This window comes from Crotalus tigris, unplaced genomic scaffold (genome assembly GCF_016545835.1).
Source record: "Crotalus tigris isolate CLP2741 ecotype Arizona unplaced genomic scaffold, ASM1654583v1 scf7180000017733.2605024, whole genome shotgun sequence".
In the NCBI taxonomy this organism is placed as follows: domain Eukaryota; kingdom Metazoa; phylum Chordata; class Lepidosauria; order Squamata; family Viperidae; genus Crotalus; species Crotalus tigris.
The window spans coordinates 14951-136846 of NW_024096600.1; the positions used below are offsets into that span (position 1 = coordinate 14951).

At 41.7% G+C, this 121896-nt stretch overlaps 2 protein-coding genes across 7 annotated transcripts; both read right to left on the reverse strand.

Moving 5' to 3' along the window:
- Nucleotides 1–1972: 1972 nt before the first annotated feature.
- GPR155 (G protein-coupled receptor 155) lies at nt 1973–24397 on the reverse strand. Of its 2 annotated transcripts, XM_039339299.1 has the most exons (12): nt 24110–24397; nt 21064–21571; nt 13621–14020; nt 12065–12230; nt 9844–9999; nt 7600–7683; nt 6296–6416; nt 4665–4749; nt 4486–4573; nt 3767–3980; nt 2592–2696; nt 1973–2279 (listed from the first exon to the last, which is right to left on the reverse strand). In XM_039339299.1, the coding sequence occupies exons 2-12, from the start codon at nt 21527–21529 to the stop codon at nt 2035–2037; spliced, it is 2130 nt and encodes a 709-aa protein (XP_039195233.1). In that variant the 5' UTR covers nt 21530–21571; nt 24110–24397; the 3' UTR covers nt 1973–2034. The 2 variants fall into 2 exon arrangements, with proteins under 2 accessions (XP_039195233.1, XP_039195234.1); XM_039339300.1 differs by lacking the exon at nt 21064–21571.
- Nucleotides 24398–29269: 4872 nt separating this feature from the next.
- Nucleotides 29270–103681, reverse strand: WIPF1 (WAS/WASL interacting protein family member 1). 5 transcript variants are annotated; one of them, XM_039339306.1, is made up of 8 exons: nt 103236–103681; nt 54876–54963; nt 47206–47335; nt 44794–44958; nt 41562–42332; nt 38566–38673; nt 36123–36236; nt 29270–33680 (listed from the first exon to the last, which is right to left on the reverse strand). In XM_039339306.1, the coding sequence occupies exons 2-8, from the start codon at nt 54924–54926 to the stop codon at nt 33625–33627; spliced, it is 1395 nt and encodes a 464-aa protein (XP_039195240.1). In that variant the 5' UTR covers nt 54927–54963; nt 103236–103681; the 3' UTR covers nt 29270–33624. The 5 variants fall into 5 exon arrangements, with proteins under 5 accessions (XP_039195240.1, XP_039195235.1, XP_039195238.1 ...); XM_039339301.1 differs by having other exon boundaries at nt 38449–38673; nt 103236–103675; XM_039339304.1 differs by lacking the exon at nt 103236–103681 and adding an exon at nt 96786–97057 and having other exon boundaries at nt 38449–38673.
- Nucleotides 103682–121896: the final 18215 nt, after the last annotated feature.

The window sequence follows — 121896 nt, forward strand, 5'->3', positions numbered from 1 at the left end:
CTGGGAAAATTCATGGGAAAATCCCATTGGAGGAAAATTCCACTTAGGGTTAGGGCTAGGTCACCATGAACTCGGAGAGCAAATTAGATTTCGGGAACAAACTCAGAGTGTTTGGGTATAGTTAGGAGGGCACTGGTTTTTCTAGGCTGCCCTATCTATGTTTCCTGGGAAAATTCATGGGAAAATCCCATTGGAGGAAAATTCCACTTAGGGTTAGGGTTAGGTTACTATGAATCTGGAAAGCAAAATGGACATTGCCAACAAACTCGGAGTGCTTGGGCATGGTTAGGAGGGGACTGGCTTTTGTAGGCTGCCCTATCTATGTTTCCTGGTAAAATACATGGGAGAATCCCATTGGAGGAAAATTCCACTTAGGGTTATTGTTAGGTCACCATGAACCCGGAGAGCAAAATGGACGTTGCCAACAAACCCGGAGTGCTTGGGTATGGTTAGGAGGGCACTGGCTTTTCTAGGCTGCCCTATCCATGTTTCCAGGGAAAATTCATGGGAAAATCCCATTGGAGGAAAATTCCACTTAGGGTTAGGGTTAGGCCACCATGAACTCAGAGAGCAAAATGAACATCGCCAAAAAACTCGGAGTGCTTGGGTATGGTTAGGAGGGGACTGGCTTTTCTAGGCTGCCCTATCCATGTTTCCTGGTAAAATACATGGGAGAATCCCATTGGAGGAAAATTCCACTTAGGGTTAGGGTTATGTCACTATGAACTTATACAGCAAAATGGACATTGCCAACAAACCTGGAGTGCTTGGGTATCGTTAGGAGGGCACTGGCTTTTTGTAGGCTGCCCTATGTACTTTTTCTTGTAAAATACATGGGAAAATCCCATTGGAGGAAAATTCCACTTAGGGTTAGGGTTAGGTTACTATGAACTTGGAAAGCAAAATGGACACCACCAACAAACTCAGAGTGCTTGGGTATGGTTAGGAGGCAACTGGCTTTTCTAGGCTGCCCTATGTACTTTTTCTTGTAAAATACATGGGAAAATCCCATTGGAGGAAAATTCCAGTTAGGATTAGAGTTAGGTCACCATGAACTCAGAGAGCAAAATGAACATTGCCAACAAACCCAGAGTGCTTGAGTATAGTTAGGAGCGCACTGGCTTTTGTAGGCTGCCCTATCTATGTTTCCTGGTAAAATACATGGGAGAATCCCATTGGAGGAAAATTCCACTTAGGGCTAGGGTTAGGTCACCATGAACTCGGAGAGCAAAATGGACGTTGCCAACAAACTCGGAGTGCTTGGGTATGGTTAGGAGAGGACTGGAGTTTGTAGGCTGCCCTATCTATGTTTCCTGGTAAAATACATGGGATAATCTCATTGGAGGAAAATTCCATTTAGGGTTAGGGTTAGGTCACCATGAACTCGGAGAGCAAAGTGGACATCGCCAACAAACCCGGAGTGCTTGGGTATGGTTAGGAGGGCACTGGCTTTTCTAGGCTGCCTATCCATGTTTCCTGGGAAAATTCATGGGAAAATCCCGTTGGAGGAAAATTCCACTTAGGGTTAGGTAACTATGAACTTGGATAGCAAAATGGACACCACCAACAAATAGAGTGCTTGGGTATGGTTAGGAGGCGACTGGCTTTTCTAGGCTGCCCTATGTACTTTTTCTTGTAAAATACATGGGAAAATCCCATTGGAGGAAAATTCCACTTAGGGTTAGGGTTAGGTCACCATGAACCCGGAGAGCAAAATGGACATTGCGAACAAACTCAGAGTGCTTGAGTATGGTTAGGAGGGCACTGAGTTTTCTAGGTAGCCCTATCTATGTGTTCTGGTAAAATATATGGGAAAATCCCATTGAAGGAAAATTCCACTTAGGGTTAGGGTTAGGTCACCATGAACCCGGAGAGGAAAATGGACATCGCGAAGAAACATAGAGTGCTTGGGTAAAGTTAGCAGGGCACTGACCTTTCTAGCTTGTCCTATCTGAAAGAATTCCTGAAGCCATAGAGTTTCCCATACTTTATTTAAACAGGTATTTCTTGACTTAGAATTGCCTTAGTGACAATTCAGAGTTGCAACAGTGCACCCAAAAGGCATTTACAACATGGTTCCAAAATTCTGATGACTGTCCACTCCCTTTTGGTCATATAACTGCATTTTGAGCACTTGGAAACAGTTATGGCCATTTGCAGTGTCCTGCACTCACATGACCGTGATTTTCCATCTTTTTGCTGAAAACCGGCATTTGCTTCCAGGTTTTGGCTAAACTGCCCCATAGCTTTTGCTTCATGACTGTGGATTTGCTTAATGACTGCCGCAAAAAAAAAGATCATAAATTTGGTTTAGTTACGTGGCGGATGTGCTTTTCAACCATCATAACTTACAAGTATAATGGACGGGCTCCATTATTATAAGTTGAGGACTACCTGTATATTTATCATAGTGATTCATTAATAAAGCAGGATCAGTTATACAAAGGATAAAACAGTGAAGGAAGGCCATTTGCAACAAAGTAGGCAAACTGCCTGAAGAACTCTCTTGTTGAAATCTGTTTGGTTACGTTAAGATACAGGATTGCAGAATTTCTAAAATTTTGAATTTTACTCCAAACAAGATACTTTACCTGTCTCAACTGAGAAAGAACAGTTCTCACTGACTCCAGTAGTAGATGCAGATTCTCCTTCAGAGCAGCATAATTCTCCGTTTTGTTTCTGACATGTGTAGAAGTCTACACAAGGAAAAACAAAATTCTTAGGCTTTTAAAAAAGAAAATGTGCAGTTGACTTGGGCAATTGGCTTGGGCAATAGTTAGGAAATATGCATAGGTGTTGTTGAATGTGCAGTTGACTTGGGCAATAGTTAGGAAATATGCATAGGTGTTGTTGAATGTGCAGTTGACTTGGGCAATAGTTAGGAAATATGCATAGGTGTTGTTGAATGTGCAGTTGACTTGGGCAATAGTTAGGAAATATGCATAGGTGTTGTTGAATGTGCAGTTGACTTGGGCAATAGTTAGGAAATATGCATAGGTGTTGTTGAATGTGCAGTTGACTTGGGCAATAGTTAGGAAATATGCATAGGTCAAAATACATTCAAAATCATCAGTAAATACATACATTCATTCTCATACATCATTCTCTTTGTCATCCCTGGCTAGTCTTTCTCCATACTGAGAATTGCTAGAAATTGTATTGAACTCCCACACAGCAAGACTGTGAAACCCATCATGCAGCAGATGTGGTTAAAACATAATGATTCACATCTCTTCACTGCTGGCTGGAGATGTAGAGCAGTATGGATTCAATGGGGGAAAGGTGTTTCAGAGCATATAGGAGTGCTCGGGCAGCTCCTGTTGCAAATTCTTCAAGCAGCTGTGCATTTTCCCTGAGGTTGCACAGATGGCTATCATGGCTTGGTACGTGATCCAGGTAAAATCTGGGTTAAACAGTTGCAAACAGATGCTACAAGTCCTTTGAAGCCCTTTCCTCTTTTGGGTCAGGCCTTCCATAGCCCAAATCTGGAAGGCCATCTTAACCCTAAGTCTGCCCTGTGTCTCTTCGATCAGCATAATGTACTCAGTCTCAATTTTGAGATGTCCATTCCTAGTTGCATCTCTATTCCTCACTTTAATCTGAAGGACTCTACCTCATCTCACAGGTAGCAAGACAAGGTACTTGTGTCCCCATTACAAATCAGCAAATTAGAGACCTTAGTCTTTCCTCTTTCAACAAATGGTAAGAACCACAAGCAAGTCAGGTTTGCCTGTTCCTAAAACTAAGTTACAGATGTTCATTGTACCTCTTTCCAAGGGAGAATCTGTTTCAGAATGAGAGACAGTGGGGGAAGGTTTATAATGTTGATTCACTTCCCTTTCGGGTTCTTCTACTTGATGTTGAAATTGCTGGTTTAGAACCTCATAATTCATCCCTGCGATCCCAGATCGGTTCATACACATGAGTGACACACCCGAGAACAATATGCTGATCGTTACGATTACTGCAGTAGTAATCACCTGTCCAAAAGAGAAACCGAAAGGAGGAAGTTAGGCAGAAGTTAAACGATTATCATTATGATTCATTGCACAGTCAACCAGATGTTTAAACTGGATTTGGAATTTTTATCCACCTATCAAGTCCTTCCCACAGACCTGGGATAGGCAGATGTTTATGTTTAATGGTGGTAAAAGTATCGTTGCAGGATATAAGCAGTTCCGAGTGAAGCTGCCTTTTGCAATTGACTGATGGGGAATTTGTCAATGCCGAAGGTGTTCAAGTGGTGCTCCAGTTGTTTTGGGATTACACTCAAAGTACCCATGACTATTGTTACTACCTTTGCTTTCTTTTGCTGCAGTCTAAGAGAAGCCAGACTCTTAGAGTTCTTCAAATTTTGGGCAGTAGGTATATAGTCAATTAATTTAATGCCCCCCCTTTCCAAAGCTACTTCTCTTTATCAAATAATGAGCTTTTGAAAGCTCATTAAGCACTGATCAACAAGTGGTAATAAAAGACTTTCCCTACCTGATGTTTACCATAAAAAAATGCTGAGTCAATTTCACCAGTGTGTTTTCCAGCTATCAGAAGAATTCCAACAATAACTACTGGGATGCTGCAAAATGTAAAATACAATATAAATCATACATAGAATTAGTTTGTGACATCCTATAAATTTTCTTAGAGATGAACTTTTGCAAACTTACCCCCAGCCAGCTATAGTAATAATTCCAACAGGAATCTTTAGGGTTTCCCTTCGTTTCAAAAGGAGAAGAGAAAGGGCTAAAAGGCCTGTTGAAAACAAGGAGCACATCTCAGTCTTATTCTTTTCAGGAAACGATATTTCCCCCACGAAAAGAGGATAGCCCTCCCTCCCCTTCTCTGTCCTGTACTCAGAGGCAGCCACACAACAAGCCTGCTGAAACTTATAAGCAATAAAATTAGCTTGTGGGAACATAAGAACATGTCTATCATGCAAATCAAAAGCAATATTTCATTATAGGGATGTCACAATCGGTATGCCCGTATGTCATGACAAGAGTCAATCACTATGAACGGAAGAACAATTGGGAGAATTCTATTTTAAATGGAAAATAATTTCTAGGATCAATGTGATATGTAATGTTAATTTCTGCAATCATATCTGTGTAGCTCTTGCAAGTGTTCTAATCAAGTAAACATTTATTCCGAATTGCAAAATATAGAGTATGGGGAAATAAGTAACAACTGTTTTCAGACTTTGGGGAAATACTGACCACAACTTTGCTTATTAGAGCTGACATGAGGTTTGGGGTTGCAGGTTTGAGCTCTAAGTAACATACAAGATAAAATTGCTTTTTAAATGCATATCCGATCACCAGCCAGCTGGTTGTGAACGTTACAAAAGACAGGCTGTACTGAAGGAAATGGGCCCATGGGAAATCTATAACTCTGATCATATTCATTTCCAGTCCTTTTATCAACTGGAAGTTACTCCCAAGGTGATTCCTTCTATTAGGATGGTTAAATGTTTCATTTCTTCTCCATGACACCTGCCTTCCCTTGATCATCACTTAAGTCCCATTCCCTCAGTGCAAAGGGGGACATCCCTGATCAACTAGGATTGTGGGTTATACTTATCCAAGCATAATCCTTCAAGCAAATTTTTATACTACATCCAATGGACTTCTAATCATGTAGTGGCAACCTCCTTGATTTTTCCCCCCCTCCTGCACTTCTGTAAAGGAACGAACAGGAACAGTTACCAAGACAAGACTCAGATAAAAGAAACCCAAGTCCGGAACAGAACTACAGTCTAAGACAGCCTCTCAGACAAGACTTTCACTAGTTTTTACAAAAATAAAGAGATGGAGCCAAAGGGCATTTATACTTCCAAGATTCTGTTACTATTACTCAATAATAAAAGTAGTGTTAGCCTGCGTGGACTTTGGTTTCCTAGTGTGGTCTACCATGAAGGATTAAAAAAAGTATCTCACGGTCCAATAATCTATTTGCAGACTTTCATGGGAGATTTTAGGAATGGACATGAAGGTTGAAGCTGACTCAATAGTGGCTGTTTAATTGGTAAAGAGACTAACTGGATGTAAACTGGTATTAAAGCTTATGCTTCAGGTACATCGTATAATCTCTAAGCATTGTCCCTTTAGCATTACATCATGGGTGTCAAATTCGATCATGTCACGTGATGTATCGTGACTTTTTTGCCTTTGCGGAGCCAGGGTGGGCATGGCTTGCATGCGACGCATCCGGCCCGTGGGCTGCCAGTTTGATACTCCTGCATTACACTATCAAAGAAAACATATATTGTTTTATAGGCCAGAAATGACTTTCTACTTACCTGTCCACAGAAAAGAACTATACAGGGAACAGTACAGGACAACGAACACAAGAATCTGCACAAAGATGCTTTTGTTCTCAATAGTGAAATTCCACATTACCATTCCAATACAGGCTACACACTAAAAAAAATCAAAGCAGTTATGTTTAGTGTATATTTTATGACTGAGATGTAACCAAAGAAATCCTAATTAAAATCTCTTGTACAGTAAAATGACTAACTCTGCAAGATTTTAGAAGAGGCAGAGCATGACAAACCTTTCAAACAGCATGGCATCATCTACTGCAGGCAGACCCTTGTCAAATCTTATCATTGTCAATCATTTGAAAGCCCTCTGGTTTTCAGGAAAAAAATATTGATATTGTTCAAAATTGAAGCGAGAATAAAGCCCACTTTATTTAAATGAAATAAAGCCAATAAAGATTTCATTCTTTCTTCTTATTATTTTTTTTAAAAAATATAGGGATTCCACAGATACTTTCTCACAATGCTGCATGTGTTTTGGAGTCTTCAGTTTCCATATCAGCATTGTATTGTATAACTTGCTTCTCTATTTTGAAAAAACAATAGTCCATACTGTTAAAAACAAAACTCCTTTCTCAATTAGCACTAAAATACCAAAAAAGAAAAAGCTTAAATTTTTAGACATGAAAATGTTGCATTTTCAGTCAAGGATAACTGGCAGTAATACGAAAAAAGCAAAGTACAGTGAACACAATCTAATTGGAATGGACATTCCCCATTGGCTCTTTTGTGCTGCATCAGGTTTTTCCTGATTTGATTCTCCAACTGCAGTCTGTAACCTATGCTTTGTAAGGAACACTCTGTGTGCAGGGGGTGGGGGTAGGGAATTTCCATTAATCTAGACCAGGCATGTCAAACTCGTGACATCACGTATCGCAACTTTTTCCCCATTGCCGGCAATGGGGTGAGCGCGGTTTCAGTATGATGCATCTGGCCCATGGGCCAGCAGTTTGACATGCCTGATCTAGACTCTGAACTTACATTACAGGAGAGTCATTATCAGGTACCGGTATTATACTTATATGTAGCTTTATTCACAATGTTTCTATAGCAGCTTTTTTTAAAAAAACACCAAAGTGGTGTCACACATTCTTCCATCATGCACCCAATATAAAACACATATAATTCAAAGGCAATAACAAAGTCAAAACCTGCTTGAGCGGAGTTCTTGCATTATATACCTTCTGTTAAAAAAAAAAAAAAGAATACCGTCTGCAAACTACAAAACAACCATTCCTGGAAAAAAATGTTTATAGAGATATAATTCTCATTTCACTGACCTGAGCAATGAGTAAGTTAGTTGTAAGCATATGGGGAAGCTGCTTGTATTTTTTACTCAAAAGAATAACCCCGAGGGACCAGATCTGAAACACAGAGCGAACATAATGTGAGGCTTTCACTTCTCCGAAATAATGATAAAATATTCCACTCAGATTTTTATTTCAATGACATTCAAATAGTTTGTACAATTACTGCTAAGGGACTTTCCTTGCCATTACTGATATTTCCATAATGAGCTCTGGTAGCCTTAAAACAGCTGAAAATCAGTCTCCTCTTTATGTTGGCATTCTCATTTTTTCTAAGCTAGCTAATTATCAAACTCTTTTAAAATGAAGACTCTCTACTACCTCCAGAGTTTCACAGCCCTAGCCCTTCATCTCTGTGAGAACACTTCCACTAGCCCAGGGGTAGACAACCTTGGCTCTTTTATGACTCGTGGACTTTAACTTCCAGAATTCCTGAGCCAGCCATGCTGAGGAGAAATGGAGAGGTTTCCATGCTGAGCCATGTTGGCTCAGGAATTCTGGGAGTTGAAGTCCACGAGTCATAAAAGAGCTGAGGTTTGCCTACTCCTGTACTAGCCTGATAAAGAGGTCAAGGTTTTAAAATTCACTCCCAGACAATAATCTTCACCCCCAGACTAAAAACCCTAAGAGGAAAAAAGAAGTAAGGAAGCAGAGTACAATAAACAGTGACTTCTCTATCTTCCCTTAGCCAAATAAGCTTCTTACTTAATAATCTGGACATGTTTGTTTTTTACCCATTTGTGAAATAGCAAACAACTTGTTCTTTAGCAAGACAAGGGTCTGTTTAACTGGCAAAGGATCTGAGTGGAACTGACCTTATTCTATTACAAAACACAAGATTCCCCCCCCCCCCAAAAGAAAAGGAAGTCTGGAATCTTGCAGACTCATTTGTTGAGCTGTTGGTCACATTATACAGAAGACCAGAACATTTGTGGGTGCACAAGATGGGCTTCTTGAAAAAAGTAGCTGAACAGAAAAGGAAAAAAAAAACACCTCCATTTTCTCTTTTTAAGCTTCTGCTTTTGTTGGCTTCTAGCCAAGATGCCTTGTCACATTCAATAATGAGGTTTTTTTTCTTTCTCAATAAAGACCAGGATGATACATAACAGAAATGCGTCATGAATGGTATGACGATTATAAAAAAAAAACCAAAATGTAATAATTTATCATCACAATTAGTTTTCTTGGTATTCTTTAAAGTCTTATATTTTACTTATTTCACTGACTTATATTTCATTTCACAAGGAGTTCAAGACAATATATACTGCATTCCCTGCTGTTCCCCCCACCCCAACAATAATCCTGTGAAGTAGCTCAGCCTGAATGAGAGAGAACGATTGGTTCAAAGTCAACCAATGAGCTTCTGAGGCCAAAGGTTGACAGAATCCGAATCTCCCTTCTCCTTTTCTGACACATTAATCCTCATATCTGTAAAGAAATATATTTGTGCCCTTTGGAAAGAAGAGGGAGAGGGGAAAATGTTTGCAAAGTAGAAAGTGTTAGAAAGAGATTCAGAACAGTTGCAGCTTCATTTTATTGCTCTGAAAAAAAGGACCATGAAGGTTTTGGACAGGCTTGCAAGATTCTGTGAATGTATCCTATAAGCCAGCGGTTCTCAACCTATGGGTCACGACCCCATTTGGGGTCGATCGACCATTTCTCGGGGGTCGCCAAAGAAGGCGATCCGCCATTTTCCCCTCTCAGGGGGCGCCACCGCGCATGGGGGCCGCGCATGGGGGCCGCGCATGCGCGCCGCGCATGGGGGCCGCGCATGCACGCCGCGCCGCGCGTGCACGGCACGTTTGTGTGACGGGGGTCGCCGTCACACAAACGTTGAGAACCACTGCTATAAGCGATAAGATTTGATTCTTGCCATGACTGTTCTTTGACCTGGCTAACTTAAAGGGCTGACAACATAATTGGGATAGATAGTTCCTATTATTCTGCTTCTCTTCAGGCAACAGACTAAAATAGAAACCAGTGACACAATTCTGTTACTGTACGTATTTACAAATAATTTAATCCAAACTGCATCTCTGATGCACAATGAATCAATTTGCTCCATTTATGCCCAGGATATGTCCAAATTATCCCCAGTTTAAGAACTACTGCTATAGAACGTATTTTAAATAGGACTATTAACACCAATTCTTTCTTTCTTTTCCTCCGCATCTTTTGAACACAAAACAGCACAGTTCCGATTAACATGATACTCACCAACGAGACCAGACTAACAATGCTGATATCAAAGCTAACGTTCTGAATTGCTGCTGCCAGTCTGTCTGCATCCATAGAGGGAATGGTCAATAGCCACGCCGAAACATACATGATGGGGGCAGACACAAAAGTACTGACCACCATTCCAGAAGTTATCTGCAATCACAAATCAAAGTAACTGCACATTTCCATATTTTTTTTTACATGCCCAACAAAGGAGTCTATTTTCTGTAAATCTGTTTATTCTCTGTACCAGCTTCCTTCTTTGGGAGTTACTACAGAGGTAAGCATGTTAGCCTGAAAAATAAAACCAATATTGCACAGGTTGATTACAAAGGCATTTTTATTCTCCCATTTATTTCACTGGGATAGTATCTTTACAGGTAGTTCTTGACTTACAATCACAACTGGGATTAGAATTTCCATTGCCAAGTTAGGCAGTTAAATGAGTTTACCCAATTTTATGACATTTTCACCATAGTTGTTAAGTGACTCCCTATGGTTCTTAAGTGACTCACAGTCATTAAGCGAATCCAACTTCCCTCATTGACTTTGCTTGTCACAAGCCAGCTGCAAGTGCAAGGACCAATAAGTCCCTTTTTTTAGTAGTGTTGCAACTTCAGTCACTAAACAAATGATTGTAAATTGAAAATTACCTATATATGTACTTCCTTTTGCATGTATACTACTTCCCCTTACTCTAGTATTTAACAGAGAAAGTATAGATGCCCCTGTAATCTTGAGGAATGATTACCATTACTTATTTCTTTTCCTGGTCTAAAAAGCTACTGAAATATTTAAGCAAAGCTTGTGCCATCTGAAACAGAGATTTCTGGAGGCTTCTGCCATTTAAAAATTATGCTGGCATATTTTTCACTGGCTGTCAAGATTAAGAATTACAGCCTTTAATAGCTATGCATTATTTCAGGGACCCACAGAAATTCTGCAGCTAAGAAAAGCAACAATGACATTAGTATTAACACTGTCACCGAACAATTTATGGCCAGGAAATATATATATATTGTTCATAACAAAGTGCTAATAACCTGATCATCTCAAATGAAAACATTCCACTCTGGGAGATTTATCAGAGGATTCTTTTTTTTAAAAAATGCTTGCTTTGAAATCTTCTGAGGTCAAAATCTGAAGGTTGTCCATAATGTCTTACATTACATCTGCTTAAACAGGTGTTGTCGCAGTGTAATAACAGCCAGAGAACACAGGGATGGGAATGCATAAAGCAATAGCAGCCTATTCCAATGGCAATTTTCTTCTTCACAAATAAACTCAGAAGTTGTAATTGAATAATAAGGAATGCTATATCATGAGTCCTCCTCCTTTTTCTCTCTCCAAAGGAAAATCCAATAAATCCAATAGACAAAGGCTCTGGTTATTTTTTAAATTGTTCCTATTTAAGTACCTTTTGTCTCCAGAGTTAAATGTTTTAATATGAATCAACTCATGAGTCTGAGTCAGGTTTCACTGAAGCAAAATTAACTGCAATGGAAGTTAAATGGAAAAATGCAAATTTAGATTGAAAGGTATCAACTTTAATGCTACTTAATGTCAGGCTATACAGTTTTTCCCCTAGACTTCCGAAAATAATCAGTTTTTACCCATCCAGAAAATTAATTCCAAAAATGAACTTCAAAACAGATGCATGCAGCTTCTGAAATATTCATCAACATATTTAATTATTTTCTAAATAATTAAGATTGCTATAATTTTTTCTCAACTTGAAGAAGCCAGTAAAACTTGCACAAAGAAATGATAGGTAGTGAACTTATAACTGCAACTGGGACCAACCGGATTTCTGATTGTAAGTCATTCTGGTTGGGAGTCATCCACATGACCAGACCCAATTTTATGACTTTTTTTTGGTGCAGTCATTAAGCCAACGCTACAGTCATGTGAATCTATTCCTCCAAATGGATATTTTTTTGCTAGAAACCGGCAAAAAAGTCATGAATTGCAGTCACATAACCATAGAATGCTGCAACCGGTCATAAACGTGAGCCAGCTGCCAAGCACTTCAAATATAGACATGTCACTACAGGGCATGATATTGGTGTGGCATGACTTTTTACAACAATCAGAAGTTCTCTATGACTTGTAAACCACCTGTTCTGGGCTCATTTTAATTTCGAACAGTTGTTAAGCAACCAGTCATATGTTAAGGGCTACCTCTAATTATGTAGAAAAAAATATTTAAGAGACATACAACTTCTACTTCCATGTTAAACTGTGTTGCAAATATAGCCACACCCGGAGCTGTTGGAAAGACTCCATAGAGAAATGCATAGTTGGATAAACTGGTATGGTTGACCAAAGTCTGGCTCTTGTCTAACAACTCCACCATTTCCCGGCATAGAAGGGGCATCAACAACCTAGAATAAAGACAGAAAAACAAAACAAAAACAAATTATTATGAAAAATTTAGGGCCCTAAATTAAAAAGTATTTTTTCAGTGAAACTTTTCTTTGTGTAGGTCAACATATGGACTTAATTCTAAATGTAATACAGGCCTTCCTTGACTTACAACCATTCATTTAGTGACTGTTGGAAGTTACAACAGCACTGAAAAAACTGACATATGACTGTTTTCCACACTTACGACTATTACAAAATCCTCATGGTCATGGCAACTGGCATGGATCTACAATAATGGCCAAAATTGTGGAAACCTTTTGGGGAAAGTGTACAGTAGAAATGCCATCTTTGGTTAAGTTTCCACCAATTTTTCTTCTAATTTCTTTATAACTGTAGCCTTGTTCACTTAATAATTCTATTTTACATCGCTTTTTGGGCAACCAGTCAACTCTTTGTACCATTACATTAATTTTATTACATTTTACAAGCTCACTAAATGAAAGAACACAAAAAAACCCAATCAACTTGATAGCGATCACATAACACACTGACAAATGTCCTCCTCTCAGCTTCAATGCATGACATCAATAACTGAATCCTACTGTGATCTGATTGGCTCATTGCCAAAACAAGATGACACCTGATTGGCTTTCTAAACACTCATGTTCATTGGCTACAATCAGATGAAGGAAAGCTACCTGATATCAACCTAAGCAAGTTGTGCTTCCTTCTTCTGGTTATTTGGCTACAACTTTTCATAGAATACAGTACAGATAATTGAACAAACTTTGTTGCATTACATTCTTGGTTAAAATATCTTTCCATTGATATATAATTTTATGGTACTACTCCAAAAACAGTGGTGTTATTAGCCATCAGATCTCAAAAATACACTTTTCCTAAAAGGTTTCCAAAATTTTGGCCACCGCTGTATGACAACTGCATTCTGGGGTAATGTGATCTCTTTTTGCGACATTCTGACAACCAAAGTCAACAGGGAAGCCAGATTTATTTAACAACCATGTTACTAACATAACAACTACAGCGATTAATTTAACAACTGTGGCAAGAAATATTGTAAAATGGGGCAAAACTCACTTAACTGACTTGCTTAGCCACAGAAATTTTGGGCTCAACCGTGGTCACAAATCAAGAGCTACCTTTATTTTAAGGAGTACTGGTTTTGTAGCATTCATATTTGCAATCCAAGCACAAAGCATTGGAAGATTCTTACCATCTAATAATTTTACATTTCTATCATGTAATCATAATAAAAAGGGCAAGCAATTTTTCATAATCTGAAATAAAATGGATCAGTCCACTTGTTGGAAACTATTTTTTTAGTTCATGGCAAAATATTTAAGATTTAATCCCAAAGCACAAAGAAACATAAGGAAGGAAACTTACAGTTTAGCCGTGATGAGAAGAATTAGTGCAACAAATGTACCCCTCGTCAGTTTTTTTATTTGGCCAACCATGGTGAGACCCAGGTAAAAAAGGGCCGAGCCAGAAAATGAATTGGCAAGACTATCAAGGAAGTTTTCCAAATATATAGGAATCTTTTGTTTAAGGATGTAATTGGAGGCAATTCCTATGAAGACCATAAACACAATTGGATTCTGCAGCACGTGAAGAAGCCCAAGTCCTACGATTTTCATTTTGCTATGAGAGAGATTCCGATTGTCTTTTGATTTCTGGATTTCACAGAAGATAAACCCCAAGGGGTTTAGCATCATAAGCGATATTGGTGCAACCAGGTAAATGTACTGGAGATACTCAGGATATGTATTTTGATACAAAGCTTCAACTAAAGAAAAAAGAAAAAGATTGTGGAAAGCAGTTAATTATACTGGATATACCTTTATTCTCACATTTTTAACTGCCGTGCATAGAGTAGATCAGTGGTTCTCAACCTGTGGGTCGGGACCCCATTTGGGGTCGAACGACCATTTCACGGGGGTCGCCAAACAACGCAGTCCGTCATTTTTCCCCCTTTTCCTTAGCTGTGCTACTCCCTTTTATTCTATTGGCTTTTGAAAGCCAATAGAATAGACTCTCTTGAATAGAGTCTAATTCTATTGGCTTTCAAAAGCCAATCGGAATTGTCCAGGCTGTCTCTGCCCTGCTGAGCCCACCAAAAGTCCCATTCTGCAAACGGTGCTGCACCAGTTGAGCAGTCCTCGACTTACGACCGGTTGAGTGGTCCTCGACTTACGACCGGTTGGGGGGTCGCGGCATTAAAAAGGTTGAGAACCACTGGACTAGATGGAATTATTATTGCAACACTTAAGTTATTTCACCCATAGCAGCTTCCTTACTTAAAGTAATACACCAGAGCTTCATATATATCCAAAGTACACTCACTTATCAATTTTCTTTTTAAATCATCAAATTTCAGTTATTACTCTTAATGATTTGCACCACTACCAGATGTTTCTTTTGGGACAAATGGATAAGCAATTAGAAAAAAGTCATGGAACTTAGTTTTTATATATGACAACTGCAGCAAGATTTTTATAAGTTCAAAAGTGGAAAGATTTGATGCTACATACAATGAAGAAATAGTTGTGGAAGATGATGAAATTGGTGGAGATGGTTAAATTAACCTGTTTGATTAGAGAGAAAACAACATCTACATTTATGGCTGATTGGAAACCCCTAGTAGACTTTTTGCATGAAATGGAAAAAAATGCAGTTATGATTTATGCATTGATGATTAGGAAAAAAACTGGAGAGGAGAGACAGGGTTTTTTTGTAATCATAGAGCAGACATGTCAAACACAAGGCCCGGGGGCTGGATGCGGCCCGCAAAGTGGTTTCATGTGGTCCGCGAAGCCATCCTGGAAACAGTGAGGGAACGGCCCCCACTGCCTTGGCCCTGGCCCAGGCCAGCCAGGAGCCAATGTACAATTTTGGCACTTGTCCTAGTGGACCATGCCTTGGCACTTGCCCTGGTCCCACCCCCTTCTGCCAGAGACCCTCAGATCTGTCCCACTCCTGCCGAGGCTTCCACAGGCACCCTTGACACGAATGATATAGAACTGGCCACACCCACCCAGTAGGCCACACCCACTCCATCCATGCCCACCCAGTAGGCTGCACCCACCCTGGCCACACCCAACTGGCCCCCCAAGGGCAACCGCAATGCTGATGCGGCCCTCAGTGAAATTAAGTTTGAACCCCTGTTGTAAAGTAAAAAAAGGTTGTAATTGTACATGTATTTGAAATCAGAATTTATTTCTATTCTTCCTTTTGCTTTACTTTTTTCTTTTTGTTCTTTATTTCTTTTTCTCTATATTAGTTATTGTGTTAATTTTTATGGTTCTTTGTGAAACTTTTAATAAAATTTATTTTAAAAACCCAAGTTCCTTGTGCTAGCTAAAGCTGATGAAAATTACAAGTAGCCCATGACTTACAACAGTTACTTAGCGAGAGTTTGAAGTTAGACTAAACCTATCAAGGGGCTACTTATGACCCAGATTCAAAGTTCTGACAGTTGGTCCTCGCATCACTCATGTGGCTGAACTTCAGGTGTTTGGCAACCAGGCTGCATTTATGATTGTTCGTACTGTCTAGCATTCACTTCCAGTTTTGGGCAAAACTACATGCATAGTGAACCACTGGTTCACTTAGTGACTGCAGATTTGCTTATTGACTGTAGCAGCCGTTTAATAACCACATCACTTAATGACCACCAAAAAAGGTCATAAAATCAAATTGATTATGTGATCAGTGAGTTTTATAACTGTCACGACTGTCAATCAAAGACTACTTGTATAACCCAGTGCACTTGGCAGGCAAAACTATTGCCATGACAATTCAAGAAAAAATATTGCTCCGCCAATAATTGAAAAATCTTATTTGCTGAGGAAAGACATGGTCCTACCTAAGTGTTTTAAAAGCCTTTGACAATATTGAATGGCCTTTGAATTTTAAAATCAGATTTGGACTTGTTTTGAGAACAGTTATATAACTCCATCTACTTAGAAACTTTGTAGGCGAGCTTGAAATGTGATACAACATTTTGACTATTATCTAATTAAAATAATCACCATTTCCAAAACAACACATACATTGAGATGCTGAATGTGCTTAAACATCTAGATAAGAGTCTTGCCTGGACAGGATTTACACATGGGAAATTGCTAAAGTGTCTGACATTTTTAAAATGCAAAATCTTTCATACTTGAAGTTGTTTTGTGGAGATTGAAATTGATTATTCTATATTTAGTTGAAGTGTTCCAATGATACACTATTCTGAAAGAATTTCAATCTTAAAATAATTATTTCAAATTCAAAACAGCATTTTTTGAATCTGAAGCAAGCAGTTTGAGTGTTAAATGGGTTTTTTGAGCTCAGTACACTTCTGGAATATCAGAAAAATTCCAGAATATTTCTAATAAGGTCAGAGTACAGCCCAAAACACAAAATGGAGTATTTTGCACACTGTTACAACAGTATCCCCTGCGGAAGGGATGGAATTCCAGCTTTTATCAGTTGGGCATTCTGTTCCAGAATCTCTTTTTCAGAAGGTAGGAGGACATTTTGAACAATGGAGAGAAGCAACAGGATATACTTACAACATCATTATCTTGCCTTTGTTTATAGATAATTGAAGGTGGCAAATATACCCAATACTCCTGCCTCCTCCTATTTTCCCCACAATAATGCTCTGATGTAGATTGGGCTGAGAGAAAGGGACTGGCTCAGTCACCCAGCTACTTTTGTGACTAAGTGAAGCCTAGAAATCACAGACTCCAAACTGGCCTTCAATTGCATATTTTATTGGCAAGATTAATTATTGCCCTGCCAATAATTGAAAAATTGTATTTGCTGAGGAAAGATATGGTCCTACTTAAGTGTTTTAAAAAAGCCTTTGACAGTATTGAATGACCTTTGAATTTTAAAATCAAATTTGGACTTGTTCTGAGAACAGTTATATAACTTCATCTACTGACAACCTTTGTAGGCAAGCTTGAAATCTGATATGACATTCCATTAACGATAATCTTGTTTTATAACCCTGCTCTTTCTCTTAATGAAATGGCCTTTGTATCATCTTACAGCCAGTGATAAACAGACTGGTTAAATCTTGCATATCCAATCACAGAGCAGCTGACACAGAATCACCATCATCAAAACACACTTCCCAGCCAGGAAAACAATGATGTAGATAAGTTCCTGGCTTTTAAATTTGTAACATTGTCTTTCATCTTTAAGTCTAACAAGTAAATATTTAATTAAATATCAATTTGGCCATCTTCCCTAATGTCCTGACCACTGAATGCTTTCAACTCAAATGTCTATTAGTCCTCTTGGCCATGCTGATAGAGATGATAGGATATGTATCCCAAATCTCTCAAGAATGTCTCTCTGTCCTTGATGCTTGCTCCTGTATGCCTTCAAACACCTCCTCTGAAGACCATTACATAGCCACAATTAAGGTTTGTGTGTTGGGAGGAAAATTGAGTGGGAGCAACATTATTACCCTCTCACTAGTTCTTCATATCTATAAAGTCATAAAGTATTTGTATTTCTTCTTAAAACATATGTTGCATTTGATTGCAATTAGTTACTAGATTGCTAGATATATTAGTCTATTTTTTTAAAAAAGAACATTTAACTATATATGTATAAATTAAAATAAATTGTAGCACATTTCCCAAACTTTCTCACAATAATCCTTCCTAAACAAATACAATTATAGTAGCACAATAGGCTACCACAGTGGTGGCCAATCTATGGCATGGGTGCCAGAGGTGGCACTCAGACCCCTCTCTGTGGGCAGTCCTAGGCCTTCAGCTGGATTTTATAAAACCTTTTCGCTTTAGGCATCCACCACTGTGTGCAAAAAAAAAAAAAAAGGTTCAGTCAATTTCAACTTCTCGCAAACATAACTTGCAAAGTTGGAACTGATTGAACTTTTTAGTCCCACACAGTCTGCCGTTACTACCGCAGCCATGCCCAGCCAATGGGCCACACCCACCCGGCACTCAACGATGCATAAGTGGGTTTTGGGTTGCAGTTTGGGCACTCAGTCTCTAAAAGGTTCGCTATCACTGGGCTACTATATGGCTTGTATGTATTCATCTGAAAAATGCATAGGGCATGGCTTCATCCAATGATCTTAACTTGTCAGGTTTTATTTGAGAGAAAGAATCTTCTAAAATATTGTGTAAGTAGGGCTATAAAAATCAAAAGTAGCATGTTACAACCGTTCCTGAAAACTAACTGATAAATATTAAAGCTTTTTGGCTATCACTATATTATACCACTGATTTGCTGACAATTTACAATCACAAAGAAAAGATATCACATAATCTGCATACAGAAAAAATGCATAGAACAAACATTACAGGAGCTTTACATATCATTTTTGTATAGTATCTAGCCTGCAAAACTAACACATCCAACTGACTTCAACAGGTCTACTTTAAGTACTGCTGCTACGTTCAGTCTATTAAAATCCAAACCAAGACTTAGTAGCAAGTTACTAGTTTTCTATATTTCCTTATTAGCCCCCCAGTGACTACCAAGATTTTTGCTGCATAGATAAATAGTAGTTCTATTTTAAGCTGAACTAAATCAAAATAGATGTCATAATTTACAGTGAAGGGTCTGCCTGCATTTTCAAAGATATGTTTAAAAACTTCTATGGGAACTTTGACATAAGAGGATTATGGAACAGAAAGGACAAATATTTCCATTCTATAGAAAAACCAATTATATCAAATTTCCTGTTTCATCACACTATTAAATAATTGCATCTTACATGATAAAAATATCCCCAAACTTCTTTCTATTTACAGTTTCTTTAGTCAGCATATTTAGAATGACACATATATATATACTACTTAGGATTTAATGCTGCTTAAAGGGCAGAGCTATATTCCATTCTTTTAAGTACCTTTTAATGATAGGGACCATAAACCACCTGAATTGGGTTTACCAATATTTGCTTGTGTATTACACCAGAGCTTTCAAGCTTTCCTTCCCAGCTAAGGATTCAAACTATTATTTTCTTATAAATGACATCAGCATAAGGCAACATTAGCTGTTGTTGTTGTTGTTAATTGCGAAGTCGTGTCTGACCCATCGCGACCCCATGGACAATGTTCCTCCAGGTCTTCCTGTCCTCTACCATCTTCTGGAGTCCATTTAAGTTCACACTTACTGCTTCAGTGACTCCATCCAGCCATCTCATTCTCTGTCGTCCCCTTCTTCTATTGCCCTCAATCTTTCCCAGCATTAGGCCCTTCTCCAGTGAGTCCTTCCTTCTCATTAGGGGGCCAAAGTATTTGAGTTTCAACTTCAGGATCTGGCCTTCTAAAGAGCAGTCGGGGTTGATCTCTTCTAGGACTGACCGGTTTGAAAGCCTTGCAGTCCAAGGGACTCGCAGGAGTCTTCTCCAGCACCATAGTTCAAAGGCCTCAATTCTTTTGCGCTCAGCCTTTCTTATGGTCCAACTTTCACAGCCATACATTGCAACTGGGAACACCATGGCCTGGACTATACGCACTTTTGTTGGCAGGGTGATGTCTCTGCTTTTTAGAATGCTGTCTAGATTTGCCATAGCTTTCCTCCCCAGGAGCAAGCATCTTTTAATTTCTTGGCTGCAGTCCCCATCTGAGGTGATCTTGGAGCTCAGAAAAATAAAATCTGTCACTACCTCCATTTCTTCCCCATCTATTTGCCAGGAATTAAGAGGGCCGGATGCCATGATTTTGGTTTTCTTAATGTTGAGTTTCAAGCCAACTTTTGCACTCTCCTTCTTCACCCGCATCAAGAGGCTCTTTAGTTCCTCTTCACTTTCTGCCATTAGCATGATATCATCTGCATATCTTAGGTTGTTGATATTTCTCCCGGCAATCTTAATTCCAACTTTTGTTTCATCTAACCCTGCCTTTCTCATGATGTGCTCTGCATATAAATTAAATAGGCAGGGCGACAGTATACAGCCTTGCCGGACTCCTTTTCCAATTTTGAACCAATCAGTGGTTCCGTGTCCGGTTCTCACTGTTGCTTCTTGACCCGCATATAGGTTTCTCAAGAGACAAATAAGATGGTCTGGTATTCCCATCTCTTTAAGAACTTGCCACAATTTGTTAGCTAACTGTATATAAATGCAGGCTCTGTATATAAATACATTAGCTAACTGTATATAAATGCAGGCTCTGTGAATCAGTGTGTAGCTTCAAGAACAGGCAATATAAAAAAAGTTGATCCAAATTTAATGCCTAATGTGCCACTCCCTACAAATGATGAAACTATTGCACCTGTGCACAGAGAGTAAATTTATATATCATGTTAATCTGTTCTTTATCCAATAATGGTTCATTAAATAAAGCATAATGTTTAGCTTCACCAGATATGCTGAGTCACAAGACTATGGCTAACAATTCATAATGACTGATTCCACATCAAATACAGTACAATATCTACAACTTCTTACAATGAGATTTTGGAGTTTGGGTGCAGTTTAATATATGAAATGTTTGTCTTGAGGCTTTCGCAGACTAAAAAGGTACTTACTGTACCTTTAAAAAAACCCATCTTTGCAATATCAGGCCAATATATTTTTCCTTTTGGAGAGCAAATGTATACTTTTTTCTCAAAAATTAAAACACTGCACTACAGGAACAAAAAAAAATGACTGGTTTCAAAGAAGCTCTTATCTAGGCAGAAAGTTATACATTGTTGATAAAGTGACTAATTTATGTCTTGTATCAAAACTGCATATACACAAACCCACACCCTGCCCAAATATGTGTTTTGGAAATGGATGTTATGCATGCCAATTCTAAAGCACTATGGAAAAAATACAAAATAATTACATAAAACGATTCTTACCTATAGGATATCCCAGTGCAAAGTCGTTGCTCTGAGTAGCAAAAATAGGAAAGAGTCCAGCTTTGCTAAATCGTTTTTCAGGGGTGACTATCAACAATGTTAATGCACAGACTAAGAAGAATACAGATGCTTTGGCAATCAGGATGCTGTACAGAAAGGACCAATTCACATTGGAAAAATTCAGCAAGACCATATTTTTGAAGAGCAAAGCTGGGAGTGCAAAGCGGGAGACAAAATTTCCTAATCCTTTGGCCTGAGTTGATGTAATTATATTAACTCTTCCAGCTATATATCCACAAAGGATAATGCCAAAGCATTGTAACAAAGCTGGAAAAAGCTTACTTATTGACATTGAAGGAGAATTATTGCTTAAATTCAGCTGATCCTCAAACTTGTCAGATATAAGACCAGACATATTAGTTGAAGAAAAAATATTCTTTGTGTTGATGTGAGTAAAAACATCCATATTTATTCGTCCCTTCTGAAAATTTTAAAAGTAGTGTCCGATCTGTAAAAGAAGAAAGGCAATGTTTCTTGATCATTCGGAGCTGATATTGCATTCTGTATTTTTGTCTAGTGCACTTCCAACATGTCAAACCAAAAGCCATTTTCATATTACGTTGAATATTTATCATAGAGACAGAATATTGACTCTATTGAAAAAATAAATAAATCAGGTGACGTCAGGGTAATGGTGGACAGGAACTGAACATTGCTTGTAGATAAACTAGTATGATTAATTTACTTCTGGGTAGACCTGCCAACCTAGTAATTCAAAAGCATGCAAATGCAAATAGATAAATAGGTACTACTTCGATGGGAAGGTAACAACACTCCATGCATCTTTGGCATGTAGTCATGCCACATGACCATGGAAGCATCTTCTGACAACATTGGCTTGGCTAGGAAATGGCAATAAGCACTGCCTCCCTAGAGTCAGACACAACTGGACAATGGAAATGTTTACCTTTATATTTACCTTTACTAGATCCGAATTTCTCTTTATAAAAAAACTAAAAATTCTTACAGAAAAATGTGTTGGCTGTAACAAGTGGGAATTAGAACAGAGTTAAATTTATAAAGAAATTATATTATAAAATTATAAAGAAATTACTTAAAAATAAAAAGAAATTACTGGTCTAGAAACCAGGAGATTGTGAGTCTTCATTGACAAAAAAACCAAAAGGCAGAATAAAAATCTAAGAAAAAGAACTGGGATTCTATTCATTGAGCAGTGTGCCCATATTGTTTGGACTAGTGATGTAGTAGCCCAGAATAATTGTGATCATGTCTGCTTCCCTTGTTTAGGATGACTATTACAGTTAGGAATCCAATGAATTTAGGTTTTAACTTAGGTAGTCACTGAAATATACTTGCAGGTATGAAATCTAAGTATACTTTCCTCTCACAAATAGAAAACTCAAAGATAGCTTTGTCAAAGAAATATACCGACTGAAATTGCAAAGAAAAATCTCTGCAACAGGAAGTAACATTGTTAAAACGTGTATTCTTACAATCATCTGGGGACATGAGAGTTTTTTAAAAATAAAACACAAGAGACAGCTAATTTTTGAACTTCCTGTTTTTGAAAACCAATTAAACCATCTGCTATCTGATTTTCTATACTGAGGCCTGAACAAAAAAATTCTACCTCAATGGAAAAAAAGGAAAAAAAATACAAATATAATTTTGAAGATACTTCAATTTTACTTCACTTAAAAGTTTTACCACCAGGCAATGAAGGTATTACAATTACTTAATCCGCCAAACAATATTGCAATTATTTTATTGGGTAATTTACAAGGGAAAAGAAGTAATTGCAATAGGATGTCATTTTGTCCCAGTTGATCAGTGTTGAGTTTAAGAAAGAGATTATGAAAGCAAGAGAGAAGGGGGGGGGAGGAGGGCAAAAATGGGTGACAATTGAAAAAAAATACATCCATTTTAATTAAAATCCTGAATTTCTTCTAATATTTACGCCACGTATAAAAACACAAATTACACAATGCCAATGTATCAGGGGAGCAGCTCTATGCAGTGATTACAGGCAGTGGACTAGGACCTGGAAGACTGTGGGCACAAAACCGACTGGTTGACTTTGGGCCACTCACATTCAGCCTTAGGACAAAGATACTGGCAAAGCTACTTCCAAAAACGATGCCAAGAAAACTGCAGAGTCTTCTAATCTAAAGGCTTATTTTCTGGGATTCTAATGGCTCATCCAGCGGCCACTATAAGTAATACCCGCGTTTCGACTTTCTGAACGTTTGGATGGAAGCGTTAAGCTAATTAGGCAACGAAATCGCTACAGTTCTACTGATTGTAAGAAACGCATCCAACCCAGGGTTAGGTCTTTACAACAGAGAGGACCCCACACACACACACACACACACCTCCTCATCCACGCTCACACGCCCGCGCCGGAGCTGCAAGAGAAGCTCTCGTCTCAGCCGATGGGCCCACCCCGCAGCCAATAGGATCGCGTTTACGAGGAACGGGAAAGGACTGGTGGCGAGTTTGAGTCGATTTGCACCCAGAACGAAGAGCGGCGGCTAAACCTACAGCAGAGGCGCGGGCGAGAGGGCAAGGCTCCCACAGAGCGCCAAGCAGATTCACCCCCTTCCCCTGCTCCTGGCTGTCACTGGGCACAACAGAGGCCCCACGGAGGAGACTCCTTACAAGGGCAACAACCTCCGAAATATCCCCCCACACACACACAGTCAGCGCTTTAGCTCCAGGAATGCCACAAGCCCTCCTTCTGGCTAAAGCCCAGTCCGTGGCTAGCAGCCCAAGCGTGGCCCTGAGGGAGAAGGCTGGAAGCCCCTCTTTACCCACTGCGTCGCCTTGGAAGCCGGCTATTCCTTCCCTCCCGCGCCCTCTCAATTCCCAGTTCCCCGCACAGCAAGCAGCTGCTCGGTTTCCGAGGTGAGCCAACCCAGCGAGGCGAGCTGGAGCCTGCTGTGGCTACCACCCCCGGCCGCCCGGCCGCCCGCGCGCGCGCCTCCTGCAGCTGTTCGCGGGGAAAGGGCGCCTCTGCCTCCATTACCTGCCCTCGCCCTACGGGGGCTGCAACACCGAGAGCAAAAGAAGACCAGGCATCTCCGGCCCTGCCAGGGACCTGTCGTCTTGACCGGAGCACCTCGCGTGGGGCTGAACCCGGCTGCGTGTGAGCTCACCGCAGAGGCGGGTCCAGCTGACAGAGCCCGCCCCGCCTCTGGGTCTAGCCAAGATGGCGATGAGGTCGTGGGGTTGCTGCACCAGAAGAGGAGAAGCATGAAATCCCAGCGGCTGATTGCACTGGCTCCGTTTACTCAAGCTTAGCTCTCCTCCGCATCGCCTCCTTTTTGTAAAGAGCCCGTGGCCGTAGACCTGTGCCGCGGGCGTTTACTCGGAAGTAATTCCTACGCGCCCGAATGGGGCTCTCTGCCTATGACGCGCGCACAGGGTTGCAACCTTCTGAGGTAGCCCTGCTGCATTTGAACTGGTGTATGTCGCTGCGTTAATCTGTTGAGGCTGGATTCTTAGGCTCTATTAGCCTAGATTCTGATTATTTTTTGTTTTCCAATATCCAGCGGTCCCTTCATTTTTTAAATTGTTATTATTTTTTGTATAACTGGTTGTCCTGATAGCCAGACAGGGCTTTTCCCTACTGCTGAGTTGAAGCACTCTTCCACCAGCCTTGAGTGTGTACAAAACTATAGAGGCAGCCAATTCCTGGCTTATTTTTATTGCCTCTGGAAAGTCAAAGTAACCACCTGACTTCCCTGTAAGGCAGAGGTGATAACAGTTTTGACACACCTGGAAGCTGCCCTTGGTGCAGCAATAAAGGGGAAATGTTAACTGGCTAAGCCTCTCTTAGTTGTGAGGAAGCAATCAGATGAAAGCAGAAGAAAAAGGCATTGGCAAGGTAGATTTATGTTAGTGGTAAAATGAAAATGCTGTGGCCAAGTCAGCTGCCTTCTTTTTAAACTTTCATGTCAAGAAAAAACGGGAATACAAAAAGAATACAACAAAGGCAAGCTTTTTAAATGTGAAACTACTTTCTCATTGAAAAAAGTTTTTTTCCTGCACTCTATGCTCAATAAATCCATTAGTTTTTGTGTGTTTTGATAAAACACAAATATTTGGAATATTATTTAGAATTACAGCCACATCTTTAAATTATATCTCCCTAAAACAAATTCATGAATGTAGAACCAAGATGAAATAATTGCAGGATTGTAAAAGTTCTCTCCAACATTTTATACTTATGACATAATGAAGTTGAAAACCATCCTTTTTAAACATTCTCTAGCACAGTGATGGCGAACCTTTTAGAGACCGAGTGCCCAAAAACTGGCCCCGCCCCGCTCCACCTCCTGCCCCGCCCCCACTCTGCCCCCCCATCCCTCACCCCGTCTGCCCACAGGACCACTCACCGTCTCCAGGGCCCGCCACAGATCGTCCAGGCAGCCCAGCAGCGCTATGGCGGCCACACCCTCTGCCTGCGCCCTGCAGTATCAACTGCATGATGGGGTGTGAGTGCAGAGTCTTGTCTACACTGCCTGACTGCCATGTCCTTGGCTGTGCTGCTCCGTGTGGGCCACTCTCGGGGGCAACTCTCCTTCAGGGGGGCTGCTGGAGAGGAGGGGGTTGCGGGGGGAGGCGAGGCTGGGGCAATGGCACATGTGCCCACAGAGAGGGCTCCAAGTGCTGCCTCTGGCACCTGTGCCATAGGTTCGCCACCACTGCTGTAGCATATCCAATAAATATGAAAAGTCATTTATGGAATTAATTTCATGTTAGGATTGTAACAGTGAATATACCCAAGGACTATTGATTAACCACTGATTTGTTAATATGGGGTATTTGAACACTTCATTCCAAAGTTCTTGCTAATAACTAATATCCACTTTAACGCTCTCCTCATATCTATTTTGGCAGCATAATATGTGCTTATCTTTTTCAGTCAGCCAACGCTGCCCTCTAGCAGTTTTCCAAAAGGCCGCTTTCTCTGAAAAAATAAGAACACATCTCACATATTTCAGTTTGAAATAAGCAAACCAGCATAAAATTGAACAACAGTTACCTCCTGGCTTAATCAGAATCCCCCCCCCCGCTATTTCAATATATAAATTATCCTATATGTGTCAGCTTATCAATGCAGTAATGCCTTGTTTCATTATCCAAAAACTTAAGTTCCTCGTTAACATCAATGTTTTAAAGCTTAATTTTAAAATTCTTCCCCATTCTTCCCAATCTATCTAGACAAGGATGTGTTGTATGTAGTGGTAACTCTCAATACTGCTATAGAAACTGAAAGGAGTAAACAAAAGATTAAATCATAATAAATATACAGGTAGTCTTGACTTATGACCACAATGAGGACATCAATCCCAGCAATCTTAATTGCTATTGTAACTCTAAACATGTGAGTCATTAAGCAGGAAGTGAAGGGAGTCCAGGTAAGGAGCATGGGGGTGCCACACTGGAGTTGGGGAGGCTCAATGTAGGGCACACAAAATTGGGGGGTGCTACAGCATGGCGTGAGTGTAGGGAGCATAAGGAGGCCAGGGGAAGAATAAGCTGTGGTTCAGGGATATCTTGGCACACTGAGAGGTAATTTAGTGCCCCAGGGCTTTGACTATCACCACAGGGTACTTGCTGTGTGTTTTAATGCTTATTTTGCTACAACAGATAAGCTGCAGCAGCCTACGTTTCTAAACCTTTTAGAAGAACACAATGTGCACTTTAGTCTCCATATCTGCAAAAAGCTATTATTTTGATTCAATTACCTCTATGCAAATACTTGTAAATGCTTCACTGAGACAATTCCACCTTCTTTAAAAGAAGCAGTGATCAGACCCTTCCTTTAAAAAAAATGAAAAATTGTATTATTGTAAAGTACAACTACCGTACACTGTATTATGTGAATACAGTAGTGCTTATACAGTATTCATTGAAGGTTATTAAGACTCTGTTTACATAACTTAAACCTTTGAAGATTAAAAAAAATATCAATATTAACTATGCTTTTTCAAATATTAATATGCATCTAAAGCTAAATGTGGCATTAAGTAGGCCATTCCTGAAAAGGCCAGTGGCTAATATTCCCCTCCTGGGCAAGGTGTTTGAATGGATGGTGGCCCATTAACTCCAAGTTCTTGGGCGCAGTTGACTTTCTACATCCATTTCAATCCTGTTTCAAGATGGCTATGAAATAGAAACCATCTTTGGTTGCCTTGTGGGAATGACTTATGCTGGGGGGAAATGGAGAGTATGGTCCTGTTGGTTTTTCTGGATCTTCTAGAGACTCTTCAGTTCTGTTAATCATGGGATCCTGACTGTCAGGATCATCACCATTACTAGAAGTAGCCTTGGTAGCTTTTATATCAGCTTCAACTGATTTAATATCTATGACCTTACCTGGGCTGAGTCAACTAACGGATTATTCAGACTCTGGTAATTTCTCAGTTGGATTACTGCAACATGTTGTTTGTATGGCTGCCTTTAAATCAGCCTGGGGACCTCAGCTGATTCAAAACAGTCTAGACCAGTGTTTCTCAATCTTCCTAATGCCGCGACCCTGCAACCGGTCGTAAGTCGAGGACTACCTGTATTTCCCTGCCCAGGAGCACCGCGCATGCGTGGTGCCGCCCCCTGCACCGGCTGAGGCGTAGCTGGCAAGCGGCAGAGACGGTGCAGACCGACCACTGGCTGGGCCACTAGCTGGCCCAGCCCAAGGCAGGTAAGACACCCGCCGGGCCCGTGCGCCAGCAACCCTCCCTGCGCCCGCCGCTGCCCCGCTAGCTTTACCTTGGCCACCGCCTGTTCGGGCCGGCAGCAGGTAGGCCCAGGTGCTCCTGGGCAGCCACGGCAAGCGGCAGTGACGGCGCAGGCTGACCACTGGCTGGGCCACCAGCTGGCCCAGCCCAAGGCAGGTAAGGCACCCGCCGGGCCCCATGTGCGCCAGCAACCCTCCCTGCACTCGCCGGCCTCCCACCTCTGGCCCTCTTTTACTTACTTTTAGTAGTTTCTCAGCAGGGAGGGAAGCTTTCCGGAAAGTTCGCCTTGCAGCACCGTTTGCAGACTGGGGCTTTTGGTGGGCTCAGCAGGGCAGAGACAGCCTGGACAATTCCTATTGGCTTTTGAAAGCCAATAGAATTAGACTCTATTCAAGAGAGTCTATTCTATTGGCTTTCAAAAGCCAATAGAATAAGAGGGAGTAGCACAGCTAAAGAACAGGGGAAAAAAATGGTGGACAGCCTTGTTTGGTGACCCCCGTGAAATGGTCGTTCGACCCCAAATGGGGTCACGACCCACAGGTTGAGAACCGCTGGTCTAGACTACTCAAGAGCCTGACATACACAAACATATTATGCCAGTGCTTTCCATCTACATCGACTGCAAATTGTTTTCCAGCCCTAATTCACACTGCTGCTTTTCACCTTTAAAGACCTAAACAGCTTAGGACTAGATCACTACGGGATGTGCCTTTTCCCACATGTACTTCTTTTGACTCTTAAAAATCTTCTAATGGATCCCGTGCAGATCCATCCAACAAAGGTGATGATGTGGGTCCCTATCAGGGGAAGAGGTAATAGCCCGTTTATGGAATTCTCTCCCTAAAGAGGTTCAGCTGGTGCCCACATTGGCATCATTTTGGCATGAGGTGACAGCCTGTTTTCTCAAGCTTTTAAATTGTATTTTAATTCATGTTGTTTTAGTTTGCATTTGATTTCATCGCATATATTTTAATTTGAATTGTATTTGCGTATGTGTGTGTGTGTGTGTGTGATTTAATCCAGATGCCTAATTCTATTCCATAACGCTATGCAGACTATGTTAATATACATTTTAAACAAATTGCCATTTATTTAATTGAGGCCTAATGGCATTCGGTTGTCATGGGTCCGCCTTATAGATTTCAAAGTAAGTAAATTGGATGTTGTCCATTTTTATTGCAAGTAGTCCCCACTTAATGACCACTTGTTCAGTGACTGTTCAAAGGTACGCTGGCACTGAAAGAAGTGATGACCACTTTGCTTAATAAGAGAGTTGCTGGTCCCAGTAATGGTTGTTAAGCAAGGACTACTTTTCCAGTGTAGAGATCTAACTAAAACAAACAAAAGACCACCATCTAGTGGTCGGTTTTCAATGTGAAGCAGAAAAGTCAAGAGTTTTATTAAAATCCACATGTAGATGTTTTAAAATGAAAAGCAGAATCTTAAGCTCATATAGATTTAATATGTCGATTAAATTTCTTAACAAAACAAAAATTTTAGATCGAGATAATACAATTATGGGCGCTAGGAAGAATATCCAAGTCTGATAATCACAAATGAATTGGCACTATCAAAGAGGATTGCACTGAATTACCCGTTGTATATACAGTCCCACTGATGTATTTGTGCTTTGGTGGCAACTCAATAATGAGAAAGGTTATCAACCCACATTTTGCATATAACAAAGGCAAATACAGCTCCATCTGACAAACCTTTGCATCATTTTAATTTTTATTCCTTTGTACATGCAAAAAAATCACTTGCCATTTAGTTTCTCATGTACATGTACTTTAAGATAAGCATGTTAATAACCTAAAGTCAAATAGAAACAATCTTATTTACAATATGGGCATGTTTTATTCCATGATATATGTGCAATTTTATAAAAAGGGGGGTATGGATCATATATTTTAAATGCATATCCTGTTATTTCACAATTGATTTGATTCATATGAAAAGGATTTAAATTTTGTCTTTTTTTCAAATTTTAAACACATCCATCTCAAATTTCCATGAATTCATCCATCTAAGAACTTCTAGAATAAAGATCTTAAAATTACAGTCTGATAAGTCTTTTGCAATTCATTATATTGTATTTCTTTACAGTAAGATAAGATGCTACAGAGTGAACACTGTGGGTTGTATGTTGCTTGAATATCACACATGATAAAGCATAAATGTTATATTTGAAGTTCACAGTGGGTCTGGAGACAATAAGTTTTCGATCTTGTTTCTTTTCAAAGCTGCCATTTAGACTCAAGGCACCAAGGTGTTTCAAGGCACCAGTGGTGAAAATCTGATTTTATTTTCCCGTTTACTTATTGTGCGTAAATAAATATGTACTCTAAAACATCTATACTCAAATGTGTTAAACATGTTGTTTTTAATATATATCTGGTGAAAGAAAAAGATGTTTACACAACCAAAACAAATCTCTTCTCCTTTGAAATATTTTCTTACAGTATTTAGCATAAATTCTTTGAGGAAGATTCCTATAGAAGAGAAAGTGCTAACAAATTATCCTCTGAGAAAGAGAGAAGACAATATTTCTCTCTGAAGGCCACATCACATTCTGCACATTAAGGCTTTGGTTGAAATTTCAGATCATATTGCACTAGAATTAAATTTGCCAGTTTTTTTTTAAAAAAGATGATTTTCTAAATCCCAGAAAAATGGCAGCTATTTATTAATAGTAGTAGCAGTTATAATAAGAAATGTTATCTGGCATATGCTTATAACAAGCACAGTAAGATAAAATAACTAAGCGGAGTACAGGTATTTTTATTATTTGCCTGCTCTTTCTATTCCTGGCTGACTATACTTCTTCACATGTCTTGACTAATTTTCCCTAAACTGGTTCTTGCTGGACATTTTGGGACTTTAAGTCCTGTTATTCCTAATCAGCAATGGTCAAGGTGGTTAAATGATATGAGATTTGGAACTGACATCCCACTGGAGCCAGAAAGCACCAAGTTGAAGAAAACTGATCCTGATTTACTGGTAGAAGAACAGTGCTCTATAACCTTATTTATAATGGCCAATCTACTAACATAAAAGTGAGAGAGTACCAGTATGTCAGACCCTTTTGTTGATAAATCAGTTTGTCCAAGTTTTCTAGCTCAAAAGATTCTATTACATTAACTACTGCAATTGCAGTGAATTTGGAATTTCTTTCTGCAATATTCCCTTTAAATGCTTAAAAAATGATTATCAAAATACATATACAAGATGCAGAGACCTTGGAGCATTTAAAAAAATCTGTGTAATACAGAAAACATAAATATTCAGTGTCTGCAACGAAATGTAAATAATCATTCAATTATTTCTTTTTCGTCTTGTTGAAGTTGTTTATAATCCACACATACATACTGTACAACAGCAATCCGATTAAAACTGGAATGATTAATCTGTATGAATGTCAGAATAAGTATATACAAACAGGGCAACAGTCTACTGTGAAAAATCTAATTGTAGACTATATATCATTCTGAAAAGTGCTGAAACCTATTTGTGATTGTAGTTTATGTGAATTGCTGATATTAGCAAAATTTGTGTAGGTAAAGGTTTTGGATCCTGAAAGCTATTCATTACATACCAATTCTGTCACAGAAGTGGGTTCAAAGAATGAACCTCAACACTAAGACAGTCTATTTTAAACCAAAAAAGTAAACTTAAAAACTACATACACACAGAGAGAGAAAATGTAAAGTTATATTCTCTGTTCTCTTTAGTTCCATCCTTTGTTTATCATAAACGGGAAATACACAAAAGGGTATCTTTGCTGATAAGGCCACTGATGAACGCTTTCGAGTGTATCCTCCGACCTTTTCCTCAAATATGTGAGTGTACTTTTCATGTATCTGACTTAATCTTACTTTACCTTTCCACAATTGTTGCGCATTATATTAAACACATGGATTCATCAATATTTCTGCTTCTTTCCATCTCATGACATCATTGGTCAACAGCATCTGCAGAGGTGAAGTCAAAAAGAGTCAAGATAACAGTCGTGGCAATGCAGTTGAAACTCGGCTTCTCTGTATGTGCACTGCAATGTCACAACAGGTAGAAAGAGGGCGCAGGTTCAATCATGCTGCAGTGACTGCCATTTTGATTTTTTTTTTTTTTAACCTCCCTTACAGATGCTGCTAACATCATTTGAAAGATCACTCTCCTGTCTCTACCTTGTGAAGTATTAAGCAGATAAAACGAGAAGATCCTTGAAATTAAATCTTCATAATTTGTTTCCCCTAAGTAGATACTGTATTTGCTTTATTTTATGATTACTTATTTATTACATTTATATGCTGTCTATCTCCCCGTCAAGCCACTCTGGGTAGCTTATCATGTGAATTTCAGTACAGAATCATAAATTCTTCAAGGATTCTTGCCATATGTTGATATCAGTTAGGTAGAATGAACATTGTAAATTGCCAAATCCATTTATTGTCAGGCAGGGTCCAAAAGCATAGGGTCCCAACCCTTAATAACCAAGTCTTCTCTTGCACCTTTTCAGGTAAAGAAAATCCTGTGGAAGGAATTATCATTGCTGCAAAATCAGAAGGTAAATACTAAACTCTTCTGAACCCAGGTTGAAAACTTAATGAGCGCTTGTAAAAGCTCAACTGAATTTGTTCTATAGTTAGACATTTCCTACATAGAGTTGGATGTTTGATTAGTTGCTGCCATGCAAAAGAAAAGAAAAGCTGTTTGAAGCACATAAAAACTTCTCATACTCAAAAGTTTGAACTTGTACCATAATAAAAATGGAGGTCCAGCACATAGATATTAGCAAAAAGTCACAGAAAGTCTTAGTGGCATTCTTTGATACTTGGATACACTAAATAATTGTTGAGTATCGGTCTTTCATGGATCAAAATACAGGCTTTTATAGTAAACATTACATATAAATGGGAAGCTTTGGGTATGATATGTCTTGGAAGGGAGGTCTAATAGTAGAACCATTAGTGAAGTGATGGTGTAATCCTCAAGATGACAATGATGCTCAATCATCCCAACCTAATGACTGAGTGCACAGCATTTTTCTTTTTTTAATTCTCCACTTCAATCCAATTGAGCCCAACAGCTAGACTGAGATGCATTTGTGAAAGCTGTAACGGAAGTTATAAGCAATCTTGGTGGCAACGTTCTTTTGGTCTCTGAAAGGCTACAATTCATTACAGATCAAACAGATTGCCTGAGAAAATGTCACGTAATTATGCCAATCTCCTCCTAGAGATGGAATGTAGCAATTACTGTGCCACACTTTTTTTTTTATGGTCAAATGGGCCAGATCAAATTGATCAGTAATCTCACAGAGATTACAGTTAAAAAGTGAACCAAACTTCCATCCATAGAAATACGGAAGATTTTCATCTCCAGGAATTACATCTTAAGAATATTATGCTATAAAGCCAAGGCAGCTTTTCTCTCCTTGTTGATGACAAGGCTGAGCAAAACTGCAACAAATGATAGTTTCAAGAAGTTCTGAAGATAGTTTTCAAGGATACTTTGGCACTTAATTGGAAGCATGTTCCACTAGTATCAGTAGAACTAAATGCCAAGAAATGGGGAATAAGTTCTCAGTCACCCTGTATCTAAACCAAGGTAGGCAGGCCATTCAAAACAGGTCCTTGAGCTTCACCAAATTAAATGGGAAAATAAAAAGAAATAACTTGATCTAAAGATGGAGAGCTGTGCTCAAATGTGCTGTTGGAGAAGGAGCGTTGTGACACGTGGAGAGGTTCAAAGGACACGTAAGGACAACAGTCATCCTGAAAGGTATTAGAAACCCACTTCACCGTGGGATTGGAGGAAGTGGTGGAGCACCTCTTTCTCTGCGACTGGATCCACCTAAAGAAAGAGAAAGCAAACCTCACAGTCATATTTTATGACGGATTTATCAAAATCTATATGTGTTCTTTGTTGGATGGAAACAGGTTTGAAAAATTAAGTATATAGGACAGGGGCCCCCGATCCCCGGTCCGTGGACCAGTACTGGGCCATGGCAGTCCACACAAACAAGCAAAGCCCCATCCGCAAGAGGCAGGCAGCACACAAAACCACGCCCCCTCCGGTCCGTGGAAAAACCTCTCTCCACGTAACCGGTCCCTGGTGCCCAAAAGGTTGGGGACCTCTGATATAGGAAGTTCTTTAAAAAGGCATCTTAGTAAGTGGTAAATGGTAAAATTACCGCTTGTGAGTCAGCAATGATAGCATTCTTAGAGAGAGGGCAAGGGAGGGCGGAATTTCCATTGTATTCCAGCATTCAAAATCTGCCCCTTGCTCTAAGTGCACTATGATATTACAAACACATATGAAATGGTGGAGTCTACACCATTGATACTATGACACTTTCACCACTCTGACGAAGAAAACGGAACGCTCTTGCAGATAGCAGTCTTTTCAGGGGACAGGCCCCTTCATGCAACTCCGTACAATGTTCTAAGCCAGGGGTCCCCAACCTACTATCGGGCCTGCTACCTTGGAACCGGCTGCGTGAGTGGCAGGTAAGCACTTGTGCATGCAGCTCCATTTGAGCAAGCGATGAGTGCTCACGCTCATGCGCGATGCTCCATTTGTGCGAAGGGCAGACGTGCATGCCCAACGTTTGCACAAATGGAGCTGTGCCTGCTTGCGTGCACGCCTGCCACTCACACAGAACCATCCTCCCCCCTGGGCTACCAAACCTGAAAGGTTGGGGATCACAGTTCTAAGCTATATAAATATAAAAGCAATCACATTAAAAATAAATTATTTAAAAGTTCAAATTAGTCAACCTATCAAGATTTGGCATGGCAGAATTATGGCACTCTTAAATGCAGCATTATAGTTAACCCCTCCCCACCCCAAAACAGAAAACTAATTTTTACAGAAGAGAAGAAATGTGAAAGGAAAAAAAAATAGTTTTTTATAAGCATTTGATGGCCCAGAACATACTTTGCAGATTCTAACCTTTTAATATTAATCTTTGGTTAAATGACTGTGTTTAAAGTTATATAGAGATAAAGAGAATATTTTTGAAATTAGAATATTTACTTCTATCCTGCCTTTACAATTTTTATAAATAATTCAATGTGGTGAACACACACACTACTCCTTTTTCCTCCCATTTTCCACATAACAACAGCCCTGTGAGGTGGGCTGAGAAAATCACCCAGCCAGCTTTCGTGTGTAAAGCAGGACTAAAATTCGCAGTCTCTTGCCTTCTAGCCTGGTGCTTTGACTGCTAAATACTAAGTTGAGTGCTAGCAACAGTTTTAGATTTGTCTAAAACCTAGTTACTTAAGATTTTATTATTATGCCCTCTGGTGCACATCAGAGGTAAAATGATGCTGAATTAGCGTGAATCACCGCATGAAGAACAGTCATTCTATCTGCTGGCAATTCTGAAGGATGAGCAAAAGTGGAAGAACGTCAGTAAATAGGAATTTCCTATTTGTATCTACTGATTTTCTGCTTGCTTGATCTCTTCTTCGTAGCTAATGGTTTGTGCTTCTCCCTTCTCCAATATCTACAGTAGAAGAAGATCAATAGAGAATCAGCGCAATGTTGTTTCTCCATCTTTGGCTTCTTAACTTGGCACAGGAGGCATCTGCCTTATCAGCAAACAGAAGAGGGTTGAGATAGGTCTAACTGGTACCTATGAATAACCTATGGCAGAGGTTGGCAGCCTGGAGAGAAAGGAAGGGGCAGGTATGGGACCGCATGTGTGATGCAAATGGAGGCGGCGCGAATGTGCATGTGATGCTGGGAGCGGGGCTAGCGCCTGCGCAATACTAAAAATGAGGCTAGCGCCTGTATGATGCTCAGGATAGGGCTAGTGCCCATGCAACACTGGGGCAGGCCTAGCACCGGCACAACGCTCAGGACAGGGCTAGCACCCTCATAATGCTCAAAGCAGGGCTAGCGTGGGGGGGGGAGTGTGAACACACATGTGCGCACACTGGCCAACCATTCACATGGCCCGGTGGCCAAGAGACCATGACCTGGTAGTGGGCCGAGGCCCACAGGTTGGAGACTCCTCACCTATCTATCTGACTAACCTTGCAATCTACCAAACCATACAATTGTATCACTGAAATAACTCACTGGGGAAGAGAGCAGAACCAGAGCCACTCCTGTTGAAATAACTGGTTCTCTTCCCATGATCTTACCAAAAATAATTATATTCAACATTTATGGAGTATCTTCTGAGCATGCAAAACATTTCACATATTTTGAACTCAGAAATAATTCACCAAATACTGTCTACTGTTATAAAGCCTACTTTCTAAAAGGAAAAAAAAGACTTACTTTTATTGTCATTTTTTACCAATTTACTCGGATAACTCTTGTTCATGGGCACATATGGTTCTGGAGGTGGCAAGTCAGACAGAGGATGGAAGGAAAATCTGCTTTCCCACTCATCTAGATACACGTAAAGGAATTGTGTAACATTAGTACATACATAAGGCAAATCATGTTAATACAAATCTCCCTAATAGACTCATTTAAGAGAATTCCATAAAAACAGACGCCTACATTTTAGAAAATATTGGATTGTAAACGTATTATTTGACAGTGTGTATATTCTGTAAACCAATCTTAAATTGGGAATACATCCAAAAGGGAATAGACCTTGTTTAACATAGTTGGGCTTATTTTTCATGAGACTGTCGAGGCTGGCATTATACTTCCAAATACCAGAACATCTTTAGCTTAAACTCACTTTATTTTCCCAACAGAAATACATCCCTTTCATTCAGGATAGGCTGACATCCAGCATGTCTTAAATTCATTAGGTTTTTCCTTAAATTGTCTCATGACTCTACATACCTTTAATTTGTTTCTAACAGGATTTTAATATTATTACAAATAAGTTTAACTCAAAAGAATAAGTACATTCCTCTCACTTCCTCTTTCCATTCTCATTAACTTCACCCACATATATAAAAGCAAGCTGGCACTAGTCATGAAATCGTATAAAAATATTACTAATAACATGCAAGTTTACAACATCTATTTATTCATCAAAACATTTCTAATATCCTTGCAGCAATAATGTTCTATAATATAACTGATCCAGATAGGCAGGCACAGCTTTTCTTATAGTTTTTATTTCTAACAAGATTGATGCATTTAATGAATAAAATACAAGGGGTAATATAAATTCTAAGGTGGTCAAAAATTTGTTTCCTCCATCCCTTGTGTTTGTATTGAAAGGGAACATCCTTTACTTATTGAAAAAAATCAGCCTACTTTGATTATTATATGAACTGAGTGATGGAAAAATGTGATGTGCGATCCTCACATGTGACAGGTATGGAGACGTCTCACCATATAGTTGGAAGAGCTTTCTTGTATTCTGGAAGGAATGCAGAGTTCCTTTCAGAACTCTGTAAGACAGTGGTTCTCAACCTGTGGGTCGGGACCCCATTTGGGGTCGAACGACATTTCACGGGGGTCGTCAAACAACGCAGTCCATTTTTTCCCCCTTTTTCTTAGCTGTGCTACTCCCTTTTATTCTATTGGCTTTTGAAAGCCAATAGAATAGACTCTCTTGAATAGAGTCTAATTCTATTGGCTTTCAAAAGCCAATAGGAATTGTCCAGGCTGTCTCTGCCCTGCTGAGCCCGCCAAAAGTTCCATTCTGCAAACGGTGCTGCACCAGTTGAGTAGTCCTCGACTTACGACCGGTTGAGTAGTCCTCGACTTACGACCGGTTGGGGGTCGCGGCATTAAAAAGGTTGAGAACCACTGCTGCAAGAGAAGAATTTTCCATAAACACCAGGACTCTTGGTAACATGGTGTTGAAAGCAAGAGGGGGAACAAATGATCCCAAATACCATCAGACAGGCCTCTAGGGAACCATTTTGCTTGAGGTTATGGGAGAAGAAGCATAATTAGATCGATGATTAGCTACCATCCCACTCATTATGATTGCTCCTTCTGCTTCTGTCCTCTGGAGATGGCAGAATAAGCAAGAAAACTCCAAGCAAAGGGAAGGTGGCCAGAAGAACAGATGCTGTGCAAATCTGGAGCCTCGTCCAATCTGCTGCTTCTCTCTTGTTTATTCTCAAATTTCACTTCCTTTTTTTGTGTAAATCTAAAGCCAAATAACTGTAGAGTGACTGATTTATGTAGAGCAGGGGTCTTCAACCTTGCCCCTTTTATTACTTGTGGACTTCAACTCCCAGAATTCCTCAGCCAGCTGGCTGAGGAATTCTGGGAGTTGAAGTCCACAAGTCATAAAAGGGCCAAAGTTGAAGACCCCTGATGTAGAGAACTGAGATAGATATATAAATTGGGGTTGAACAACCATAATGAGCAGGATGGTGGGTAATCACTAATCTGTTTATGCTTCTTCTCCCATAAGCTCAAGGCAAGTTGATTCCGCAGAAGCCACAATGATGGCATCGGGATCCTTTGTTTCCTTTCTTGTTTTCTAGGTCTGCAAGAATCCAGCATATATGGAAAATTCTTCTCTTGCTGGGAGGAATGCAGAGTTCCTTCCAGAAGGCAAGAAAGTTCTTCCAATTGTATGGTGAGAGCTCTCCATACCTGTGGAGAGCTATATGTGAGGCTCACAAATCACATTTTTTCTACCAGACCACGGACAAATTGGAAAGTATCCATTCACCATCACAGGATGAATCCTGGAAGCCATTTCGGAGGGCAGACGAGGAAAGGGGTGGAGGAGGGGGTGGTGGTGCTCCAGAACCTGGCCTGTCAGGAGGGGGTGGGGGCACAGCCCCACCTCTGGGTTTTTCAAATCCTCCTCTTGAGGGAAGCTGGGGAGTAGCTGGCAGTGCCCTGGAAGTACTTCCATTCCTGGTTAGTGGAGGCGGAGGTGGAGGAAGAGATCCTGAAAACAATGAGAACAAAGAGTTACTCTACATTTTTGGCAGAGCCAATCACTCTTCTGAAACCTCCAAACAAGCCAGCCCCCTCCCTCCAATTGCCTTATTTTGGGAAACAGACACCCATTTTTTTCTCATAAGCTGTAAGCAAATGCTGTCAGCTCTCTGTGGTAAACCAGACCGGAAACACAACTGGATGAGATCATTCTACTTTATTGTAAGGCTATATCAACAGAATCTTGCAAGCCTTGAGGTACAAACTTCCTTGCCATTTTAAATTGCTTAATCCATTAGGGCGGGTTCTTCCTTAGTTTCTTTCTCCGATCATTAAGTCACTGGGGGGCCCTGCCTCCCTTTCCGATCATTTCCTAGAGAACTCTCCTCATTCCCAAAAGTCATTCACATATTCCATTGTAGTTGTATGTAGAAGGAATACAACATGAATGCTACTAACAAGCAGAGAAAAGGGAAGCACCTGCAATGATGCGTGTCAAAAACAATCACGAGGACAGTTGTGGTAGCTCAACCTCACAATCCTGTTCCTTTTACACACATGCTATGTCAACACACATGCAAAAGGAGTTAGGCTTTGATTGTGCTGCTGCAACAATCTTGAATTTTTTGATGCCCTATTTCTACTTCAAGAGGCTGTCTGGGGCACGGTTAAAGACACTCGACTAGAAACAGAGAGCCTGTGAGTTCAGTCTCACTTTAGGCACAAAGTTAGCTGAGTGACCATGGGCCGGTCATTCTTTCTCAGCCCTAGGAAGCAGGCAAGGGCAAACCACTTCTGAAACCTGCAGGGCCTTGTCCAGGCAGTCACCAAGAGTCAAGACTGATTTGAAGACAGACAGACACACACACACACACACATACAGCCACTGTAGACACTATTCATTCACATGTCCTCCTAATTGTTGATATTATTAATTCAATTTGTATGGCCACCCTTTTAATCTAAGTGACTTTGGGCAGCCATCAAGCTTGAACAAGCTATATGAATTGCACTTCAACAATAAATAGCCCCTTGATGTTAAAAACCCATTTGGTTTAGTGGTTAAGACACCAGGCTACAAAACAGGAGACCATGAGTTCTAATCCCACTTTAACCATAAAAGCCAGCAGGGTGACTATGGGATGGTGACTCTCTCTCAGCTCTACCCACCTCATAGAGTGGCTGTTGTGAGGAAAATAGGAAGAGGAAAGAGTACTGGGCATGTTTGCCACCTTCAGTTATTTATAAAAGAAATATTAAAATAACCTAAAAAAAATTGAATCTAAAAATTAGTGAGTTTGAGACCAATCCCTCTGCTCCATACAGGGATGGAGGATTGCATGATCAGGAAGTCCTGGAGAGCCAAATTTCAGTGTAAATTAGATAGTTCTCCAGTTACAATAGTTTATTTAGTGACCAAAGTTTTTCAAAGTTGAAAAAAGGGAGTTATGACTGTTTCTCACACTTAACACCGTTGCAGCATCCTCATGATCATGTGATCAAATTTCAGACATTAGGCAACTGACTCATATTTATGACGGATGCAGTGTTCCGGGGCAAAGTCAATTTGGAAAGCCAGATTCACTTAACAACTGTGTTACTTAATCAACTGTGCAGTGATTTACTTAACATCGGTGGCAAGAAAGGTCATAAAATGGAGCAAAACTCATCGAACAACTGTCTGGCTTAGGAAAAAAAACTTTGGGCTCAGTTGTGGTTGCAAGTCGAGAACCATCTATTCCAGGTTTCTTTTTATTACCATGCTCATGTGATTATGACAATGTACTTGCTTTGCTTATGTGACTGTGTGACTGATGGAGGGATGTACCCTGTGGAGGCATTGTGGCCTTTCCAATATCACTGACCTAGCATCCTTCCCTATTGGCAGGAACTGCAAAGGAATTACTGTTCAGTGACACAGACTTTTTTTTCCATTTGTACATTTATTTATTTCTATGCAAAACTCTGCCCCAGAATTATACACACATATCTAATTCTGCCTGGGGCAAAGAGGCAGAATTTGAATTCTCGGTTTGAGTAAGCATCCATGAACATCAACTGGTAATCCTAAGACATAACAATTGTGTGTCTTAAATTTAGAATATGTTGACAAGTTCAGCCAGAGTATCAGTTAGAAAACTGTATGTATCCTAGACCAAGCCAAATCCAAACATTCAAGGGAATTCCTAAAGGAGGAATTTTTCCTATAGAAGGCTGAATTTTCCTACAAATCAGCCATAAGCAAACACACTGAGATAAGTTCTGTCTACAATCCATTTCAGAAAGGAAGCAATCAAAATATCAAGGAAAGAGGCAAACAGACTTAAACATTTCCCTCTTCTCACATCTATCAGAAAAGCAAGTACTGGAACTAAATAAAAAAGAACTCAAGGCTGGCACGACAAGATACTACAAATAAACAGCTAGCAAACTACCCTCCATGTTGTTACCTGGCCCAATAACAAAACAGCAAAGAAGAAACTCAGAGAACATTAAGAACTCAACAGTATCCACCCACCTACCCCCCATCCATCCATCCATCCATCCATCCATCCATCCATCCATCCAGGTAGACCAGGCTAGGAATCCAATGTCATATAGATGAGTAGTATTTTTACTGCAAAGCCATAACAACAAATCTAAAATTTGTATAAATTTGCTTCTCCCTTCCTCCCTTTATCTTTGTGAGAACTAGGGAAGGGTTTTGTTAGGTTAAATGTCTTCCCTGGACTCATTCTTTTTTTTATTATCTGACCATGTTCTTGGAGCAGCTTTACCTGTCCCTGTCCCTCTACCCTACACTATTTATGTATGGATATATGTTGAATAACCCTGCATTCAAAATATGGCTTTCCATTTTTGTAGTAACCCACCCTGGGAAGATGCAGATAATCTTACCTGACCTGCTAGGCGGGTCCCTTACAGGAGGTGGTGGTCTCTCAACTGGGGGAGGAAGCGGAGGTCCAGAACGGTTGGAGCCAGGCAGACACGGCGTTTGAGAAGAGCCTAGCGATAGGTTCCTTTGAGGAAGCCGCGGCATCTCATCATTTCCACCGGATGCCGGTGGAAGTGGAGGTGGGCCTGGCCGACTTGGGGGAAGAGGAGGAGGACCCTGAGATACTGCTGGTGGCCGTGGTGTGGAAGGAATTGGTGGCTTGTGGTTTTGGGGCGGGGGAGGTGGTAGGGAAGCCTCCCTGCCAAAAGAGGGCCTGTTTCCAGTTGGAGGTAATGGCGGCGGTGCTTTATCTTCTGTTGGCCTACCTGGTACTGGAGGGAGAGGAGGCCTGTTTGAGAAGGGCGAAGGAGGAGTAACTGGTGATGATTGCCGAATGGATCCTCCGGACCCTGGATTTTTACTACCTGGGAAAGGTGGAGGGGTCAGGCCTAAGCTCACTTGTCTGCTGGCCCCGGGCACAGGGGGTGGACCCCTGCTGTACAGACTGGATGGAATAGGTCTTGGAGTATTTGGCACAGGAGGAGCACTCGTGTCTGGCCTGCAGCCAATGTCAGGTCTTGAGGGAGGCATTCGGTTTCTCTGTGGCTCTGAAGCTGGAGCTCTTAGTCCAGAAGGGCCCGGAAATCTGCCTATTCCACCTGGAGGCGAAAAAGGCTTTGCAGATGTTGCTCGCCCTCCTGGTGGAAACACTGGAGCTTTGTTTCCTGCAGAGTCTAAAAAATAGAAAGCAATTAGTAGGTGCATGTACAGAAGTGTGTAAAGGGGGAAAAGAAATTTTATCTGGAGGATTTTGTATAATCAGTTTGGACCAATAGTAGATGCTTGTCGAAAAGGTGAACAGCCCAAAAGCCATTATGGATGATTGGACTTGTAACATGTCCAACATGTCTGGAAGTTGTCAGGTTGGAAAAGCTGATTTGCAGCCAAGAACGACTAACACAAGCCAGCTGACAGAGAGAAGAAATATATAACTGTTTTTAGGAAGCTTGTAATATATAGGAGTTTTCACTTGATATTTGAACTAGGCTCCATTTATTTCAAGTCATTACCCCGTCTACGTTAATTTCAGTAAGTATAATTAGATCTGCTTTGCAGCTCTTGAAAAGTTCTAGTTCAGTACAATATAAAATGGGAGGGAAGGGCAAAGGCATTTCTTGACTATTCCTGAATTTCTTGAAGGGGAAATTTCTCAAAAAAACTCTGGCATGTTAAGTGCCATGAGATTAAAAGGAAGTTCTATAAAAAGTTGCTTTGACATAAGAGATAATGCTGGCTTTGAACAACTGTCATATCACCACTTGTTGAAAGTGCACTTTAGATATTTTAACAGTGCTACTTCATTCATATGCTTACAAACAAAGAAAGTACAATTCTGCCTTCCTGTAAACTCCCTGGCTTATATTCTCTGGCCAAGAACTGTATTCAAGTGTCAGGAAAATCATAAATCATGCGGTACAATGTATATTGCTTTCTGGAAATTTGTCCACTATTTTATTTTATTTTATTTGCCATCTTGGAATTTTATACTGCTATTATGAAAATCTGTTGGACTTTTAAAAAAGAAAATTGGTGAATAAGCATCTAAACTAACTAAAATAAACCCATCACTCTTCTTCAGGCATACTATTCCAAAGTTTGATACCAGCACAATAAAAACAATTAAATAAAAGACAGCCTAATAGCAGGTTACTATTTCCTGACTGGGTTCACATTTCATACTAAACCATAATTTAACCAATGGGTTCATTGCACATACATTAAGTCATAAATTAAGATTTACACACAACATGCTAAATCCAAATCAAACCAGCATTATGGTTTGGTGTGGTATGCAAATCCAACTAATATACTATATTAATCCATTAAACAAGCCAGTGCAGCCTGGAAAATACACTATTGTAAAGCTGAACTGGTGGATTTTGGGTTGCTGGATAAATTGCACAAGTCACTTCACCAAATTCACAGAATTATTGTGTAGATAAAACAGAAACATCTCATGGCTAGCATCTTGAACTTTGCAAAGCAGGATATAAATTATTGATGAATAAAATAAATAGGCAGACGCAACTGAATGCAATGGAGCAACAAAATACAGTTCTCTAGATAAGGAAGAGGCAGAAAAAAAAAGCAATGGTGAATCCTGAAGATCCTGGTTTAATATCCTTTCCACACAACTGAGTTAAAAAGTACTTTCTATCTACCCTGGAATCAAGCAGAAAACTATACTGGCATAACACAGGCTGTTCCCATTGCCAATCCCTATTCCAACTCTGCCACCTCTATTTCTAGTCACACAATTCCCCTCCCCCCGACAATGGGCAATAAAACCTAACAGATTTCATACAATCTAAAGTTGACTTTGAATAATGTCAGCGCAAATGGTGAGCCTTAACCCCCCCCCCTCCTTTGGACTTATTATGTTAAGACTTAGCTCTCTAGAGTAGGAATGGGTGTGGCATTTGAAGACCTGAAGGACTAGGCTAGGGACAGATTGCCATAGAGGAAGTCTATCTTGCTAAGAGTCAATAATGACTTAATGCCACATAATCAATCATTTAAGTATGTTATGTGTTGGGGGTAGGGAATACTACATAACAGCTATAGATGACTTAAGTTTGCCATTAATGGTTTGGAAATAAAGGGAAAGGTAGCACCATGGGAACCCCGCAGAGAAACAAATGAGGTCAGGGCATATTTGGACTGTGGTTAGGTACAAGTGGGGACATGCCTAAGTCATGAATACTGAGACAACGTTTTTTTTAAAAAGGATTAATGTGCTGTTTCCATACTTCTATGCTTGATAACAAAAAGCAATTGTGCCAAGAACATCTAGGGTGGAGTAAAGGAGCAAGGTTCAGCTTCAGGTGCACAAGATCTATTAACAACTGTATAACTCAATATAGGCATTACAATGGACCAAAAGCGAAGATTCTTGTGGCACTTTGAGACAAACCTGCGGGTTTTTTCGGCTTGGAAAAGGTGTGAGACCCCTTCCTTGTCATGCCTGCAGCACTCAGGAAGTTAACTAAATAGCTTGTATGAGAGAAACCACTGTTCATTTGTGATAGGAGAAGAATGTTTTTGTTTTGAGTTTTTGTCTTCACTGATTTAATAATAGTTAAGTATAGTCAGTCCAAGGTACTGTGTTTCTAGGAATGCACACCTTGTCCTTACCATTATCTCTGTTTGTAGATCTAAGTTTCGGCATCCCTGCCTGAAACAATCCTCCTAAGCCGGGTGGTCCACCGCCACCATAACTATTACCGCTGTTACAGCTGCCACCTCCACCACTGGAGAAACCAGAGCTGCCACCTCCGCCACCGCCTGGCCCTGTGGGTTCTGCAAAGAGAGGAAGTTGAAGGGCTCTTAAGCCATGATTCTGAATCCACAAATAATTTGCTGGCTATTTATATCTGGCTTAAATTCAATAATAACCAGTCTGCCCCTAAACAGAAAATTGCTCTAGATTCTGCCACTGGAGTTTTGATATCGTAACCGTATTAATTAAGACTTTTAATTAGCAGAAGTTTAGTTTAGTGTACAGCAATTACTTTATTTAAGTCTGTGATGCTAACTCACCAAATCAACCTCTCCCCATTTGGTCCTTTGCAGCTGTGTGTTGGACTTCAGTTCTCATAATGTTCAGCTAGTAGTACGATCTTTCATCACGAGCGCTGGAAATCATGTAAACTGAAGTCATGGCTACATACGGATCGTTACGAATAAAATCTCCTCACAGCTTCAGATAAATGTTTGGCATTTCTAGGTAAGAGGAAATCTAAGAAGGGAAACAGAATTCCTTGGATTCTATCTTAGAGTAAATTACCTCTGTAAAAATTAGGAAATTCTGTTTTATGTCAGCTTTAGAGTTATATCTCAGACGTAATTCAAACAAATGAATATGTTTTAAGGATGATAATAATGACAATGGTATTAATAATAATAGAAAAATTCCCATATTTTTACTAGGGCTCTTTGGGATTGAGAAATCCAACATCTTGTGGTCTGCTGGGAGCATTTTCTCCTTTTTATTTACGTGGCTGTTTTTCTACGATATGAACAACTGGGTAATGTACCTGTTTCACTATTAAATGTTTGCATTATGAATATTTAAAATTTAAAGGCTATTTTTTCTTCTTCTTCTTTTAATGAAATTTTTATTCTGTTTATCTCTGGTGAGATTGGTCTGCCCTCTAAGTACAGAGGAATGGTTGAAACCTCCAGTTACACAATTAGAAACTGAGGAGGTTACTATATAAATTATTTTCAAGTATTACCATCTTTGATATTTTAATTGCTAGAAAGGCAAAACAGAGGCTGGTTCTGAGAAAACCGAAAACCCTATTTCTCTCATATATTATTGAAGTGTTCTGAATGCACAGACTGCAGGCCCAGATTCTCATAGAGAGCTATTCTAGGTATCTCTATCCATATCTTGTTGAAGGATAAATGCTTTATTTGTCATTCAGGGCACAATATTTTTGTTCATTTTTAAAACCAAAGCCAAAGCTGCTGAATGTTGAGGCTGAGAAATGAAGGCTTTTACATTGTTCTTCAGAGCTCAGATTACAGTTTGTCATTTTCAAGGAAAAAGGAAATATAAGAAATATCTGATCTGAAGACGATTATATTTCTGAAGGAACAGATCACAAGTTTAAGGTGGAATTAGAACTTCGTTGTTTGTTTCCCTTTGCTTTTTAAATTCCCTGACTATTTTCTTGTTCTGTGTAAATTCTGTAATTTGAGTGTATTTCAGATTTTTATATATATTTCTGCAGGACTAATATTCTCTTTTTAGAGTCTTTAGAGCAGTGGTGGCGAACCTATGGCACGGGTGCCAGAGGCGGCACTCAGAGCCCTCTCTGTGGGCACACATGCCGTTGCCCCAGTCCTAGGCCTTCAGCTGGGTTTTATAAAACCTTTTCGCTTTAGGCCTCCGCTGCCATGTGCAAAAAGAAAAAAAGGTTCAATCAGTCAATTTCAACTTCTCACGGGAAAAAAAAGATCTTGCAAAGTTGGAATTGATTGATTGAACTTTTTAGTCCCACCCAGTCTGCCGTTACCACTGCAGCCACACCCACCCAATTGGCCACGCCCAACCAATTGGCCACACCCAGCCAATGGGCCAGACCCACCCGGCACTCGACCATGCATAAGTAGGTTTTGGGTTGCAGTTTGGGCACTCAGTCTCTAAAAGGTTCGCCATCACTGCTTTAGAGTCTTTGCATAAGAAGTTCCTCTCTAACTTTTTTTTTTTTAATTCATCAATGATTAGGGGAGAGAACACCAGCTGACACATCCCTGGGAGACGATGGTAACAGAGGCAACTACCAAGATACTCTTCCAAAGCAGGAGGCAGAGCCAGGTAGCTCTGGGGGATCTCTGGGAAGGAAAGTTCAAGATCGCCAGCGTTCAGGCTCACAGACTCAGCTTCTCCACTAGAACAGTGTTTCTCAACCTTGGTAACTTTCAGATATGTGGATTTCAACTCCCAGAATTGGTTGGCTGGGGAATTCTGGGAGTTGAAGTCCACACATTTTCAAGCTGCCACGGTTGAGAAACACTGCACTAGAAGGATATACTTACTATCAAAAACTGGGGCGCTCCTATCATTGGTAACAGCCTTCTTCAGCTTTTTCCCTTTGGTAATATCTGACAATAAAGCATTTCGTCCTGCCTGCTCTGTTTTGTTCAAACTGGGCTTCTCTGTGTTTGCCTGCAAAGTAAAAATACAAAATATTAGAACGAGGACAGAAGCACTTAAATCAGAATATATCTTTCTGAAATCAGCTCGTTTTCTTGCATCAGAGCTTCATGATTTCCTATAGAGCTTTATTGTTTGCACATGAATGAAACATTTAGCTGGATCAAATAACAACTCGGTAAGATCTGGATTAAATGGATACAGTAATTCCCAAATTCTGATCGATTTCAACAGTGTTACCTAGCGTACCTACTCTCCATCAGCACAGCCTGGGTTTGGAGAACATACATCACGTTGAAAAACAATTACTAGTATCTTGGACTTTTATTTATTTTAGGAAGAGATCTTTAAAACTATTATCTCTTTCCACAAATCCATGTACTCTTGAATTATATTTACTAATATAAAATAGTACCAATTTAAAACTAAAGAGATATTTGAGTCAAGCTTAACTCTAGAATGACCTCATGCCATTTTTCTTAATAGCAAGTAATACAGAAGAAATTTGGCAAGCCCCATTCCAAAAAATAATGTGTTGAAATCTTTTTATTTTCTTCTGTTTGAATAGCTTACCATCACATAGCAAAATGGTCACTTCAGAATGAATGTTTGGTGTGAGATTTGTCAAACAACGTGTGTGTATGCGTGTGCCTGCACACGCATGTGTATATGAAAAGGGGTATGAAGAGGGGTTGCACCGGTAATTTATTTCAAAAAGAAAAACTGGTAATCATTTGTTGAAAAGAAAAAAGGATGACTATACAGCAGTGGTTCTCAACCTTTTTAATGCCGTGACCCCCAACCGGTCGTAAGTCGAGGACTACTCAACCGGTCGTAAGTCGAGGACTACTCAACTGGTGCTGCACCGTTTGCAGAATGGGACTTTTGGCGGGCTCAGCAGGGCAGAGACAGCCTGGACAATTCCTATTGGCTTTTGAAAGCCAATAGAATTAGACTCTATTCAAGAGAGTCTATTCTATTGGCTTTCAAAAGCCAATAGAATAAAAGGGAGTAGCACAGCTAAGGAAAAGGGGGAAAAAATGGCGGACTGCGTTGTTTGGTGACCCCGGTGAAATGGTCGTTCGACCCCAAATGGGGTCCCGACCCACAGGTTGAGAACCACTGCTATACAGTAAGGATAAAGAAAAAAATGGTATTTAAGGATTCCTTCCAGCAGATACTTTTTAGCATCATAGTTGATAGGGCAGCATCTGTACGGAATGGGACAACTCGCCACAGTCAACTCATTGCAGAACAATTCAACAATTCAATTTAATTGTTTAAAATATTTTACACATTATTTTAATTTTTGTCATTTACATTTCATTTTGTCTCCCCTTTGGCAGCCTTTCTTTAACGATTATATTCCAACATTTCTTTGATATTAGTGTAACGCTTGTTCCACGGCAAGTTGCCGTAGCGAATTGGCCACGAGGAATTGTCCCGTGGCGAGTTGGCTATGGAGAGTTGTCCTAGACCTGCACCTGATGGTGGGATCAATGGCAACGCCAGTGTGGGGATAAGCTAAGCTTGGCACCATCCTTCAACATACTCAGCCTGGGACAATGATTACACACACCAAATGTTTGCCTTTCAGAAGGTTATAGAGAAGTATGTAGATATGAGAAAGTTGCACTGATAACAGTGAAAACATTACAAAAATGAATAGGCTTGAATATTTTGCATAAATATTGTAGATGAATGTAGACTGGTGTAAACTGAATGTTTAACCAATGGCTCAACACTGAGCAGTGTGAAAGACGAGACTGAGATTGTATTATGGCTAAATGTATACTCATGCTCATGGTGATACCTGTGTGAATTGGGAACATGGATATATATCCATTTTATATGGAGACGATGCTGTGTAGGTGATTAAGAACTCAAGTGATTAGCAGCAAATATTAAATTGATCCTATGAAGCAAAGAAGAAATGGTGTGCGTATGTGTGTGTGTGTGTGTGTCTAAAAATGAACGTACTAAAGACCAAACCAGTTATCTTTAACCATAAAAATGGCAAAAGAAAGTCATGTTGGAAATGAATTAATGACATCCTCAAAAAGGGAGAGGTGAGAAAAACAATAGCAAAAGACAATACATGAAGTGGTACAGGGATATGGTGGAAGGAAAGACAGAAATATGTGGAGCGATATAATGAAATGTATTGGTGTAAGCTAGATTTAATTCGATTTTCTTTTTTTTTTAATATCATGCCTTTAAGTTGCTTGGCTTATTATTTCTTACTCTTTTTCTATGCTTTGGTGGATAGTATAATGTTGCTTGTCCAGAATGGGAATACCTCTAGACCAGTGACCCCCAACCTTTTGGGCACTAAGGACTGGTTCCATGGAGAGGTTTTTCTGTGGATCGGAGGGGGCGTGGTTTCATGTGCTGCCTGCATCCCGCGGATGGGACTTTACTTGTTCGAGCACCCTGGTTTCTGGCATGCTGTGGCCGGGTTGGGGACCCCTGCTCTAGACTGATCAGTATTTATGAATGAGAAGCTCAGCTAATTAACTAAGTCTGGAAATTTCTTTTGCTGAAGTAAATGCATGTAGCATAAATGGCAGATATATGGGCCTCTAAAGATACAATTGGTTATAAGAAGGGCAGCTATATAAATGTTATAAACAAACTAACTAATTAACAAGAAAGTAGTAAAAAGTTGAATAAGCCCAGCCCTGTTATTCATCCATCTCTGGATGTCCAGGGACTTAAATTAAAGCAGACATTCAAATTCTAATATAAATAGGTCTATGAGGAAAATATACTTTTAAAAAAATTGCTAATTTGGAAAGACATGTTTGCACAGACTTATTTTCTATAAGCTAACACTTTTAGATTAGTGGATAATCTCATAGGATTTCCTGGCTTTATTTGTAGAGGAGCAAAATTGTTGATTACAATAGTTTTTATTAAAACCACTTGATTTTTCATCTGCCAGTTCAAACAGCTGCATAGCTATTTCCAATTTTACAAACTTGCAACCTCTGTTTAAAATCTGCTGCGTGCTGCTAGAAAAATCTAAACTATATTTTCTTAACAGAAATACCAACCTATAATAAAGTTTAATGAAAATATTTGCAAGAGTAAGATGAAACAGCTTAAATTTTCTCAACTGTCTTAAAAGCTGACTCGTGTTTGTTCAAAATTTAAGTAAAGAAGTATATTTTACCCCCTACCACAATCTCCCATCCTCAGCGTAAATCTTGCACAACGTTCTCGCCCTTTGTTATTGTTAAAGTTATTCTATAATAACTTTGTTATTATAGAATTTAAATTTCTATAATATTTACATGATAGCAGTGTTCCAGTATCTCAGACGCTGCCACAACGAAGAGGGAATCAAGCTATTCTCCAAAGCACCTGAAGGCAGCACAAGAAGCAACGGATAGGAACTAATCAAGGAGAGAACCAACCTAGAACTAAGGAGAAATTTCCTGACAGAACAATTAATCAATAGAACAACTTGCCCCCAAAAGTTGTGGACGCTCCAACACTGGAAGTTTTTGAAATTGAACAACCATTTGTTCGAAATGACATAGGAGAGTGACGGCGAACCTTTTAGAGACCGAGTGCCCAAACTGCAACCCCAAACCCACTTATGTATCATCGGGTGCCGGGTGGGCGTGGCCCATTGGGTGAGCGTGGCTGCGGTGGTAACGGCAGACTGAGTGGAACTAAAAAGTTCAATCAATCAATTCCAACTTTGCGAGATCTTTTTTTTCCTGCGGGAAGTTGAAATTGATTTTTTTTTTTGCACATGGCGGCGGAGGCCTAAAGCGAACAGGTTTTATAAAACCCAGCTGAAAGCCTAGGACTGGGGCAATGGGGCACATGCCCACAGAGAGGGCTCTGCGTGCCACCTATGGCACGCGTGCCATAGATTCGCCACCACGGTTATAGGACCTCTTGTCTGTTCAGGGGGTTTAACTAAAAAGCTTCCAAGGTCCTTTCCAACTCTATCATTCTGTTATTCAGTTATATTAAATTGAAAATGAAGATTAGACAGAAAAGCTCTCCTCTGCCTCATTTACTATATTCTCGGTGAACATAAGAACCCTGCCATTTTAAATTATTTGGGGGGAAAACTTGTATTCTGTTCAGATGTGTACACCGCTGAACTTCTTTTCAGTACTTTGTAGGCATTAAAATAATGTGAAGAGTAGGAAGTGAAAAGTTTTAAAATTGGAACTTGGGTCTATTCAGATTCATTAATATTTAAACTGAAATCTGGGTTATACTCTGAAGTTTTCTGTTTCTTATTAATCATAATGGGTTATTTAAATTAGAGGACTATAATGAATGCTTAATGTCCAGACCTTAAACCATGATTATAGGCATATTTCATTAAATATAATGGTTTATTTAAATTGGGAGACTATGATGAAAGCTTAATGTCCAGACTATAAATCACGATCAGAGGCATGTTTCTGATTCTGATCTGGAGGGCAAAATATTAGGGATAATTTTGTGACTTACAAATGGTTGTCTAGGTTCATATGTCATAATAAGTTGTTATGTTGGATTTGCAAACATAGTGCCTCAACACATCAATCTGCCCATGGATACCTGCCTCGCTAGATGCAAATAAGGTGTCCCTTGGCTAATGACCGTAACTGAGATTGTGAAGTTCATCACAAAGTGATGCAGACATAAAGTACAACATCACATGACCATGCTGACTTAAAACAATTCCAGTTGTGATCATTAAGCATGACATCAAGTAGTTGCCATTTGGGTCCTCCTGACAGCTTTCTTAGTGACTTTGCTTGCAGGAAGCTAGCAATGAATGTCACAAATTGTGACTACGTGATTGTGGGTGCCATGACTGTTGTAAATGTGAGCCAGTTGCCACCCAAATTGAATTCCTAATTTTGAGAAGTCATAAATCTTAATAAGTCATTGATGGTAAGTCTCCTTATTCAGTACTATTGTAAGTTTGAACAGTCTCTGAACAAATGGTTATTAATCATGTACTCACCGTACATTACAGTGCCTCAAAAGCAAATAGGTGCTTCAGAACTTTCAGGAGTGTGTACAGAGTACCTTTCTGCAACTCCTAAATCAAAAATGGCTTTTCTCAGGATTATGCTGCCACTATAGAAGTACCCACCCCATCCTACCATTATTTATTTTATTTTTTTTTTTTATTTTATTTTTAAAATTTATAAGCCGCCCCACTCCCGAAGGACTCTGGGCGGCTAACAATAAAAAACACATAAAACATAACAAAACAACAATACAAAAACAATCATCCAGGGGTCAGGTTTTATAAACCCCAGGCCTGCTGGAAAAGCCAGGTCTTAAGTAGCTTACGGAAGACCAACAGGGTGGGAGCGGTCCTAATCTCCGGGGGGAGCTGATTCCAAAGCGTGGGCGCCATCACAGAGAAGGCCCTCCTCCGCGGCCCCGCCAAATGGCACTGCTTGGCCAACGGGGCCTGAAGGAGGCCCAGCCTGTGGGATCTAACCGGACATAGGGAACTATGAGGTAGTAGGTGGTCTCGCAAATAGCCTGGCCCTGAGCCATATAGGGCTTTAAAGGTAATGACCAACACCTTGAATTGGACCCAGAGACCAATAGGCAACCAGTGCAGCTCACGGAGGATAGGTGTAACATGGGTGTATCGAGGAGCACCCACTATCACTCGCGCGGCTGCATTCTGGACCAACTGTAGTCTCTGAATACTTTTCAAGGGTAGCCCCATGTAGAGTGCGTTGCAGTAGTCCAAACCTGAGGTGACAAGGGCGTGACTGTAAGGAGAGCCTCCCGGTCCAGTTAGGGTTATATATAGTAAGGTTATATAGTAGGGTTATATATAGTAAGTAGCATCCTATGGTAGAAGGGAGATAGGAGTGTCAAGTTGCATTTGCTAATTTACTACTACTGTGCCATTGATTACATGCCCTGGTATTGCCTATTTTGTAAATCAGTAATCCTTCCCCTTAGCAACCGTTTACCTGCTCTGAAGATTTTAAACATGCCCACCAGACAGAAAAGGTTATGGACTGAGTACATTCTACAAACCTAGCCGATTGCTTAATAAGTTCAGCAAAACATGCTTAAAGCAAATCATAGTTTCTTGTTTTACAGATAAACAGATTAATGAGAATGGAGAAGCTGTCGGTGAATTTGGTGAACATCTCCGCTCCTCCAAAACATGCTCTAGAAGTTTAGCAGGTACTTTAAACACAGGTTCAGAGAGACTTACTACAGAGATGCTGAATCAAAATCTATCTCTATGGGAAACATTGAGTGGGTCCCAGTTCCATATCTCCATTTGCATAGATGCTTCTTTGTTAGCTTCCATAAATGTAGCATGATTTTAACTAACTTGGAGTAGTCGTGGATATTTTTGATCCTTTCCCAAAACAAATGCCAGTTGAGTGCCTTTCATATACATGCATCCTGTATATGATTTATTTTAATCATTACATGGCTGAGCATGTCTGCTTAGTCAGGATTTTTTCCCAATAAAGCTTTGTTGAAGAAGCTTAGTAGCTTGGTTTGCATAACACATTAAATCCAAACATAACAAAACATACCATGTCTTCATGTATGTACCAGGTTAGGAGTCACCGAAGGTCTACATCATAGTAGTATGATCTTTTTTTAATTGTATTTTTATCAGTATATCCTGATACATAAAACCACAATAGAAGACCTAGCTAAGTTCAACAACAACCTCCCTGAGAATAGCTGGGCTGAGAGAGTGAGAGAGAGAGAAAGCACATCTATCCCAAAGTCGCCAAATCAGCTTCGATGGAAACTTCCCTGGTCCCTGCTTCCAAACGTGAACCACAATCCCACACTGTCTCACCGTATGTCACGACAACTCAAGACAGCAAACCTTTTTGGCTAGACTGGGATCCCAAAAGGCACCTGGCATGTATGATAGTTTAAAACCTTAATAGAGTTATTTTATTTATCTTAGCAAGTTTTTAGAACATACCTCCCCCAAAAGAACAAAACCCCAAAAAGGGAACTACCGTATTTTCCGGCGTATAAGACGACCCCCGACTTCGGCGCTGAGTTGCATGCCTAGAAAGTCATCTTATACGTCGGAAACTACCGTAATTTCCGGCGTATAAGACGACTCAGCGTATAAGACGACCCCCAACTTCGGCGCCGATTTCAACGCTTTAGAAAGTCATCTTATACGCCGGAAAGTACGGTATATGAAAAACAACAAGCAATCACCTGAACAAACAACAACAAAACCAACAAAAAGAATAACTCTCTATTATCGCTCTACCACCCACCCACCCACCCACCCACCCACCCACCCACCCACCCACCCACCCACCCACCTATCTATCTATCTATCTATCTATCTATCTATCTATCTATCTATCTATCTATCTATCTTCTAGCCTAAACATGCTTTATATTCACAGGACAAGCTAGGACAGGGGTTCTCAGAATTCCTCTGGGAGTTGAAGTCCACAAGTCTTAAAGTTGCCAAGGTTGAGAACCCCTGAGCTAGGATGATCAAGCTTGTCTCTCTCTTCCACTGAAATTTGATTATTAATTTAAAATTGCAACTTACCTGTGGAAATGTTGGGGGAGGTGGCGGAGCTGGAGGAGGCGGAACTGGCATCTTCTAGACGTCAATCTCACCTTTGTTGCAACGAAACCTATTGGGGAAAAAACAAATAACCTATATGGTTACAAATGGAGACATATTTGGCCTAGTAGTGGTTAAAGCACCAGGCTAGAAAGCAGGCGAGTGTGAGTTCTAGTCCCACCTTAAGTATGAGATCCGGCTGGGCGACCTTGCGCCAGTCACTCTCTCTCAGCCCAGCCCATTTCACAGGGTTGTTGTGGGAAACATAGGAGGAGGAAGGAGTATCAGGTATGTTTTCCACCTTGTGTTATTCGTAAAAATAATAAAGCTGGGATAAAGATCAATCAATCAATAAAATGTTACTGATGGGCAACTATTACAACCTCCCCCCTTTCTCCATTATAATTTATAATAAACTTGTGGTTTTAGAGAGGAAAAGATCTGGCTTGACTAAAAATCCAGTCAATCTATTTTGGTTTTTAACTCAAAGAAATAGGATGTTATGGAACAGAGAAAGTAAGATAAGATAAAGGCACAGTCATCTTTGCATATCTGTGTTTCAAGGAGCAAGTTTCTAGGTTATCTGTCCTATTTGTAAGGTGACCAACCGTCCTCCTTTAGGGAGGACAGTCCTCCTTTTGTAAGTTCTGTCCTCCCTCGAAAAGTGTCCTCCTACATGTCCTCCTTTTTGATATTTGAAGACTAATCTGCAGGGCTTTTTTTCCTCACAGAACCCTCAGAATGGCATTCCGGCACCTTTTTTTTTGATTTTTTTTTTCAACTTTTGCATGAGCTGTGCTACTCCTGCTATTGGCTTTCGAAAGCCAATAGGAATTGCTGCTGAGCGCGCCAAAACACTCGGCTGGCAAACTTTGCACATGCAAGTTGTCTGTATTATTGTTGCAATGAATAAAATGTTTCTTTTATTTACAATATTTTTTTCTTCAATTTATTTGTGTCCTCCTTTTCATTGTAAAAAAGTTGGTCACCTTACTATTTGGACCAAGTTATCTACTATGGCATTGCCAGGGGAGAGATCTAGATTAAACAAATCTCCATTTAGCTATGATGCTAGTGAAGGTCAGTCTCAAATTCTCAGTCTAATCTACTTTACAAGTTTGCCATAAAAGATAAAATTCAGAGAAGGGAAGGATGAACAATGATGAGTTGCTTGGGGGAAGGAAAAGATAAGAACAGTCCAAAACACCTACGTGCTATAGAACCAAGGAAGTAAACCAAAACCAACAAGCTTAAAGGCAATTTTATCCTTTTTATTATTCCACCACCAGTATGCTTAAGAAATGGATGACCTAACTTTCAGCACTAACAGCTAGAATTACTTACCATTAAAAGAAAAGGGCACCTCAGAAATGTAAAAGCTTTAGAAAGGAATGAGCTTTTGGATTGAAGACCCATGAGAATTCATATTCAGTCTTTCATAATAATGTCTTAATGGTGGCGTGTTTTTTGTAATTATTGTTTTACTGCACTCACTGTTTTGTGAGATAGGCAGCATATAAATAATGTTCAAAAAAATTCAGATGTGTACTCTTGGGAAATGGATGGAAAATATATATGCATTAAATATTTCCAACACTGAATATTTAGAGACAGCCAGGCTATAGTTTATTCCCATCTCTTCCAAAAAAATATTGTAAGTCGCAAAGAGAAAGTAAATTTGATCTACATCAGGGGTCTCCAAACTTGGCCCTTTTATGACTTCTGTACTTCAACTTCCAGAATTCCTCAGCCAAGGGCCAAGTTTGAAAACCCCTGATCTACATCTTGAAAAGTAGAAGTTTGGTGTGTGGGAGGGTTGTAAATAAAATATGGTCCAGATCAGTGTTTCTGAACCTCAGCAACTTTAAGATTTGTGAACTTCAATTCCCAGAATTCTCCATGCTAGCTGGGGAATTCTGGGAGTTGAAGTCCACACATCTTAAAGATGCTGAGGATCAGACACACTGATCTAGGTAATATCAAGCAGATCATCCTATTCTTTGGAGACTAGCCAAAAGGAACAAGTAAACAAGACTTTCAGTACAACACCAGGGTCTTTTGAACTGTTATTGGGAAGGGGTGGTTAAGGGAAAGAAAAGAATCATTTCTCTTGGCTGCATCTTGCAGCTGCTCTATACATTATTCTTATGTCTAATAGCAGCATGGAGGAGTTTTCAGATTGCAAAAAAGTACTTCTCTGAAAGGAAATGAATGATGGTGTTGGTGAGGAATGCCATATATCAACCCTGTCGTTCTATTACTAAGATTTAATCAGCGATTTGATCAATACAAAATGTAATATCTAACTCGGATCTGTTCCATATTATCTCTTTCCTAAAGACAATCAACCTAAAAGCTTGATTTACAATATTACAGTGGTTTGCTCTGCAGTCACATTTTTCTCATTCTTACACTAAAACTTTAACAACCCTTCCATCAATTACCGGTAGTATCAGCCAAAGATTTCAGTATTTTAGCATTATACATTTTGCTATCAATCTTCCCTGTAGAAAAAGTTTTTTCTGCAACCATTTTATGCCTAAATGTAAAACTGCAAATCTAAAGTTAAATCTGTTTCACTTCCTGTTAATAGAAAAAATAGTCCCTGCAGCAAACCACAATTTTCTTATTTAACTACAAGTTTCAGGGTGTTTTTTCCATAGCTGCAATGGTTTGTTGAATTCATATCCTACAGCCAATAAATCCTGAAAAAATATTTATAGCCACTTAAATGTAAGTATTTTTTGTTATACTGAGGTGGTAGCGGTTTACATAAATGCAGTAACTAGAAGCATATCAGACTGATTATGCTTAGAATTCCTAAGAGGATTAGACAAACCACATTTAATTTTCTTAAGATGCATTTTAAGTGCATAAAGCATTTTAATGTATCTTTAAAATTCATCATGTACCAGTAACTTTGAGTACAATCTTCTATAAACCATCCAAATGTTCATTTAGCATTTTGTTTAAATGTAGAAGGTATTTTGAAAACAGAAATGGTATTAAACATAATATAATTTCTGTTGACCAAACATCCTGATCTCCCTGGCTTTGACATGTTCTATTTCTCAAATCAGACAATTTATATAAATTATGTCATTAGGTTTAGTTTATTATATGTCACTTATGTAATTACATAATGATGTAAATGTCAATTGATTCAAATAATATACATTCATATTTAACAAACATCCCTTCCCTCAAATAGCCTGCTACTGTATATAAAATTTCACTGTATTGTTTTTAGACAGCAATACACTGAAAATGTGTGTGTGTGTGGGGGGGGAATTACAGTCTTTGTCTCTAAAGCTTCTTTTCCTTTCTTGGGTCTTTGGTTGTTGTAACAACACTGGCAGCAATCTTTAGATATGTAGCATAATTAAAAACACACAATTTTAAAATAAAAGAATACAATATAATCTGCAGCGCATGCCTTATTAAAAAAAAAAAAGCTCTCATACCTCTAAAACCCTTTCAACCACATAGGCCCAAGACCTGTCACAACAGAAATGCAACCTCAGACTTCTATGAAAAATTAGTAAAACAAAAACTAAAGGTAATTTGGTCATTAGGCGAAGCAATTATTAAGTGAAACCATAATGTGCTTATGATATTACTTCAGCTTTCCTTTGCTTTACAGACCAGACCTGAAAAGGTCATAATTGCAAAGATTAATTGTAAAGTTACTTTTTTACATCACCGCTGTAATTGCAAATGATCATTAAACAAGGCAGTTGTTAAACAAGAACTACTTGTATAGGCAGTTTTACAGGTGCCCATAAGATCAGCAATGATGTTGTTCTGAAAATGTTGAATGGCAGCTTAATTATTTAAGACCAAACTTTTCAAATCCTCTGAGTTAGGCTAGTTGGATGGCCAACACTCAGATGCCCAAGAGATGACAGCAAAGATTACTCAAACAATTCTTAACTCTGTCACCATTAAAGATTGTATGCATTTTGAAGTAAGGTAAGGTAGTTTACAAACATCTTTCTTTCTAACATACTTATAAATCCCTTTGCAACCAGGACAAGGATCTCTGACCCAGAATTACAGAGTGTGTGGATGACAGGCACCCAATAGGTTATTTTAAACCAGTCACTTAAAAAAAAAGAAGCTTAAATTTAGACAAAAGACAGAAGTGGAGAACTCACTGCAGTTATTCATTTCCTGAATGATTAGACTCTAAATAGAAAAAGAGGAATATTGGCAAGGATAATAGAAGATTTGGAAGGGGGAAGAGGAGAAATGGGATTGAATCAGTAGTTTAAGACTTAGCATTCTCCTAAAGGCTCTGTTTTTTTGGTCCTAGGTATAATAAATTGAAAAGCAAATTTGCTCAAGTGAAGCTGAACAGTATTCAAATATTCATACTCAGAAGGGGCGTTGGTCTTACCTGAACGCCTTTTCTCAGTACGGAGATGGATAATCCATGGATGGGTTTTCTCTGTCTGCCTGCTCTTGAGACCAAGTAGCCAAAGCTTGACACGCCCCCACTTCCTGTGGAGTCCATTCTTAACGAGGGCGAATTGGCTGATGATTGACGAGGTATTGGCTCTCAGCTCCCTACTAGCGGCCTGCTGGCCTTGGGGTGGGTGTGGATTATCCATCTCCGTACTGAGAAAAGGCGTTCAGGTAAGGCCAACGCCCCTTCTCCAGTACAGGAGATGGATAATCCATGGATGGGACGTACCAAAGCCTCACTGTCCCAAGGGGTAGGAAACAGATAAGGCCGGTAGATTGATCTCTGAGACAACTTGCTGGAGGACCCTCCTACCAAAGGAGGCATCCGCCGATGCGAAGCGGTCTATCTTGTAGTGTCGTATAAACGGGGAAGGCGAGGACCATGTCGCGGCCCTGCAAACTTCCTCGATTGACGCCTGGGTAGCCCATGCCGCCGAAGTTGCAGCGCTTCGGGTGGAATGGGCTGTGAGATGACTTGGGGGCGGCAGGGATGATACATTGTAAGCTTCTGCGATACAGCTTCGGATCCACCTTCCAATGGTGCCCGCGGAAACTTTCCGCCCCAAGGTGCCCGCTTGGAAGGACACAAATAGGGCCTCCGATTTGCGGAAGGGTTCTGTACGCTTTATATAACGCCGCAAGGCTCTGCGGACGTCCAATGTATGCCACTGCCGCTCCCGGTCATGTGTTGGATTTGGACAGAAGTTTGGGAGAATTACTTCCTGTGTCCTGTGAAAGAGTGAATTCACCTTCGGTATGAAGGCAGGATCTAACCTAAGGACCACCCTGTCCTTGTGGAAAATGCATAGGTCGTTTCTGACTGACAGTGCGGCCAGTTCCGAAATTCGTCTGGCCGATGTGATGGCAATCAGGAACGCCACCTTTAGCGACAGGTGTCGCAAGGAAACGGTCGCCAATGGTTCAAATGGTGACCGAGTGAGTGCGTGAAGGACTCGCGGTAGTTCCCAGGACGGGTACCTGTGAATTACTGGAGGTCTGGTGTTATAGGCGCCCTTGATAAAGGCGCGGATCCTGGGGTGGTGAGCTAAGGGAACCGAATCCGTGCAGGTGAGGAGGGTGGACAAGGCCGCCACTTGCCTGCGGATGGTCGCGGGGGCGAGGCCTCTGTCTAGTCCCTCCAAGAGGTAATCTACTATCTGAGGGATGTAGAGTTTGTGTAAGTCAAACTGCCGTTCCCTGCACCAAAGGCAAAAATTTTTCCAAGTGGAGTCATAAATGCGGTTTGTTGCCGGACGGCGTGAAGCTTGAATTATGGTAATGGCCCCGGGAGAGAATAGTTCCTGTGCCATTATCTGGCGCTCAAGTGCCAGGCGGTCAGTTGTAACCATTGGGGTTCCGGGTGACTGATGGTTCCCTGGTGTAGGGACACTTGATGAGGGGGAATGTTCCATGGGGGCGACTGAGACAGGTTCATCAGGTCAGTGAACCACGGTCTCTGTGGCCAATATGGTGCTACTAGGATCACTTCTGCCCGCTCCTGAATCAGCTTGCGGATGACCGCCGGTATGAGTGGTAGTGGGGGAAAGGCATAAAGCAGACCCTGAGGCCACTGAGTTCTCAGAGCGTCCGTCCCCTCTGCTCGCGGGTTGAAGTAACGAGAGTAAAATCTGGGGAGCTGGGCATTGTCTGATGATGCGAACAGATCGAGGATCGGGTACCCGAACTTGCGGGAGATGTCTAGGAACAAGTTCGGGTGTAGCCCCCACTCCGAAGGGTCCACTGTGGTGCGGCTTAGGAAGTCCGCTTGCTGGTTGTTGACCCCCGATATGTGTTCCGCTTTTAGTGACTTCAGATTGGGCTTTACCCAGCTGAATAGGAGTCGTGACTCTGTCATGAGGGTTTTTGATCTGGTCCCCCCCTGCCGATTGATGTGCGCCTTGGCTGCTACGTTGTCTGTTAGGACTAGAACGTGGTGGCCTCTGATTCTGTCTTTGAATTGTTGCAAGGCTAGGTGGATAGCCCTGAGTTCTAGCCAGTTGATGTTGTTTCTCAGATCCGTGGCGGACCAACGTCCCTGTACAAACCGGGAGTCCAGATGGGCTCCCCAACCATACAGACTGGCGTCTGTAGTGATGGTAACTCTGACTGGTTCCTTGAAGGGTGACCCCTTGGTCACGGCCCGAGAGCACCACCAGCGTAGCGCCCTGCGGATTTGTGCCGTGACCCTGACTAGGTGGTTGGATGCGCTGGTGTTCTGCCGTTGGTACGGGAGCAGAAACCACTGTAGTTCCCGTAGGTGGAGCCTGGCCCAGGGTACAATGGCTATGGCCGATACCATCTTGCCCAATAATTGGGAAAGTGTTAGTATCGGAACTGAACGTTGCCTGTGAACCCAGCGAGCCAGTTCCCTGATGCCGGCCACCCGGTCTTGGGAGAGATAGACCATACAGTTGGTTGTGTCTATCATGGCCCCCAGATGCAGCAGCCTGGACGAGGGAACTGTCTGGCTCTTCTGAAAGTTTACTGAGAATCCGTGTAATTGGAGGACGCGAATGACGGTCCTTACGTCCGCCTGAGCTGTCTGTAGGGATGTTGCTTGGATTAGTATGTCGTCTAGGTAACATTGGACGCGTATTGGGATTTTTCTCAGTTTGGCGGCTACCGCTGCTAGTATCTTGGTAAATACCCTGGGTGCCGAAGATAGACCGAAGGGGAGAGCTCTGTATTGGAAGTGTTTTCCCCCGTAACAGAAACGTAGGAACCGGCGGTGGTTTGGGTGGATGGGGATGTGAAGGTAGGCTTCCGTGAGGTCTATCGATGCCAGGAAGTCTCCTTCTCTGATGCTTCCCAGGATGGACTGAAGGGATTGCATCTTGAATTTTTTGTATGTGATGTAGCGGTTGAGGTTTTTTAGGTCCAGGATTGCCCTCCATCCTCCTGAAGTCTTTGGAACCACAAGAGGATGGAGTAAAATCCTCTGCCTCTGTATTCCGCTGGGACCGGTTCTATTGCTTGAATGTCCAACAGGTGTTGGATGGCCTCCTGCATGAGTTTGCGTTTGGTGGGGTTCCTGGAGACCGAGCAGTTGATGAGTCGGTCTGGGGGTGTGACCAGGAACTCCAGGGACAGCCCGGACTGGATGGTTTGTAGTACCCAGTTGTCCGTGGAGGTCTGCTCCCACTGGTGGAAGAAGTGAGCTAGTCTTCCTCCAATGGGTAGGTCTATGTAGGAGTCATTTTGTCTTCCGGTACGGACGACCCGTTCCACGAAAGGGTCGTCTCGACTGGTTTTGTTGTCTGGGCTGGAACCCCGGTCTGTCGTAGGGGCGGCCGTACGGTTTGTTCTGCCTGGGAGTGAATGGCTTGGGTGCCTGACTGATAGGCGTGGTTGTCGGTTGACGAAAGGACTGCCTACGAAAGTAAGGTGTGGTACGTTTGTCTGACCTTTTGTTCAAGTGTGCCATGACCTTCCGCTTGTCTTTGTTCTCTACAAGATAGGGGTCCAAGGCCTCCCCAAACAGACCGTTGCTTGAGTAAGGGGCGGTCGCTAGCCGCCACTTAGCCTTGGTGTCAGCTTGCCAGTGTTTTAGCCATAGCATTCTCCTGGCAATTATGTTGGATGCTATGGATCTGGATGAAAAAATGGCCGATTGGAACGTTGCGTCTGCAGCGTATTCCGTGGCTGCTACCATCTTAGCCAGGTCCTGGTGTGTTCGTATGTCCTCCATAGGAACTATGGTTTGTAGTTGTTGCAACCAGATGAGGGTGGCCCGGACAAAAAAGGAGGCCGAGGTGGCTGCTTTGATGGCCCATGCCGCTGTCTGGTGGGTTTTGCGAAAGGCTTGTTCCCACTTTTTGTCATCTGCCTTAAGGGCCTCCACTAGGTCCCCAGCCATGGCTGTCTGGGAGACCAAGGGGGTCCAGGCTTCATCTACTTTAGGAATTTCTAAGGCCTCATTGAGGTCTGTGGCAGTGCTGTATAATTTTTTGTCCGTACCACTCACTGATGGGAAGGAAGCGGGAGAGTCCCATGGCTTCTTGATCCCTTTCAGGAAAATGGCGGGGCAAGGTATATGGTGTTGCGTTGTCACCTTTTCTACGAATACGGGTCTGGATGTGGTGGCCGGTGTCGCTTGCGGCTGAGAAAACTGATCCGTCCCCATGTCCGCAATGGCTGTGGCCTTGCGTAGTATCGTGAGGAAGCGGTTGGGATTAAATAATCCCCCTGAGGGGGGCTCAGGGGGAAGTTCCTCATCCTCTGACATAGAGATCCCAGGTTGATCCTCCTCTTGTGGTGAAGAATAACCACTCATGGAGGACTGGGCCGGGGAGACGGGTTCCTGAATGCCTGAGGACTCTGAGGGGAGTTCCGAGTGTGGCATGGCTGAGATGGAGGGCCCCTGGTCGTGGTGGGCGGAGCGCTGTGCTAGGGCTCGGTCCACCACTTTGGTTAATAGGGCCTCTAGCCGTCCATCTGCCCAGATGTCCCCTATGTCATTACCTTTGGGTGTGGTGACCGCAGGTGGAGAGTTGGACTCAGTGGTTGTGCCTGCCGCCGTGGTTGTTTGTTGGGCTGATGTAGATGGCGGGTCCAGTGGTTGCGGTGTTCCTGGAATGGACCACGCGCTCTGGGTTGATGTGGATGGACCCAATGGTAATTCCATCTCGGTGGCCGCCATTTGAATCAATTCCAATTGGGCCTGCCTCTGCGCTCTGGAGAACTCCTTCTCCAGGGCCTGGTGCCTACGGCTGGCTTGCTTTTCCGCCAACTTGGAGGGCCTCTTGAGCGAGTGTTTTGTCTTCGCTTTGCACTTGCCTGCCGCCTTCTGGTCAGAAGGTGTGTTGCAGCCGTAATTGGGAGGTGGAGGGGTCGTGCTCATGGATTGAGGCAACGAGGGTCCCTCCATTCCGCTTGAGCAGTCCCAGAAAAACTGAGAAGACGCTCAGGCAGGCAAGTATTGGCGGGAGCGAAATTGGAACAAGTACCAGGACTGTTCCCCTGATCACCCGACCACAACAAAAATATTCTCTCTGGGCTAAGGTCACGGTAGCTGAGGGAGGTACCGAAGGCACGTTTGGAACCACTCCTTGGGTTCCGCCCGGAGGCCTTAGGTGACCAGGCAACGTGCACCAGTAGAAAAAGGAAAAGGGAGGCAAAAAATATCAGTGGCGACCTCAAAAGGGTCTGTAGGCCTGACTTAATACACAGCAGGTATCAAATGGCGGTCATCTAGAGCGGAATTTATTCTTATTAATACTATTACTATTATACTAATAATAGGAACAACAATAATAGTAAAATAATAATAATAATAACAACAACAACAATAATGGTGATGATGATAATATTGTGTGTTCTGTCTTTAGGCCTGTTGGCCCTGCAGTCGCTTAATTTTTAGCTTTAAAAAAAAATTTTTTTTAATTATTATTATTATTATTTTTAAAATTTATGTATCTATTTTTATTATTATTATATTTTGTCCTATTATTATATGTGTGTATCGGGGGTGGAGCGCTGGTTGTGTGCTCCTATTCCGCCTCTATCAGTGATTCCAGATATGATGTAGAGCTTCCTTAAGCTTGGTTTGCCTTTCTCTGGCAAGAGATGGCAGCCACAGCTCGTTTCTCCCTGAAAAAGGGCTTTGCAGATCCCAGGAGGGTTCTCTAGCCTCCGTTTCTTGGTTGGCTTACTCCCTTCCTGTGCTTCGTTTCCCTCTGAAGATAAGCTCCACAGCCTCCCAGAAGCTGCTTGTGCCCGGGGATTTAAATTTGGCACGCTGTGACGTTTTAAGGTAATCCCAGCCAGGGATTGCCTTTGTTGTCTGAAAACGGCAACTAAAATGGCGCCCGCGGTTGCCCTGGGCTGCTAGGAAATCTCCGATGATCCGAATTCAAGTTTGAATCCGGACCTGGAGATTGTTATTTTTTCCCCCAATTTGAGGAAAAAATCCCTTGGAAGGTTGGGGAGAAAAGCTCAGCAAGTGGTCTCTGCTGATGCCTTTTTTCCCCCCCTTTTCCACCTCCAGAGCCCTGGGGCTGACTGGGATCCGTGGGGAGTTTTCCCCCCCCACACCCCCTTTTTCAATTTTAATATAGGATCAGGGATGATCCCAAGGAAAACTTAGTGGTTGGGGAAAAGGTTCAGCAAGTAGTCTCTGCTGATGCCTTCTTCCCCCCCTTTTCACCCCCCAGAGCCCTGGGGCTGGCTGATATCTGTGGGGAAATTTCCCTCCCCACCAATCCCCTTTTTAATTTTAGGTTTGAGATCAGGACTGATCCCCAGAAAATTTTGTGGTTAAATTCCTATAGGTGGAAAATATTTTTTTGGGAAGGGGAAGCCAATTATCAAGGGATAATCAATCAATGGATTTCTTGTCTAACCTGATAAGCTGAGAGCCACGCCAAAACGAGTCTTCTCCGAGCAGAGACCAAGTTAAGAATGGACTCCACAGGAAGTGGGGGCATGTCAAGCTTTGGCTACTTGGTCTCAAGAGCAGGCAGACAGAGAAAACCCATCCATGGATTATCCATCTCCTGTACTGGAGAAAGAAAGAAAACAATAATACTGAAGTACCAAATTATTTAAAGCAGGGGTTCCCAACCCCCGGTCTGTGGAACGGTACCAGGCTGCAGCATGCCAGCAACCAGGCCGCACAAACAAGCAAAGTCCCATCCATGGGATGCAGGCAGCAAACAAAACCACACACGCTCCGGTCCACAGAAAAACCTTTCTCCATGGAACCGGTCCCTGGTGCCCAAAAGGTTGGGGACCTCTGATTTAAAGGACATGTTGTCTCTTTAAAAAGGTGGAAATTGATAAAATAAAATAAGCAGTTAAAAAAAAGGAAAAGATGGGTTGGGAAATGCATTTTTGAAAATTAGGATATACTGGAGATATAATGATTCAGGACAGGGTCAAAAAAAGCAACATTGGGTAATGCACACAGAAGCCCATCACAGCTTCAATCATGTGGGCCATGCAGTTAACATGGCCAGCCTTGACCAGGGCTTTTCAACCAGTGGTACGGGTACCACCTGTGGTACATTGGCAGCTGGCAGGTGGTACATGACCATCCTAGAAAAGTGGTGGTGGGGGAGGGGAATGAGCTGAGCTGGTGGCAGCACCGCACAAGCCTGAGCGAGAGATTGCTGGAGCTGCAGGGCTGTCAGGGCTCAGTGGAAGCGCCAGGATTAGCGCCAGGCTCCAGCTGGAGCTCGACGCTGATCCTGGCGCTTCTGCTGAGCCCAGAAGAAGCGCCAATCAGCTGGAATGTTGCAGCATCTCCAGGGTCTTGTGATTTACATTCAGATGCTTGGCAACTGATTCATATTTATGATGGTCACAGTGTCCCAGGATCTTGTGAAGCGACCAAAACCTGCTGCAACCACCCAGCAGACGGGGGGGAATAAAAACCCCACCCCCGCTTGCAAAATCCTCAACAGAAATGCTCACAACAATGGAAACCTCAGACAGGAGGAACAGCGTCACCGGGTGGGTAGGCAGGTGTCTTGTTCGGCTGGGGCTTGGGGGGCACTTTTTTCAGTGCCATTGTAACTTCAAAGAGTCACTAAGCAAACTGTTGTAAGTTGAGGACTACCTGAACTTTATCACTTTTTTCCTTCTTTAGGGGGAGGGTCATCATGTTTTTGACACTTGCTAGGCAACGGGTGGTACTCGGATGTTGCCATATCATAAAAGTGGTACAATGGGTGAAAAGGTTGAAAAGCCCTGGTATAATCCACTTACTATACTACAATAGGCAACCTGAAGCCCTCAAAATGTTTTGAGTCACAACATTCACATTGCTTGCCATTGGCCACACAGGCTGGGACTAATAGGAAATAAACTCTTAAGCATCTGGAATTAAATACATCTTTCTTTAAATGCCTTCAGTCATGATGTTTATGATCAGACTCACTCATATAAAGACACTCACAGACACAGAGGGTTTGTACACTGAACAAAATTATAATGTGATATCTTTAGTTCTGATTTATTACATGTGAATTCAGTCACTATAGTCTGTAAGTCATGGTTTATGGCATAACATTATTTGGTTTGTTCAATAAACCATGGTCAAGATAAACGATGGCTTTGTGTAATGTGTGAAGCCACCCACCTATATGCAATCTGTCTCTCTTTGTCACTCTCTATTCCTAATCTTGCTTTGTGTAAGAGTAATGCATAGGACAAAGGGAGAATAAAAAGGCAAAAATGTAAAGATACATGTTATATACCCATGTACTCTCACGCCAACAATTAGAAACAAGGTGTGTAGAAGAAGCAAAACAAACAGGTTATATATCAAAAAACACTATCCTTTCCTTAATCTCTTGAAATCTTTCCTAAAGAAAGCCGTCTAAAGTTGTCATTAATATTATTAGCAGAGAACAAAGTATTATTAAACACGAAGCTACTATTTTCATGGAAAATCAAAACAACCAGCAATGATGAGGATGGTGGGACATACAATTTACATGTAGGCTACCAATGCAACTGTTACTATTATCAAGAGCAGGAGTCTCCAAACCTGACAACCTTAAGACTTGTGGACTTCAACTCCCAGAATTCTCCAGCCAGCATGAGGAATTCTGGGAGTTGAAGTCCACAAGCTGTAAAGTTGCTAACTTTGAAGAGCCCTGATCAAGAGTACCCTTGGTCCCATTGCAAAAAATAACTCCTGTTGCTATAGCAGTGAACCAAAACAGACCAAAACCTCTCCAAATAGATTCCAAATGTGCATATATCTGTGCTGGGGACATGAAATTAAAGTACACATTTCTATTCTATATGGTACAGGACTTCATATTTTTAAAGAGAGCATTCATGTCACCCCCTCAGATGTCTTTCAGATAATCCAGCAGTAGCCACTGGTTCCAAAATAATTTCTATTGCTGTTCATCAACCTTACTGCTTCATCCAACATTTTTTTAAACATTTTTTTTTGGGGGGGAGGGCAAACATCTCAATGAGATACCGAGCATTTGTGGATATGGGTTTGTTCTCAATATTTCAAATGTGACGACCTCTCCCCTCTCAAATTTGCTTACCTCTCTCGCCCATACAAATATATTAGAAGGTAAGAAAAGGACAAAAATCCAACCCCTCCCTCCACACATGTTCACAATGTTGTTCTGCCAACTAATAAAGTGATATTTGTTGCAAATTAAATAAATAATTTGTGCTTTTCAAAAGGAAAGTATCTTACCTCTCCTTTGGGTACGCAAGTCTTGACTACAAAAATATGCCAACATTCTAATGGTCATTTATTTACAGAGCTCTTTTGAAGTCCTTTCAGAAATTCCAGAATAGAATAGAATAGAATAGAATAGAATAGAATAGAATAGAATAGAATAGAATATCTTTATTGTCATTGTGTATCTCACAACAAAATTAAGTGCTGTCCACATTGCACACTACACACAAGTAAAAACCACAAGTGAAATCATACACTGTATACATGCATCCTTCACATTCTATTCACCATTGCGCTGCCCCTAATAATTGCACTTCAATGTTGCACTATACAGTAGTGTATAATATGGTTATAGTTCTGGGATTAAAAACTATTTTTCAGCCTATTTGTGTTTGTTTTTATTATCCTGTACCATCTGCCAGATGGTAATAGTTCAAAAAAAGAATGTCCAGGATGAGATAAGTCTTTGAGAACGTTTTGAGCTTTCCTAAGACAGTGGGAGCTGTACAGTTCGTCCAGAGGGGGGAGGAGAGGGCAGCCAATCATCCTCTGGGCATTATCCATTCATTGGCTAACCTCAATCACTGGATTTTGTTTTCCTTTCAATTTCTTGATCTAGGCCTTTTATAAGTTAAAGAGAAAGAAGAGAGTGAGAAAAATAATATTTTTTGAAACATTTTGTAAAGCCAGCACCCTGATTCCTCATCTCTGCCCCATTTCTCCTGGGATATCCTCCTATTTCTCTATCTTTCACAGCTTTTTTTTTTCCTGACTTTAGTTATTCCTGTTGGGATTATCTGTTGCACATTCCTCCTTCCTCTGGTGATCTCCTTCTCCAACTCCACTACCTTCTTTCCTTCAGCCTCTTTGGTGCGCTTCTCCTTTGATGCATGAACAGCATCTCCAATCCACACCAGCACACATACACAAAATGAAACTACTTTGCCTGACAAATCTCCTTATCAATCTTAGATAAGATAGATACATTTGCTTACAGATGTCCTAACTCAGTGGTTCTCAACCTGTGGGTCGGGACCCCATTTGGGGTCAAACGACCATTTCACGGGGGTCGCCAAACAAGGCTGTCCGCCATTTTTTCCCCTTTTCTTTGGCCACGCCCCTGGCACCTGGTGATGTATAAGTGGTTGGGGGTCACCACAACATGGGGAACTGTATTGTGGGGTCACGGCATTAGAAAGGTTGAGAACCACTGCTCTAGATGTACATATATAGCTATAAAGATGCAGACATATAGCTGAGCTGAAATGCATACTTTGAATCCTTCTCTCCTTGTACGGTGGTATTCTATGCACTACGTCAGGGGAAGGTAAGCTTGGCTCTTTTATGACTCGTGGACTTCAACTCCCAGAATTCCTGAGCCAGCATGGCTGGCTCAAGAATTCTGGGAGTTGAAGTCCACGAGTCATAAAAGAGCTAAGGTTGCCTACCCCTGCACCATGCTTTATGATTTCTGTAGAACCAGAGAGAAGATCTGCAGAATCGCAATTATGGCAGATGTCTATGGAGCTTCTCAATCATCCAGGTCATGGTTGCCCCAAAGGTGCTTTCAAAATCAAAGATGTGTTGATTTTTCAAGAAAATCCAGTTGCCTTTTTTAAAGCACCTTTGGGGTGGCAGTTGTGGCAAGCAACGGTGTAAATGCCGTGGACTCTCTTTGAATCTTTTTAAGTCCCAGAGCAAGCATGGTTGCCAATTCAGCCAAGCAGCACAATCTTTGGGGGTTTATGAGAATTCGCTGTGGCCAACTCACCACAGCCAACTTGCCACAGGCAACTTGTTGTGGGACAAGAATTACATGAATATCAGAAGAAACGGTGGAATACAATCATTAAAGAAAGGATGGAAAAGGAGGGACAGAATGAAATGTGAATGGCAAAAATTAAAATATTGTTTTTATTTATTTTAAAAATTAAACAGAATTGTTACATTGTCCTGCAGTAAGTTATCCCGTGGCAAGCTGGCCGTGGCGAGTTGTCCTGCGGTGAATTGGCCATGGTGAGTTGGCCGTGGCGAATTGGCCACAGAAAGTTGGCTGTAGCAAGTTGTCCCATTCCGATCTTTGCAGCACAGAACCTACTCAGACCCCAGCATATATGCAGCCATAAGTAACAGCTTAATGCTGCCAACTGATCTCAAGCTCCACTGATACGGTATAACTCATTTCCTAGGTGTGATGTATTAGACCAGTGTTTCCCAAACTTGACAATTTTAAGGCATGTGGACTTCAACTCCCAGAATTCCACAGCCAGCGTTGCTGGCTGTGGAATTCTGGGAGTTGAAGTCCTCATGCCTTAAAATTGTCAAGTTTGGGAAACACTGTATTAGACTACACACTAATGTTGTAGTTACCGAAATCTGAATTCATATTAACTGTGTAAATCTACTCAACCGCCCACAACCCAGGAAGTATGTAGTTAGATTTCCACTTACATGGGGGAAAAAAGCATATTTCACTCATCAGAGGAAGAGTAGAGGCAACCAGCCACATCGTTTCATGCTTCTTGGCATGGCCTTGCAAAGGGGAAGTGGTACTTGAACCACCTCTGGAAAACAATTCTGAAAAGTGTTTTCAGCTGCAAGAGCAGCGAATGGTGGATAGAAGAGAAGTAACAGAATGGAAACTTCTGTATAATCTGGCCAAAATCACAAAACTGTGTCTCACTTATTTTGGTCATGTCATGTAGGGGAATTCACTGGACAAAAGCAATTATGTTTGAAAGAGTTATCAGAAAAAGGAAACCAGGCCATCAAAGAACATGAGGGCTGGACAACATCAAAGCTGACACCAGCCAAAGCATACAACAACTCAAAGAAGTAGCGCAAGATTGGAAGACATGGAGAGACCTGGCCCATAGAATCACCAAGAGCCAGACACGACTGAATGGATGATATATATAATATTAATAATAATAGTAGTAAAGTTGGAAGAGACCTTGGAGGTCATCTAGTCCAACCCCCTGCTCGGGCAGGAAACCCTACACCATTTCGGACAAATGGCTGTCCAGTCTCTTCTTAAAAACTTCCAGTGTTGGAGCATTTACTGCTTCTGGAGGCAAGCTGTTCCACTGATTAATTGTTCTCACTGTCAGGAAGTTTCTCCTTAGTTCTAGGTTGCTTCTCTCCTTGATTAGTTTCCACCCGTTGCTTCTTGTCCTGCCTTCAGGTGCTTTGGAAAATAGCTTAATTCCCTCTTCTTTATGGCAGCCTCTGAGGTATCATGTCCCCCCTTGTCCTTCTCTTCGTTAAACTAGACATACCCAATTCTAGCAACCGTTCCTTATATGTTTTAGCCTCCAGTCCTCTAATCATCTTTGTTGCTCTTCTCTGTACTCATATCATCATCATCATCATCATATCTGGCCTCTATCCTATATTCAGGGCTAGAAGATTTAGATCAGTGGTTCTCAACCTTTCTAATGCCGTGACCCCACAATACAGTTCCCCATGTTGTGGTGACCCCCAACCACTTATACATCACCAGGTGCCAGGGGCGTGGCCAAAGAAAAGGGGAAAAAATGGTGGACAGCCTTGTTTGGCGACCCCCGTGAAATGGTCGTTCGACCCCAAATGGGGTCCCGACCCACAGGTTGAGAACCACTGATTTAGATATAGCAACTACCTTCTAAATTAATTAACATATTGTTTAACTATTTTAATTTCATTATTAAATCCCTTCCCCACCTTTCTGTTTATTCTGATGTTCAAGGCAGTATGCAGCAATAGAAAATCCAAATTATAAAATGGAATGAACTTTAATGCAATTAAAAGCATTATGAAAAGCACTTGTTAAATAATTGAGAATGAACAGGCTGGTGAAAACAGTATGCCTTTTCTATCTTTCTAAATATTTGGAGAGCAAACACCTACAGTATCTTTTTAGGGATGGAAACACTTTCCATAATCTGGGACAAGATCATTTCTTCACACACCTGATACCTGAATATGAATCCAGTTTTAGGAGTTAAGGAAGATTTTAACATGAAATTGTATCCTCAGCTGACCCTGCAGATTATTGGTTGGAGAAAAATCAAGCAAGCTTCAGAAACTTTTTCAGCACTTTTTTGGTACTTTTTTCCCAGAACAGTTTAAAAAAAATCTTGCTAGTTCTTTGGAATAACTATCACCGAAAGAGGATTTTGTTTCGTATTTTCAAAAGCATACACTTTTTTTTTCTAGTCAAACATTTGATTCTTGTTGCAATTATATTCTGATCCCTCATGCACTAAATGGGATCAACACATCTGGGAAACATTTGGGTTTCCAGCACAAAACTGTTAAGCATAAAAAGACCCCAAACTGAGAAATAATCTGAAAATTAGGTAGCCAGCCCTAATGCACTTAACAATTGGTTTTTTTTTTTTACTAAGTTTTGATTGTTTTTAGCAATGTAATTTACAAAGTGGGAAAAGTTGCTTCTGCTAAAAGGGGAGTCAGAAATCCTCAATTAGTAGTAGAATTCCATTCTACTTTTGGTTTACCACCTTTGCTTAAGATTTTTGGAACAACACGGGTGAGGACTGTTAGTGATCAGTGGGCATAGGTGCTTCTTTTGCATCCCTGCCCACTCTTTAGCATCTTTGGGGGAGAGAATTTGAAGCCCTACGCATACCTATTATGTTTAGGCTACTGTTTACTGTAATTCTATATATTTATATACCGGAAGCCAACTTCGATAAATTCAGTAAGAACAGGCATTGATATGATTGCCCGGTTAATCTCAAACATGAGAGTGAAAGCAGTTTTTGCAATTTATGTTTCCTCATCTATCCAACCATCCCCCCCCCCCTTTCCTGGTAGAGGATATTTTTCAAGATGCACATTTCCTGGGTTTGCATGACACACTAAACCACAATCTTCTAGCCCAACACATTTAAGTCCTAATGTACCATTTAAACTTAACTCACACGATTTACAATTCACTATGTTGTATACTGTATATCCAGAAAATAGAGTAAATGAAGTAAATCCCAGTTACCTGTAGGAGTTAAGTAGGAGATGCATGCACAGTTATTCATTTGATAAAAAAATAAAAACATATTTTATGATTATGTGACTTATTTATCCAAGATCCTTTTTGTAAAACTAAATGAATCCTATGAATATCAGGCTAGGGAAATATTATCTATGTTCTCATACAAAATATAATCTCCCAAGTCTGAGAGAGATGATCCACAATGGTATCTGTAATGAGCTGTGAGAAAAAACTTGAGAGAGAGGAAGAATAGCTGTAGCCTAACCAATAATCAGACTAGGGCAAGGGTAGGCAACCTTGGCTCCTTTATGACTCGTGGACTTCAATTCCCAGAATTCCTGAGCCAGCAAAAAAAAAAAGGGGGGGGGTGGAGAAAGCATCTCTGAAGGGATCCTTCTTAGTTCTCTGGAAAATAAAGGTAAGGGAGAGAAGAATTGCTTTCTGACTTGGAAGATTCTGTTACAGTTAGTAACCTTATAATAAAGGTGGTGTTACTACTCATGGTGTTGATTACTTGCTGAGTATCTCGAAGGGCTGACAGTATCGGTTTGGGCAAGAGGGTTCTATCTCTCTCAGTCACTGTAATGTAATGTGTGGATGACCTTGGGGAATGAGGGGTAGAGATGTTGCCTAGGAAACCATCAGACAAGAGGGGCAGAAGCCCCCAGTGGCTTAACACAGTGGTTCTTAATCTTTTTGAACGAATCGCCCCCTTGAGCCAATGAGGAAGTTGTCATCGCCCCCCTCCCCCAACATAACCTCTCAATCACAACATAGGAAATAACTTCAATTTATGCAAACACTTGTTTTTTTTTTTTAATTGTCATCAGGACATATCAATGCAAATAATTTATTTCCAGTCTTTTTCCCATATCTCCCATATTCTGGCCAATGGCGTGCCATTGTATGGGTAGAGGCTGCTGCTCAACGCACATGAAGATAAGCGATGTGTATTCACATATGTATGGCGTTCTGTACTGAAGCTAGCTGGAGGAACGTTTGAAAACACAATTCAAGCCACTAATAGCGAGCGATCTGATGTTTTTGTACGACAGATATACAGCGATTCACTGTACGAAAAAGTCTTAAAAGTGTCCCCAAAACATCTCGCTCCATCGCCCCCATATCGCCCCCTTTTCGTTCCATCGCCCCCCTGAAAAATGAAATCGCCCCCTGGGCGGCAATATCACCCAGGTTAAGAACCACTGGCTTAACAGAATAAGAAACATAGGAAGGACCTTCCCTAATGGATCAAACAGTTAAAAGATCAAAACTTACACTTGAAAAATACGTTTGTTAGAATCAGCCAAACCAATGCAAAAATTCAAGCTTTTGATTTTTTTCTGAATTCTGCAGCTGGCAAGCTATTCCAAAAAGCAAGGGACAGGGAGGACGCTTGCACATACAATTTTCTTCCCAGGACATAGCAGTGTAGGATAGTTCTCCATTAACCAAAGTTTCCCAATTCATCTGAATTAAGGGATAATAATTATAAAATGGGCTTTAAAAACACAGGTTAAACTGAGGTTAAATTTCCTAGATCATTCAAATGGTGGCAATGACGGCTACCTATATAATTAATTGAAAAATTTCTAGATTGATTACTGAGCATTATAAATTGGACAGGGGAGTAGCTATGGATGGACATAGATAAAAAAGTTCATCAGAACATGTCAGCAGGTTTGTTATATTTAAGAAGCAATCAAACTCCTATTATATCTTAGCTTGGGAGGTTGGATTCATACCACAATAATCCATAATGCAATTTGTTCACTTATATTTTGTGCAAACCAAAATATAATGAAGTTTGTTAACTATGGATTTTTTTTCTTGTTATATTATGTGAACTCAACCAATTCTTCTTTATTCAGAAAATCGTTGTTAAACAATTCATACCTAAACTTGACCAACGAACCAAGAAATTGTTATACAAGACATGCGTGCACATGCATGCGCGCATACACATACACATATTCCACTTGTATTTACATTGTGAAATGTTTCAGATTGTTTTACTATTCACAGACTACACAGGAAAAATTACAGTAAAATTGTAAGTTTGGAATCATATTGACAGTAGCTTCCAAAGGAAGTAGAAATATTTTAGCAAACACTTGCTTCCTGTGTAGATTAAGTACTTGCTACAATAAGTTAGACATCTTAAAATAAATATTTTATTTATGTTCTGGGCTGATTTGCCTGGTCTCGTTACATGGCAATGTTGCTGGTGGAAGTAATACATTTTGGCTGTACTAGAAAAGGAAAGTATGTTCATTTTCTGATTTCATTTCAGCTTTAATAAACGGAAAATCTGGTTTTGAAACATCTTGGAAAAACTTCTTTCTTGCCAGAATAAAATTGAAATCCTAATAACTCTAAATGCTATGCCTATATAACTGTGCAAGGTTTATAAATTTTGTATCGGCTCCTTCTTCACTAAGAAAATAATTCCAAATCAGGTCATAACATCCTTTCAACATATCCATCCTATACATATTGACGTACAGTGGTCAGCCAAAATTGCTCCTTATTTCTGAATCACTTTGCAAGTCTAACGTGAAAACCTCACACAACTTTTAACCAGAGAACAAGCCAAAAGAACTACAATTCCCCTTGTATACCCTGTCTGAACTGTTGCCAAGAAAATTACACAGACTGGTCCATGTAGTCATCAACAGTCAAACTCCGTCTGAAAAAGTTTTTTTAAATAGCCTAGCCATCAAAAAAGAAAGCAAAATACAGTAATACGCAGGCATGAAAACAACAAAGTCAAAGATGCATTTTTCACAGTCCATGCAGAATCTGCTTCTGAAAAGAGCAAAGTCGACAACTGTAAATGTGTAAAATATATCAGTGGAGGCAAATCTTGTACAGCGTCATAGGTGGGAAAAACCAGAATGAATTAATGTAATAGCGATTCCCAAAGCAGACTGATAGCTAAAAAATGCACCTTTAAAATATGACCTGCAGTAATTTTTCCTGAGAAATCGAATGTGTGCTAAATCTGAGTGGTTTTCCTTCATGATCAGATACAGATGACTATGTATTGTTTGAGTTTTAAAACATAAGCTCCCCCCCACCCTGCAAACCAATAAGGCACTTCCCAGTGTTTTTCACTACTAGCCATGTTAGGTGGGACTGCTGGCAGTTCTGCATTGACTGAAACACTATAAATTCATGCACTGTAGCAGGAGATTGAAAGAACCAACTATTGAGCATTTCCACCCTAGAACCCTAAGCTTTTCCTATTCTGTGCTAATGCTAGCTGGACACTCTAAACATTAAACCAGCTTAAAAAATTCTTTCAGACTGGGCTGCTTCACTAGTAGGCTTGCACTATAGCAATGGTGGCAAACCTATAGCACGCATGCCAGAGGCGGCACTTGGAGCCCTCTCTGTGGGCACACGCCCCAGCCCCGCCTCCTCCCATGGCCCCCTCACCAGCCCCCAGAGAATGGCCCCCGGGCATGGCCCAAGTGAAGCAGCACAGCCAAGGACATAGTAGCCGGGCAACAGGGACAAGACTCCACCCTTGCGCCCCATCGTGCGCAGATGCTGTTGCAGGGCATGGGTGGAGGGCATGGCCGCCATGGCGCTGCTGGGCCACCTGGGTGATCTGTGGCAGGCCGTGGAGGTGGTGGGTGGCCCAGTGGGCAGGGCGGAGCAAGGGATGGGGTGGGGGGTGGTTTTGGGGCACTTGGTCTCTAAAAGGTTCGCCATCACTGCGCTATAGCCTTCCACTAAAAATCCCCCATCTGCTCTGCCTTCCTAAAGTTTTGTTTCAAGATAACAATCCTAGTCCAATCTGTGTGCCTACAAGTGTCATTTTGTGACATATATGCTTTTGAAAAACAGTTTGCATTTAAAGGTTTAAACATTTTTTTTAATGGTGCTGCAGCTATTGACTTGGGTGAAGGGAAATTCCTACCACTGCGCACAATGCAGTTTTTCTAGAAGGAACTTAAACACATCAGAGGAAATTAAAATATAAGCTACTAGAAGCTGGAAAATACCATTTGAAATATGGAGCAAGAAAATACAGACAGAGGTGCAGGGAGATAAATAAAAGACGGTATCATTCATTCTCTTCCTGAAAAAGTTGGTGGCCTGCACTCACAAAAGGGCAGCATAACTATATAGAGATGCACCGAATTTAATTAGAAAAGACAACTCTTGTGGCTTAAGTCTTCGGATACTACAATTGTCATATGCAGACGTTCAAAATGCTTTTCTCAGCTGCCTCAGAGAGCATGATTAGATTCAGTAAACTTAAAATACGAGTTTTCAGTTGAACATGAGGAACTTCTTAAGAATAAGGAAGTTGGATAATAAACCAGAAACTTTGTGTTGTAGACTCTTCTTTGCTATCAATTTTCAGCTTGTTACTGAAAATGCTTCTGTTCTTGGTTCCTTAAGAAAAGTGGTCTTCGGATATCCATGCAGTTTTCTTAAAAACAATCAGAAAGATATCTTTTGGGGAGGGATTTTTATTTTTATTTTAAGCTTCCTATTATAGGAAGCAGAGACAACTCTGTCAAGATCAATGGACAAACTAGGTACCGACAGAGCTATGTGTTTGTTGTCAGTATTACTTCCATATAGAGGTAGTCCTCGACTTATGATCACAATTGAACCCAAAATTTCTGTTGCTAAAGCGAGCCATTTATTAAGTGAATTTTGCCCCATTTTATAACCTTTCTCGCCACAGTTGTTAACTGAATCGCTGCAGCTGTTAAGTTAGTAACATGGCTGTTAAGCGAATTTGGCTTCCCCATTGAGTTTGCTTGTCAGAAGGCCGCAAAAGGGAATCATGTGACCCCAGGACATTACAACTGTCATAAATACATGTCAGTTGCCGAGCATCTGAATTTTAATCACGTATCCGTGGGGATGCTGGAATGGTGATTAAGTATGAAAAATGGTCATAAGTCACTTTTTTTCAGTGCTGTTGTAACTTTAAACAGTCACTGAATGAACTGTTGTAAGTTGAGGACTACCTGTAAATTCTCTGTTAAGCCATTCCGTCCCACTTTTTCACTTGTCCAAAATGTTTTTCATTTGCATTTAAGTATGTATTTAAATATAACCTTTAAAACTTATTCTGATGCTTTGAGCCAAGAATTGTTCTGGAATATTCAAAAAGTATACAAATCGATGACTAATTAAATTCTGAAAGGCATGTAAGTCCATGAATTCAGAACACCCAGAAGTCAAATATTCAGGCATGGTTTGGTAACTATGAATTTTTCTACTCATCAGATTTCCCAGCATCAGAAGGAGACAAATTATCAGTTCCTTCTAAATGAATTTCAACTTTCTTTCTCACTCAATCTGAAACAAAATAATAATAATAATCCCTTTCATAATAAAGCTGTATTAAAGTTTCTGTATTGAGCAGAAAAGAGGCGAAGGACATGATTTTAAAAATCCTCCTGGCAGAAACACCGACAAGTTTTTAGATGAAAAATCTTTACTGCTGAAATCTGGTGAACAGAGAAAAAATGATAGGGGGTCAAGATAATCCTGTACAACAGGATTCCTTAACAAGAAAAATGAGCTAATGACTTACTAGCTGCTAATTAGTTTAGAAGGCTGATGATGCTTTCCAGCAAACATAGTTTTTTTCTAAATGGTTGCCAATGACAGATACAGAAAGGGTATTACAGTAATCACTTTCATTTGAACACAGGTTGCATTGGGTTCTGTACAAAATCAGAGGTGACGTTCACCTACTGTACTAAATTATAATGTGGCTTGTTTAGTTTTAGTGTGTTCTATGAACCCAGACAGTGCCGTTTATAAATACTAGCTAAACAGGTTGCATGAAGTCACTCGTTTATTTCAAAAAGCACTGTAATGCAAATTATAGATTATTGTATGAAACTAGTCTAAGAGTATGTTTCCTGAAATAATAATATCAGTGATTCTAGGATTAGTTGGATATCCCTGGAATCTTAAGATAAGAGAATGCACTACATCAGTGATGGCGAACCTTTTAGAGACCGAGTGCCCCAAAACTGGCCCTGCCCCCGCTCCACCCCCGCCCCGCCCCTGCTCTGCCCCCCATCCCCCACCCCGCCTGCCCACAGGACCACTCCCTCCCTCCAGGGCCCACCGCAGATAACCCAGGCAGCCCAGCAGCGCTATGGCGGCCACACCCTCTGCCCGCCCCCTGCAGCATCAACTGCATGATGGGGTGTGTGGGCAGATTCTTGTCTATGTTGCCTGGCTGCCATGTCCTTGGCTGCGCTGCTCCATGTGGGCCATGCTCAGGGGCGACTCTCCTTCAGGGGGCTGCTGGAGAGGATGGGGTCACAGGAGGGGTGAGGCTGGGGCAACGGCACCTGTGCCCACAGAGAGGGCTCTGAGTGCCGCCTCTGGCACCTGTGCCATAGGTTCGCCACCACTGCACTACATGCTTAAGACAACATTTGTCTGAAGATTGCTTTCATCCCCATCTTACTACAATGAACCTGACTGATTAGGTCAAACAGTCTGGCTTTTCCCACTGTCATTGAACAGATACTCTCAGAACCCCTTAGGGCAAAAGTCCTATCTATCTGTATCTAATACAGAAGCTGTGATGGACAAGTAGCAAAGCAGAAAACAAGGGTAATGCAGAAAAGAAGACAGAATGTTCTATCATCTATTTGGGATAGAGGCTGGTTGCTAGCCTTAATTATACTGTATATACAAACAGCACTGCTAAATCAATCCAAACCCAGCATGCCAGAAGAGTAGTTGCTAAGTAAATCTATTCCCAAGCACATAGCTTCCCATCTAAATAATGTTATCTTTATTTCAGGTTTAGCTGACCTTTTGTTGTTGTTGTTGTTTCTTGCATATTTGCAGAATGGTGTATTAGGCTTTAGACATGTTGCCCCCCTGCCCCTTCAGAACACTGTTTATGGAGGATTGTTTTTGCACACTCCTCTTTGTCATTAGTTTGCATCTTTGACACAATTCTCTATCTACCCACTTCCTCTTACTTCACGTCCTTCAATTTTTTTTTCTGTTCAAGTGAAAAATGATTCATCTATAAACTACAAGCTCTCTTTTGCTATTTTCCTGTTTGAATGTTTTAAAAAAGCCTTCACAAAAACCTTTCTATACATCCTGCAGTTTATGCAAGGCCCAAAAAAATGACCATCAGTACCAAAAAAAACCTGTTTCAAAACGAGTCCTCCTGTCTACCCATTTACTGTCAGTGACAGCAAAGCCACATCTGGTAAGATTTTTCCTCTTTGGACAATTCAGAATTATGGTAACTTGCTGCCTTCTTTCTTCTCTGAATCACAGTCTCCACAAACTATTCTCTCTAAACCCTTTTTACCTAACCATTTCCTTATAATCCGACATCGTACAACCTTATCTGTATCTGGAACCTCAGAGCAGCTTTGCCACAAGTCTGCTCTGCCCTTCGGCTTGTCCTTCTTCAATCCACTCATTCCCCAGCTTTAAATACACAAATTACTTTGTCTCACTTCCTTGTGATCCTGTCCCTTGCTCAGTCTCCTTAGTTTCCCTCTTTCCACATATTCCCCCAGACTGGAAAGTATCTCTAGAACTTTTTATCTCTCACAAGTTCCTTTCTTGTGTCTTCCTCCATTTCCCCTTTCTCCAGGTTCCCTTTTCTTGCAAGTCAGCCAAGTTTTCTCTGAGATGACAGCTCCTTAGGTTCTCCATATTCCCTTCGATTCCCTTGAGAAAATAACCTTGAGCCTCAGGCTTAACAACAGTGTTGATCTCAGCCAAATTTGCAATTTCCCCTTCCCTCATAAAAGGAGGATTAAATTGTTCCAAGTCAGATCCTTGCTCTCTTGACTTTTGAAGGATTCTTTGCCTCTGCAACCACTGAGTCAATCAATGTCACGTGCATTCTAGCTCAACTGCATTAGCCTCAAAACTTTATCCCTCTTATTTAGTGAACAGACCAAAACGGTAGCTGCAAAATAAGGAAACAGACCTGGGATGGCTTCAACAGAAGATGTCAGTTCTCTCTGAAGTTCACTTCAGCTTTTCTACCCATTTCCTGTTAGAGCAATATATGACACCAGAGTTCCGTATTGCACCTCATTCAACCAGATAATAACATTGTACCATCCTTCATCTACTTTGCTTCTCTAGAAGATTTTTACTTCACTTTTTTTTGTTTTTGTTTTTATATAATGCCACAGCCTGGGTTTTTTTTTTTTTTTTTTTTGCCTAGTCAGCTCCTTGGGGTTCACTAAAATTAAATAACAAACACACAGAAAAAATTAGAACTGTACAGGCATGTCTTTGGGTCAATCTCATGCTAAAGACCTCAATACGAATGTCTGCAATGAAACCTTTTGCAGTGCTGACTCATATACAGTGTTGTATATAAAACCGTGCTCCCTGGCCACCAAGACAGGACCACACAAATGGGAACGCACACACGGACACACACAAACCATTCCTTACTTTCAGCAAATCCCACTTATTTTCAGAATTTTCTGCAGTCTGATCTGTTTTATTGCTCAACAGAGTTGTCCTCATTTTCCAAATCTGTCTCAGTATGTGATTAGTTAATGGGACTTTTGAAAAAACTTATGCAACAGGAAGAATAAGCAACATTTTCAGAAAAAGTTATCTCTCATCTAACAAGATCTCTTTAGTAAAAATAATGTTAATTCCAGTTTGAGTCACTTAAAAGAAAATTGGGCAAGGGATTCATTGTATTTGTGACTTTATCAATAGTTTAACTGAGGGACTCTTATTGCTTATTGTTGGTAACTGTAACTGTATCAGGATGTTTTATTGTTATGAATATAATCCACCAAGGGCAATTGCAGCAGCCCCTGCCCCCAAATCAAACAAAGAAAACATTTCAATTGTACACATAAGCAATATTCACACAACCTATTAGGCTGCACAGAGACAAAAGGTAAGGTGACCAACCATCCTCCTTTTGGAAGAACAGTCCTCCTTTTTTGAGTTCTGTCCTCCCTTGAAAAGTGTCCTCCTAAATGTCCTCCTTTTCCATATACCGTCCTCCTTTTGGGAGGACAGTCTCCTTTTGTGAGTTCTGTCCTCTCTCGAAAATGTCCTCCTAAATGTCCTCTTTTTGACGACTAATCTGCAGGGATTTTGTTTCCTCATAGAACGCTCAGAAGGCGTTCCGGGACCTTTTTTTTTTATTTTTTTTCAACTTTTGCATCTACTCCCCCTATTGGCTTTCGAAAGCCAATATGAATTGCTGCTGAGCGCGCCAAAACACCCGGGCGGCAAACTTTGCACGTGCAAGTTGCAGGAACTTGCACCCCTCACTGCTACCCAACTACACGATCTCCTACTTCTTCTTTCCAAAGATAGCTGGAGGAGACTGGAGCGGTAAGTTTCACTTCATCTTCCCTGTTCAGTTCTACGTGGGGATACACAGGGTAGGCGGTGGTGCTGGGGGGCGGCTGGGGGGGGGTGGCTGCGGGACCAGAGCCGGCGCAGCTGGTGCTTTGCAAGCCGCAGGGCCGGCTCTACGGGGATGGGCGGGGGGGGGGTTGTGGTGCTGGGGGCAACTGGGGGGGCGGTGATGCTGGGGGGCGGCTGGGGGGGGCGGCTGCAGGGCCGGAGCCGGCGCGGCTGGTGCTTTGCAAGCCGCGGGGCCGACTCTACTGGGATGCGCAGGGTGGATGGTGGTACTGGGGGGCAGCTGCAGGGCCGGAGCTGGCGCGGCTGGTGCTTTGCGAGCCGTAGGGCCGGCTCTCCACGGCAGCAGTGCTGGCGGGGCGGCTGTGGGCGGGGGCACGGCGGGCAGTTGACCTTCCATGGGCTGCGCCAGCTGCTGGTCTACGCAGTGCTGACCTGCACTGCCACCACCTCACCCTGCGCATCTACAGGCCATCCTGGAGCGCCTGGCTCACAACACCTGCCTCCGCCGCCCACCCCTGCGCAGTCCAGCCATGTAGATTTTTGGACAAGTGAGAAATCGAGATTGAATATTGATACTCTAGCTGCAGCACTTGCCGTAAAATTCAATATGAAGGATATTTCTTGTTCAGATATTTCCAATATATTGTTAGAAGATGATACATTGACAAAAAATATTCATTCAATGGAAAAGTACTCATTTAAATAATTAATAGGCATGTAAGCATAATTACAATATAAAATGTTATTGTTACAAATGTTTTTTATTATGCATATAGTGTATTCTGTATTATTGTTGCAATAAATACAATGTTTCTTTTATTTACGATATTTTTTTCTTAAATTTATTCGTGTCCTCCTTTTTGTTGTAAAAAAGTTGGTCACCTTACAAAAGGTGTTTTTAAATTATGGGTTCAAAAGGTAGAATATAAGTAATGCTAGTTCATAAATGCTCAAACTTCATCTCCAAGTAAGTTAAATGGAATTTGTGTAAAAAGTAATACACATGTTTTTGTTGTTGTAAATTGCAAAGTCGTGTCCGACCCATTGCGACCCCATGGACAACATTCCTCCAGGCCTTCTTGACAGGAATAATCCATGCCTGTTTTGTGGTGGGCTCTGAACCATTTGGGAAAGGTCTGAGACTTTTTTATTCTAATTAAACAATGCCTTATTTTAACATTAATTGCAAAAGATGAATGTTATTTCATAAGATGGATAAGCAGACCCACTGGAAGGCTCTGATGTTGCACCTTTTCCCCCAAATGGCTGCCCAGATGTTCACTTATATCAGCTGAGTAGGCATCATGGACTATGCTTTCTCTCCCATGATATTTTCTAGAATTTTTGCATTATTCAAAACTCAGAAGCAACAAATCATGAGCCGGACCAGGCACACTTGGAAATCGGAACTGAAAGGTAAGAATGCCAAAGTCAGTCATTTCTGCTGGAACAATTATTATTTTTTTCTCTTTTGATCCCCAGGAGAAAGCTGCTTACGGTAGAATTCTACAGCATAAAAGCAGCTGAAGGGAAGTTGAAAGTTCAGGAAGTTTCTTGATGCTTGCTCAGAGACACTGCCTCGTTGTCTTGCGTTCGGCTTAAAACTGATCTAATTTTTACAAACTTGAATTAAAAATGTGAGTGCTCTTTGTTGACAAGGACGGGACTTTTTTTCAGGGGAAATCTGCCAGCCAATGTTCAAGTTTTGGCAGTGGGAGAAAGAAGCATTAGCACCAATCTGCAAGTTGGACTCAATACGCTGTCAAAAATACAGTTTTCATAACTCCCTCCTGGCTAAATGCCAGAGGTGAAATTTTGTCTCTTTTTACAAAGGATCAAGGTGGGAAACTATGAAAAATCCATCTTAAACATGATAGGAAAATGTAGGGAATAGGAGATTCAAAGCTGTTCTCACAGCAAATAAAGTGGAATGTATAGTTTTAAGCCAAATTCATGGTAGATAAGAGGAACAGGGTTGCACTGAGGAATTTTTCCAAATCTACCTGGACATGTCAATGATAGAGTCTAGATCAGGGGTGGGCAGCTGTGGGCCCTTTATGACCTATAACCTTTGACTCCCAGAATTCCTGAGACAGCATGGTTCAGGTATCCTTCTGGGAGTTGAAGTCCACAGGTCGTAAAAGGTCTATAGTTGCCTATCCCTGATCTAGAGCCTCCTGCATACACTACCATTGAGTTGAAACTCCTGGTAATTAACTAAATTTACTGAGTATGAAATTTTAGAACTGACTGACATGCTAATTGTTGGACCAAACAAACTAATGCTAACTTAGAAGATGCCCAATATTAAATCATCTCCTTAGACCAGGGGTGTCAAACTGCTGGCCTGGCCGTGGCCTCTCACCCCAGCTCCAGCAATGAAAAAAAAGTTGTGATATGTCGCAACACATCACGTGACACGGCAACTTAGACACCCGTGCATTAGATTGTCTAGCTCAGTATTACATGCCTGAGGTAACATGCTGTGTTAAACCATGGCATGTCAAACAGTAAGTTCTTGAGAAGAACCTCAATTAACTTGGTTCACATAGCATGCTACACCTAAAATCAGATGATGGCTTAGCATGTTATATGAACTCAGTGACTGGTAAGAGTCTTAACTATTTGCAGTTGCTGTTTTTTTAATTGTGAGTCTTTCACTTCCTTTCATGGAAATACCAATAACTGAAACTTTCTGGGTACAAAGGTAGAAAGGTTGCAAATAATTTATATCCCCTCTGCATAAATCATTATTTCCATGTTTTGTGGTATTAACACAGAATACATCTGCCGTTTAGCAAGAGGCTCCCTAGAGATTTAAAAATTAGCTTCCATTACAAAATTCTTTATTGTGTACAATAAAGAATTGGGAGATATTTCCTTATCAAATGGGATTATTATTTTGACATAGCCCCTTAGGGACCAAACAGTGGCAGAAGTGTTTCATTTTCCATTCTAGCTATTTCATGATGACTATGATGGAACAAAAATAAATCTGCTTCAATTTCTAATAAAGTCTTCGGCTCTTATTATGGGCTCTTCATGGAATTATTAGAGCTTTCTCTATAGCAGGTCATCCAAATGAGTTATTCAGGATGTGGAGTGATGGATGGTTGTTTAAAGAGACTAGCAATAAACAGGACAAGAGACACATAGCCAAGCAGTGCACACACACATTCACATACTTTCTAGGCTTCAGTCTATGCATTTAGAGCTAAATGTAAGCTTCCTATGACACATCATCCATCTTTCCCTGAATGGCACACCAAGGATAGTGGGCCTATTCAAATCTGAACAAGCCATAATTGTTAAAGCTTATGAACACAATGAGGGTGAAAAGGGAAGAGTGGGTAGACCCACATGAAAGATTGATATGTGCTGCTACTTTTTGAGAAAAAGATGAATCACCAAAGAACGTTGGACTCTGCCAAGTACTGCCTAGCCTTTATGTCTCCAGTCAAAGGATGTCATCTCTAGGACAGGGGTCTTCAAACTTGGCCCTTTTATGACTTGTGGGCTTCAACTCCCAGAATTCCTCAGCCAGCATGCCTGGCTGAAGAATTCTGGGAATTGAAGTCCACAAGTCATAAAAGGGCCAAGTTTGAAGACTCCTGCTCTAGGAGATGATGAGGAACAACTATTAGAACACTTGTTTTTCCCAACCAAATTGGTTATCCAGAGTAATACTAACTGTTAACTGATGAAACTATTTTATACACGAGGTTCACAGATTACACTAAGCCATGAATTGGTTTAACCACAGTTTGTTGAACAAGTCAAAATGGCTGGATTCACATATTAAAAGCCAGTCACTCCCAGCCTAGGCAATTTCCAGACTGAGTGAACTTCAATTCCCAAAGTTGTCAGCAATGGCCAATATGCCTACAGGTTCACAGCTGTAGAGGGAATCCAACTTGAGGAAAGCTGTCCTAGACCATAACAGTCACTTACTAACCAGTCATAAGTCAAGGACTACCTGTAGTTGATTTCATACAGAAAATAGCTTTGAGGACATGCATTCAGCAAGCTTTTAAAAGAGCCCCAAAACAGCAGCTAAATCCACAGTGATGACTTTTCAGTCACAGAAAGTTTGAGATGCAATGATATGATCATTATGTCACACCACCTGGGACTTGTTTGTTATAGCCACCTGTGTAACCCCTGCTGATGTTTCCATTTGTTAATTATCACCAATCTGAACCATTTCAAATTAGGGAAGAATGGATGTTCTACTGGGGACACAGTAAAGCATATGAAATTCAGGAACAGTTTCTAGGTCATAAGATTATTTAATTATCTGTATCTACAGGCAAAGCCTTGCAAAGCTTTAAATAGCCTCCTGTTATTGGTAGCTAAAAAAGGCAGGTTTCATAGCAAAAGGGCTTCTTCCAGATCTCAATCAGCCCTCACCTGACTCCCTTTCCAAGTGAGGGAAGGCTAACAACTTTTACACACCTCAAGGCTACCTTTGGATGTTGTTGAAAGAAAGAGAAAAATACTACCGGTACTTTAACCCCACTACAGCTAGTCCTCAACTTATAACAGTTTGTTTAATGACTGTTCAAAGTTACAACGGCACTGAAAAATGTGACTTATGGCCATTTTTCACAGTTACGACCTTTGTAGCATCCCCATGATCCTATGATCAAAATTCAGATGCTTGGCAACCGGTTCCTATTGATGACTGTTGCTGTGTCCCGGGGTACGTGATCCCCTTTTGCAACTATCTGAGAAGCAAAGTCAATGGGGAAACCAGATTCATTTAAAAACCGAGTTACTAGCTTATCAGCTGCAATGATTCACTTAACAACTGTGGCAAGAATGGTCGTAAAAAAGGGCAGAGCTCACTCAACAAACGTCTCACTTAACAGCAGAAATGTTGGCCTCAATTGTGGTCATTTCATGGGCTTCCTGCTCCCTGTGTGCACTCTGAAGCAGATTGCAAGGCAAAGGCAAAACCAAGGAAGAGTAATAAAATGTCGTATTTTTAAGAACTGAGCCTTAGGTTTCTAATTTTTTTTTTTCATGTACAGAGAAGGCTGAAATTTGAGTCAGTATGCCCAAAGAAGTCTCTTAAAATGATTAAATAAAATAATGTCAGAGGGCTCACCCTATTTTAATGAATGAAAGCACCGGAACATTTGGACACGGAGTGGGGTATTGCAGTCATCCGAAAGAGCTAAATATTTGGAGAAGAGAAGCAAGATTGATCACTGGGGAAGTAAGGGAGTTAAGATGGCGTTTATTTGGGACATCTGGTCCTGGTTGGAAAGCTGAGAAATATCACATGTTCTGTGCAAAGAATTATTCAGGTGTTCAAATTCGTCAAAATGTAAGAGCCATACAGTTCTATATGTTTTTGTATTTGAAGTGTGGGAAAAATGGAAGTGACCTACTTGGGAATAGATCCCATTGAAATCATTGAAATCTCTTTCAGCAAAACATATACCTGAGCTGTAAGAGAAGTAGATCAGTGGTTCTCAACCTTTCTAATGCCGTGACCCCATAGTACAGTTCCCCATGTTGTGGTGACTCCCAAGTGGGTGTGGCCATCAATAAGAGGGAGTAGGACAGCTAGGGAAAAGGGGAAAAAATGGCGGACAGCGTGGTTTGGCGACCCCCGTGAAATGGTCATTTGACCCCAAATGGGGTCCCGACCCACAGGTAGAGAACCACTGAAGTAGAGCAATGCAATATGCCGTTACAATCCTCAATTTACAATCATAACTTGCTAAGTGAGACCGTTGTTAAGTGAGTTTTGCCCCAGAGTTTTTAAGAGCTGTTAAGTGAATCCCTGAGGCTGTTAAGTTAGTATTAAGTTGTTAAGTGGATCTGTCTTCCTCATTGACTTTGCTTGTCAAAAGGGGGGGTCACCTGACCCCAGGATACTGCAATCGTCATAAATGTGAGTCAGTTGCCAAGCATCTGAATTTTGATCATGTGACCATGGGGATGCTGCAATAGTCAAGTGTGAAAAACAATCACAAGTCACTTTTTTCAGTGCTGCTGCAACTTTGAACAGTCACTAAATGAACCTGTTGTTAAGTTGAGAACTGCCTGTACTTTGTAGTGCAACTTTTTCCTAATTTGGTGCCTAATTTGGTGCCCTCTAGATGTGTACAGACCAGAATTCTGGAACCTGAAGCCTTACACATTGGAGGGGGGGGGTATAAAACTGTAAAATATATAAAAAATAAAATAGAGCAGCACTGTCAATCTATCACTGCTCAGAGAAGACTCCTTACATACCTCTGTTCAAGCAGAAGGAGCATAGCATAACACCTCCTTACATAAAATACATTTCATTTGGAACATTTTCAGCTTCCCTGGAGCTTTTCTGACAATCACTGCCTTTTACTGCTGGAATTCTACACCACTGAAAGCCTTCCAATATGAGAGGCTGAGAGATCTTTGGGGTGGGGTGGGGGGGAATGCAAAATCATTGAAAACAGATAAGTATTTGCTGACTTTAATAAGAACGCAAGAGTATTTCAGTTAGTTTAAAATCCCATCAATGCGGTCTAATTAAGTGGGTTTAGTCACGAGCCTTCAAGAATGAGGAAAAACAATACACTTCTAGGAAAAAAAATTAATCTTTTTCCCCTCGCTTGTTTTCAATCGTAGAGATTCCTTTGAGAATGACACAAAAATTCTGGAAATCTGTTCTGATTCTATTTAAAGGACTACTGTTGCACAAGTGTTCACGTGACAGAGCAAAGGATAAAAAGACCACAAATGGGCTGAAATGCTGCTATAATTATTCATAGAAAAAGCCAAATGAACAGCATTTGGCTAAACCAGTGATTCTCAACCTGTGGGTCGGGACCCCATTTGGGGTCGAACGACCATTTCACGGGGGTCGCCAAACAACGCAGTCCGCCATTTTTTTCCCATTTCCTTAGCTGTGCTACTCCCTTTTATTCTATTGGCTTTTGAAAGCCAATAGAATAACTCTCTTGAATAGAGTCTAATTCTATTGGCTTTCAAAAGCCAATAGGAATTGTCCAGGCTGTCTCTGCCCTGCTGAGCCCGCCAAAAGTCCCATTCTGCAAACGGTGCTGCACCAGTTGAGTAGTCCTCAACTTACAACTGGTTGAGTAGTCCTCGGCTTACGACCGGTTGGGGGTTGCGGCATTAAAAAGGTTGAGAACCACTGGGCTAAACATTTGGATTGGTGAGCCTTTACCCAACTCTTGATGGGAATCGAGGGAGTTGAAATTTTAGCACACTTGGAGGTCACCATGGAGGGGAAGTCTGCACAATAGGAAGATAACACTCAGAATCAGGGGACAAAGAAAGGCATCTATCCAAGCATCACAAGTTCCAGCTGTGCATCATAACATTAAAAAAAATAAGTTGCTGAAATTCATCTGAAAAAATAGCATGGCACTTGCTTATGGTGACAACAATGAATAATTAAATATGCACCGTAAGTATGGCTGTTCCTAGTACCATAGCGTAAGTATGGGGTAAGTAGAAGCAGTAGGCCAAAATGCTTGCTCTGCACTTGTAGTATCTGCAACAATCAATAGATTCTTATCTCTGTTTCCTTGGTTTCTGAGCTGGTGTCATTCAAAGTACCTCCAATATACTTTTGTCCAAGACAGAGCATCCTCCAGATAGGAACTTATCAATTCAGAGACACAAGAAGACAAGAACATATGCCCCCAAATAAGTTTAGAATAATTTAGAAATAATGGATAACCAATTCCTCTCCCATGCCCACTCCCACCGTTGCCTAAGGTAGGAGAACAGAAAATCTAGCTTGTCTATTAGCACAATACACCTCTACTCATTTGGCCTAGGTAATTTGCCCACTCATTTCTCCAAAATGTTTAAGTTTGGCCTCCGGTCAACCAATCATCATTCCCATGACCTGCCCCCTTTTAAAAATTCAGTCATCTGAATCTTTGCATCATGTTAGACCAGTGTTTCCCAAACTTGACAATTTTAAGGCATGTGGACTTCAACTCCCAGAATTCCACAGCCAGCGTGGAATTGTCAAGTTTGGGAAACACTGTGTTAGACAATGACTTTACCTGTTCATAGGTTCAAAACTGTTAATAATTGCAAATACTGTATACAAATGTGAAAATAATGGTATTTGAGATGTGCAAGGAAAGCAGGCAATTTTAATCATCTGGAAGGGAAAGGTAAGGTAGACACCTCTCTGTCAATCCAATATGTACTCTATCATGATCAAAGGACATGCTTGATAAAATTAAATATTTGGATCTGTAGGTCACAAGAGAAAAAGAAAAAAATTATCTCTGCAGGTTTGTACCCATTTCCCCTGGCAAGGAACTCATCTGTGAAAACTTCTTATTTTAGAAGCCATGTAACTACAGTTTGTAGTTTCTTTTTTTCTTATGGGAAAAGGCCAGCTGAATGTAGAGATGACCAATCTAAGGAGGTATAATCACACAGTAGCAAACTTCTTTACAACGACAAGACCAGAAAGAAATAAGAAAGTTGGTCAGATTATTTCACAAAGCTCATGGCAAGCACACTTCTAAATTTTGAACGCTTATTTGAGAGCTTATTTACAAAATGGCTCTCAAGAGTTACCATGGGCCTATCACAAAACTCCCACCTTCCAAAAGAAAAAAAGAGGAGACTGCTTTGGGTCACATTCTCCAGCCTTCCAGGAAGTTCTCCATCTTCCTGACTCACCCTTCTTTTCCTTTCTGAGCAGCTATGCACATTTTTTGGGGGCAAAAAGCTCTGATTGCAGCCATCCATTATTTTTATTTTCTCAGAATACCTCTGGGACCGACTGGGGACCCAGGATTATTTTTTAAATAAAGATGAAGCCAGATGTTGATGCTGTGCAGGACACCAACTTTCCATTTAGTTTTGACAATTGATTGTTTATGTTTAAAGTATTTTAAAGTCAAGTGGGAAGGAAGGTCTGGGAGGCATTAGAAGTGTCCGCAAAAGATTGATGATAATGGGCACCATCTTGCCTACCCCAGCTCTAGGGAATCATTTCAAGAGTTGGGGACAATTTACATTTCCCCCCTGTGACGAAGAATACAGTACCGGAGGGTTTTTCCAGACTAGTCACTTTTGCATAAAACTCCATCTGTGGTTCTTGTTTTGCCACCAACTATTTTTTACTCTTCTTTGTGTTTAACTGACATTACTGTTTTCTTACTGATGACAGAAAGGCCATTCATTAAATATTCAGCAGACATATACCGCACATCCATCACACTTTTTTCCTTCTAGGATAAGCAACATTATTCAGAGCAGAGCACATTAGAAGTAAGAGTCAATGCTCTTCTGGCTAGCAAAATTAGCTTTAAGAATACAATTTTATTTTTTAAAAAGTGGATATTGTTTAAGTTGCTATGAATTGGATTACTTGTGAAAAAGGTCAAAAGTTTTTAAAATAAGTGAATGTTCCTCTAGAAATGCAAGTGCTTATATTTTGTTTTTAAATTAATTCATATAATTCATATACACCCAACTAATATAATTGCACTTTCATTTTTATAGCAAGTAAAAACCAGTTCAAATATAAAAGCTGGACTCAAAATCTGAACAAATCAAACTAAATCAGAGGAGAAGATCAGAATTTTTCTATACTACACAAAACCATTAAAGCCAAGCCAGGATTCTCAAAATACCAAAAGCACTATAAGGAATTTAAATATTTGAATTCTTGCTGTACTTTATAATAAGTGGTTGTTTGGATTTTTACAATCCAGATTTGGTAACCATATATTTAAGTAGCATAGACCTAGTAGTTGAGGCACCAAGCTAAAAACCAAGAGACTGTGAATTCTAATTCCAACTCAAGCCTGAAAGCCAGCTGGGTGACTATGAGCCTGACCCTCATTCTCAACCCAACCTACATCATAGGGCTGTTGCTGTGGAGAAAATAAGAGGAGAGAGTAATATTAGGTATATTCAATGCCTTGAGTTATTTATAAAAATAATACAGGCGGGATAAAAAATAACCTGAAAAATAATAACAATAATTAGAATCACTTATTAACCTGGATCAGAGGTAGATAAAATACAGTGACTTTGACAAATGTAATTGACAGTCTTCAGAGACTATTTTGGAAATGTTATTTCCAAGGCGTAGCCTGGATGAATATCAGATGGTTGCCTGCCACTGGTTCCTGACCCACTTCCATGCCAAGTGAATGAGACAAGGGGGCTTTGTGCAATGCACACAGCTGTTAGAGTTATTCAGATGTATAAAACTCCCTACAGTCACTAGAATATCTTTTTTGTGTGTATATTTGCAGCAGTGGCACTATTTCCTTGTTATATCTGATTTTTAAGATTCATAGGAATGAATTGTTTCCTGTTCTCCGCAACTTGTTTATGCTGCCCTTCAGGATTTATTATATTGTTAGTTGAATGTTTTAACTGCCCTTCCACCTTGAACTCAGTTAGTGGGGAATAAGATTTAGGATTATAGGTTGTTCCCAATTATAGGCCTCCTTGAAAAGTTGGTTGAAAATCAAGAACAAAAGTGTACAAAAATTAACAAGCCCACAGTTCCTCATAAGCAATTAAATCCAAAAAAGAGTAACAAATGAACTGTCAAGAAGCTTGATTTCCTAACATGCTTCAAAAATAATCATTATATTATTTATCAAGTATGCCTGGGACTTCTTATACCAGGCATGTCAAACTTGCGACGCCACGTGACATCGCGCAACATATCGGGCCGGTTTTGCCATTGGCTGGCAATGGGGTGGGCGCGGCTTCCATGTGACGCGTCCGGCCCATGGGCCGGCAGTTTGACACCCTGTCTTACACTGTTCCATCAGCAATGCTAGCGCCATTCCTTCCACAGACAAGACATTGAACGAGAGAGCATCTCTTCCCATGAAGACTCTCTACTGATCTAAGGACCGGATTTTCCTGAATCCTTGCTTGCAAAGTGGGCAAACTTTCATGGGCAGAAAAGGCTCTTTCCTGCAGACTATACAGGCAGAAGTAGGACAGGTGTGTTTATTCCTGTATCCCTGAATAACAGTAGCTCTCACGTTCCTGCTCACTCAGTTTCAAGATGGTTTTCCTCTATTACTGTATTCTTAATGAATGTAAAGAACAACCCCATAGATACCCTATTATTATTACTGTATTGTTACATTAGCCAGGACACTACAATGCTATTGCACAGTAGTAGTTTGGCTGCCAATTTACTAGCTCTGTTGTGGGACATGCTCACGCACTTCCCAAGGTGCATCCCAGGAGGGCAAGCTAGCTTTGCACCAGAGAGAAAGATGAATGGTTCTTCCTGTAGCATCATCCAAGGCCCCCTCCCTCCACAAGAGCCACCTCGCAAATCAGCATCACAACCAGGAAGGTTCAAAGCTGGCAGGAATCTAGCTGCCTGCATAAAGTACCAGCTTGTTTCCCCACCAAAGTGGTACCTATTTATCTACTTGCATACAGCATGCTTTTGAACTGCTAGGCAAGTAATCAGAGCTCACCCCGCCATGCAGTGCTAGGGATCGAACCTGCTGGAGCAGAGACCATCTCCAGCGTCATTAAGCCAGTGAGCCATCGCACCTCTTTAGATACACTACTGACTGGTAGTTATTGGGGGAGGGGACAGTTTCCTCTTGAATAAATCCAGGAGTTGATCACTTACTTCCCATTTATTGTGGGAAGATAGGGACACTAAGATTTTTATCTGTGTCAAACCTAAGCACCTTTATTGGCAACAGTAGGGAAGTGTTTGCCATTGCTTTTTTCTGGAGTTTTATTTTACTTCCAGGTTTAGCCAGCTGGCCTCCCATTTAAATAACAACAACTCCAGAGCCTACACAGTTGCACACTAGTTCAGAAAAGATTTAAAATGAAAGACACAATACTCATCATACCCCTCCCCCCCCCTTTCAAGTTAGTCTTGACTCTTGGCCAGTTTCTGGACCCTACAGTTTTTTTGGCAAGATTTTTGGAAGTGTTTTGCTTCCTAGGGCTGAGAGAAACGTGACTAGCCCAAAGTCACCCAACTGGCTTTGTGCTGATGGCAAGACTAGAACTCCTTAATGCCTTAACCACTGCACCAAACTGGCTCTTTCATGACACTGCTGATGAATAAATAAATATTACATTCCATCCAATGTTTGGTTAAGTGAAATTCTCTTCTCCCCTGAAGAAGTAAATTCATTTTATCTAACTGAGGGACAACTAAGAAAAAGAATTCAAGTGAAGCTGTTTGTCCAGCCTTGTCTGAAGCAAGCCTGTTCTGTCTATTCTGTGAAAGAGGCAGTAATTGATGAGGTTACAAAAAGCCGAAACAACCAAACATGATCCTTTCTCCTTTGTCCTGTCAGAGTTTATTTCTTCTCTTTTAAACATTCAGACTTCCTAACCAGGGCAACTTATCCAGTTTACATCCACACTTGTGTCTTCTCTGGAGTGCTCAAGTGTATATCCTCAGAAAGGTACAGAGGTTCCCATTAATTACTTAACAAGTAACTCAGATATTCCTGAGATCCAGACACTCTTTTTAAAATGAAGCTTTTTTGGAAGAGGATTCTTTAAAGAGTTCCCTCCATTTCCACTCAGGAATCAGAGAACAACTTGTTGGAAACCTTTCTTGTGCCATGACCAACACAACGTAGGTCAAGAAAGTACTGTACCCAAGGATAATCAAGAAGCTGACTTCATGAACATAAACAGCATATTAAGCTTTCTTCAACTCAAAACCCTCAATAGATGTGCTGAGACAAAACCGTCCCAAAAGGGAGCAGGTTATAAGAGTATTGGGACATGACCAGTGATGTCATTATGCTACCAGGATGGGCAAAGTCATAAGAGTTGGCTTTTTGGAGAGTTTGGAAGAAATTAAAGGAATCATAATATATATCAATTAAATGTAAGGTATCTTCTGTGTTTTGAACTCCTCCAAATAGAAGGAGTTTTAAATGGAAATGTTTTAAATGGATAGCTTAAATCTCTTCAACAGTTATACCTTTCCCCTTTTAATCCCTCCCAAATAAAACCCCAAATTTTGGTGCCAGAGTGCTTTAGTATCTGGGGGTGGGGGGGGGGCAGGATCCTGACAGCCACTTGAGTTTATATCCTTGTGCTGTGGTCCAATACACTTTAGGGAAACCTGGCAAGGACAATATTATTCTCAATCTTTACTCCATCTTGCAAATATCAAACCACAGGGAAGGAAAAAGATGAAATGCAAATAAAATATTAAGGCTTGTTCAATTCAAATGAAAGAAGTTATCTGCATTTGAATCACAGGTTACCTTTTCTTTAATAGGGCAGTGGGCATGATCTACCATTAGCAACAACAAAACTTAAGAACATAAGCAGTTCCCTGCTGGATCGGACCCCTGACCTACTTATTCCAGTGGGTCAATACAGCCAACTGCACAAGGAAGCCAGCTCATCAGTCTCCCAGCAGATGGCCTTCAGAAACAGCCACATTGCCATCAAGGCCAACAGTGGTTTGGGGTAATTTGCATGTTATCACATAAACACAATCATAGATTCTTTCACAGCTGTTTCACTATTAGTTTACACAACGATAATACTGAGTGTATCATCCACAGCTCTGTAACAATGCCTTATAACACTCTGACACTAAGAAACCTGTAGAAAAACTATTTCTATTCATTGCAATTTCAAAACAAAAAACAACCCCCCTGCACATTTCACAACTCTTGCAACCAAAGAAAATAAATTAAAGACCATCTCAGAGGGCAAAAACAACACATGGCTTCCTAGAATAAGTGAATGCATGCCAGGATCTTTGCGGCACATCTGTGCCAAATAACTTCTGAAAATTGTTTTTGCCTCTCGTATACTTAACTTTTGTTCATCCAATATCAAAAGGATTTTGTCACCTGAACTTTCAGATACATTTCCTCTTTGTTTACAGTGTACTTACCAAACTGGCAAATTCAACCTGCTGCTTAGATTTTTTGCTTTGAACTCAAGTTAAAAGCTTACAGCTGATGTTTTAAATCTGCTAAAGTTACCGACCACTGAGTCTAAATCTCATGACTTTTCATTTGACAGGATGGAAGATTTTAGCCCAAAAGATACAGTATTTAACCTACTCGGGAGTCTACTTTCGCCCTAAACTCCTCCTCTAAAGTCTGTTGCTCCAAGGGCAGAATTAGCACTAGTATTTTTACACTCTAGAAACCGACTGGATTTTCAGGCTACTGTTAAGCTATGATTGTTATGTCAGATTATGTCAGATTCTTTTGGCTCTTGGTCAAAAAATAAAAGCTACTTTAGTCTAGGTCAGGGGTAGGTAACCTTGGCTCTTTTATGACTCATGACCAACTCCCAGAATTCCTGAGCCAGCCATGCTGAGGGGAAAGGAAGAGATTTCCAAGCTAAGCCATGCTGGCTCAGGAATTCTGGGAGTCAAAGTCCACGAGTGATAAAAGAGCCAAGGTTGCCTACCCCTGATCTAGAAGTTAAGGTACCAGGCTAGAAACTAGGAGACAGTGAGTTCTAGCCCCTTTTAGGCATGAAGGACAGCTGTGGTACTTTGAACCAGTCCTTCTCTCAGCCCAACTCACTTCACAGGGTTGTTGTGGTGAAAATAGGAGGCAATAGTATTATGCAGGTTTGTCTAATTCAGAAATCCATTAACAGTATGTACACATTTACTTATAAATGTATTTATAAATTGGTTATTTATAAAAAATAAGAGTAGGAAAAAAAATCTAAAAAAAACCCCCAACCCAATGATGTAGTGTTGACCAAATCAGAAAAGACAGAAGTCAGAAAAATGGCATAGTGACTTGGACTACTATGTGAACAGCCCTGGGAAAATTCACTTGAATGGGTTATACACAAATTTGAAAAATAAATCTTTAAAAATTACATGTTTTTATGGCTGGGTTTATGCACTAAATCATAACAGAGTTTACTTGGTGTAAAATAGCCCTGTGGTTTGAAAACCATGGATTATGCTCAGAGTAGCAAGCAACTTTGGCTTATTCAACAAACATAGTTAAGCACCATAACTTGATGACATATGTAAACTCAGCCATTTTTATTGGAGAAAATGCTTGCGTGCCAGGATTCAGTTTTGTATGACCTACAAATAATAGTGTGAATATTGCTCTTGCTTAAAAGCTACTTTTAGAGATTAAATTTAAAATAACTTTAGTACAACTTTCCTCAACCTGCAAATTCAATCATCCCCAGCAAGCACAACCTGAAAAATGGTGAGCGGGCCCTGTGGGATTTGAAACAAAGCTAATCTAAGGGAGGTCAATTTGGTGAGAATTCTTTTGGTCAGTGAGCATTCTCAAAGGGCAGCACATCCACTCGGCTCAGTAGAGTTATTCCCAGGAATGGGATCTAAAATTATAACCCCAAGTGCATAGCAAAGAGTTGCATGCTTTGAGATGCAAGGCATAACTTTATCAGCACCCAAATATGATCATTTCAGCTCCTACTATTATGACAATGTAGTCACCACTGGGATGACAAATTCTTAGCCACACTAACCCATCATTTTTGAGGCATAGTTGCTAAATCTGGCACTACCCAATAAATCACAAGATGGGAAACAAAAACCAAACGAAACAACATCATGGTTGATATATTTTATGAATCTTGTTCTCCAAGAAAGGAGTTAGGAACTTTTTTCCAGTTCAGATCTGTAGATCCTAGAATGCAGCCACAGCAAAAATGGCTTTGCTAAAGCAGTGGAGACACAGGATTGAGTATGATCTCTTCAAAAACATAGCATTCTCTTCCCCGAGCTTGGGAAGTTCCCCAGGGAAACCAAACTGACTGGAAAAAATAATGTCAAGAAACCAAGATCAAGATAAGTAAGGGGCAAGGTCTGAATAATCAGGAGATTTAAACCAAGAGGCTTGAAAATTGGGACATGGCCACCAGCCAGATATTTCCCTCACTCATTGAAAAGAATTGCAGAAAATCTGGGGTATCATCAAATAATGGCTGAAAAATCCATTATTTGGGTATGGAAAGAAATAGCTAATAGACTCCAATAGAAAACAAGAATGTGTGAGTCACACAAAATCGACACTATGAATACTATGAATGCTTTCTTTGGACTATAATCCACTGGAGTCACAATCTTGTCAATGTTTAAATCATTATTAATTCCCTTGCCTATGCCCGGGAATAAATTCTTATACTTTTTCATATGTTCCCTTGCCTATGCCCTTTAAATTCTTATACTTTTTCACATGTTCTTATATCAGCTCAATATAAGAAAAAACTCAGTATAAGAAAAGAAGCTAGAAAACCATGCACTGCCAGTAAATACTCACAGGAATCAGAAGGAACAACAACTGAAGGAAGAGAGAAAAAGAAGAAAGACAATCAAGAACCACCAAAGAGGAAACTTGTTGAAACCAAGCAGGTTATTGGTGCTAAGTAAGTCATCCTGCTTCCATTTTTGCCAGCTCCTCTGGTTTTTCTTTTCATTACCTCTTCTTTCTATAAATACTAGACAACCTTGTCACCCACTGGGTCTTCTTTTGAGAGAAAGTTTGGTATGACCAAAATGAATTATACATTTTAGGCTGACCACATTTATTTTACCTCGATGCTGGACAGTCCCATGATCATCTAAAGCAGTGTTTCTCAACCTTTCTAATGCCGTGACCCCATAATACAGTTCCCCATGTTGTGGTGACCCCCAAGTGGGTGTGGCCACCAATAAGAGGGAGTAGGACAGCTAGGGAAAAGGGAAAAAAATGGCGGACAGCGTGGTTTGGCGACCCCCGTGAAATGGTCGTTCGACCCCAAATGGGGTCCCGACCTACAGGTTGAGAACCACTGATCTAAAGGAAGATTGTGTCACAAATAGGAAAATAATTGTAGTGGCAAACAAACAACAGGTAAGTCAATATTTACCTACACAAAACAGAATGCCTACAGGTAGGCACAAAAACAATGGGAACAGGACAGATTTCCGACTTCCTGCTGGCTTCCTGATTGACTTGGCTTCTGGGAAACCAGCAGGAAGTGTTGGAAGTTATGATCATGTGACTGCAGAAATGCTACAACACACACAACTTTGGAAACAAAACTGGGCTGAACACTGTAGAAATGTTGATTTTAGAGGAGTAACAGGTCCTGGATTTTTTACGCATTCTTTTAATTTACTGAATTTTAGGTGCCTTGATTCAAAGACTGTTGTGGTATAATGCCCTGGTTCAGTGGTTCTCAACCTTTGTAATGCCGTGACCCCCAACCAGTCGTAAGTCGAGGACTACTCAACCGGTCGTAAGTCGAGGACTACTCAACTGGTGCAGCACCGTTTGCAGAATGGGACTTTTGGTGGGCTCAGCAGGGCAGAGACAGCCTGGACAATTCCTATTGGCTTTGGAAAGCCAATAGAATTAGACTCTATTCAAGAGTCTATTCTATTGGCTTTCAAAAGCCAATAGAATAAAAGGGAGTAGCACAGCTAAGGAAAAGGGAAAAAAAATGGCGGACTACATTGTTTGGCGACCCCCGTAAAATGGTTGTTCAACCCCAAATGGGGTCCCGACCCACAGGTTGAGAACCACTGCCCTAGTTGGACTGAAGTGAGGGTGCAAACACAATGAAAATTTTAGTAGTACTGTATACAGGTAGTCTTCGACCTATGAGCACAACCAAGGCCAAAACTTCCGTTGCTAAGAAAGGCAGATATTGAGTGTTGCCCCATTTTATGACCTTTATGCCACAGTGGTTAAGCAAACCAAGTAAATGGTATGGCCATCAAATGAATCTGGCTTCCCCACTGACTTTGCTTGTTGGAAGCCAGCTGGTAAGCTTACAAGTGGTGATCACATGATCCTGGGCTAGTGCAACTGTCATAAATACATGCCAATTCTCAAATGGCCAAATTTTGATCACGTGACCATGAGGAGGCTGCAATGGACATAAGTGTGAAAAACAGTCATAATTCACTTTTTCAGTGCTAATTTTGAATGGTCATTCAATGAATGCTTGTAAGCTTGTTCAGATCCCCCTTTGCTTTACCAGACTTAAATCTCTGAGGCTCCCTGTTATTTTTCCCCCCATTACATCCATCTAGTTTCAACACAGGCTTCCTATACCTCAAGAACAAGCCGTACAGCTTTGCCGACCACTAGAAACACAGTTGTACGACTGATTGCTCAAATAGCAAAAAGGAACAAACATTGCAACAGTTTCAATAACTTTCCTAATGCCTGCAAGTTCAGAGCACTTCCCAAGCACTGTCTCAGACAAACTGCAGAAGTGGTGGTGAACATATGGCCACATGAAATGGCCTCAGCAGGAAACTGTCTTGTACCATGCCAGATCTGTGGTCCACCTGCATCCTCTGGGTAAGTTTGTACATTACTCTAAACTCTAATAAGAGTTGGAACCTTAAGTTAGAAGAAGTTGTGGGCCCAGCAGAGAAAGGGCGATGTCAGCTATGTAGGCAGGGCAAAATTCCCTCCCACCTTTTAGAGTTGGAAGAGGTGCCTTTGTTTTCAAAATGGAGTTATGGCACAATTTATGACAAGCACTTAGCTTTTCAACTTTTCTTCCCTCACAGTTGTACAAAACAGTACTACCAACAATAGCCAGGGACCATTGGGGCTACAAGTGACATAGTATTTGTGTGAATTCAGCTAACTCTGGCTTATTTAGCAAACTGTGTTTAAAACTGACCTAACTTAGCATAAAACTGACCTAACTTAGCATAAGGTTTCAGAAAGTAGCTTTTTTGGGGGGGAGGGGTCCTGCAGGATCAGGGGATGTCAAAGATTAAACCTGAAATTTTCTCCATGTGAAACAGGTAAAGGACCTTTGGTTACAGTTAGGAACATAACTTGATTGTTGCATCCTATAAGACATCAAACTAGAAATCAGGAGACTGTGAATTCTAGTCCCACTTTAGGCATGAAAGCCAACTGGGTGACTTTGGGTCAGTCATTCTCTCTCAGCCCAACCCACCTCATAAGGTTGTTGTTATGGGGGAAATAGGAGGAGGAAGGAATATTATGTATTTTGCTGCCTTGAGTTATCTATAAAAATAATAAAGGTGGGATAAAAATAAGCAACATCTGCTCAGAATAGCCATAAGAAGTTGGTTTTTAGAATTGGTCTGAAAAGACCAGGATGGCAGCAAGGAGTTTTTTTTAAAAAAAAACTTTGCTCCTATTAGTGATTCTATTATCAGCTATGATATTATACTAAAGAAGGAAGCAAACATAGGTATTTCTCATTGAAAGAAATGCTTGCATGCTGCAGACTTAAAGATCAAGAGGATCTTTAAAAGCAGCAACAAATCTCAGATAGTTCCAAATCACTAGAAAATCTAAGCCATCTTCAGATTAAACCAAACATCAAGAAACTCACAAATAGTGCAGGACAACTTGATCCTTTGGCACCCTTGCCGTACTCTTGCCTTTCATTTCAAGGCATTTCCTGTGCTGCATTTGAGGTTTGCTAAGCAGATAGTTGTGGTGTTAAAAATTGCAATGGCCCATTCACACATGAGCTCTGGCAAAAATATATTTATGAAACAAAAAGGTCCAGCAGAAATAAACTTAAGGTGGTATCTGAGATGCATTATGAGCTATGCCTTTTGGCATTTCCCATCTAGCACTCCTTCCTACCCCTTTTCCTTTTCTAGTCAACCTAATAAATCTGCCCGCTTTCTTTAAGAGTGGAGATGACATCAGAAAGGAAATCTTTACAAACTCTGAATGCAACAACCATGGCTTGGATCGGACTTGACCAGGTAACATTTAGACAGTGACTGGGATAGCTTATGAAGCAATAAACTAGCAAAAATGAAGATGTCAACCTGGGTGTATCCTCCAGTGCTTTGCTAGTTCATTCTCCCACCTACCCACCCACCCACTCACTGTGGATTAAGAGCAGCAACAAAATCACACACACCCCCGGTACTTAAAGCCACTCAGTGAACTTCACAGCGAAAGCACGGCACCTCCGACTAATACTGAAAGAGCGAGAGAGTCGCTTTGCAAAATAAATGCATACACAAATATATACTTTCTCCACCAGCAAGGGCTGTTTACAAGCGCTTCCGGAAAGGCTCCAGAGGGGAAATCAAGGCTCGCTGGGAATCCAAGAGGAGCCCGTAGAAGATCGGCCGGAGTTTGAGGGGCGGGGGAGAAGAGAGAATCGGCACGGGGCGCACAAGAGTTTAAATTGTTCCCCCCTCGGCAAAAGATCTCGACAAGAAGGGAAGCAGAGACCCAGCAATCCAGATACCACAGATCGCTAGTTTTGAGAAAACAAAACTCACCACCGCTGAGTTAATGCTTATTTGCTGCTGCTGCTGCACAAAACACACACACACACACACACACACACACACACACACACAATGTGAAAAAATACCAACCTAAACTTCTCCGCGCTCTTTCCTTCCGTCTGGAGCCATTCAGAGAGTGCTCCCGGCCAGGGCTCTCCCCCAGATGTTTATGGCAAGCCAGCGGGTTCGATGTTGTCAGCTGCCTGTTAACCCTTTCGGCCCACGGGGCAGGGCGAGAGGAAGGCGAGAGGAAGGCGAGCGAGCGCCCGACGGCCCCACCCCTCGGGAGCCCTTTCCAATCCCTTCTTCCTCCTCTCGCTCGGCCCGCTGCGTTTGGGGTCAGCCCAGGAAAAAAGGGAAGGGGCGGGGAGAGGCCGGGGAAGGGAGCCATCCACTTCTCCCCTGGCGGCGCTTTTGCGCGGGGCCGGCTCTGAGGCCGGCTCCCTACTTCCAAAGAGGGAACGGGAGGAAGCAACTCCCGTGCTGCAGCCGGGACCTTTCAGCCGGAGGGGCGGGGAGTTGTGCGCGGACTTTGCCAGCATCTCCTCTTCTATACTAGGAAAAGGAAGGATGGGCTTCTGAGCTTGCTCTGCCTTGGGACTCTCTGTCTGTCTCACACACACACGCTTTCCAGTACGCGGTCTGATTTCCAGCCACGTCGTCCCTCATTCCCGCCTTAAGGAGCAGGCCCAGTATGGGCGAGAAACGCTGTCCTACCCGAAACCATTGCCCTCACTCCGCCCTTTTCCCCCATGGCTGCTGCAACTGGAAAGTCGGCCCGTCGTTTTTGTTAGCGTCGCCGGCCTCCTGTCTGGAGCAACGCCGAATTGGGGTGGAAAGGCAGTCGCCTTTGCGAACACATCAGGAGCAAGATTGGAGTGGTGGCTTTGGAGAAGGAGTAGGTGACCGTTTCCAAACTGGCCTCAGAAAAGAGGATTACTAATACAGGTAGTCCTCGACTTACAAAAGTTCATTTAGTGACTGTTCAAAGTTACAACAGCACTGAAAAAAGTGACTTACGACCGTTGTTCACACTTACGACTATTGTGGCATACCCATGGTTAGTCACATGATCAAAATTCAGCAGCTTGGCAACTGGTTATATTTATGATGGTTGCAATGTCCTGGGGTCATGTGATCCCCTTTTGTGACCTACTGACAAAGTCAAGGGCAAGCAAGATTCACTTAACAATAAGGTGACCAACTTTTTTACAACAAAAAGGAGGACACGAATAAATTTTAAGAAAAAAATATGTAAATAAAAGAAACATTGTATTTATTGCAACAATAATACAGAATACACTATAATATGATAAATGCATAATAAAAAACATTTGTAACAATAACATTTTATATTGTAATTATGCTTGCATGCCTATTAATTATTTAAATGAGTACTTTTCCATTGAATGAATATTTTTTGTCAATGTATCATCTTCTAACAATATATTGGAAATATCTGAAAAAGAAATATCCTTCATATTGAATTTTATGGCAAGTGCTGCAGCTAGAGTATCAATATTCAATCTCGATTTCTCACTTGTCCAAAAATCTACACGGCTGGACTGCACGGGGGTGGGCGGCGGAGGCAGGTGTTGTGAGCCAGGCGCTCCAGGATGGCCATGTAGATGCGCAGGGTGAGGTGGTGGCAGTGCAGGTCAGCACTGCGTAGACCACCAGCTGGCGCAGCCCATGGAAGGTCAACTGCCCGCCGCGCCCCCGCCCACAGCCGCCCCGCCAGCACTGCTGCCCTGCCGTGGAGAGCCGGCCCTACAGCTCGCAAAGCACCAGCCGCGCCAGCTCCGGCCCTGCAGCCCCCCCAGCACCACCGCCCCCCCTGCCCATCCCCGTAGAGCCGGCCCCGCGGCTTGCAAAGCACCAGCCGCGCCGGCTCTGGCCCTGCAGCCGCCCCCCAGCTGCTGGGGCAGCACCAAGCCATCCACCCTGGGGCAGCACCACCATCCACCCTGCGCATAGAGCCGGCCCCGCGGCTTGCAAAGCACCAGCCGCGCCGGCTCCGGCCCTGCAGCCGCCGCCCCCCAGCACCACCAGTCCCCCCAGCACCACCGCCCCCCCTGCCCATCCCCGTAGAGCCAGCCCCGCGGCTTGCAAAGCACCAGCTGCGCCGGCTCTGGTCCTGCAGCCACCCCCCCCCAGCCGCCCCCCAGCACCACCGCCTACCCTGTGTATCCCCGCGTAGAACCGAACAGGGAAGATCAAGTGAAACTTACCGCTCCAGTCTCCTCCAGCTATCTTTGGAACTAAGAAGTAGGAGATCGTGTAGTTGGGTAGCAGTGAGGGGTGCAAGTTCCTGCAACTTGCACGTGCAAAGTTTGCCGCCCGGGTGTTTTGGCGCGCTCAGCAGCAATTCCTATTGGCTTTCGAAAGCCAATAGGGGGAGTAGATGCAAAAGTTGAAAAAAAATAAAAAAAAAAGGTCCCGGAACGCCTTCTGAGCGTTCTATGAGGAAACAAAATCCCTGCAGATTAGTCGTCAAAAAGAGGACATTTAGGAGGACATTTTCGAGAGAGGACAGAACTCACAAAAGGAGGACTGTCCTCCCAAAAGGAGGACGGTATATGGAAAAGGAGGACATTTAGGAGGACACTTTTCAAGGGAGGACAGAACTCAAAAAAGGAGGACTGTCCTTCCAAAAGGAGGACGGTTGGTCACCTTATTAACAACCATGTTGCTAATTTAACAACTGCAGTGATTCACTTCATAAAAGTGGCAAGAAGGTTCATAAAATGGGGCAAAATAATTTAGCCAATGTCTCACTTAGCAACAGAAATTTTGGGCTCAGTTGTGGTCGTAAGTCAAGGACTACCTGTACAACGCAAAAAGAAAGGAATATGTATTCATTTGGGTGATGAATTTTGTTTAGGTAGATTTTGTTTGAACTTAGCTGCAGTTTGGGATATACAGAGGATTTTTGATTGAGAACCCAAACCAGACTTGGTGCCATCTTTGAAGTGCAAAAAAATAACAATACAAAATACACTGCAAAGTTGCTTAGTTGTTTACTTTCAGCAGCTTCCCTCAATACAACCCACTGTAAACCAAGAAATTACTGGGTTGGAGTAGATAGTATTGGCTGAATGTTTAAACATGGTTTCAGAGTCAGTTTGATGTTATTAAAGGCTCGAAACTAGAAGACCATGAATTCTAATGCTACCTTTGGTCTAAAAGCAGCTGGGTGACTTTGGGCCAGACGCATACTCTCAGCCCTAGAAAGCAGGCAAGGGCAATCCATTTCTGAATTCTTTCCAAGAAAATACTTCAGGAATTTGTCCATTACTAGGAGCGAAGACTGACTCAGAGGCAGAAAATAAAACTGCACAATTAGTTTGATTCACATATAAGGCAAAATCTTGAAGCAAGGGCTGCATTCAATGCTTGAAATGGCACACAAAAGACCACATCTCAAAGTTGTGTGTGTGTGTGTGTGTGTGTGTGTGTGTGAGGCTAGCTACTATAGACAGTATAATTTACAATTATATTTAGATTTAAACCTCAATTATTATACAGTTGATAGGGCTGCTCAATAAATATTAAATAATAAGGTTTTACCTGCTAAGGGAGATGGTGCCCCTGCCATAAATTGTGGTTCACAAACTAGAATTGTTTGTTTGAGGCTGAGACAGAACACTCATGTGGGTAGAGTGCTGCTTGATGTTGCAAATCCTGCAGGTTTATACTAGACTACCTTCTAATCCTCAAAATAGCACAAAGGATTGCTGATTGGTGTTACCATTGGGGAATCTGCTGTAAAAAAAATACTAAATAGGAAGGGAGTTTGGAAATGCAGCTGTTTCAAAAACCATGTTTGTGTGGCACACTGAATCACATCCTAGTCAACCACACATTTTATTGGTTAGAATTTCTTTAACCCAGCTGGTGGTTGGTGTTCGTTTAAGTCAGGTTTTTACAAATTAAGAACACTGGGCTAATACAGTAGAATGCACCATGAGTACTTGGAATGAAAATAAGAGCTGCTTGCTTTCTAACTCATTCTTTGTAAAATGAATTTAAAAATGAACATATGAAACAATAGTTACTGGTAACTAATGTATTGCAGAAAAAATTATATTGTCCTGAGGAAGAAACTCAATAATAACACCTTGATTTTGTTTAGTATTAGACGGGAGAGACAGGAAACTTAGGTTTTCAAGATTCAGTTACTGTATCCTACAACTCTAATATAGCCTTTCGGGAATCCCACTGGTGTCTTTCTTGATCTGGCCTACATCAAAAGGCTGGCATCAATCTTGAAAAACTGTTCAAGTTTCTCTGCCACTTTTACAATAAACATTGTCAACGTGAGGGTTCTTTTTGAGTTTCTTCAACCCTTCACTTCTTTTTTTCCAATAGACTTTTTCTCTTTGTGCTGGCAACACCTTTAATTACTGAATTTGGCTACTGCAGATGGTAAAAATTTCATTTGGCTTGGTTTTTTTTAATAAAACCTAAACTTTGTGCCACTATGATAAACACTTTAAGCATAGACCTTGTCTTTGAGACTCATTCATTTAATATTCATAAAATGACTAAATAAATGCCTTTATGCATAAACATATACAGCAGCTCTAAAGATACAATTCAGCCTCTTAAAGTTGACGTTCACTGACTAATCTTCCTTGCTACCTCTGCATGTCTTGCTACTTCCTGGTTATAGAATCTTAACAACATTTACACATTTCCCTATAAAAATGACAGAAAGCACATGAAGATTTTTGTTCCTTATTTTCTTTTGTTTTATTGGTTTGTTTCTGTGTTTAATATGGTACTCAGGGAGGAAAATCAGAGTTAACATTTCAAGAGTAGCCCCTTGAACTGCTGTCAGGCTAATGTTCATATTGGTACTTCAAAGATGCCCAAGTCCTTAAATTTACTATATATCAGACATGTCAAACACAAGGCCCAGGGGCCAGATGCGGCCCGCAAAGTGGTTTCATGTGGTCCGCGAAGCCATCCTGGAAACCGTGAGGGAATGGCCCCCTCTGCCTTGGCCCTGGCCCAGGCCGGCTGGGAGCCAATGTACAATTTTGTGGTTGCCATCTATACTGAAACGCATTCAGTCTTAGCTCCATAAGCCTCCCCCTGCATGGCCTGAGAGGAACAGTGAGGCTCCTCCAGTGGACCATGCCTTGGCACTTGCCCTGGTCCCACCCCCTTCTGCCAGAGACCCTCAGATCTATCCCACTCCTGCCCAGGCCCCCACAGGCACCCTTGACATGAATGATGTAGAGCTGGCCTCACCCACCCAGTAGGCCACACCCCCTCCATCCATGCCCACCCAGTAGGCCGCACCCACCCTGGCCACACCCACCCAGCCCCCTGAGGCAACCGCAATGCTGATGCGGCCCTCAATGAAATTGAGTTTGACACCCCTGCTATATATCATTCTGTCTCCCTCCTTTTTTGAGAGGGAGGGTTAAGTGGGACACAGTTAATAGCAGCAAACCCAGGGTTCCTTTCTAGGTTCAAAATGATGGCTTTAAAATTAGACAATGAACATTCATTGGCATTATTCATTTTTGCTGTGTAAGGAGAAAGATGAAGAGGCAAAACCTTTTCTTGTGCCTTTAACAGCTGCAAAGGAGGTAGATATTTAGCAACTGTAACTTTCCTGGTATGGAAATGATGCAGCCCTGGGTAGTTTCAGCTGTGGAGTTTGGATACACCTGCTACCCCACCCTTCTCAGCTGCTAAAGATCTTTGCCAGGAGGAAAATAAAAATAAAAATAAATGGTGGCAATGTGCTTTGTCCAGCTGTTCTCTGAAATTTCTAAGAGCTAGCCATTTGCACAGGAAGTTGATCCTCGTTATTTCCTGCCAAGTCTGACAGTTGCAGATTTATATAACACATCCCTCCTTTGTGCTTCACATCACTTAATCTAGAAAAGAAAAAAAGAATGCCTATCTTTGTTTTATTTTATTTTGATTGCATTTGATATTCTTAAATTATTTATAGCCTGCTTTTCTAAGCAAAAAGCACCTTCAAACAGCAACCACCGGTGTTCGTGTCATCAAACAAAAATAGCTTTATATAAGGATAATAGCTGGGGCAAACCCCAGTTGTGTCCAGTTGCTGACAAAATGGGATGCGCTCCTGAGAAAATTCTCTTGAGGCCCAACTCCAACACCCCTGAAGTGTTATTTTTTTAGAGCAGATCTTTAGACGAGCAACACTGGACCTACCTTAAGTATTTTATCTATGATCTGTCCCATGCAGCTACAAGGAGAGAGGGGTCAGGCTTAGATCAGAGTCCTTTATGGCAGTGGTAGCGAACCTATTGCACGGGTGCCAGAGGTGGCACTCAGAGCCCTCTCTGTGGGCACACGCGCCGTCGCCCCAGTCCTAGGCCTTCAGCTGGGTTTTATAAAACCTTTTCGCTTTAGGCCTCTGCCACCATGTGCAAAAAAAAAAAAAGGTTTAATCAATCAGTCAATTTCAATTTCTCGTGGGGGAAAAAAAGATTTTGCAAAGTTGGAATTGATTGATTGAACTTTTTAGTCCCACCCAGTCTGCTGTTACCACCGCAGCCACACCCAGCCAATGGGCCACACCCACCCGGCACCCGATGATGCATAAGTGGGTTTTGGGTTGCAGTTTGAGCACTCAGTCTCTAAAAGGTTCGCCATCACTGCTTTATGGCAACCATAATCAGGGTTTTGCATTGCTAGTTGTGCCAGTTGAGTTTTCAATTGTTTAGTTTCAGCTATTCACTGAAGGCTGTTAAGGGAGGAGCTCCTTTTATGGGACCTGTCCTGTATCAGCAATTACAAATGCAGGAAACCACACTTAGAATTCTTTATAGCAGCTATAAATTTCACTATTGTGCAAAAATTCAGGCAAAACATAACAAGCTTAATTCAGAAGGCCTAATTACTGTGACAGGAAGTCAAGTGCAAGGTTAAAGCTATTTGCCAACAAAAGTCACACTCAAATTCTCCTTCTGTAGAATATGCTACATCATACTGCATCATTCTCACGACTCAAAACACCACACGGTACATCCTTTGAGTCATTTGCATGCTGTTATTATGACATTATTAATTTATTCAATTTCTACACCGCCCATCTCACCTGAGCGATGGGGTAGCTTACAATATCAACTGTGCACTCTTTACAATCTTGGTGTTGTCACTTGCTCCCCTTGTGGATGCCGGTAATGTCAGACCATCCATACAGATGAAGTAAACCAGGGGTCTTCAAACTTGGCCCTTTTATGACTTGTGGATTTCAACTCCCAGAATTCCTCAGCCAGCGTGATTGGACTGTAGATTTGTATGCTCTTATGCTAACTGGGAAAAGCCTTTTGATATCTCAAGTGTAGGCCTTTCTTGTTGATGTTCCCTAGTTTTATTTTGGCTAGTATTTGAACAGAAGGTCTCTTATACAAAAACATTCTTTATTCTGTTATCACTTAAAATTATTACTTTAGAGAGGTTACAGTTATGTTATGTGTATAGGTGTGTGTGTACACACACACACACACACACACACACATAAACCAAACTAAGAATGGACAGTTGTGATAAGCGCATAGTTCACTCAAGAACAATTTGGGACTGACTTTAATGATTTGCTCATAATAATCCTTGTCTGTTTTTTTCCTTCCTTACCAGCAGTATTCAGTGGCAGAACAGGATTTACTGTGTTAGGCTAATTTCAGAAAAAAAGCTTTTCACTGACATTTTCCCCTGCAGCCTATCACAGAAGAGTACAAGTCAAAAAAACCAATTGGCTTTGAGAATGATAGATGAAAGACAGAAAATGGAAAGAAAAGTAACAAAACATTCAATTATGTCAATATTGTTGATTTATTTGTAGATTTAGGACAGTTTCTTGCACTGTATTTGTAGCATCAAGTATAACTGGAGTAGTTTTGTAAAAAAAAAATCTAATACATATTAAACAGTATTTGAAGATTATTTTGAGTAGGATTTATTAATCAATTTATTAGCTTTCTCTCAGGCATGAAAGCTACTGTAGGTGGTTTACAGTAGCTTTCATGCCTGAGAGAAAGCTAATAAATTGAGATGGTTTACAGGAAAATAATGATTCAAGAAATGCCATAATATCACTTCAAGAAGCAACAAAACACAGTGTTCTAAACATGGGGTTACAAATTACTTTGCCTCAAGACATGTTAGAAAAACATGTTACAGCAACTTTAAAGCTAGCAGGACAGGGCTGTTCCAGTCCACAGAGAAATAATGGCCACAGGGAGAGTTTGTATAGTGGAAAAAATAAATTTAAAAAATAAAAAAATAAAAAAAAATATTAAAAAATAAATTTAACAAACAAAATGGACTCTGCGCCCCCTTCCCTTCCCAGCTTTTGAATGTGACCACACGGAAATATATGAATATCTAAAATGGTCTACTGAAGAGAGAAATGACAAGCTTTGTATAAATGGGATTTTTGAAAAATCAAAGTAATAAACATTGTAATTCAGCTCCTCGTAGCCTAAAGGACATGATTCTGTGGCTCTGTGGTTATCATACCACCAATTATAGTTAGCTACCATCTGGTTAGATTATTTCTTTGGGCCTCTCTGTTCTTGCCTAGATCATGTTTTTTGGAGAACCCAGTTGATTTTCTTCTGGCTCAGTGGTGGCCCAGTAGAGCTCAAGGTTTTAAAGTTCTGCCAGTTCTCACTTCCCATCCTCTAGGCTCAAATAAATCACGGTGGTGGAGAAAATACTATAAATCTTACAAACAAAGTGGAGATTCCACCCTTCTCTCTCCCACTCCCTCCACCCCCTATTTTAGACATGACCAGGGCCAAACCCAATTTTTCATCCTCCATCAGCTGATGGCCTTGAGATTCCTTCTCCTTCACAATGGACTTTGATCTGCTGCTCCTCCTGAAAGGGCTGTTTGGTCTAACATCAGAACTCACCCCAGCTACAAGGACAAGGACCTGTCTAGCTTCCCCAAACTGGCCAGCCAATGATATCCCTAGGATTTCCTGTCTTGTAGGCCTCAACTTCAAAAAACTTTTGCTTTTCCATTGTTCCACTGGGGCCCCCTTTCTTGTAAAGCAGGCACCCAACAATCATCATAATAAATATAGTTCGTCTCCTCAGGGCTTAACCCCTTAAAATACAGAACTGAGGTGTCCAGTGAAAAACAGGGTGGGGAAACAGTATTTTCAATATTGTTGAACTTTTCAGCATCATTTCATTGGATATTGAAGGTTCTGAGTTTAGAGACCAGCTCGTGTGGCTTAACCTTTTCCTCATTGTTTGATGGAGGTTCCATTTTTGCTGCCCTATCCATGAAACCCATACATAATTGAACCTGGGGTGGCCTGTATTTTTGTTCCTCTAGCTCACCTTCTTACCCCTTATTAAGAGACTAAGATTTAGGTTCTTAGAAATATATATTTATTTCCATCAGGAAGGATGGAATCCCTAAAAGTCCTGTATCCCTAGAATTAGCTTCCCAAAAGGATCGGTGAGGTTACTGCTTAGAAGAGTTCCCACCTGCTTCCAGCAGTCTCCAAAGATTTTGTGATAATTTCCTACTTCCAATGACCTCAGTTACGGTTACCAGGGAGAGAGCAGTGATGCTCTGGAGATGCTGGTGCCAGAGGCAAGGGGACTGTAGCAGGAACTAGAATCATTAAACAGCAGGAGAATCATTAAACAGCAGGATGTGTTTCATCCTGATATATCTATCTGCTGGGAAGACTGCCCCTGCAAGGCCAGTTGGTTTATGATTGACTAAGCCCCTCCCTTCCCTGCTGAGACTTTCAGATTCTGTTTCAGTGAATTTTATTTACTGATGTTCCTTCTACCAGTAAAGGGTTATATGACCATTTTTGCGGTAGTGCTTATCAAGGTGGTTCATTATATTCCTTGAAAGGCTTTCCATCAGCTCGGGAACTTTTTTTAGATCACTTTTTAGGTATGCGGGCTTAGCTAATCAAGTCTTCACAGATCATAAACCTTATTTTATATCCAGTTTTTGAAATGGTCTTTTCCACCTATTAAATTGTTCAGATTCATTGTCATATTTGGGCTTGAGTGCAACAAACGGAGAAAGTGAGTCAATTGCTAGAACAATACTTCAGATGCTATGTCTCTTAGAGCAGGGTACTTGGGCTGAATGTTGCCTCATGCAGAATTCACCCATAACAACTCAGCATAGATCTCCATAGGCATGTTCTCTTTTTCAAATAGTCTATGACCACGAACCATATTTTTCCCTCCAGAGCACCAGCACCCTTAGTCCCCTGCACCTTGGACTTTCTGCAGAAGAAACATTGGCTGCTCAGCTCCTCTTAAATAAACACATTGGGCAAAAGCTATACACAAGTATGCTGCAGACTTGCAAGGAATAAAGGCATCAAGATTCAGGTGGGGATTGGGTGTGACTTTCCATTAAGTTTTTACTTTCTTTCTGCTCATGTAAAGAGCTGGAGTCAAAGTTTGTTTACCCCCTGCACGATACCAGTTACCGGGTGATCTTTCATTGTAATTCCCTGCTTCTTTGAAGGTTTATCTGGTTCACCATCACTCACTGCCTATTAGAGTGCTCAAATGCAATCATGTGACTGTAGGAAGGGGCGTCCATCAGAATTTCAGAACTGGGTTGTAAATACTCCTGGGGAAGACCGTTATAAATTTAAATAATTACTAAGCATCAGGGCAGTAAGTTGAGAGCTACCTCTATTGGCATTTTAATTAGTCTCTTTTTTAAGAGAGAGCTGAGGAGAAGCAATTTTTGAGCAATTTTTATGTTCATTGTTAGTTCAGACCCTTATGGCTGTTAACAGTTATAAAACATTGGAAAGATAAATTTGCTGTTGTTATTTTTTATTACCACCATTATTGTGGTAACACTGTTGTTGTTTTTTCTTTCTTTGATCAATGAAGCAGTGTACACATGGTGATACATATGCAAAAATAGATCCTGCTAATTGGTGTTGTGTTAGAAAAAATGAGTAAAAGCTGGCAAGTTCAATACAGTATTTGCAATTATCCAACAACCTAAGCAGATCATATTAGGGATCCTTACACAGCAAGGCTCAATTGAAACATTGCATTATTAAAATGGTTCTTACACATTGATACTGGTTCAGAATGAATAAGCTCTTCCAGTATCCAAGAAAGAGTTTGGTTATGCTAGATCAGTATTTCTCAAAGTTTTTAACATAAAATGTGTGGATTTTCAGAATTCTGGTCAAATTTGAGAAACACTGTGCCAGATGGAGCTTTCCAATGGTTGGGTGGCTGAATTTTGCTGGAGGAAACTTAGAATGCCCTTAAGTTAAACACGGTCTATTGCTGTCAGCATCTTCAGCTTTTTCTTATAAACATGAAAACAGGAACTGCTTAGTCAGTTTCCACATAAGGCTCCTGTTGCCTCTGGGAGAGAGGAAACCACAGCAAAGAGGACAAATATAAACTTCAAGAGAGCAAAAGAATTGAGAAATTTGAAAATGCTATGTTAACAACGGGAGGAGCACAACCAGAGAATGTTTTAAAATGTATACCCTGTCATTTGCAACAAAATCTGGTCAGTCAAGCACAATTCATTGACAAATTTAGAAAATCAAGCCAGGATTCATTGTAGATTTAAATTAAACCATAACCCTCATTGAGATGATATATATTTAATGCATATTAGAATATAGCAATAGCATTTAGGCTTATATATTGTCCCATAGTGCTTTACAGCACTCTCTGGGGGGTTTACAATGAAGAAGCATTATTTGCATTTTGCCCCCAACAATCTGGGTCCTCATTTTACTGACCTCAGAAGGATGGAAGGCTGAATCTTGAGCCCCATTAGGATTGAACTCCAGGCTGTGGGCAGAGTTTGCCTGCAATATTGCACTTTAACCACTGTGCCACCAGCTTTATATAATTTAAAATATAAATTATTGCCATCAAAATATCCATCTCCCCTAAAATTAGGGTGGAAAACATAGAACAGAAATGAATAGAGCTTGAATCAATAGATAGTAGATAAAATAGGTCATCATCAGGGTATGGGGTCTTTCTAGGAAATTATTTGCACACTATCAATAACAATTGCCTCCCTGTGGTCATCCCACTTTTCTGGCTACAGTTGCAGAGATTATAGAAAACTTCAGATCTTACAATGACTTGATTTTGCTGGTAAATCAGCAAGACAAGTTCTAAATTCAACAGCATGAGGGAGGTGGTGAAGATGCAGGCTGCTCTGATTCAAGGTTACTAGATTCTGAAGCCATTTCCTTTCTGAGACAACAGTTAAGGCCCATTTCTTAGGACAATAACAACAACAACAACAAAACCTTCTCAAAGCCAAGATCCTTGGGAGCATATGTATGCACACATTGGTGTAAATAAAATCAACCATAACCACACTATAAAAGCTGCCATCCTTGTTCTTTGCCCACACACCTGTTATCTTCACACATGAATTCACACAGCCAATTCACCCAATTGTTCAACAATTCAGGGAATGCATGAGATGGTGGATGAGTTCATACTATGTGTTATGTCCCGAGCCTTGCAAACGGCTCGGGCGTTTGCAGGCAGTCCCGGGCAGGTGCAAAGCTGCCCGGTACCAGACAGGCTGTCGCCAGCGCCGTGCGCATGCGCGGGTGCTGGCGCGGGAAAAGTAACCCATTTACCCGGGAGTTGCCTATATAAGAGGCTGCGAGGTGTTTGGGCGAGGCTGAAGCCATCTTCCTGTAAGCTGAACGCTGAATAAAAGAAACTGAGAACTCCAGCTGCTTCTCGTGTCTATTTTCCCGCCACGGACTCAACACTGGCGACGAAGGTGGGATGCCTTGCACTACCTGGAAAGGAAAAGTGTAAGCTTACCCAAGGAGTCCTGAGCGGCGGAAGAGGAACGGCGTCGACTCGGCAGCTGCCCGCCAATCCGGTGCGCATTCGGGGGTAGGCTGGCTGATAGACCCGTCTCCTGAAGATCCGAAGATGGCAAAAATCGGAAGGCTTTCGGAATTCGACGTCTCACATCCAGAGCGGTGGGAGTCCTACGTATCCAGAATGGAGAACTACTTCAAGGCAAACCAAGTGACGGAAGAAGCTTGAAGGCTGCCACCCTGCTTTGCGTTTGCGGCCAAGACGCCTTCGAAATCGCAGAAAACCTTGCAGCACCTGTCCCAGTAGAGTCTGTAAGCTACGCAGACCTGAAGAAGCTGCTGAAGGAGCACTTCCACCCCAAGGTGTCCGTTATCTCATGGCGCCACACCTTCGAACAGAGGGATCAACGGTCCGGTGAGTCAGCCAAGGAATACATCGCCGCATTACGGAAGGCCGCCAAGCCCTGCGAGTTCAAGGACCTCGAGGAACGACTGAGGGACCGATTCGTGTGCGGGTTAAGGCATCGAGAGCTACAACAGAGACTTTTCGCTAAGGAAGAATTATCCTTCCAAGACGCCTTAAGGGAAGTCACCGCAGAAGAAGCAGCAGGCGGCGCCGTCAAGAACATGCGGCCGATCAGAAGCAGTGCAGAGGGTGCGTCCGTGCACCAGGAAGACGTCCAACGAAACTCCGAGGAGGATCCGGACGAGGAAGTCGACCGTCTACACCCCGCGAAGGAAGAGAACCAGAAGGGAAGCTCTTCGGCTCCGCTCAAGTGCATCGGCTGTGGAGGTCGCCACAGGAGAACCGACTGCAAGTTCCGCTCCGCTACCTGCCGGGCATGCGGTAAACAAGGGCATATTGCAGCTGTGTGCCTGGGCCGACGAAAGGCACAACCCCAAGAAGAACGCCTGAAGGGTACCAGATTCCCCAGCCAGAATAGGGTAGGTTTTTGCGCTTCGCGAAGAAGCATCTGTAGGACAGGCACACACAAGCCCATGAAGAAAAAGCTGTCACTCAACGTGAAGCTACAAGGGGTTCCATTATCTATGGAACTAGACACAGGGTCTGCCCTTTCCATCATTTCATTGCATACATTTAGGAAGATTTGTTCCAGTAGTGGGACTAAGGCCAAGTTAAGGCCTTCTGATATTGTATTAACAGATTTTCAGAACTCAAGAGTGTGTGTTAAGGGGGAGGCCACCCTTAACGTGCAATACAAGAGTTTTGAAGGTCCACTAGACTTATTAGTAATAGGGGGTGAACGAACGAGTCTCATAGGACTCGATTGGTTTGAGGCCCTGGGGATACACGTCACAGGACTCAACAGCTTACAAACACTCGACCTACAGGAAGTCTGCAAAGAATTTGCAGATGTTTTCAGCCCCCAGCTGGGCACATTCAAAGGACCACCTGTGTCCTTAAAGCTAGACCCCACTGTCACTCCCATTAGGATTAAAGCAAGAAGGGTCCCTTTTGCTTTAAAAAGTAAGATTGACACTGAATTAGACAAACTAATCCAACAGGGAATCCTAGAACCTGTTGATTCCAGCCCGTGGGAGACCCCCATTGTCACGCCTCTAAAGGCAAATGGGGACATTCGTATTTGTGCTGATTACAAATGCACACTCAATAAGGCATTGCAGCAACATGCCTATCCTGTTCCTGTGGTCAGTCACATCCTGGCCTCTCTCAAGGGGGGGCGTGTTTTTGCAAAGCTTGACCTAGCTCAAGCATATCAACAGCTGCCTGTTGATGATGATGCTGCTATAGCTCAGACCATTGTGACCCACAGGGGAGCCTTTAAGGTAAAAAGGCTACAGTTTGGAGTGAATGTCGCTCCTGGGATTTTCCAAAGCGTAATGGAAAACACACTACGAGGTATACCAGGGGTCTGCCCCTACTTTGACGATGTCTTGATTGCAGGAGACTCCACACACATTCTAGCTGAAAGGCTTAGGGCTGTCCTGTTAAGATTCAGGAAATCAGGCCTCAAGCTCAGAAAAGACAAATGCAAGATTGGGGTGCCTTCTACTGAATTTCTGGGATTCAAAATTGATGCTGCTGGGATTCATCCTGCTGAATCCAAACTAACTGCTATTTTAGAAGCACCCAGGCCAAAGTCTAAGGCCGAACTTCAGGCCTTCTTAGGCCTCCTGAATTTCTACAATTCTTTTCTTCCACATAAAGCTAGTGTAGCTGAGCCTCTTCACAGGCTACTAGACAAACAGGCTGTGTGGCTGTGGTCACAAGCACATGAGGCTTGCTTTAAAGAAGTCAAGGCCTTGCTCACTTCTAACAGTGTTCTTGCACATTTCAACGAGTCTCTTCCTGTGTGCATCGCTTGTGATGCGTCCCCCTACGGGGTTGGAGCTGTCCTGAGTCACCTCAGGTCTGATGGAACTCAGGTTCCTATTGCATACTACTCCAGAACACTGTCTTCTGCCGAGCGCAACTACGCTCAGATAGACAGGGAGGCTCTGGCTGTTGTTGCTGGAATTAAAAAATTCCACGATTTTCTATATGGCAGGCATTTCACGGTCTTCACTGACCATAAGCCTCTGCTGGGACTGTTTACCACACGTAAGCAGACTCCCCACATCATTTCCCCTAGAATGCTTAGGTGGTCTATTTTCTTGTCTGCATATGATTTTTCATTACTCCACAAGCCTGGGAAAGAAATGGGCCATGCTGATGGCCTCAGTAGGTTGCCTCTGCCAGTAGTAGAAGCTGACCCCGCGCCAGCTGTCAATATTCTATCAATCCAAGCCTTGCCCGAGCTCCCTCTTAATGCCAGGGATGTTACCGCTGAAACAGGTACAGATCACACACTTTCACGTGTCCGCTCCTGGGTCCTGTCCGGGTGGCCTGAGCACTGCCCTAGTCCTGAGTTTCAGAGTTTCTGGTCCAAAAGAAACGAACTGTCCCTTTCTCAGGGTTGTCTGCTTTGGGGAAACAGAGTTGTCATTCCCACCTCAATGAGGACTAGGGTCTTAGAATCCCTCCACGAGGGTCATCCTGGCATTGTTCGTATGAAGGCTCTTGCACGAAGCCACTTGTGGTGGCCTGGTTTAGATAAAGGTATTGAGGCTACGGTACACGCATGCCACCTGTGCCAATGATCTCGCCCAGAGATGCCCCAAGCTCCTGTGCATAGATGGGAGGAAACACAGTCCCCATGGTCTAGGGTGCACATTGACTACGCTGGGCCCTTTCAGGGCCAGTTCTTCTTGGTCCTTGTTGACAGCCATTCAAAATGGCTTGAGGTTGTGCCTGTCTCATCCACCACCACTGCAAAGACTATTCAGGTACTGAGGGGGATTTTTGCTGCACACGGGCTGCCAGAAGTCATTGTGTCCGACAACGGCCCTCAATTCCCTCCTACGAATTCCAAGCTTTTCTTACAGGAAAACCTGATTTGTCAGACCACGTCTGCGCCTTTCACCCGTCTCCACAAACGGTATGGTGCCGCCTGGTGCGCACGCCATAAGGAGCAATGAAGAGACTCACCTACGGGGACACTGGCATCACAGGTGGCTGACTTTCTCCTTTCTTATTCGCCACCAAACCATCTTCCACTTCTACAGGGAGAAGCCAGCTGACTTCGTTGGGGGGCGCCAACTTAATACTAGACTTGACGGTTGCATCCGGACAAGACTGCCTTCATCTACTCACATCCTAGGGCACCTAGACGACTACTTGGGGGTGCCCCGGTTTGGGCTCGCAATTACGGGCCTGGTCATACATGGGTCCCCGCTTCTGTGTCCAGGATCACGGGTCCTCTCTCATACGAGGTTGCCCTGGACAACGGTCGTGTCCTACGTCGGCACATCGACCAACTTCGCTCTAGGCGAGACTTTTCTGCTGAGACTCCTGGGTCTTTTCCAGGGGGGGAGGGGGACCCTTGGGAGCAAAGGGAAGGGCAAGAGCTACTGCCCATCTCCACTGAGGGAGCCACAAATGGCCCATCCCAGGGTTCCGCAATTGCTCCGAAAAGAAAGTCATGGAGCTTACCCACACAACAGGCACTCACGCCTACTCCAGCCAGGGAGTCACCCGGGGGGCATACTCACTTTCCACACACATCACACAGCACTCCAGCAACGGAGGATACCCGGGGGCATCCCAACAAATCATTCCCCGCAAGAGAGCTGGCACACAGTTCCCAAGGTTGGCTGACCTTACCCAAATCCTAAAGGGGGTCAAAACATACACAGAGCTGTAGAGGAGCCAAGTCCCGACTACAACAACCCTAGCACAAATCAGGAACACCTGAGTTTTGGGAAAGTACAGAAAAACCAACACGAGCACGAGCACAGAATGGGGTTCAGGGAATGGACAGCTCCTGAAGGTCTTTGGACTGACCTAGGAGGTTCTACAGAGATGCCCAGCAGTGCATCACTTCAAGGGGCCTGAGGGTCTACAGCTAGGTAGGACAACCAGTCACAAAGCAACAGAAAGCATGGCATGACGAGACCCGGTGGGCAAGCAAGCAGGCCAGGCATCTGGGCACAGTCCTTGGAAGACACCAGGGCACAATAGAGAGAACAGGCTCACGCCTCCCTCCAGTCAGGGGACTTATGCCAGTAACCCAGAGCTAAGAAGGTCACAGAGAGCAAAGAAATCTCCTAAGTATCTAGAAGATTACATAACATGGCTGGCAAGGCAAAAGCCAGTAATCAGTGGGAGCCCTGGGGAGCAAAATGTCATATAAAATAAATGTTGTATGTTGGTAGTAGTTTTAGCCCGGGGGAAAGGGGTGTTATGTCCCGAGCCTTGCAAACGGCTCGGGCGTTTGCAGGCAGTCACGGGCAGGTGCAAAGCTGCCCGGGACCAGACAGGCTGTCGCCAGCGCCGTGCGCATGCGCGGGTGCTGGCGCGGGAAAAGTAACCCATTTACCCGGGAGTTGCCTATATAATAGGCTGCGAGGCGTTTGGGCGAGGCTGAAGCCATCTTCCTGTAAGCTGAACGCTGAATAAATGGAACTGAGAACTCCAGCTGCTTCTCGTGTCTGTTTTCCCGCCACGGGGACTCAACAATTGGCGACGAACGGTGGGATGCCTTGCACTACCTGGAAAGGAAAAAGTAGTACGCTTACCCAAGGGTCCTGAGCGGCGGAAGAGGAACGGCGTCGACTCGGCGGCTGCCGCCCATCAGGTGCGCATTACGGGGGTAGGCTGGTGATAGACCCGTTCTCATGAAGATCGAAGATGGCAAAAACGGAAGCTTTCGGGAATCGACGGTCTCACATCCAGAGCGGTGGGAGGCCTACGTATCCAGAAGGAGAGAACTACTTCAAGGCAAACCAAGTGAGGGAAGATAGCTTGAAGGCCGCCACCCTGCTTTGCGTTTGCGGCCAAGACGCCTTCGAAATCGCAGAAACTCTTGCAGCACCTGTTCCAGTAGAGTCTGTAAGCTACGCAGACCTGAAGAAGCTGCTGAAAGAGCACTTCCACCCCAAGGTGTCCGTTATCTCATGGCGCAACACCTTCGAACAAAGGGATCAACGGCCCGGTGAGTCAGCCAAGGAATACATCGCCGCGTTACGGAAGGCCGCCAAGCCCTGCGAGTTCAAGGACCTCGAGGAACGACTGAGGGACCGATTCGTGTGCGGGTTAAGGCATCGAGAGTTACAACAGAGACTTTTCGCTAAGGAAGAATTATCCGTCCAAGACGCCTTAAGGGAAGTCACTGCAGAAGAAGCAGCAGGCGGCGCCGTCAAGAACATGCGGCCGATCAGAAGCAGTGCAGAGGGTGCGTCCGTGCACCAGGAAGACGTCCAACGAAACTCAGAGGAGGATCCGGACGAGGAAGTCGACCGTCTACACCCCGCGAAGGAAGGAAACCAGAAGGGAAGCTCTTCGGCTCCGCTCAAGTGCATCGGCTGTGGAGGTCGCCACAGGAGAACCGACT

Bases quoted from the DNA above. Each gene is read 5' to 3' on its own strand.
- GPR155 (XM_039339299.1), bottom strand. From the start codon at position 21,529: ATGGATGTTTTTACTCACATCAACACAAAGAATATTTTTTCTTCAACT. The intron at 4,750-6,295 runs GTAAGTAGAAAG...TGTTTTCAACAG, and splicing joins TAGTTCTTTTCTGTGGACAG to GCCTTTTAGCCCTTTCTCTT. The intron at 2,697-3,766 runs GTACAATGAACA...TTCCTTGTGTAG, and splicing joins AGATTCTCCCTTGGAAAGAG to ACTTCTACACATGTCAGAAA.
- WIPF1 (XM_039339301.1), bottom strand. From the start codon at position 54,926: ATGCCAGTTCCGCCTCCTCCAGCTCCGCCACCTCCCCCAACATTTCCA. The intron at 44,959-47,205 runs GTAAGTATATCC...CTCTCTTTGCAG, and splicing joins GAGCGCCCCAGTTTTTGATA to AACCCACAGGGCCAGGCGGT. The intron at 36,237-38,448 runs GTGAATGGATAC...ACGTGTATCTAG, and splicing joins CCAGGATTCATCCTGTGATG to ATGAGTGGGAAAGCAGATTT.